This window comes from Balaenoptera musculus, chromosome 20, assembly GCF_009873245.2.
Source record: "Balaenoptera musculus isolate JJ_BM4_2016_0621 chromosome 20, mBalMus1.pri.v3, whole genome shotgun sequence".
Taxonomy (NCBI): Eukaryota; Metazoa; Chordata; class Mammalia; order Artiodactyla; family Balaenopteridae; genus Balaenoptera; species Balaenoptera musculus.
In genome coordinates, this window is record NC_045804.1 from 47,843,001 (window position 1) to 47,959,209 (window position 116,209).

The 116,209-nt window shown below is 46.6% G+C and overlaps 3 protein-coding genes across 3 annotated transcripts; 1 reads left to right on the forward strand and 2 right to left on the reverse strand.

Moving 5' to 3' along the window:
• Positions 1-15,543: 15,543 nt before the first annotated feature.
• On the reverse strand, positions 15,544-84,386 carry ITGAE (integrin subunit alpha E). The gene is made up of 31 exons (XM_036836310.1): positions 84,285-84,386; positions 59,907-60,027; positions 52,474-52,565; positions 51,156-51,223; positions 50,687-50,804; positions 50,318-50,464; positions 49,789-49,904; positions 49,040-49,191; positions 47,873-48,026; positions 47,134-47,284; positions 46,560-46,627; positions 45,125-45,260; positions 44,436-44,578; positions 43,933-44,073; positions 43,030-43,266; positions 41,822-41,952; positions 40,072-40,202; positions 38,696-38,859; positions 37,161-37,289; positions 34,078-34,151; positions 30,743-30,875; positions 28,803-28,901; positions 28,208-28,287; positions 27,429-27,506; positions 26,845-26,908; positions 26,655-26,762; positions 23,205-23,261; positions 22,793-22,888; positions 21,527-21,622; positions 16,837-16,947; positions 15,544-15,879 (listed from the first exon to the last, which is right to left on the reverse strand). Exons 1-31 carry the CDS (start codon positions 84,319-84,321, stop codon positions 15,784-15,786), a joined length of 3,528 nt encoding a protein of 1,175 aa, XP_036692205.1. The 5' UTR covers positions 84,322-84,386; the 3' UTR covers positions 15,544-15,783.
• On the forward strand, positions 23,222-26,414 carry HASPIN (histone H3 associated protein kinase). Its single transcript, XM_036836296.1, has one exon. It carries the CDS (start codon positions 23,456-23,458, stop codon positions 25,799-25,801), a length of 2,346 nt encoding a protein of 781 aa, XP_036692191.1. The 5' UTR covers positions 23,222-23,455; the 3' UTR covers positions 25,802-26,414.
• Positions 84,387-84,403: 17 nt separating the features above from the next.
• NCBP3 (nuclear cap binding subunit 3) lies at positions 84,404-110,453 on the reverse strand. The gene is given in 16 exon segments (XM_036836297.1): positions 84,404-84,919; positions 84,922-85,076; positions 85,972-86,133; positions 87,632-87,786; positions 89,232-89,526; positions 91,700-91,803; positions 92,103-92,202; positions 94,556-94,664; positions 95,407-95,483; positions 95,695-95,767; positions 95,769-95,801; positions 95,803-95,825; positions 97,674-97,799; positions 106,166-106,271; positions 108,178-108,243; positions 110,220-110,453. Coding segments are annotated over 16 exon segments (1,848 nt in total). The 5' UTR covers positions 110,403-110,453; the 3' UTR covers positions 84,404-84,838.
• Positions 110,454-116,209: the final 5,756 nt, after the last annotated feature.

The window sequence follows — 116,209 nt, forward strand, 5'->3', positions numbered from 1 at the left end:
AAGCGCTGCTCTCAGGGCTAGGGCCAGACCCCTCCTTGTGGGCTCCCTCACAGCTTCTTAGGCTAGATCCAGACCCATTAGTGGGTCAGGACATCAGTTTACTGGGTTCCAACCAGCATATTCACAAAAAGAAAATATCAGAGTGTGTTTAAGGAAGTTAAGTGTAGACAGTTTGGTGAAATGTTTGTTTGAAGTATGTGTGTGCGTATAATGACGTGTAATATATTTCTTCTTGTGGGTCATGGTCAAAACAATGTGAAAAATACTTCCCTGGAGCTGCAAACCTAAGTATCTGCAATCTACCTCCATATCACTGGGGCCGGCTCACCTCCCAAGTTCAGGTCTAACTCCCATTATACCCAAAGTGGGAGAAGGGGTCTTTGCTTTTTTACTGGCCGCACATGCAGAAGTTCCCGTTACCAGGGATCGAACCTGCACCCCCTGCAGTGGAAGCGCCGAGTCTTAACCACTGGACCGCCAGGCAAGTACCAGAGTCTTTGCTTTTTACGTTTGCATTATGAGAAGTTCAAGTCAGGGATGTTTCCAAATCCAAGATGAATTCTCCACTTGAAAGAAAACTGCCTGCTGTCTTTGAGTGGTTTTTCCAGTCTCTACCTAAACCCATCTCAACAGGCACCCTGTTCAAATGATCTTCGCCACCACTACTGTGCGAATGCTTATCAGCTTAGCAAGTAGTAAGTCAGGGGTCAGGGGTGAATGGCTAGCCCTCAAAGTAGTCAAAGCCCCCTTCCCTCTCCTCCCCCAAAGGCATCCACATCATGCTTCATTATAATGAGTGTCGTCCACCTTAAAGAAAGGGGCTGGCAGTGAAGGGGTTGACCAATCTCATCTGGTTCGTAAGACTGTCTCGTTGGATGACTTAAGGTAGCTGCAGTGAAGTGATGGGGAATTATAAAATGAACTCAAAAAATATTCTCCAAAAATGTAAAAGGAAGCAAAAGAGAAATAAAATACAAATCTCATAAAATAACATGGTCCTTGGAGGAGAGGTTCGGAGGTTACTTATACCTAACGAACGAGGTTCAATTTCCCACCCCAGAGGAGAGGAGGGCTCAAGCGAGGCCTGAGATAGGAAATCTGAATCTGTCCTAGGGCACAAAAGCAAGTCATCACAAGGCAAGGAGAGCCCTCCTTCAGAGCCCAAAATATCCTGGATGACCTAGAAGGGACAAGAGTGGGAGAGGCGTGGCATGGAAAGGGTTTCATGAAGCAATTTTTCTTTTGCTCTGAGGAGTCCTGCTTTGATAAACACATTCCATTAATAGACATTACTGGTCCATTTAAGAAACAGCATTTCTCAGGGTATATGCCCAGTAGTGGGATTGCTGGGTCATATGGTAGTTCTATTTTTAGTTTTTTAAGGAAACTCCATACTGTTTTCCATAGTGGTTGTTATCAATTTACATTCCCACCAACAGTGCAGGAGGGTTCCCTTTTCACCACACCCTCTCCAGCATTTATTGTTTCTAGATTTTTTGATGATGGCCATTCTGACTGGCATGAGGTGATACCTCATTGTAGTTCTGATCTGCATTTCTCTAATGATTAGCGATGGTGAGCAGAGTGAAGTAAGTCAGAAAGAGAAAAACAAATACTGTATTCTAACGCATATATATGGAATCTAAAAAAAAAAATGGTACTGACAAACCTAGTTGCAGCGCAGGAATCAAGAGGTAGACATAGAAAATGGACTGAGGACTTGGGGTGGGAGGGCGAAGCTGGGATAAAGTGAGAGTAGCATTGACATATACACACTACCAAATGTAAAATAGTTGGCTGGTGGGAAGCAGCAGCGTAGCACAGGGAGAGCGGCTTTGCGATGACCTAGAGGGGTGGGATAGGGAGGGTGGGAGGGAGGCTCAAGAGGGAGGGGATACGGGGACATGTGTATGCATATGGCTGATTCGCTTTGTTGTGCAACAGAAACTAACACAGCATTGTGAAGTAACTGTACTCCAAAAAAGATTAAAAAATTAAAAAAAAAAGAAATAGCAGATATTAACGTTGCTTCAAAGAGTCAACAGGAAGAAGGAAGCCTGTCTCTGCAGGAAGCATTTCTGAGTCCTGTCTTAAGTGATGGGTTCTTACTCATTACTCAGTTCTCAGAATGTGACCTGGGGAAAAACTCCACTGCGGTGTCACTTTAAAAGAATAAACCGTCAAATGCTGGTTCACTGGGCACTGAAAAGGATAAAGATTCAAACTCAAACCGACCAAACCCACACAGCGGCGCCAGCACGAACGCGGTACACGGTAGAGAAAGATGGTCTTGCTCCGGCTCCTGCTGCCTGCAGGGTTTTCCCCACAACCTTCATGGAACAGCCCTCGTCCATCCCCACCTCTCTCTCCTCGAGTTCACAGGATTGTAGTGATGCACCGAGAGCAAGCAGGACATCCTCGCGTGAAACCCCAGAGTGGGCGTGGCGTCCACAGCTCCTGCACTCAGCCCTCCCACAGAGTCTTCCTCTTTGTTGCAGTCTCTATCCCCACCGGCCTTTCTGGCCTCACAAGCCCTTTACGCACACCAGCTTCAGGGGAACTGACTGACAGCTTTATCACATCCCGCACTTTCCAACCCCTGTGCCTTTGCTCAGGCGGGTCTCTCCTCAGTACTTCATGGCTTCAAGGCTCAGCCTTTACAGGGCTTTGTCTCCTTCACAAAGGCCTCCTGGATCCCTCTCCTTCTCTAAATTCCCAAAGGACAGGATGTTTCAGGAAGTTACAGCTGAGTGCGTATCTCATCTGTCCTATAGGGCTATGAAGGCAGAAAAGGCTTTACCACTCTGCTCCACTGGGTCTATAATGAGATAAGTGGTCATCCAGAAGAGAAGGGGGGACGGGGGGAGGGAGGGAAGGAGAAAGGGGGGAAGGTTGATTCCTGATCATCCTTCCTCTACCCATTAGCCTGCATATTTGAAGTGCCAAGAGTAGAGTGACTAAGCCTTTATTTTTGAGTGTATATTTCAACAGAGATAATTCTACTAGAGCATTATGTTAAATTTGTCTCCTGAAGCAACTTGTTAGTCATCAAGACTCCAAGTCTGTGCTGAGCGCTACCCATTGACAAAGTGTAATCAGATGAACAAACCCTGATCTCATTAACTAGTATCTCACAGGGTGTGGGTCTTGACATCAAAGATCACCCAGAGTGCTTGCCCCAAAAGCCAATTCCCAAGCCCAAGCCAGACTAGAGCATCAGGACCTTTAGTGGGTAGAGCCCAGGAACCTGAAGAGCTGAGCTCCACCTGTGCTCTTCCCCAGCAATGCCTGTAAACCTCCACTACACCCGAGCTGCCACTCCCCTACACCCTGCCCGCCTGTAATGAAGCTTCTGTGGAAAAACATTAGACCTGAAGATTCCTCCTTAAACTAGCTGATGGCCTCGGGCAAGTTGTTTCCTCCTCCGCTGAACAGCTAATGGTGCCTGGAGTGACTGATAAGACAGCTGCAAAAGTACAAAGCCTGGGGTAGAACAGATGCTTTTTCTTAAATGACCCAGTCTAAACAGAGTAGGTCTGTGAAGCTGGATGGAAAAATATGTTACGTATTTATTTTTACTACACTTTAACTGAAATTTAACATTTCCTTCAATTATGAATGTAGGCAACAAACCATAAGAGTATTAGTAGTACCTGTATCTTAACACCAATAGAAATTACAGATATTTCCCCATTTTTCTTTCTTAATAAAGAAGTATGTATCTCCATATCGTAAAAAAAATTTTTAATATTCTGATCACTGTTTCAATATAATTGGTTCTTTATAAACTTATATATTTAAAAACAAGCTGATGGATGGATAGATGGAAAAATACGATAAAGCAAGCATAGTAAAATGTTAATGGAAGAAGCCAGGTGTTCAGTGTAAAATTCAATTTTTCTGTATGTTTGAAGATGTTCATAATAAAATGGTGGGAAATTATCTGAGAAGGCGTCCCTAGGCTTCAGCAGATCGCCAAACGGGTCTATGGCAAACAAACAAGTTAGGAACCCCTGACCTAGAGGTACTAGTGTCCTTAACTTGCTACTCTACCCGTGAGTTCTTCACCTAGGAGGCAAAGGACCCCAAGCCCCAGTGCAGAATCCAGGAGTTAGGCTGGTAGCCTTTCCTAGACCAGGAAATCAAAAGGTTTGCAGAACCAAAGTGGGCCAGTGGTGTTTTCTCCCACCCCAGCAGTCCAACGTTAAACTCAGACCTCACAGCTCTCGAGAGGAAAAAATTCCTGACCATATTCATCTTTGCTCAAAATTACACCTGCTCCAATACACAAGTGGCAAAATACTATAAACAACTTAAATGTTCATCAATAATGGTGTAGTTAAATAAATTATGGTACCTCCCAAAACAGATACACAGGACAACAAACCATCCATTAAAAAGAATAAAATAGATTTCCAGTTCATATAAAATGATCTCCAAGATAGATTAGTAAATGAAAAAAAGCAAAATACAGAAGAGAGTATACATTATATACTATGATTTGCAATTTTAAAGGATGTTTTTATATGCATAAACTCTCTCTTGAAGAATGCACACAAAAAAGAAACTGGTAATCCTGGTTTTCTCAGAGGAAAAAAAAAATGGACAACTAGGGGCCTGGGGCATGAGGGAGACTGACTTTTGCATTGTTTGAATTCTGTTATCATGAGTATGAACCATTACCACGTGAAGAGAATAAATAAATTCACTGTTTCTGAAAAAAATAAAAAGAAAGAAAGAAAAAATTACCCCAGGGTAGGACACTAGTCAAGCCCAGGAAACAAGGCCAAGAGCTCGAGAACATCTGTCAGTGCTCTGGGCAGGGCTAGCCCAGGCCCACTTCCCAGACCCTGGAGAGAAGATGCCTCCCCAGAGAGCACACCTTCAATCCCCCGACCACTCAGGACTGCAGCTGGTTATAGGTCCTAGGAGTTGACCAACCAGACCCAGAATCCAATCCTGGGGCAGAGGGAGGGGGAGCAGAGCCGCCAGCTGCCTCTCCTGGAGGCTGGCACCCTGGTCCTGTCTTCCCTGTGATACTTAGAAAGAGTTCCTCATTTAGACAGACCACCAGCAATACTACTGCTTCCTAATGCCCAGCAGCAAATCTGCAAGACTCAGTTCCCCCGCTTCTGGAGAGCACATTGCTCTCTAATTCTAAGTCAAATCACCCTTCCTTGCAGGATACAAAATTAATGCACAGAAATCTCTTGCATTCCTATTCACTAATGATGAAAAATCTGAAAGAGAAATTAAGGAAACACTCCCATTTACCACTGCAACAAAAAGAATAAAATACCTAGGAATAAACCTACCTAGGGAGACAAAAGACCTGTATGCAGAAAACTATAAGACACTGATGAAAGAAATTAAAGAAGATACCAACAGATGGAGAGATATACCATGTTCTTGGATTGGAAGAATCAATATTGTGAAAATGACTATACTACCCAAAGCAATCTACAGATTCAATGCAATCCCTATCAAATTACCAATGGCATTTTTTACGGAACTAGAACAAAAAATCTTAAAATTTGGATGGAGACACAAAAGACCCCAAATAGGGCTTCCCTGATGGTGCAGTGGTTGAGAATCTGCCTGCCAATGCAGGGGACACGGGTTCAAGCCCTGGTCTGGGAAGATCCCAAATGCCGCGGAGCAACTGGGCCCGTGAGCCACAATTACTGAGCCTGCGCGTCTGGAGCCTGTGCTCCGCAACAAGAGAGGCCGTGATAGTGAGAGGTCCGTGCACCGCGATGAAGAGTGGCCCCCACTTGCCACAACTAGAGAAAGCCCTCGCACAGAAACGAAGACCCAACACAGCCATAAAAAAAAAAAAAGACCCCAAATAGCCAAAGCAGTCTTGAGGGAAAGAAACGGAGCTGGAGGAATCAGACTCCCTGACTTCAGACTATACTATAAAGCTACATTAATCAAGACAATATGGCACTGGCACAAAAACAGAAACATAGATCCATGGAACAAGATAGAAAGCCCAGAGATAAACCCACGTACCTATGGTCAACTAATCTATGACAAAGGAGGCAAGGATATACAATGGATAAAAGACAGTCTCTTCAATAAGTGGTGCTGGGAAAACTGGACAGCTACATGTAAAAGAATGAAATTAGAACACTCCCTAACACCATACACAAAAATAAACTCAAAATGGATTAGAGACCTAAATGTAAGACCGGACACTATAAAACTCTTAGAGGAAAACATAGGAAGAACACTCTTTGATGTAAATCACAGCAAGATCTTTTTTGATCCACCTCCTAGAGTAATGGAAATAAAAACAAAAATAAACAAATGGGACCTAATGAAACTTCAAAGCTTTTGCACAGCAAAGGAAACTACAAACAAGACGAAAAGACAACCCTCAGAATGGGAGAAAATATTTGCAAACAAATCAACGGACAAAGGATTAATCTCCAAAATATATAAACAGCTCAAGCAGCTCAATATTAAAAAAACAAACAACCCAATCCAAAAATGGGCAGAAGACCTAAATAGACATTTCTCCAAAGAAGACATACAGATGGCCAAGAAGCACATGAAAAGCTGCTCAACATCACTAATTATTAGAGAAATGCATATCAAAACTACAATGAGGTATCACCTCACACCAGTTAGAATAGGCATCATCAGAAAATCTACAAACAACAAATGCTGGAGAGGGTGTAGAGAAAAGGGAACCCTTTTGCACTGTTGGTAGGAATGTAAATTGATACAGCCACTATGGAGAACAGTATGGAGGGTCCTTAAAAAACTAAAAATAGAATTACCATATGATCCAGCAATCCCACCACTGGGCATATACCCAGAGAAAACCATAATTCAAAAAGACACACGTACCCCAGTGTTCACTGCAGCACTATTTACAATAGCCAGGTCACGGAAGCAACCTAAATGCCCATCGACAGATGAATGGATAAAGAAGATGTGGTACATATATACAATGGAATATTACTCAGCCATAAAAAGGAACGAAATTGGGTCATTTGTTGAGATGTGGATGGATCTAGAGACTGTCATACCGAGTGAAGTAAGTCAGAAAAAGAAAAATAAATATCGTATATTAACGCATATATGTGGAACCTAGAAAAGTGGTACAGATGAACTGGTTTGCAGGGCAGAAATTGAGACACAGATGTAGAGAACAAACGTATGGACACCAATGGGGGAAAGCGGTGGGGGGGTGGGAGTGGTGGTGTGATGAATTGGGAGATTGGGATTGACATGTATACACTGATGTGTATAAAATTGATGACTAATAAGAACCTGCTGTATAAAAAAATAAATAAAATTAAATTTAAAATTTAAAAAAATTTGAAGAAAATGTTGATAGATTCACATAAGTGAATATATCTATAATAGATTCAAATGAAAAAACAAGAAAACTGCAATGCATGGAAATATTATTTTAGGAAAGATTTATATAGCTATGACAGTAAGCCTTCCTATTCAGGAACTTGGTGTGGCCTGCCATATGTGCAGATCTTATTTTGTGTCCTTCAGTAAGATTTCACATTTCTTTTATTTAGGTTCTTTAACATTTTGTTAAGTTTAAAATAGTGTGTATTATAAGTGGTATATTTTCCCCTGTCCATTTCTAACTGGCTACTACTCATATTAAAAATAAAAACAATAAGAAAAACATAAACAAAACCCAACTTATCAGTTTGTGTCTTACGTAACTTTATAACTTCTTATAAATTCTTATACCACTTTATAAATTCTCTTTTTAATTTAGTAATCTTTTACTAGATTCTCATGGGTTTTTGAGACCTCTACAATTACAGACAAATTATGCTTTTCTAATATTACAAAATTATTTCTCTACAAAATTATTTATCTATTTCATCAGACCGGATCTCGACAAACAATGAATCACATTATTAAGAGTAAGTATCTCCTGTGCCTGATTTTAAGGACAGAGCCTCAGAAATTTGCCATTTAGTATGATATTTGCTAAAAATTTTTGGTAAATGTCTTTATCATTATGCAATAACTTCCTTCCCTTCCTAACCTACTTAGAAGTTCTATTAGGAAAAGTTGCTAAGTGTTATCAGATGCCTTCGTAGCATTTTTCATATAACCTAATTGTTTTTCTCCTTTAATTTGCTGTTGTAAAAAATTCAAGTTTTGTTTTAATTCAGACTTCATCTTTAATACTTGACAATGAGACTGCCCTAAGACCAGAAAGCGCCAGATGCCATCCAGAAGCGACTGGAAGGACACTACATAATGCCTCTCTTTGTCCTGATGAATGTTTTGGACACTGAATTCTGCTTTTTCAAATATGAAAATTGCCGCCCCTCCTTCATTTTTGTTTGCATTTTCCCAATATCTTTGTCTATTTATTTTTCAAATTGCTTGTTATCTTGTTTTACAAGTGTTTCTTCAAATAATACACATTTGAATCTGACTTTTCAGCCCATCTGACAGTCTCCGTCTCCTGAGTTCATTCACGCTTAGGGAAGTAATTAATGTATTTGGTTTTATTCCTTCCATCTTAAATACAATCTCACTTTCCTTCTTCTTACTTTTGCTGAATTAGCCATTTTTCGTCCCTGTCATTTTTTCCTGTTCCTTTTTCCTCCCTGTCATTCCTCTGTTTGCCTTTCTTTCCAGTCAATTTTGAAGTCCTACTGTGCTTTAAAGATCAGCTCATGCCTACATATTCCTGAGTCATCTTCAAATATATATATTCTATCAAAAGAAAATAATAATGTTATACAATATGTGGGGGCTTCCCTGGTGGCGCAGTGGTTAAGAATCTGCCTGCAAATGCAGGGGACACGGGTTCGAGCCCTGGTCCGGGAAGATCCCACATGCCGGGGAGCAACTAAGCCTGTGCGCCACAACTACTGAGCCTGCACTCTAGAGCCCGCGAGCCACAACTACTGAGCCCACGTGCCACAACTACGGAAGCTCACACTCCTAGAGCCCGTGCTCGGCAACAAGAGAAGCCACCGCAATGAGAGTCCTGCACACAACGAAGAGTAACCCCTGCTCGCCACAACTAGAGAAAGCCCATGCACAGCAACGAAGACCCAGTGCAGCCAAAATTAAATTAATTAATTTTAAAAAATGTTATACAACATGTATTTTTATACTATATGTATTTTTAACACACATGCATCAAGCATCTATAGCTGCTCACACCTCCCTCAACCCCAAACAGGATAGAAGCTTTAGTTCTAGGTTACTGTTAAGTTTTTCTTTAAAGGATGACTCTTCTATTTCAAAAGTCCCTACTTAGCATTTATATGACAAAGTCCTAGTCACATTATTATTATCTATTTAACTTTAATAATACATATATTGCAAGGTTCGTTGCTCCCATTATTCCTCTCCTTTTTGTCTTTCCCTATCTTGGGATTTCTGTTCTGAACCAACTGTCATTTGATAGAGTATTTCCCCAAGTGTTGTCCTCAGATAGGTACATGGACAGAATACTTTTTAAACGCCTGCACTTCTGAAAATGTTTATTTTGCCCTGACAAATGAATGATATCTTTTCCTGGTTATTAATTTTGGGGCCTTAGTCTTCTTCCCTCAGGATTCTACAAATGTTGCTCCAGGAATTTAACTGTTAGTGTTGCTGATAAAAAAAAGTCTGAAGCTAATTGATTCTCTTTCCATTGCAAATAAATAATCTGTTCTTTGGGTCTCAAAACTTTAAGATTCGTCCTTATCCTTGGACTTCAGGAATTTCACCAACATGTGTCTACACATATATTCTTAGGTTAATCCTGCCTGGGACTCAGAAAGACAATTACTTCTCTACTTATTTCTTTTCTACCTCCAGACTCCTTTATTTCATGTTATGACTTCTGGATCTGTCTTTTGAATTTATCTCTAGATAATTCTATTCTACATTGTCAGGTATATCTTGAGCTTCCAGATGTGACTCAAGAAGTATCATAATCTTTACCTATTTAATTTTTTAATCAAAAATTAAATTTGTTGTATACGAAAGCTGTTAAGAGTAAATCCTAAGTGTTCTCATCACAAGAAAAAAATTTTTTTTTCTATTTCTTTAATTTTGTATCTACAGATGATGGATGTTCACTAAATTTACTGTGGTCATCACTTCATGATGCATGTAAGTCAAGTCATTATGTTGTACACCTTAAACTTACACAGTGCTGGATGCCAGTTATATCTCAGTAAAACTGGAAGAAAAAAATTAAATTTGTTCTGATTGCAAAAAAAAAAAAATCACCTCATTTCATGGGAAAATACACGGTCTTGCCGATATTAAAAAAAAAAAAAAAAAAGGAAAGTAAAGCTACAATTATACACCCATTAAGCAAACAAAGTAAAAACAGAGATGCCAGGCTCGTTCACACTGCTGATAACCACGTAATGTGGTTCAATCTTTCTGGAAAGCTATTTGGCATTGAAGGGCAATTACCAAAATGTGTTTAAGTCCACTTCTGGAAAAAGCTTTACAAAGTGTAATGACCTACACAAATTTAAGTTACTGATTTCCCCAAACACACATTAACCCAAGGTGTTGCCTTTCCCTATCCCCCCAAACCTGCATTCAGCAGCAGCATTTTGTCTCTGACACTGGCTCCTTGAAAATGGTCATAAATTATCACAAATGGTAGAAGTTATGATCCTGTTTATGTAAAACACACACAAAACAAAACCCAAAAACCCAGGTACTTGTATATGTACATATGTGACTATTTACAAAAGCACCGAATATGGTCTGGAAGGATACATGCTAAGCCAGCTGACCTCAGCTTCTAAGGAGGGGCACAGGATGGGGCAAGGTTGTGACTAAAGCACATTTTCACTTTTCACTCTGATCTCACTCTGAGAGTGTATCTATGTATTACTTACATACTTTTCAAAACGTCCTTCCACTAATCAAAATAAAGTCAACTGGAGTTGGGAATTGTCTATTTAGGTGCATCCAGCTACCTCCTGAACTCTTGATATCTGAACAACTGCCCTTCCTGAAGTGATTAAGATTCCCTTGATTCCATTTACTAGAGCTGTTCTTAAAGTAATGGTAAAATTCTGGCACTACTGCAAGGTTATAATTAGGGCTAGGAGACCCCAAAATACCTACAGCCTGATCTTAACCAAATATCCCTCCTTGTATGGATATTAGAGAAAATGTGCACAGACTAATATACTAGTACAGATAATTTTAGACTGCTGGGCTTGGCTGAATGGAATGCTCCTTTCTCAATGTCTAATTAGGCCTGAATAGTTTGACCAATTTAGATATTCACATCTGCTTATTTCATCCCTCCAACAATCAAATTCAAAGTTCAGATGTTATCATGAGAGAGAAAGGTTATTTGAATCAGCACTCACTAGCCTGTAGCAGGGGAGATGAAAACAAGAGAAACCACAGGGGCACTTTCCCCCATGCTAGTGTGCAGCTGGCCCCATCTTAGTCCTTTTCTGGCCGGGACACTGGCCCTGTGACATGACCCACTGTCCTTGGATCTATGCAAGCTTTGGCATGTCCTGTTCCCAGGCAGAGGAGGGTGAACAGGAAATGGGAAAGGTCTGGCACTAGACGGGCATCTTTTAGAAGAAAGACAAGGCTTTGGCCCAAGCCACAGCACATGAATTTATACAGTGTAACCATGTCTCCATTGAAGTCTCTTCCTCCTCACAGACCGGTCCCTTGCGAAGTCTCCTGACTACAGTGACACTGGTCTAACCCAATCAGATCAGCCCAGCTCGGTCAGTCAATAGCTTACAGATGGTCAATATAAGTCTTGGCTGTTACAATCGAAGTGGGATCTTATTTGCTATAAAAAAAAAGTATAAAAGCAGGGACTACAAGTCACCTATAATAATGAAAACTTGGACACAACTCCGGAGCCCATCAACAGGGAAACACCTAAGCAAACTTACTTCTTTCTTCTCCTTCAAAGGCACACCTCAGAGATATTGCAAGTTTGTTTCCAGACCACCACAATGAAGCAAATATCATGATAAAGCGAGTCATACAAATCTTTGGTTTCCCAGTACATATAAAAGTTATGTTTACACTATACTGTAGTCTATTAAGTGTGTCATAGCATTATGTCTAACAGAACAATGTACATACCTTAATTTAAAAATAAAAAACAAAAAAATTACAATAGTAACATCAAAGATCACAGATCACCATAACAAATGTAATAAAAGTTTGAAATATTTCAGAAATTACCAAAAACGTGACAGAGGCATGAAGTGAGACGTGAAATGTTGTTGGAAAAATGGTGCTGACAGACTTGTTCAACACAGGGCTGCCACCAACCATCAGTTTGTAAAAAATGCAGTACCTGCAAAACCCAATAAAGGAAAGTGCAATGAAACAACATGTGTCTGTAAATAAGATACATTAGTAAATGTAGCAGCATTGAAAAACAGAGAATGGTATAATAAAGGGACCAACATATAAAGGAATTCCTGAAACAAATATAGCAGACGGATTCTGATCCACAGAAAAGCTGATCGTGCCACACAGGCAAGATAAAGGGCTCCATGAGAAGTGGACGGGACCCCAACCAAGCCCCAGGGACCGCCCAGAGGCAGAGTGGCAGGGAGTGGGACCGAGGGCAGGCTGTGAGGCAGGCAGAGGGCATGCAAAGCTCCCATGAAAGTCAGGCCCAGAGATAACTGCTCAGAGCCCCACAAGTTCCAGCCAAAGACGTAAGGATGAGAAAAAGTATATCAGAAAGACTCCAAATTACCATTATGTGCAGATAGGATTTTGAAATCAACAGAAAAGCTATTAAAAAACAGAGTCCAGTAAGATGGCAGATAAGATAAATATTCAAAACAACCAATTAAATACAAACTCTATATAATCAGTCAGGGGGAAAAAAGGTATTTTTCAGAGTAGCAGTAAAAAATATAAAAATGTAAATACAAAATATAATACAGCTGGAAAATAAAATCTTTGTAAATTAAGACCTCTCTGAAGAAAATTACAAATCTTGTTGCAGGGTGTTTTAAAAAATCTCAGCAAGTGGAGAAATGCCATACTTCTTTCTTTTTTTTCTTCTTCTTTTTTTGATGGGTAAGAAGTGGGTTTATTTAGAGAGAAACACACTCCCCAGACAGAGTGGGGGCCGTCTCAGAAGGCGGGAGGCCAGAAATGCCATATTTCTAAGTCAGAAGATAATACTATAAAGATAATGATTCTCCCCAACTTAATCTGTACATTTAAATTAAAAGCCCAAAAGGTTTCTTTTGGGATTCTGAAAAACTGATACTACGAATTATCTGAAAAAACACAATCAATAATTTAAAAAAAAAATAAGAATGAAAATGACCTATCAGATAATCAAAATTTACTGCAAGGTTAAAAAGAAGGCTGATATCAAAAACAGAATACCATTTCCACACTGATCAGATTAGCAAAACAGTTAAAATTTGATGATGCCCAGTGGTGGCAAGGGCACAGAGTGGCACTTACTCTAAGTGGGACTGAAAACTGGTAAACTTTTTTGGAGGTCAAGTCACATCATATGTTGAAATTTTTTATGTTTTTTAAAATTTTTAATTTAATTTAATTTAATTTTGTTTCTAGAAGCTGCACCACGCGGCATGTGGGATCTTAGTTCCCTGACCAGGGATCGAACCTAAGCTCCCTGCACTGGAAGCGCAGAGTCTTAATGACTGGACCACCAGGGACGTCCCATATATCGAAATTTTAAATGCACATAACCTTTGAGTCAGTAATTGTGCTGAGAACTTACCCATCACTATACTTGAAAAGTGTGCCAGGATACCTGTTTAAAGATGTTCATCGCACCTTTTCTTTGTAATAAAAAAAGAAATGGAAATAACCTAAATATCCACCTGTGGGGACTTCACAAGTAAACTCTGACACACCCACATATAACATAGTATATTATGGAGCTGTTAAAAAGAACGGGGGTAGATCTGCAGGTGCTGCTAGTGAAAGACTTTTCTAAGGTCTATGAGATGAAACAGCAAGGGGTGGAACACTGCAAACAATTCAATCTCACTGAAAACGTTTATACTGGTATATGCGTAGGAATATTTTGAAGGAATATCTGAAAAACCATTAACAGTGGTTGCTTTTGGAAAGAGACATTAGAGGTGGGAGAGGAGAGGGAGACTGCCTTTTCATTTTTTAGATCCCTTTCTGCTGTTTTGAACTTTTTATTTGCATAATGCTAAAAACTGTGGTTCCTTCCGTTGTGGTACTGGCACAGGAACAAACAGAGATCAATGAAACAAAACTAGATTTCCACTAGTGTGTGTGTGTGTGTGTGTGTGTGCGCGCGCGCGCGCGCGCGTGTATACACACTAGTATATATATTCTAATACATATTTGAATAAATGATAAACTGTTATTCATCTGGAAATAATAATATAGTTAGACTTTAGGTCATCAAGAAAACAGAAACTGGGATTTCCCAGGTGGTGCAGTGGTTAAGAATCCGCCTGCCAATGCAGGGGACACGGGTTCAAGCCCTGGTCCAGGAAGATCCCAGATGCTGCGGAGCAACAAAGTCCGTGCACCACAACTACTGAGCCTGCCCTCTAGAGCCCGTGAGCCATAACTACTGAGCCGACATGCCACAACTGCTGAGGCCCGTGCGCCTAGAGCCCGGGCTCTGCAATAAGAGAGGCCACTGCAATGAAAGGCCCGCGCACCACAACTAGGATCAGCCCCCGCTCGCCACAACTAGACAAAGCCTGCGCACAGCAACGAAGACCCAACGCAGCCAAAAAAAATAAAGAAAGAAAATAAAATAAAAAAGAAAATCAGTTATGCATCCGGGGGGAAAAAAAAAACTCAGGTTAAATTCCCTAATTCACACCTTATACCCACATAAATTTTAGAAATAAATCAAAATTTAGAAGAAATAACAATGAAACACCTGAATTAGATAAAGAAGACCAAGGGATCAGAGGGATTACTTTCTACATTATATACGTCTGCACTGCAATGTCTTTCATTACCCATGAAAACAAAGACTGTCCCACTGCAGGTTTGGGAGTGGGGAGATATGGCCAAGTTTTAACAGCATGGAGCATACAAATAAAATAAAATCAGACACTAAGAGCAAAGCCAGCCTGTAACTAGGCCCTAATCTTGGTTCCACCTCCTCCTGCGGATGAGCGAACGCTCTCTCACTGAGGCACGATGGTCCCCTGAGCAACTCACTCAGCAGGAAGCCAGGGGACGATCGGCACAGGATGTTAAGTAGACACTACAAAACAAAGTCCTGGCCTTCTCCTCTCCCCCCTTGTTCCTGTTTTGGTGACCTCCGTTTTCCACTTTTTACATTTGTTCTGGGGGTGCTTTTTTGTGGCCTTAGGCCACATCTTAGGATCTGAAAATTCCAAACTAGGAGCTGCTTTCGACCACTGTCCCCCAAGATATACTTCGTGGAACACTATTTTGGAAGATGTTAACAGAAACAGCAGGAAAAAAGCTCTCTTAGGCAAATAAGGCTGGGAAATGCTGTATAACTGCATAACCTCCTCTTGGCGGGGGGGGGGGGGGGATCACAAAGTATATTATATTTGCATATTAAAGGCACATCTGTAAAGAAAACAGTTTTATTTAATACCAAATGTCTCCCAAGTTTCATTTTTGCACAATGCACAGACACTTTGGGGACAATGTATGGTTAAAAAACAACATTCCACAAAACAATGTGCTAGATTCTGCTCTCGATCATCCTAAAGGAAAAGTAATCCACAGGACACTAAGTCTCTAGAAGTCTCCAGGACTGGCTGGTACTCTCTCCCAATGGATGAGGAAGCTGCTCTAATTTTCTTCTTCCAGTAGGTTCTCTGATTTCAGCTGGGTCTTCCTTATTCTCTCCAAGTTCAGTTGTTGGTATTTTCTTTTAAAAAAGCCACACTAAAACAAAGGGAGGGAACCCAATTACAGGCCTAACCTAACCATCTGTTTTAGAAAACCATCTACCTGGTTGTTGCCAAAATAGCCCCCATGCTCCTCTGCTTCCTCTGAATCTCTCCTGATAATCCAATCCTTCAAGACCCGTCTTAAATACTGCCTTTCCACAAGCCTTTCCTGTGCTCAGTCCCCAGTCAGAAGTGATTTTCCACCTTCCTCTGAATCCCCAGAGCACTTTAACATTTTTAACTTAACTAATTCTGAAAAGTACTACAGTTTCAGCTGTACTGGGTCATATATCCATGTAAAAGTACTCAGCCTACTGGGCTGAGGGTAGAAAGAGATCAAGTACAGCCTCCTACGCATCAAGAAACTCACAACCTAGTGAGAAGAGAAATAACTGGAATATAGTGTGACGACTACCCCTTGGAAGGGTTTCTAGAGGGGAGCTCAAAGGAAAAGCATAAAGCTCAGCTCAGAGGACTCAGGAATCTCTGGGCTGAGTTTTAAGGGAAGAGTGAGAGCAAGTCAAAAAGAAGGAAAGGGCTTACGGGTGTAGAGAGCCTAACTGCAAACATAGAGACACGAACCTATCTAGTTCAGTGTGTTGAGAAAAAAGCAAGACTTAAGGGTGGAGAAAGTAGAGGCCAGAGTGGAAGGTCTTGAATAGCAGTGAAAGAGTATGAACATCAAAACAGGGGAAGGAAAGGAAAGGACTTAAATAGGGGAACGACAATCAGGTTCGTTTTAGGAAAATATCTCTGTACTCCAATTCTTCAATTAGATCTTTATCTTCTTCAGACAGAAACTGTCTTACTCATTTGCCTCAACAGTCGCGTGGTTGAAGGAAGAGGGAAAGGTGGTCACAAGGCCAGGGAAGCTGCTCTAGGTCAGGGGCTGGCTGTCCTAAGGAGGACTGTGCCCAACACCAGAACCTTTATGAACATGAGTGGAACCGACCTTGACTAGGATGACTATAATCACGATCAAAACCAGAAGGCCACCAACACTGCTTTTAATAATGAGAGACAGAGAATACGCCTCCTCATCTTTCAGGAAGATGACAGTGATCTGGAACAAAACAAAGAGATCATCCAATAAGTCAGGTAAGGCAAAATGAGAAAAAAATTTCACGTTATTTTAAGGAGCAAAATGTGAGAACTTGGCAACATACAGTGTATTGATCAAAACTGATGACAGGGGACTTCCCTGGTGGCGCAGTGGTTAAGAATCCGCCTGCCAATGCAGGGGACACAGGTTCAAGCCCTGGTCCAGGAAGATCCCACATGCTGTGGAGCAACTAAGCCCATGCGCCACAACTACTGAGCCCACATGCCACAACTACTGAAGCCTGTGCGCCTAGAGCCCGTGCTCTGCAACAAGAGAAGCCACTGCAATGAGAAGCCCATGCAATGCAACGAAGAGTAGCCCCCACTCGCCGCAACTAGAGAAAGCCCACACGCAGCAACGAAGACCCAACACAGCCAAGAGTAAATTAAATAAATAAATAAATAAATAAATTAAAATACTGATGGAATTTAAAAAAAAGTGTACACACCAATGGTTTTTAGTATGTATATAAAAAAAAAAACTGATGACAGTAAGGCAAAAAGCTAAACATTTCCTGATGCAGCATCTAAAAATATCTGATGAGATTTCTGGTTTCTGCTTCCACATGTAAGGAGCTTGGAAGTCACCACTCCATGCTAACAAGTAAAAAGCTGAACAAACTGAAAAATCAACAACAATTTTTGGATCCCGAAGAGAGCGGAGGCCACAAGGCAAATTGCTGCCCCCAAGAGCGGAGGGAGAGACAGAGAGACTGACCCAGAGAGCAGAGGCTCCCCAGCACCAGGGAAGGAAAACCCGAACCGCAACTGGCAGGCGGCTGCAAGCGCAGTGCTGACAATCCCGGGGCTTAACAAGCTCCAGGAAGCCCAGCCGCGGGGCTGAGCTTTCCTCCGGGAGCTTGACCAGCTTCCCACAGTAAATACTGGAGAAAACACCCTTCACGCTTCCAGCAGGGGGAGGGGAAGAGGAACCATTTTGAAATAAGCCAGAGAACTCTCATCTTAACAAGGCCTGTCCTCAGGGGAAACTAGTTAACTAGCCTAACCTGCTGGGTAATATCAGAGGCTAACTGTCCTGGGGGAAGGGAAGTACCCAACTCAAGCCCACTCTAGCCATCCTGTCCCACCTAATGGGGTTGAAAAAGACTGAGAAACAGGGGTGAAGTTCGCAGTCCAGAGGCACAGGCTCATTAAAAGACTGAGGCCTAATCACAGAACGACAGCACACTGCCTCTCCCCAACACCTCACCACATTCATGAAGGTCCGTCTACAGCAGTTCCTTTTACCTGGTACAGCGTGTCCAGCTACCAAGAGAAAATTACCAGGCGTACCAAAAAGCAAAAAAACACAACTTGAAGAGACAGAGCAAGCATCAGAACCAGACACGGTGAGAATGTTGGAATTATCAGACCAGGAATTTAAAACAACCATGACGAATATGCTAAGGGCGCTAATGGTTAGAGCAGTCGGCACGCATGAACGAAGAAAAAGAGCAGACGGGCAATGTAAGTGGACAGATGGAAATCCTAAGAAAGAACCAAAAAGAAACGTTAGCGATGAAAACCCGCCGTGACAGGAAATGAAGAGTGCTTATGATGCGCTCATTAGTAGACTGGACATGGCTGAGGAAAGAATCTCGGAGCTAGAGATAGCAACCGAATCCTCGAAAAGCAAAGAAAACAAAACTAAAAACAAAACGAAAGAAAAAAGAAAACAGAGCACAGGAAAATTATCTGATGACCAAAATACCTTATACAAACTATTTTGCTCTCTTATCTAGGAGAGTTAAGTCTGCCAGGAGACTGTGACCTTCTGTTTGCGAGAGAGAGAGAGAGACAGAGAGAGAGAGAGAGAGAGAGAGAGAGAGAGGGAGAGAGAGAGAGGGAGAGAGAGAGAGAGAGAGATTCTATATTAAGGAGTCTCTGACAGTTTAATAGAGGGTCCCAGCAAATTAAGATCTCTAGGTTTTAAAGAACACTGAAAGACGGAAAATCAAGATTTTACATCCAGGTATGCCCCAAGCTCACCATCTTCAAAATGATTTCTAAGTCCCTTCCAACTCTGTTCTGACAACTCTTTTTGATTTTCCCTAATGACTGATAGGACATTTTCTGACACGAAATACGTGACAAAGATAAGGGTCTGCTCTTCACCAGACTAACGTCAGTGACACAGTAATAAATGCAAAATGGCATCCACGTGTACTATTGAAAAGCCCTTCCATTAGAAGTCATCCCAGCATTGCTGTCCAGAGGCCCTCTCCATCTCAGGGCTCAAGTGGAAAACCCAGGGGATGTGCTTCCCAAGTGAGACCCAGACATGGCCCTTCCAAGTTGTGCCCAGCACACAGACCATGGCCAGAAGGCCATCAAGACATCTCTGCCTGCCCAAAACACTGAATTCCCTTCATCCAAGTGTTCAAGCACCAAGGTCAGGGATGCTTTGGAGAGAATTTCTGTATGGGATGCAAGGCTGGACAAATTTACCTTTGAGGCCTCTTCCAATTAAGTCATAAACACTTCCAAGGGTTGACCCTCCAGGCACTGTTTAACTCATACAAGCTGAACTTAAGTTCTGGGTCTTGGGAATAGCGAGGGAGCAACGCAACAGAGAAGAAGAACAGGAAGAGAGCTGGTTTTTTCCTTCATGGAAGAGTAAAGTGGGGGGCAGTGGGGAGTATGGGGAGAAGACTTGAGAACCTGAGGTTTAAGAAAGTAACGAAAGGAAGTCCCAAGATGACAGTAATGTAACATGTCAGGTTTGAGTAGAAGTACTCCTATTTCTCAAAGCCTCTTCCCTTTTTCCTCTTCCAAAACCACAGGTTCTTAAAGTGCCCTAAAGGTGTCCTGGTAGAGGTGAAGGGAGAAGCAGGACACAGAATACCCCTGCTTGTAGCAAACACTCTTGGTGGCCCACCCAACAGCCATTCTCTCCTTTCCTAGTTTGTTCGGAAGTCATGACTGGTCTAAGCTGATCATGACAAAGTCATCCCGCTTTGCCAGTGAGCTTTGCCAGTGACTGACACGAGATCTAGTTCTCACTAATAAGTTATAAGGAGATTATCTGCTGGGAGTTTTTAGGAAAATTGTCCTCCTTGAAAAGGGAAGGCTGGAATTCCCTGGCAGTCCAATGGCTAGGACGCTGCGCTTCCACTGCAGTGGGCATGGGTTCAATCCCTGGTTGGGGAACTAAGATCCCACATGCCACACATAGTACAGCCAAAAAAGAAAGAAAGAAAAGGGAAGACAAATGAGGAAAAACTCCTTTTGCTACTGACCTCTTGGCTTCCTATTTTGTATACTGCCATGTGAAAATATATCGCTGGGAGAAGTGGAAAGTGGCAACTTTGTGGCAGCCACAAGGGAAGGCGTCCCCAGCACACGGACGGTAGAGCACAAGATTCAAAGGAGCCAGGCCGTTGACACCGGTCTGCCTCCCTCACTGGATAAACAACAGAGGCCTTTATGGCACATTAGCGCTAGTGTCTTACAGCTGAAATGTAAATACTTTGCTTGGGGTCCTGAATTTTAAAAAAGGAAAATCATCATGGGGACTCTATGCTATAGAAATAAAAGCATCAGTAAGTAAAAGGGGGAAAATTACACATAAATTATTTAAGAATGTGCATGTAAGAAACTGTTAACAGTAATTCCCTTTGGGAAGAGGGAATCAGGGGTGTGGAAAGGGGGAAGTAAAGGAACCATTATTTTTTATTTGGGATCTTTGTGTAAGGCTTGGATTTTCTTGCTTTTCTATTTAATAAAAAAAATCTGAACAATGGGATAACGGGGCACTTCTCTTTCTTCCATATCATTTTCTGTATTAGAGATACTTAAAAATAAAAGGAAATGTGTTTCCTGACATGTTTGGAGAACTGCGCCTTTCCCCTCCTCCAGGGAGGAAATCAGAGGACCTAATGTTTAGCGATCCAGCCTCACCCTCTTGACATTCCTTCCAATACTGAATCATGCCTAACTACAGAGCTCACAGATGGACCATCTCTGACTCCGGCAGCACATCTAGGTGAGTGTCAACAAGAATGACAATTCAGGGTGGCACACACAGTATTCGGCCCACAGATCACAAAGGTCAGTCTGACTTGCAGTCGTACTTCTGCAAAACGAATCCAAGGGTTCTAGTACTTAGTCTAAGACTTATAAAAAAATTATGCATTCCTGAGTATTGTAACCGTGCAACATTGTAACTAAACACTGATACCACACACTAAGAAGAGAGTTGTTATATACCCCCTCCCCAAAAATTTCTCACCTAAGAAATTAAAAAAAAAAAAATTTTCAAATCAAAGTATATACAGCTGTTGATTCCAGCCTAGTTATTTCAACTGAGACTTCCTCTGCTTAGGTCTCTTATTCAGTTGCCTCATTTCAGAGACAGAAAAATTGAGGCAGAAGCTGAGTAACTCAAGGTCACGGAGGCAGTTGCTGGCAGAGTCAAGATCAGAGGTGATAAGACTAAAACGGGAAGAGGGCAACAGCCAAGTGTCTGTACGGGGGCGCTAAGGCCAGGCACAGTTTTCCCAGGACATCACCCAGAAAACAAGAAGACAGCCAGGGATTACCTTAGTTCTATGGTTCTCTGCATTGAGCCCCTCATATAGAGATTTGTTGAAAGATATTTCACCAAGGATCTGCAGCTCAGTCACATCTCTTCGTAACTATAAGATGGGGAAGGAAAAAAAACGAAACACATTTTAGACATGGACTTACTGTTCTTTTTTTTTTTTTTTCAGTTAACTGTTTAAAAAGTTTTTATTGGAGTATAGTTGATTTAAAACAGACTTACTGTTCTTGGACAGCACTCATCATCTGTCCCTTTAAACATGTTCCTTCTCCAGTATTCCTCAGCAACCACAAAGTTACCCAAGCAAGAAACCTGCAGTTATACCTCAACTTCTTTTCCCTTATCCTTTACTTCATGCCACACCCTCATCAACCTACCCACATGCCCCAAGTCAGTTGTTGATGATTCTTTTTGTTTTTTAGCCTCTCTTGCACCTGTCCCTTTTTCTCCATCCTCATTGCTACCTCTTCAGCTCAGATCTCATCATTCTCACCTGGATCATCACAAGATGTTAAACTAGACTTTAGTCCCTACCTTTGAATGAGTCATCAGGGAAGGCCTAAGAGGTAACATGTGAGTTAAATACAAGAAGAAACCACATACATGGAGATCTATGAGAAAAGCAGTGTCATGCAGAAGGAACAGCAAGTACAAAGAACCTGTGGCCAGAACAATATTGGCAAACTGGAGTATAAGAAGCAGGGAAGAGGCGAGAACTAGGAGATTAAGTTGAAGAAGCAAGCAGAGACCAGATCACAGGGTGCCTTGCACACCACTGAAAAAGACAAATTTTAATCTAAGTGTATTCAAACTTTTTTAAAAAGCAGATAAGTGGCACAGTGTCTTCTTTTAGAACATAGCTGTTATATGAAGAACGTTTGTAGAGGGCATGGCAAAAGCAGAGGCAAGAGCAGAGAGAAGGATACTGCAATAAACCCAGTAAGAGGGGTGGCCTGAACTACAACAGCACCAGTGGAGATGGAGAGAAGTGAATGGATTTAGAATATACTGGGGGGGGCAGGGGGTAGAATCACAGAGCTTGCTGCTGGAACAGATATGGGGATGAAAGAAAAGGAATCGCAAGTAATTCCTAGAATTCCTAGTAAGTAACCCGAATAAGTTACCCTAGTTAGTAACCCTGAGTAAGTGGGTAAGCAACAGGTTGGGATAGGAGGTGGATCAAGAGACCTGTTTTGGACATGTTATATTTGGAGACGCTATTATCCTTCTTAGGGTAACAGCAGGATAATCAAATCTCAAGTACCTGTTCTGATTGACTCAAGGAGACCTCTGCAGCCACGGTTACATTTTCTTTATCCGAGGTGACGTTACAGCTCACTGAATGCCATTCTTCCACGTGCTGGAAGAAGGTGTGTGTTAGTTGGCACAATTCCTCTTCGGGTGGAAAAGCCGGGAACTTTAACACTTGGCACACAGAGCACCTCAAGGCCCCGGAATAGAGAGTGTGAGCAGTTTCTGCGCTCACTTGGCTCGAGCAAAGCCGCAACCCTGGCAAACGTGACCCAGTGTAGAGGCTAAGGGGCGCCTTGGGACAGCCCTGCCTGTGCTTTCAGGGGAAACCTCGGAAAAGTAGAATCCGTGCGTCTCACGTCACCCGCTTCAGGACCTCTCCCTCCCTGCCGCCCCGCCCCGGCCTCTCGGACGACCGCGCTCACCTGAACCAGATCGCTCCCACAAACGCGCTCCGGACTCTGGGTGCACACAGTGTGAGCCTGAAACAAAAGCCATTCCCGCGACGCAATGAGAAAGCCAAACCGCCATACTTATCCGCCCTCTCCCACTTCCCGCGAGACCCATCGTGATTTGCGGGCGCTAGGACCCGGCGGGCAGGCGAGCCGGCGCTCGGGTCTGCGTCTCTAAGAAGTCTCGCGGTGTTTGCATTTGAACTGCCTGGCGGGTGCCGGCGATGGCGGCGTCACTCCCGCGACCCGGCAGTCGGCTCTTTCGAACGTATGGGGTAGCCGGCGGCGGGGGGCCGCGGCGGCGTCCGGGCCAGGCAGCGGTGCAGTGGTTCCCGCCGCAAGACCGGAAGCGTTTCTTCAGCAGCAGTAGCAGCGACGCCAGCGGCGGCGGCCCCTCGAAGTCTGTCGTCTCCGACGATCCTGACGACCCCGACTTCCGCGGCAGCCCGGTGGGTCAGCGGCGGAGGCGCGCTGGCGGCCGACTCTCCAAGGACCGGCCGAGTCTGATCGCGACCCCGAGACGCCTGAGGCTGCGAGCGCGGTGCCCGCAGAAGTGCAGCACCCCCTGCGGCCCGCTCGGACCGCCGCCCTTCCCCAACGGCCACCCAGGCCTCCTGAGCCCGGACCTCAGTGTGTGCGGCCAGCCCAGGGACGGCGGCGAGCTGGGCACCAGTGCCTCCCTGTTGAGTTCTCCGGCCTCTCCCGGCCCCGGGTCCCCTGCCCCACGAGACAGCATCTGCGCCGACCCCCCCGCCTTTCTGGATGCAGCCTCTGAAGCTCCGAGCGGCTTCCAACTCCCAGAAGCCTCCCTGGACCAGGCACCTCTCCCCTCTTCCCAGGAGGCAGAGACAGCAGGAGGCAGGCTCACCAGGTTGGCCCACCAAGCCCGTGCCAGCCTCAGGTCAGCTCTCTGTAGCTTTTTGGACTCAGGAAATCCTGAGGATTCTGAGCCTGGGCCAGATGGGAAGAATATGCGGGAGTCCTGCTGTGACAGGGAACTGGTAGGGAGGAGGCTGGAGAGCCCAGGTTTATCCAGCACGGGTAAGAAGAGGGCCACAGACCAGGACTCCGGTCGAGAGGCTGGGTCTCAGGAGGCTGTCCAGATAGAATACGGGGAGGCCCGTGGGTGCAAGGGTGGTATGGCACCTGGGAAAAGCAACAGGCCTGAGAGAACCGGGCCAAGCCGGAAAAGGAAGCATCAAGAGACAGCAGAAACCTCCCTCTGCCATCACCACCAGTTTAAAAAAGGCCAAAAGATGGAAAAAGATTCATTCGTCACCCAGGACCTGACTCGTTTACAGAATGCCTGCTCTTGGACCAAAGCCAGGGCCTCCTTCGGCTTCCACAAGAAGAAGATGGTGACCGCCGTGTCAAAAGTGTGCAGCGTCTACACCATTGCCAGTTCTCTCTCTGAGTCCCTCATATCAGAATATTCAAACCTTCCTGTCACAAACAGAACAAACAGTGCCCTGGACCCTTGGCACTTTTCCTCCATGTATTTGCTCACCCCCTTAAAGACACTACATGCCACAGAAAAAAAGGCATCTGATGCAGAAAAGGTTTATGGGGAATGCAGTCAGGAGGGTCCTATCCCCTTCAGCGACTGCCTTTCCTCAGAAAAACTGGAATGCTGTGAGAAGATTGGGGAAGGGGTGTTTGGTGAAGTGTTTCAAACAGTTGCTAACCACACACCTGTAGCCCTAAAAATCATTGCTATTGAAGGACAGAAGTTAGTCAATGGAGCTCATCAGAAAACTTTTGAGGAAATCCTGCCAGAGATCATCATCTCCAAAGAGTTGAGCCTCTTGTCTGATGAGGTATGCAACCGTACAGAAGGCTTCATTGGGCTGAACTCGGTACACTGTGTTCAAGGATCTTACCCTCCCTTGCTCCTCCAGGCCTGGGATCGCTATAACTCAACCAAAGGGTCTGCAAATGACCGGCCTGACTTTTTTGAGGAAGACCAGCTCTTCATCGTGCTGGAATTTGAGTTTGGAGGGATCGACTTAGAGCAAATGAGAACGAAGCTGTCCTCCATCGCCACTGCAAAGAGCATTCTGCACCAGATCACCGCGTCCCTTGCCGTGGCAGAGGCATCGCTGAACTTTGAGCACCGAGACTTGCACTGGGGGAACGTGCTCTTAAAGAAAACCAGCCTCAAAGAGCTCCACTATACCCTCAATGGGAAGACGAGGTCCATCCCCACCCGAGGGCTACAGGTCAACATCATCGACTACACCCTGTCACGCTTGGAGCGGGACGGGATCGTGGTTTTCTGTGACATTTCCATGGACCAAGACCTGTTTACAGGAGAAGGTGACTACCAGTTTGAGATCTACAGGCTGATGAGGAAGGAAAACAACAACTGCTGGGACGAATATCACCCTTATAACAACGTGCTCTGGCTACACTACCTCACAGATAAGATCCTGAAACAAATGACCTTCAAGACCAAAGGTAACACCCCTTCCTTGAAGCAAATGAGGAGAAAGATCAAGCATTTCCATCAGACTATGTTGAACTTCAGCTCTGCCACAGACCTGCTCTGCCAGCACAGTCTGTTTAAGTAAGCTGGGGTTGCTGACCGCCCCCAAAGGAGAGGGCACAGGTCTGGAAGCCCCTGATGCTGTTTTTAACCTCTATCCCCACAGCAGGGTGGGATTCCTGTTCTTACAGGTTTCCAATCAGCTTTTCAAACAAGAATTTTGTTTCCAAGTGGAAGCTGAAATGTTTGTTGAAATGTTTAAACTTAACAAATATTCTTTAAAAATAAACTATACATGAGAACAAGTGTTTACAACTGAAAAGCCCTCTTTCTGTCAGCAGACTCCGTTTTGTAAATTCCTTTCCACATTTTCCTTTTTGAGCCTTGACACTTTATGTAGCCTGAGCAGGAAAAAAAAAGGAACGCCCAAGGCCTCAGCTGTCACACTGATCAGAGCCTGTCGCTGTAGGTGTTGTAAGGCTGGCTTTGACAGACGAGCCAACTGAGAGCAAAGAGGCTGTAGCGGAGCAGAGTCCTGGCAGACAGACTGCAAGGCAAGCGGGAAGGAAGATGGTAGGCAGTTTATAGGGGGACATGCGAGAAATGCCACATGTTTATCAAGCTCATTTGCCAGGCACAAAGAGAAGCAGAATTTATCGATGATTTTCAAATGGAAAATAAATTTCTCCATGGCTACTCAAAAGGTTTGAATTTTGCTTATTTTTTCATCAAGGGAAGAAAAACTGGAATGTCACTTTAAGGGCTGAGTGGTTAATATTCCTTGTGAACATGACTTTGGTAATTTACGCCTAAAATGTGTTCCCAGGTTAACTAATCTTTTTCTACTCCTTTTCTAGAGTTCTAGTTTTTATACCTTTGAGAATCCACAGTCACTCTGGAAAGAGATGTGATGGTGATATAGAACCGCCTCTATGTACCTGAGTCTTGGTCAGGTTCTTCACTCTTATGACCTGGAAACCTTGTAATTTAACTGGAACACAAATTTGCAGCTGGAACTCGGCTCCAAAGAGGTTCTCCCCATGTATCTGCAAAATAAATCAGAGTGGGAAGTCACGGCTGGTGTTGCTTTGCCACCTGTGGCTTTGCAATGACAAGCACGGCACTTACATTGAAGAGGAACTCTTTGTGGTGGGAAAGCCCCTGGCTTGTGTTCATGTACGTCACTGATGGTCTGCATTTGAGAGGACATGGGTTAGGCCTCAAGGCCCCTTTCTCATTTTAAAAAACCTCAGTGCTACCAATTGGATACACTAGGACAGAGGGCACCTGATCCTTAATAGGGATCAAAGATGAATATCAAAATGTAAGGTGGTGGTAGGGCAGGTGGGATCAGGTTAGAATATTCGAATTCTGTATATTTGGGCTGGTTCTGTATCTAATTATAATGCCTTAGCGTGGCCTTACTTTTTTCCTTCCTTTCTTCCCAATCCCATAGCCCCTCTCTTCCCTCCTTAGCATCACATCAGTTCCCTTTTGTATCAAGACCAGTTGGCACTGCTCCTCCTTTGATTATGACCATGGGGTTTCTAGGACCCAACTGTTAGTGCCCTAGACATCATTGGGCGCCGGGGTTCTAAGCAGCCTCCTCTCAGGGAAGGGCAATGCCCACATCTACCCTGACCACAAGTTCCACCCACAAGAGAAAATGCCTGAAGCTGTCCCGCAGGTGTGGGCCCCTTGGAAGTACTTACTTGGGAAGAACTGCAATGAAGGCATGTTTGAAATGAAGGCTGTGGGTCTTACTGACCAAAGACCTTCTTTCATTGGAACTAGGAAATAAGAATGTCAGTTTATAGCACACCTGCTTTGTACACATGGCTTCTTACCTTGGCTTCCTGGGATCACTGGGGGTCAGATAGAAAAGACTCTGGGAGATAAGCAATTAGAGTGCAGAAGACGCTCCAGAAGACCATACTTAGAGAAACTGATTTTAAAAGGGTTTCTCAACCTTGATAATATTGACATTTGGGGCCAGATAAGTCTTTGTGAGAGGCTGTTCTGTATATTGTAGGATGTTTAGCAACGTTCCAGGCCTCTACCCACTAGATGCCAGTAGCACCCGCCCCAAGTGGTGCCAGTCAAAAGTGTCTTCAGGCGTTGCCCCTGGGGGCAGAATCACCCCTGTTTGGGAATTTTCCCAACACCGTACCCGACTCTACCCCAAACACAGAGGTTTTGCAGAAGACAGAGCTTCTCCGAAGTTAAATGAACCAGAATTAGAGCTCCAGTCCAAAGCTCATTCTTCCAGACCATACCATAGTTTTACTTTGTCAGTAAAAGAACATTTTAAATATCTTCGGTAACAAGAAGGGAAAGCCAAGTCACAGCAGGGACACACATGCCTTCTCAGGGCTCACTGAGGTTCCCCTTCCTGGGCAGTGAGGGAGGCAGAGCTATTACGCACGCACATGGGAGGGAGGCTTCCTGCAGGGCCACAGGCTGGGCCTGCTGTGACCCAGGCGTTACTTACTTGGTGACTGTCACAGTGATGTCGGCTGTCCTGTCTGGAAAGGCACTCTCCTCCAGCTGCCAAACTAATGAAAAGTTTGCCTGTTTAAACAAACAAAAAAGGTCACTTGATTCCCCTTTATACCACTCACAACTCAAACTGCTTCCTACTAACTAAACAGACCTGGGAAACATAATTCATACTCCTCATGTTCTTGTAGCACAGCAAGCTTCAAGGTCCGTTATTCCACGTTAAGCCTCACAATGTCAAGATGGAGTAAGTGGGGCAGACAGGATTATTCCCCTTTACAGTTGAGGAAGCTGCTTCAGAGATTTCCCACAGCACAGAGATTATCAGTGGCAGATCAGGGACTCATAACTTCGGGTCTGATGCTCCTTCCATACTGCCCCCAGCTTCACTCTGCTGTACTGGGGTGCGTCAACCATTTATCTGTGGCTGTATCCCTCACCCCCACCACTCCCTACTTTCAGAGCACACTTGGCCGCTCTGAGCACTCTAAGGGTGGAGACCGCAACTGAGATTCTAATGAGACTGGGAAGTAGAAGACACCAATCCCAGGGTAGTGAGAAGAGTCAGCCAATCAAAACAGACTCACAGATGACCTCTTGAGTATGGGGTGACCGATCTTGCAGTTCATGACCAGGACAGAAGCAGCTGGTTTAGGGTCATCGCACTGAATGTTTGGAGAAGGAGGCTGTTAACATAAAAGACGTTTTTGTTTTGTTTTGTTTTTGACATTGATTTTAAAAGGCAAAAAAAGGAGCAGTTTCCTTACACCAATTCAACATGCCAGACGCCCTGCCAGGAGCCAGGGACACAAATAAATTAGACTTTGTCCTTGTCTCCCTCACAAGCTGGGCAGAAGGGCTCAATACTAGATGGTTGAGGAATTTAAATACAAGGCCTAAGGAGTGGTTCTGTGAGAGCAGTACAGAGAAAAGCAGTAGAGAAAGATGAGGTCCAACCAGGAGGATTCAAAGTCTTCATGGGAAAGGAGACATTTGAACTGGGCCTTGGACCAATGCAGATTTCATGTACTGAGCCAGGCAGGAGGGCCAGCATGAGCCCAAGCACTGCCATGCAGCCTTTTTCAGCCACGGTTCCTCATCCAGACCACTGAATACAGAAAATGACTTGAGTCATTTTCTTAATTTCTTAACTATTTTCTTAATTCTCCCAAGGATGTTGCATCTAGTTCCATTCTAGATGCTTAGGAGATCATGGCATTCTTCTCATGTATTGGACGCTGTCTTAGCCCAAATAGCCTCAGACCACTAGGGACACACTCGTAGGATGACGAAGCCAGGTTTGTTGGCTCATTACAATGAGGAAAACTGCACTGTGGTGTATCTCACCAAACAAAGGAAAAGATAGTTATTAAAGGATTCTGGGGAAAGGTGGAATTCGGGGAAAATGTAAACAAAGCAGTGTTTTGATAGGCCCAAAACAAAGCAGGGCTGTGTGTAAAAGGGCCACTCAGCATCAGGTCTGGACTGCAAAGTGGACTCAGGTACCCATTTCCTTGGAAACTATTAAGGTGAATGTGAAAAGTTATGTCCAGAAACATTTTATCTGAAGCTCCAAGCCTCAGATGGAAAATGACAGTGCTTCTCTTTGTCAAAGTGGCTTAGACTCTCCAGGCAAGAGTAAGATGGTTTCATAATTACAGATAAAACTTCAAACAGCAAAGTTGCTGACTGCCTATGATTTTAGGGAACAAAATTTCTCAGTGTTACAATACTTTACAGCTGCAGGGTGTCCTTGGGAGAAATACTGTTTCCTAGTATCTTGCAGCTGGTTTTGAGTCTGTGCTCCCAAGCTGATGAAAGGCTGAGCAGACTCTTACTTTCCAGTCCAAGCTACTTTATTAGAGATTATTTCTCTCTCAGAACTCTAGTTAAGAAAGGCTGCAAGGGGACTTCCCTCATGGCGCAGTGGTTAAGAATCCACCTGCCAATCAATGCAGGGGACACGGGTTCGAGCCCTGGTCCGGGAAGATCCCACATGCCACGGAGCAACAAATCCCGTGTGCCACAACTGCTGAGCCTGCGCTCTAGAGCACGCGAGCCACAACTACTGAGCCCGCGTGCCACAATGACTGAAGCCCGCGCACCTAGAGCCCAGCTCCGCAACAAGAGAAGCCACCGCAATGAGAAGACCACACACCGCACGAAGAGTAGCCCCCGCTCGCCACAACTAGAGAAAGCCCGCGCGCAGCAACGAAGACCCAATGCAGCCAAAAATGAATAAATAAAATAAATAAATTTATTTAAAAAAAAAAAAAAGAAAGGCTGCAAGCAAAAGGAGTGATTGGGCAGCAAAATAGCACCATTGAAGATTTTTAAAGCAGAGAATGACATGATTGGATCCACGGCATATAGTTGGATTAGAGGGGGTATCCATCTAGTTAATAATCATTTACTGGATGGACCAGGGTGAGGCCGGAGGCATAGTTAGGAGGTTGCTGTAACAAAGCAAGTATGCCGGAAGGGAAAGCCACGAGCAGTGTGGTTCCCAAACTACTGTCATAGTTACCTTTTGTATCCTCTTAAACTGCAAGTTTCTGGGGTAATTCAAAGCCATGCTTGTCATGTAGGAATCTTCCCCAGAGTTAATTAGGCTAATGTTCATGCTCAGCTCCTTTGTGAGACCCACCACCAATTCCTGCCTGCACAGGGTAGGCAAATAGATAAATGTTACCAGTTTAATCTGTACAAACCTCAGTGCAATACAACAGCACCTTTTTAACTAACTTCTTAGATAAATTGCTTAAAGGATACATTTAGCCTAGATTTTCTTCCCCTCAACATAAGCAAACATCTGGACTGCCATACCTCAGCTGCTGTGTGACATGACCACTTATGTAATGTTTACCATGTGTCAAGGACTGTGTTAAATGCTTCACACGCTCAGTCAATCCTCGTAATAACCCTATGAAATAGTACGGTTGCTCTCTGTTCTATAGAGAAGGGAACAGAAGCCAAGGGAGGCTAACTAGCTTGCCTGAGGTCCAGCAGCCTCAAAAGGGAGTTGGGAGAAGTGGATCTAAATCCTCTTTCTACCACCAATGCACTGTGACCCTAGGCAACGTACTTCGTGACACAAATTCATCCATCTCACATACATTTACAGAAGACTTTCTCTGTGCCAGACACCCTGCTCGACATGGGAGAAACAGCACGCTGGGGGACAGACGCTGCCCCTGCCCCGGTCTTGGCCTCGGCCTTCCCACCCACAAAATCATCCCGGCCCTTCCAATTTAAAGGCTGTGGGTTAAAACATGAATCTGTTCAGCCTGGAGAAGACTTGGGGACATGTAAGTGCTTCTTTCCATCCGCTGAGGCACCATGGGGCCCCTCAGTAATTGAGACCTACAGGGAAACATATTAACAACAAAGAAAACTTTCTAACCCTCTGAAAGGTTCAAAGATGGAACGTGCAGCTCTCGAGAGTAATGTGACCTGTGTCTTGCTGTGTTGTTTTTGTTTTTATCACAGCTGAGAAAAGGATAGATTTGAGGGCTTGAGGGGGCAGAGGCAGAGCCTGTTTGGGAGATGATACAGGCCTGAAATCAGACAGTAGTAGTGGGGATGGGGAGGGGGTAGAAACCAGAGGTGATAAGGCCGTGCTTGCAAGCAACACAAAAAAGAGAGAGGAGTCGAGGATGCCTCCTGAGTTTCCAGCTTGGATGACCGAGTGGGGCTAGTCATGAGGGGGAGAACACAGGGGGAAGACCAGAGGGCGGAAGTTGATCAGATGGGTTCAGTCCAGGGCATGATGAGAGGTTCCCAGAGGATAGGAAGGCAGAGATGTTGAAATGTCAGTAAGGTATCCTGTTCTAGAGCCCAGGAGAGAGATCTGAGAGTCACTGGAATATTTACCAGGGGTTCTCAACCTGAGGGCCGGGGCAGTTTCAGAGGGCCCCAAATGCAAACACCAATGTATGCAAGTGTGATCTTTTAGGGAGAAAGCTCTGTAGTCTCCCTTAGATTCTTTAGGAGATCCACGTCCACAAAAAAGGTCAAAACCATTGAGACATTTGGATGCTAAGGATTAGGTTCAATACTTTTGAAAAAAGAAGAGACTGCTGGCTGTGAACACTAGGGGGTGATGTAGGGCCAGCTGTTTCACTGTCTACTTCACAAGGACGTGGCTGGGCCGGCTTTCTTGGCTGTAATTAATTCCGTTAGAAACAACTGCGTCTCCTTGTTAGGCTGGCTTCCAAAGCACCCAAAAGCCTTGAATTGGATCCTTAGTGACTGAGAGGGGCAGCGCTAAGCCATCCACATCTGAAACGCCAGTCCTGCAAATGTCTATGAGAAGGCTTACCAGGACTCAGAGAACAGTGCTCTTCCCCAGAGATGCCAACTCCGGCCAACTGGCCATCAGTGCCATGTTACACACACAGCACTAGGAGTCAGGGAAGGCATTTTAAGACCATCACATGTCCAAAGCCAAACTCATGATCTCTTCCTCCCCACCCTGCCTTCCAAAACAATTCTTCCAAAAGCTGCCCTAATTCAGTTCTTGACATCACCATCATTCTAGAATGCAGTGTGGTCCAACAGAACTTCGGCAGTAATGAAAATGACCTATTCTGTGCTGTTCAATACCACTAGCCATATGCGGATACTGAGCACATGAAATGGGCCTAGTGCAACTAAGGAACTAAAATTTAATTTTAATTAATTTCAATTTGAATAACCAAGTGTGACCAGAGCCTATTGTATTGGACAGCACAGTTCTAGATGCTCAGGCTGAAGTGTTGAAAGACTTCTTAGACCCCTCTCTTTCTCTCACTCCCCACATCCAATCTGTCATCCAATCCTGTGGGCTCTAACTTCAAAATATAACCACCTTCATTGCTACCACCCTGGCCTAAGTCACATCACTTCTCACCCGAGTTACTACAATAGCTCCCTACTATTGCCGCGCCTCCTCCAGTGTAGGAGCCTACAGTCTACTCTCAACACAGCAGCAAGAATGATCCTGTTAAAGTGCACGGTCACGTCATTCCTCTGACTTCTCAGCTTGCGGTAAAAGTCCTCATGGAGATGCAGCCACGTATGACCTTTCCTCCCCTCACGTGACCTCTCCCTCCCTCATCTACTGCAACTATGCTGGTGTCCTGGCTCTTCCTCCCATCTCCAGGGCATTTGCAGGTGCTCTTCCTTCAGACACCTGCAGAGTTCATTCCTCCACCTCCTCTTGCATGCACCCAAATGTCACCTTCTCCATGAGCATTCTCCTGACCACTCTATTTAAAACTGCCACCCCACCTCGCCCCGGCATTCCCTCCCACCTTCCCTGCCTTCTTTCTCTTCATAGTATTGATACATCTCATCAACACAAAGTTGACTTATTTATTATCTTCTCCCCCTAAAAGCACCAGGAGGGCCGGGATTTTTGTGTGTTGCTTACTGATATATCTCTAGCACCTAGAGTGCTGGGCACAGAGGAGATGTTCCATAAATATGCAATGAATTAAGTAATTTGGTTAAGAAGTGAGCCAGGGAAGAGGTTACCTCTAACTGAGGTGGTCCTAGGAGTGAGAGACACTGAGTTACGAAAATAGCGTTGTCCGGGATGTCCAGAGACCTGGGTGTAAGTTCACCCAATGATCATGTGACCCCACACAGGCCCTCAACTACTGAGTCTGTTGCCTAATCTATAAAATAGGAATACAAATTTCTGTCTTTCCTCCCTCCTTGGGTGCGTGGGGAAGCAAGAGATAATAAGTGCAGAAGCCCTTTGTGGGCCATGAGGGGAAAGGGGAGGAAGTGAGCGATCCGTCCTGGTGAGGGGTTTGCCCAGGTAAGCCTTCAGGAGGAAGTTAACTGCAGAAACCGTGACGACTGGATTCAACTCACTGAGAGAGGGTGGTGGCCAACTGTAGCTCAGCGACACAAAACAGCTTATTCTTGCAGGCCTTCTCGTAGGGCAGCTGTAACCAGACAGAGAGGGGCAGGATCAGCCCAGGGACCCCGCCATCCCCGCCTTGCTTCATGATCTTCTCCTTAGGACATTCCTGTCCCTCCTGCTGACTCTGAGAAGTGCAGGTAAAGGTTGACAGGCTGGGGCTGTGTCCACATGGCCATGAGAGCTGTGATTGTGACATTCCTTGGCTTGTCAGGAATGGGGATGTGCTTGGTCCTACAACATAGGTACCATGCGTCAGGCCACTGGCCAAGGTCAAAAATGGGGTGACCTTTGTGAAACGGTGGGAGTGCCTGTCACTTTCATATTATGCTAATTAAGCAGCAACACTCACAACTCACTATTTTGAACATTTGGGGGAGGAAAACCCAGGTGAAGAAAAGCTTCCTTAGTCCCCTTAAGTAGAGCAGCAACAGCAGGGGACAAAAGGGGGTACATAACCAAATATTGTCAAGGTCCAGTCCCGTGAGGTCCTGTACCCCCATGGCTAGTCTTCTCTGTAGGTTAAATATTCCCCCTTGCAATCTTGCCTACACCAAACAAATTCAGAAAGTCGCACTGGGTCCAAAAGGCCCAGTCAAGGTTGAAAAGCTCCAGCTCAGGCTGAAAAATCAAGTTTTCTAAAGGAGCTGGTCTATTTTTTATTCTGAAGGAACCACAGCCAGCTCTCTAACTGGGGAATCTCTGCATTTATCTTCCCAGCAGCCAGTGACCATCGCAGCAGCTTTATTAAACAGCAGCAAGGACTGTTTCCAGCAAGGACCTGGAGCTAGAGTGGGAGTCCAGAGCTAGAAAGAAAACCTTCTGCTTCCCAGAGAAGGGAGATGCAGTTCGCAGAAGTCAGAGCTTGGAGCTCTATCTGACTGGGTCAACAATTGGGGGCAGGCTTTTTTAGTTTTGTTTTTAATACAGCCAAGCAGCCTGCTCTCTTTCAGCAGGATTACAACACCCTAAGCTCCCAGCTAGAACTCATTCTCTGGAAACATCTATGTGCCTAACCTAACACCAAATCATTTCTCCTCATCCATTTTATCAGTGGGATAATTTTTTTAAAATCTCTTTGCCAAACCATCAAACTAATAATTGATTAAGGTAAGAATCCTGAATGGATGTTAAACAGGATATATGCATAATCTCAAAGCATCTCCCCATAAGATACTTATTAATTACAAAGGGAAATAGCACCAGGAATGGAACAAATTAACATGATGTGCCTTGGATACAATGCACTTAGAGGGATGAGACTTCATTTCTGGGATATTCCTGCCCAAAATGCATAACCTGAATCTAACCATGAGGAAACATCAGACAAAGTCAGGCTGAGGAACATTCTACAGTATAAATGGCCTGTACCCTTCAAGGATGTTAAGGTCATTAAAGACAAAGAAAGACTGAGAAATTATTCGAGATTAAAGGAGACTAAACAAAAGTAATGAATTATCCTGATCCAGAAAAAAAGTTTTTTCTTTTGCTAAAAAGGACATTAATAGGACAACTGGTGATATTTGAATAAAGTTTGTAGATTATAGTATTTCATCATTGTAAATTTCCTGATTTTGATCACTGTACTGTGGTTATGTAAGAGAGTGTCCTTGTTTTTTAGGAAATACATACTGAAGTATTGGGAGTAAAGAGGCATCATATCTGTAACTAACTCTCAAATGGTTCAGAAATATAAATTTCTGAGACTACATATGTATATATGTAAGATATATATGAGATTTTATATATATAGAGAGAGAGAGACAGAGAATAAAGCAAATGTGATAAAAGGTTGAAATGTTAACCTTTGGGGAATCTGGATAAAGGATGGGAATTCTTTGGACAATTCTAACTTTTTAGTAAGCAAAATATTTCAAACTAAAGTTTTCTTAAAACAGAATATATATAATTAGTGATAATCTACTTATTGACAAAACTTTATTATATTAGTTCTCCCAGTCTTTTCTGAACCATCTAAGTGTCAATGCCAAATTTTAAAAATTTAGAAAATTAATATACTATATAAATTTAAAATAAATTTGCCTAAAAAATTAAAATGAGAATCTGCTCATCGGGAACCTGATTCTCCCTCTTCCTGGGCAGACGAGCAATAGGAACAGTCACCCTGGTTATGTTGTTCTCTTATTTCTATTTACCATTTGTGATTGATGCATTGGGTGTTAACCAAAACTGGAGCTAAAGGCTTATATAACTGAATTAATATAGAGCATTCTTGTACAAATATTGGACAGTTGTGAGTGTCCTATGATTACCTAGAAATATACTTCTGCTACCTGAAGATTTTCTGTGCCAGCATGAACTACTCTTGGCTTATTTTTATTTTTGGAGATTCAATGCATTCCAGCTAACTGTAATTATTACTTTTCAATGCTCATGTTATCACTTCTTTGATCCTGCTGATTTTTCTGTACCCCATAAGACTGTCTAAATGAATACTGACAGAATACCCCAGGGGGCCAGGGCCTGAGTGGGAACAAAATCTCCTTAGATATAGAATCAAGAAATTTTACTGTTTTGTTTCCCTCTCTGATTTCCTGTAGTTATGAGAAAAGTTTTTTGTGACACTATCCATCTGCTAGGGTATAGGTCTGGTGGGCCATTCAGCCTGAAGGCCTGGGCAGGACCTGGGCAGGCAGGTATGCCAAAGGGCATCCTCTCTGCAGCGCGGGGCAGGTGGGCTCCAGTCCAGTCCCCACACAGGACCCTCACCACACCATTATCAGAGACTCTTGCCAAGGTGGGCAATGTATTCATATGCTTCATTAAATATGTAGCAGGCACTTTTTGTGAACATAAAAGAACTAGCCTTGGGGGTGGTTTGGAGACGTGTATTACCCACCAGTGAGGTCCTGGGCAAATTAACACCATCTCAGGAACTCTATATCCCCATTTGTACAGTGAGGGGCCTAAATGCTGTCTGAAGACCCTCCCAACTTTAACATTCTTTGAAGATAGGGGAGCAGGTACTTTTAGGGGGATGGATCCCAGGAGAGTCTGGTCCTAGCTGAGTCACCTGGAAGATGGCAGAGGGCTCAGCATAGAAGTCCAGGATAGGCTGGGGATGGTCCCTCCGGCCCTCGGGGGTCTGGAGTTGGTAGCTGACCTTGACACTGATGTTGGAGAAGCAGTCCTCCTGACAGAGCTGCAGAGTCACCAAGGAATGCAGGGTTGGAGTTGGATGTGGGGGAGAAGATGACAAGGAGAATACTTTTAACTTTGATGTAGTCACAATAAGAAATAAACAATGAAAGTGGTAAGCCAGGATTCCTAAGCCTCTTCCAAATAAGTCAGGCTGCCAAGAGCACTGGGAAAATCTCCCTTGATCTGCCATGGTCTCGGGCATCATAACTCCTTATGGTTCCTGCCCCAGTCACAAAGGGATTCTGGCCATTGGGAGTTAAAAACTGGCCTCGGCTTTATTCAGAGTACAAAGGGGACCCACGAAAGGGAAGAGTCATGGTCACATCTGTGTTTACAAAGATCTTTCTCCAAGCAACACGGAGGATATACTAGAGAAATAAAAACTGAAGACCAGGAGATGGCCTGGGATGCTGTTTGACATTCTCTTTGTTTATTGAGCCTTTTTGCCAGGTGGGAGCTTTGAACACCTGAGAGTAGGTGAGCACGATTCCCAGGTGGAAAAGGTAGTTATGCTTGTATTTAAGGAAGCCATAGGTTTGCTAGAAACTCGTTCTTAATCCATTTAACAATCAACAGACGTGGGAACAGATGTGTAGTAAGAAGCATAATTTACGAGTTTATTGGAATAAATGATCCTTTTAGGTCCACAACTCTGGGTCCTGTCAGGCTCTGGGTTCTGACAAATACATTTTTCATGACTCTAGGCACATTTGTCAGGAGTAAACTTTTGTAAATCACAACTTTTGTCTTTCTATTTCTACTTTCTCTCGTTCAGGTTTTCTGATGTTGACTCACGCAAGGGCCCTCTGCCCCACTTTTATTATCAGGTGAGGGAGGGAGCCCTGTTATTCCCAATTTATTACCAAGAAAAAATGTCAGCAATTAGAGAATTTCCCTTTTTGTCCAGTTTCTAGGAAGCCAGAGATCTACTTAGTGTTCAATTTTGGTAGGTTTCTTTTTTTTCTGGCCACTCTGCACAGCATGCGGGATCTTAGTTCCTGACCAGGGATCAAACCCATGCCCCCTGCAGTGGAAGTGAGGAGTCTTAACCACTGGACCGCCAGGGAATTCCCTCGGTAGGTTTCTTTAATTTGGATTTCTGGTACCATAACTCCCACCTCCCATGCCATCATGTGGTTCTTTTTTTTTTTTTTTGGCCGCACCGTGCCGCTTGTGGGATCTTAGTTCCCTGACCAGGGATCGAATCCGGGCCCTCAGCAGTGAAAGCACAGAGTACTAACCATTGGACCGCCAGGGAATTCCCCCATCATCTGGTTCTCAATCTATTATGATTATTTCAGTTGCCTCATTTGTGTGTATGGGTATGTGTGTTTCAGTGCATGCACCTCAGTTCTTTTCTCAACAACACAGACCCCTCTAGACTTTTCTGGAAACTCCTCCACTTACCTGTCCCTCTGTGGGAACCAGCAGGAAGGGCTCACAGAGACGGGGGCCCGTGCCCCACTCCCTAAGGGAGCTCTGACACAGCCTCTCATCTGAACACTGCAGCCTTTTCCTCTGCTTCACCACATCCACGTCCAAAGTGAAGTTCAGAGAGGTCTCTTTGAGGCCTGGGAATGAAGACCAGGTCTTCCTGATGAGACTGGGACAGGCAAGCCCCAGACAGAGGGCCCTCCCATGAGTCCCTCCTGAGTGGTGCCCCCACGTAGGCACTTCCCCAAGTTTCTTCTTCATTTCAAAGGTGCTTTTCTCATGTCTTCTGGCACCCAGCTAGGGTCCCTCAGTGCACCAGCCCCAAACCTGGAGCAGCACATCCCAGGGGCTGAGTCACTCTTCCCTAGGGGAAGAAGCGCTTGGGGGGAGGCAGGGATTGAGGGGGAAAATGAGGAGGAGCAAAAAGTCAAGGAATGGAGAGAGAAACCATAGAGTAAAACCTGAGGATAACAGAGCTGGAGGCACCTTGTAGACTACCTGGGCCAGCTCCCTTACTGTGGAGAAAAGAAACCAGGGCCCAGAGAGTGAAAGACGCCCTCCCAGTGTCACACAGCCACCCAGCAGCTGCCATTCGGGCTCTGTGGCCTGAATCTTTCAGCCTATACAGCTGGAACTGATAGGCCTGCCCTTTCCTAATTTACAGATTTGATCATGGACTCTTGCAGTAAAGCCAGCCCACCTGGGAGAGCACATTCTGACCTGCAGGAAGCAGGGAGACACCTCCAGGATTGTTACTGAGAGATTAAGCCCTGGGGACGGTTGCTGGGGGATTGTTCTGGCGGGGATCTCTTGGGTTGGCAGTAAGTACCTGGGTTGTGAAAGCCATGCCTTCTGGAAGTTCTCCCAACCAGTGCCAACTAAGGGGATGGGAAGGGGGGCCAGGCCTCCGGCAGGTTATCCAATCCCCCTGGGCCAGGGAGACACGGTGAGCAGGGAAGGGGAGAAGATGTAAATCAGGGAGAAAGAGGACAGGCACTTCTCAGGAGCCCTACACACATGCACAGGCGTGGGCACAGTAGGTGGAGATGGAGAAGTGCCGGCCTTTTTCTGAGTCTTCTTTCAGAAACTCAACCCTTCAACCCAAGGAAGGGATCCAGTGCCCCTTTTCCCAACAGGGTCAGAGAGACCCCTTCAGAGTGTAGACTTGACAGCAGATCACCCTTTTCTGGGGCGGTTCCCATTAAATTGAACCTAAGGTCAAAGGAGCTAAAGTCTAATAGAGGGATTTCATAACACCCTGCCCCCACCCAGCCCTCTTTTCCTGCCCCCCACTGAAGCCAACAGGGACTGACCACAGCACTGGACGGGTCAACTAGGTTGCCTGTTACCTGACTCAGCAGCTGGTGACACATAGCTGACTTCAAAACACAAATTCACATTCACGGTGCTGTGGAAGCCAATGGGCAGTGCCTTGGGGGTGAAGGTCATGGACAGCTTCAGACGAACCACAGGTCTTGAGCTAAACAAGATAGCAAAGAGGACCATGAGAAGGGACCACAGGACTTCTGGATCAGTGCCTGGGCTCTTTCCTTCATTCAGTGTATATATATTGAACACCTCTCTTATGCCAAGTGCTATTCTGAGTCTTCAGGGTACTACAGGGAAGAGATAAGGCCTGCTCTAGTGGGAAAACAGACAACAAGCAAATAAACAAGAAGAAACAGGAAAATCCTTTGTACAGGAAATGCTATGATAAAAATAAAATAGGATTGGGACTTCCCTGTCGGTCCAGTGGTTAAGACTCTGCGCTTCCACTGCAGGGGGCCCGGGTTCGATCCCTGGTCAGGGAACTGAGATCCTGCATGCCACGCAGTGTGGCCGAAAAATAACTAACTAACTAACTAAATAAATAAATAAAATAGGATAAGGTAATAGAGACTGGGGGCTACTTAGCTGGTGGTCAGGGATGGCCTCACAAATGAGGAGACGTTTAAGTTGAGCTCTGTTACCGAGAAAGAGCCCGCTCTGTGAAGATCTAGGGGAACTGCATTATAGGCAGAAAGCACAGCTGATACAAAGGGCCTGTGGTAGGAATGAGTTTGCTTTGTTTGAGGAACACAAAAGTCAGCATAACTGGGGCACAATTAGTGAGACAGAGAGTAGACAAGTGGCGGGGATGGAGGGGTCTGCAGGGCCAGGCCATGGTAAGGAATTTCGATTTTACTCTAAGTGGGAACCACTGAGGGGTTTTGAGCAGCAGAACGAAGGGGTCTCTCTGGCTGCTGTGTGGAGAACGGAGCACAGGGAGTGGAAGCAGGGAAGGACGCCATGGCAGTGGTCCAGGCGAGAGGTGACAATGTCATGTACTAGGAAGTACTTTGGAGGCAGAGCCAACAAAAGCTTGTTGATGGGATGGCAGGGAAAGGAAAAAGAGGAATCAAGGATGACTCTTGCGTTTTTATCCTGAACAAATGGCACCCTTTGCTGAGATGGGAAGCTCGGGGAGGGGCGGGTGGGTAGAATGAAGGGTGGGTGGGAATGAGTCCTTTTTTTTGGCCGCCCCATGGGGCTTGGGGGATCTTAGTTCCCTGACCAGGGACTGAACCCATGCCCTCTGCAGTGAAAGCACCGAGTCCTAACCACTGGACCGCCAGGGAAGTCCCCTTTTTTGTTTTGTTTTTAGACATGGTAACTTTGCAATGCCTGTGTTGAATAAACAGCCGAGTCTGGAGCTTCGCGGAGAGCACAGGGCAGATTGGTGCCCCGCCAGATTATTTATAGCCATGGGACTTGATCACTCACTTAGGGATGGAGCACAGAAGCTCTGAAATTAATAATAGTAATAATAGCAGCCATCACTGAGCACCGTGCTAAATATTTTGCATAGATCCTCTCAGTCCTCATAACTCTGTGAGGTAGGTGCATTGTTATTCCCATTTATAGATAAGAAAATTGGGACTTAGAAATTCTGCCCAAGGGCACACCGTTAAGTGCAAGCTGAGGTTCAAACCCAGTTGGGCAGAGCCGGTGCCCTTAACCACTGCACTTACTCCCTCCCATCAGTGCCTGGTGTCTTCATGAGGTCACTTAGGGCAGGGCAACCGGGTGAAGCTGCCAGAAGGCAGAGCAGACCCCTACCGGAGCACAGCCGCCTGGCCCAGAGCGCCCACAGTGATGTCAGCAAGGCCGTCGCCACTGAAATCTAAGCCACCTGCCACCGATGTGCCGAAGTACCGGAGTCCTGGGGCCACCACTGAGGCTCTGATCCTCTGTGGATCGAGAAACACAAGGTGTCAGGGAGGGAAAGGGGTTTCCTTTTGGTTTAATTCAATCAGCAGATTAGCCTTTGTCCCCACCCCAGGGAGCCCTCAGCTGAGGAACTGGAAAGAAAACGTCAAGGTTCTCCCAGGGAGGCTTGAAGGGGGGTGGGGCTTGACAGGGAGAGTAAGGAGAGCAGGGGGTGGGGAAGAGTAGGGTCGTCCCAGGAAACAGTCAGGGGTCAGTGCAGTGGGCACAGGGAGTACTGGGCACGAGCAGTCCTCCCGTGGGGCTGAGGGGAGGGTGGCTCTGAACTGCGTTTCAGAAACACCACTGAAGCCCAGAGCGGACGATGGGGAAGAGGAAGGAGCCAGGGCAGGGGTGGTGGGGATGGAGAGGAGGGGCTGGGTTTGGGAGACAGTAGGCTCTTTAGGAGGCAGAGGCCGACAGGCTGAGCTGAGGTTTGGGAGACAGTAGGCTCTTTAGGAGGCAGAGGCCGACAGGCTGAGCTGAGGTCTGGGATTAGCCCGGTTTCTGCTGTGAGCAGGGGAGGGGGAGGGCCCAGAGGAGCAGCAGGTCTAGGGAAGAGGATGCTTTCAGCTGGGCATCCTGAGAGTGAGACGCTGGAGGCCGTCCAGGGGAGGGGCTCAGGAGCAGCTGGACACACAGGGCTGAAGCCTGGAGAGAAACTGCAGCTGGATGTGAGTGAAAGTGCCCATAAAAGATGTAGCGTGGAAGTTGGCAATGGATTCCTGGGGGGTGAGAGCTCGGCTTGGGGTGGGGGGAGGGGCTGGGTGGGAAACAGGAGCCAGAGAAGGGACAGAGAGAGGAGAGAGGATCTGAGGCAGGTCCATGGTCAGGAAAGCCGAAGAAGGAGGGAGTCACAGGTCAGGAAAGTACATGGATGTTGGCCCAACCTCTAGCCCCACGGGCAGGGTCTGAGCTGAGAACCTCCAAGTGACTTCTGTCCTTCAGCGCCCTGGGACCTGCCTGGTACTTAGGACTGGAGCTGGCTTGGGTCTCAGGCCATCATATCTGGGGAAGGTCAGAGTCCCAGAGTAGAGGCAAGAGAGAGCCCTGCGGATCACCTGTGGCTGGTAGGTAGCGAGGTCAGCCAGCTGGTTGGTAGAGTGTCCATTGTAGATGTACACGCTGCCGAAGCCTACACCATCATCTGCCCCAAAGTCTTCCAGGGGGGCCCCGATGGCCACATCTATGAGCTCATCCTGACTGATATCCCCCACCGTCGCCATGGCAAAGCCAAATCGCGCATAAGTTAACCTGGGGTGCCCACTCAGCGTGCGTACCAAGGAGAAGGAACCATCCTGTAAGGCAGAGAGGCAGCTCAGCCCTCAAGACAGGGATGCGGGGTGCCCACCCCATTGCCACCCCAGGAAGCATGCTCAGGGACTTGTTGATTCTGGTTCTCCAGCAGGGAGGGAGTCTGTGGCTCAGAAGAGGCAAGAGACCTTCCCAAGTTTGCACAGTGAGTGAGTGGTGAAGCTGGAGTCCTCCTGCCTTGCAGTCCAGGACCAAGAGCTGCACCCCTCTGCTCCCATGATTGGGGTACTGGACTGGCAATCAGGAGGCCTGGCTTCTCGCCTTGGTTCCACCACACACTTGCTCTGTAAACTGGAGCAAGTCTCAACATCACTGAGCCTCAGCTTTCTCATCTGTAAAATGGGAGTAACAGCTACCTCCCATAGTTACTGTGAGAAACAAGTGAGATCACAGACAGGATGTGCTTTGTCAACCGTGCAGCTATTTGCGATGTCATCATCATCAACATGAGATGATGGGGTGGGGAAAGTAAGAAAGTGGGGGAGGGGACGGAGGGGAGCAGTCAGCCCACCAGGCTGCCATCCACCCTGAGCTCCCATCACCGCCCTCTGGTGCAAGGCAGGGCCGGGGCGCTCCCAGCCTCTGTCACCTCAGCCCCAGGCTGAGCAGCCACAGCCTCAGCCAACTTGCGAAGATGGTGACTCTCTCACCTGCTTGTTCACACGGTACACATAGACTCTGCCCTCCTCGCCTTGAACGTGGTAAAACGGGGCGGCCACCAGCAACAAGTCTGTGGTCCCATCCATGTCGACGTCCACAGGGCACAGCTCAGAGCCAAAATAGGACCCCATCTGCAGGCCAGAGAGAACGCAGCTCACGGGGAGTGCCGGGGAGGCACGTCCCCACCGCCAGACCCCTCAGCAAAGCTAGACCTCTGCTCTTGCTCTTCCTGGACCACCAAATTTGGGTCAGACCAGATCAATTTGTTCACCAGAATAACACAGGAGACTGGGTGAACAGCCTGATCCCCCACGACGGGGGAAACCAGCTGGCGCTCAGACACACAGAGCCGGGGCGGAGGCTGAGTTCTGCCTGAGTTCTGCCCAGGCTGGGTCCCCAACCCACTGTGTGCCCTGGAGCCCACCCCTTTCCCTCCGGGACCTCCAGATCCCCATCTGTGATAACGGGGGTGGGGGTCCTTCTCCAGCAGTACCTGCTCGCCCTCCAGCACCGGTACAAAGTTGGTCTCTTTGCCCTCCTTCCGGAGCTCAAACACAGCCCCTCGCTGCTTGTGCCGTGGAGCCCCTGCCACATAGGAGAGGCCACAGGCCTTGTGTAGCACAGCCACCGAGTAACCTGTGGGGGGTGGGGAACTGTGATCAGGACCTCCCACCGGGCCACTCCTTTGCCCCTCCCCCCACCTTCTCGGCCAGGACTTCGAAGCAGCTTGGGCAGGGAGGCAGAAATGGAGAGACTATCCTTCTCATCCTTTTAAAATCATCAGCGGTGGCTCCACTTACCCATGCGGCTGCTCACACACATGTGCCCCACTACGTAGATGGGATAGACACACCCGATCATACATACAGCTTCACTCAAAATACACTCCACACACATTCATCACCCACGTTCATCACAAACGCAGTGCATGAAGACTGAGGAGGGGTGAAGGGTCACCCACCGCCATTACTAATGGAGAGGCCCTACCTCCCTAGGCAGCTGCCTGGCCCTGGCGCTTTGGTACCAAACAGGCCTAATTCTCAGCCTCAGGCTCCCTAAGTGGGGCCCGTCCCTCAGTCCATGTGACCGACCTGGGCCCTCCCCAGCTAGGAAGCCCACTGCAGCCTGTGTCCCTGTACAGGCCCCGCCCACACCCAGGTAGCCTCCAGGCCCCGCCCTCACCCAGGTAGCTGTACTGCACAGCCTTGGCATCCACTGCCGTCTGGTTCAGGAAGCGGCCCTTGCGGCTGCTCGTGTTGTAGAACAGCGTGCCCCCCGACCAGTCGAAGGCCCCTACAGCACCGAGCAGCACCTGCCCCTGCAGGGGAAAAGGGTTGGCGGCCATCTGGGCGGGAGGGACCCAGGGCCAGCCAGGGTGGCCTTGGGTCTACCTGCCAGCACAGCAAACCTTGCAGGGGGGATGAGGGGCATTCAATGCACCCGGACAGAGACGCAGGAGGAAGGCGAGAGGCAAACACTGGGTTCCTGCCTTGTACCCATGACCCTGTCAGGGCAGCTGTCCTTGCAGTACCAGCAACCCCTGGGGCAGAAATCCAACCCGGGGCCCAGATGTTGAGCATTTAAAAAAGTATGACTGAGGGACTTCCCTGGTGGCACAGTGGTTAAGAATCCGCTTGCCAATGTAGGGGACACAGGTTCGAGCCCTGGTCCGGGAAGATCCCACATGCCGCGGAGCAACTAAGCCCGTGCACCACAACTACTGAGCCTGCGCTCTAGAGCCTGTGAGCCACAACTAGTGAGCCCTCGTGCCACAACTACTGAAGCCTGTGTGCCTAGAGCCCGTGCTCTGCAAGAGAAGCCCCCACTCGCCGCAGCTAGAGAAAGCCCGCGTGCAGCAACGAAGACCCAACACAGCCAAAAATAAATAAATTAAAATAAATTAAAAAAAAAAAAAAGTATGACTGAGCAAAATGGGGCTCATGTCCTCCGAGGCTGCACAGCCTGAGTCTGGCACCCAAGGCCCACCTGTGTCGAGTGACGTGCTAACCGCGCTTCCACCACATGCAAGGACGGTGTCCTCACTGCCCGTATCCCTCCCCGTCTGTGGGGAACAGGGCCTCTGGTGGGGAGAAGTACCCGGCTTGGTAGGCAAGCCCACCCAGGCCTGGGTGTTACCAGTCTGTGTTAAGGAAGCTGCTTAATCCTTGAGCGCAGGACGAAATGACCTCCTGTTATAAACAGGGCCATTCTCTCCTTGACCTCAAAGGTCCAGGTTAGGGTGAGCACACAGAAGTGTTTTCCTTTGTCCTAAAATGGCTCTTTCATGGGACTTCCCTGGCCGGCGGTCCAGTGGTTAAGACTTTGCCTTCCAATGCAGGGCGCACAGGTTTGATCCCGGGTTGGGGAGCTAAGATCCCACATGCCTCGGGGCCAAAAAAACAAAATATAAAACAGAAGCAATATTGTAACAAATTCAATAAAGGCTTTAAAAATGGTTCACATCAAAAAATCTTTACGAAAAAAAAAAGTCTTAAATTGGCTCCTTCAGAGCCCTCACCACAGGAGGGCACTGAGAGCCAGGGGACCCTGAGTCCCTGGGAATCGCCAGGGCCCCTCCTCTGTGGAGAGCCTGCCTGGTGCTGAGTCGGCCACGTACCTCGTCCAGGATCTGGGCACTGAACCCGACCTGTGCCAGCTGATAGTGGAGGGCATCTCCGACCGTGCCTGGAAGCCAAGACGCCCAGTGAGACTGCTGTGGGCCGAGGTGAAGGGAGAAACCAAGTCGGGGAAGGGTCCGGCTTGGCTTCCTCCCAGAGGGAAGGATGTTCTGGTAGGATGGGACAAGCATCAGGTTGGAGTAGAGATCTGGGTCCTGCTTTAGCAGCTACTGGCAGCATAGCTGGGAAGAGGGCCGTCCCCTCCCTGTTCCTGGGCCTCAGTTTCCTCACCTGGGAGCTCCTGGGAGCAGGAATCATGCCCCAGTCATCCTTCTTCCTCCAGCACCAGAAAGAGCTTCTCATCAGAGTTTCATGGAATTTGGGGGAAGTGAGGGAGGCTGGGGATATTGTTGCCTTTTTAGAGATGGAACAGCTGAGGCTCAGAGAAGTGACAGGAGTTGCCAGCGTGCCACATGGAGAGAGGACAGGAGCGGGGCTGGAGCGCGGGCCTCGGGCCTCCTGCTGAATTGCCGAGGGCGCTGCCACAGGGCGGCCAGGGACCTGGAGCCTCACCTTCCACGCTAATGATGCTCTGCTGCAGTTTGCTCAGCAGCCCATCCAGCGCTGAGTAGTTGGTCACCTTGAAGGCATGGTCCTCATCGGGGTCCGAGGCGATCAGCTTCAGCTCGTTGTACGCCCTGGTTTTATTAAATGCATCTCCCACCTGCACAGAGGCCCTGGGTCAGTGGGCCAGCACCACGAGGGCTCTTCAGTACCGGAGAGAGAGCTGAGCCCCTCCGTCTGGCCTTCAGGGCCCCCCATCACCTACCTCCTCCTTTCCCTGCTTCCTGCTCTCCCACACACTCTACGTGTGTTTTCCTGAACACACCAGGCTCCTCACCTCTGCCCATGCTATTCCCTCTGCCTGCAGAGCCCTTCCTGCCTCCCCTGTGCCCTAGGTCAGCTACTCCTCTTTGTCCTCCAAGACTCAGCTCAGCACCAGCTCCTCCTGGAACCTTCCCTGACATCCCTCCTGTGGGCTCCCAGGGTGTCCACTGCTCTCCCCATCACTGCTGGGCGAGTGAGCTGTGACCACCACTGGGAAATGAGCCGTCTGGGGGAAGACCCTGAGTGGGGTGGGGGGGTGCGGGGTGCATGGGACACGGGGGCTGAAAGAAGAGACGTTGGTGAGTGTTTGTGACTGCAGCAGGGTTTGGGTAAGCTGCTTACTGAAGCCCTTCTAGGAGCCCTGGCTCCTCCGCACCCCAGGCTGTACAGGGTCACGAGGTACCCCCCAGCTCCTGGTTCTTACCCCAATGGCAAAGCGCTCAACACCCTGCATCTTTGTGGAGTTGATGACAGTCGTGAGGCTGAGGGGGTCCCCGAATATGTCCCCATCAGTGAGCACCACCATGACCTTGGATGCCTTTTCTCTGGAGCCATGGCTTGGTGTGAAGATGTTGTCTCTAAATCGGGGAGAGTAAAGGGAGAGAACTTTGCCAAAGGGATGACTGAGTCCTGGGGAGATTTTATTCACTGACCTGTTTTAGAATTGAAGAGGATTAAGGAGCCCTCCTGGGAGAACAAAGGCCCAAAGAGGGGTGGTGATGTCCCTGGGTGCACAGCTGCGTGGGTGGAGGTGAGGCTGCAACACAGGTGTTCTTACCCCTCACCTGCTCCCAACAGAAAGGTGCTGGGCAACTAGAGAAAGCCAGTGCACAGCAACGAAGACCCAATGCAGCCAAAAATAAGTAAATAAATAAATTTATTTTTAAAAAAAGAAAAAGAAAGGTGCTGGACAGCACTGGAGTCTATTCCTCGTGTGTATGTGTGGGAATAATAATGATATTAAAAACAGTGGCTAAGATTTACATAGAACTTAGGTGCCAGGCACTCTGGTATGCACCGTACATATTTTAAGGCAAGTACTATTATTATTATTATTATTATTATTATTATTATTATTATTATTATTACTGGCCACACCCTGAGGCTTGCAGGATCTTAGTTCCCTGACCAGGGATTGAACCCTGGCCTCAGCAGTGAAAGCGCCAAGTCCTAACCACTGGACTACCAGGGAATTCCCTATTATTCTCATTTTAAAAGTGAGAAAATTGAAGCATAGAGAGGTTAGGCAACTCGCCCAAGGTCTCACGAGTACAAACCGTAGCTGGGATTGAACCCAGGGAGCCTGCCCACTAAGCCCCTCTGATAAGCACTGTGCCCTACTGCTGCTCGCAGGAGGAGTCTTTGGAAGAATTTTTGGAGGACTGTCTTGGGGTGTCATCTATCAGCCAAGGCTGGGCTGGAAGACCTCACAGTGTCCCCTTTCAGCCAAGGAAGAGCCTGAACCCTGACCCTCTCCTCTACACAGTCTGTCCAGCCACCTTCTCCAGGTAGGATGCCTCAGAGCCTCTGGGCAGGGCCGTAGACTGGCACTCAGTAGGTGTACAGGTAATTCTGTCGCCCTCACACTCACAGGACGTGCTGCATGGCAGAGGCAGTCTTGGTGACACTCCCCACTTGAGTGATGTTCTGGACTCTGGCGAGGGAGGCTGTAACGTCTTGGCTGTCCTGAAGGTCAAGCTCTGTCTGGATGACTTCCCCATATTGCACCAGGGCAAAGCTGCACTGCAGGGGAGGGGCCGAGAGGGAAGGAGTTTGGCAGAGTTGCCCAAGGCCACCCCTGCCCCTTAGATGGCTCCGCCTGGAAGCAGTGGAAGAATCCACTCATTCCTCCTAGTCTCTGGGCAGGAGGAGATGCTCAGGCAGAGGGAAATCTCTAAGCCAGTGGGGTGGAGGAAGGTGTGATAGTAATGGCTCCCAGTGAATCACAGACTTCTTCTTGAATCCATGTCCCTGTGTAGTCCCCCTCTTCCACACTGACTCCGGGATAGGCCAGGTGACTTGCTTTGGCCAATGGGACATCAGCAAATGTGATATAATCAGAGGTTTGGAAAGTGCTTGCCATGAGAGAGTTGGACTGGGCTGCTGGAGACACATGGTCCAGACAAGCGAGGGCATCTTAGGGTCCAGTCGAGCAACCAGATGTCTGCAGCTGCAGGAATAACTCTAGGCAAGACCAGCAAAAGAACCACCCAGCCGAGCCCAGACCGAACAGCTGACCCATAGAAGGAGAGCAGATCACTGGTGGATGTTTTGAGGCGGTTTGTTCACAGCGGTAGATAACACACAAGCTGTGTGAGTCCAGCTCTTAGGGAAGCCCACCTCAAAGCACTTCTCATAGATGTTCTTCATCATGTTGGAGATGAAGTCTTTGGCTCTCTGGAAGTCTGGGGGATCAATGCTTCCTGAGCCATCCAGGATGATGGCGATCTCGGTGCCTGGGCCAAAACAGGGAACAGGTCAGGAGTGGGCTTGGCATCTGGGGCAGGAGTGAGGGCAACTCGTCCTGCCCTGAAGGGCACCCACCCAGTTCAAGCCCTGAGGGCTCAGTTCAGGGAGGGCATCGGTGCCATTCCCAAGAGTGAAGCCTCTGTCTCAGAGGCAGAGAGAGAGCCAGAACCTGCTCAGGCTCTGACTTGCTGCGTGAGTCACTCCCAGCACCCCCACTCTCTGGGCCTCAGTTTTCCCATCTGTAAGATGGAGAGAGACAGGGCTGGGACTGGCCAGGCCTGTAGAATCCAGCCACTGCTCTCCATCTCTTGGACCTAGGCACGCCTCACCCCTAGAGGTCGCCAGCCTAGGGAGTCAGCTCTGACAGCTCTAGGAGCAACCCAGATTTGCCTCTTCTCACCAGCTGCCTCCTCGTCCTCGTCCTCTGTCTCCTCCTCCTCCTCCACCTTCAAATCCCGGCGCTGCCTGGCTGTGTTCTCCGTGCTGCCTTTTTTGTTCCTGGAGCAGTCTCCAGCATCCACAGGGGCATCAGGGTCCAGTAATTTTTCTTTAAAAAGTACACATGGAAGAGCTCAGAGTCAGACGGCCTCCTCGTTCACCTCCAGGTAAGCCTTCCCTTAGCTCTGCCCTGGTTCCTTCACATGGGGCCTAAGACTGCCTTGCCCTCTCTGGGCCTCTGTGTCCCTCTGCATCTACCGCGGGCTGGCGCCTCTTCTTGCAGACCCCAGGATATCCCTTCAGAGCTGTCCAACGAGGGTCCAGTCCTTACCAAGGTCGGAGAAGTAGACCTGGGCACGGGGACGGAGGTCAGGGGCCAGCAGGATGCAGTTGCCTGTGAGCTCTGAGCTGAGGCTCTGGGGCCACCGGGTCGGCACTTGAATGCAGACCTAGAGGAGGGGGAGAAAAGGAGGGGAAAGCCCGGGTCACCCCCAGCCCAGGCCCCCTCGTTGCAGCCACACCCACACCCCCACGTCAGAACCCAGTGGCTCAACCAGGCAGGGGACGCAGGAACAGCTTGCTCACCCCTCACCAGGGGTAGGAGTCGCTGCCAGGGTCAGTGTGCTGGGTTACACGGAGTACCCAGCTCAGAGCCGCTGTCAGCCCTGGGGCTGCCGGGGATACCGTTGGGCTCAGCCCTGAGAATAACACGCCAGTCAAGACTGGTATCCACACGGTCAACCACAGGGGTAGCACCAGCTCCCCAAGGCCCTCCATCCTCTCTCGCCACACATACTCACCAAAACACCATGGTGGTTCCGGACAACTGTCACTCCACGGTACCTCCTCTTTGGGATGGGGACATTCTCTGAAACAGTGAGGCCCAGGTAAGGAGGGAGGAATGCTGGGAGGCAACCCAGGAGCCAAGGTCAGAGGGCACAGGGCCACCTTGGTCAAAGCCCCATGAGGAAGAGCTGGCCACTCAGAGCATCCTCTGGAAGCTGGATGGGGGGGCCTTCAAGGACAGGCCTCTCTCCCAGGTTCATTCGGTGTCTCAGTCAACATAAGCCCCGTGATGTCTGCTCTGTGCCCGGCCTGTGACAGATGGTGATAGGGATCCAGAAACACTGAGACCTGGTGCTGGTCCTCCAGGGGCCCCTGGGCTGGTGGGCAGGCAGGCAGAGAAGCACCAGCTGGCAGGTGTGTGCAGCACCAGGGAGGAATGGCAAGAGGCTGAGGGACTGGCCCTAGAATCCAATGAACTCTCCCCTCTCAAAGTCCCGTCTCCGGGGAATCTTACCACCCCACATCCCCAGGGGCAGAAGTGTAGCTCCTTCCCCTCCCTCCCCACTGTGGGCCTCAGGCGACTTGCATTTTTGAGTCCCAGGACCACTCAGTCGCCCTGCTGGACCGTGTGCCCTTCTGAGGCAGAGATGGAGGCTGTTCAACACAGCGTCTCCCACAGAGACCAGGACCCCACCTGACATGGCCCAGCGGTCGTCAGCAAAGTGGGCCTTCAGCTGGGCTGGGCGGGATAGGGAGAGTTTGGTCACCGAGCGAATTAGGTCCATTCCTTTGTTCATTCAAACAGCATTACTGAGCGCCTAATATATGGCAGACCCCATGCTAGGCGCTAGGATGGCCACAGTTAGATTGCGGGGTGGCGGGGGGGAAGGGTTGGGTTCCATTGAGGCGTGGTGAGTTGCGGTAGGTTGGGTTTTGGAATCGGGTGGAGTTGGGTTTGCATCTGCGGTGCTGCTCAGATGCGTGACCTTAGTCATAGTGGAAACCAAAGGACTTCTCTGAACTGTAGCTTTCTCTTCTGTAAAATGGTGTGGTTTTGAGGATTAAAAGTCCATGAAGCACTTAGCAGTGTCAGGTGACACTGTCCGTAAGCACTCCATCCATTTTAGGTTTCATTTTTGTTGTTAGGATTGGGTCCGGAAAGGTGGGTTGGGGGTTAGGGTTGGGTAGGGATGGGATTGGGCACCAGGATGGAAGGCTTGCTGTGGCTGGTGGTGGAGTCTAGGGTGGAGACACCGGAATGGTTGGGCTGGATGAGTGGGATTCCTAGAAAGGAGGTCCTGGGAGCATTCCCGGGAGCAGAGACTGACTTACCTACTGGCTGGCAATGGAGCTCATCCTGAATGAGGGAACACTGATACAGGGGCCCTGCCGTCCTGCTGGTTCTGGGGCTGGTGACCAGGAGCCTGAGCCAAAGAGTAGGCAGCAAAGTTGAGCTGGTCAACGATTCCCTTTTCCTCCCTACCTGCCCAGACACAGTCCTTCCATTCCAGGCCCACAGACCCACAGGTTCCCTGTGGGGAAAACTATGGAGAAGACCAGACCTGGAAAGGCGGGCAGGCTCCCAGCCCAGGATGGTGGATCTGCATTACGAGGGAGGCATGGGCTCAACCTTTGCACAGCTCCAGGCAGGAAATGGCTAAATGCATCCCCTCTCTGCCTGCTGGCCCACCCTGACAGAAATGGGGTGACACTGGTGGTAAATAAAGACTCGCTGCTCTTTGATGGCGGTGGGGGGAACCAGGAAGCCACCAGCAGCACAGTTGCTTCTGTTGGTCGCAGTGCTGCCTTCCTAGTGGCTGCAAGGGCGCCTGCCCCACCTGGCCCCAGTGACAGCACTTCCTGAGAAGAGCACACTTGTGCCCCTCTCCTAGGGGCAGGTCAGAACTGGAGGTTCTGGGCCCCTCAGCCTGGCTAAGGCAGCCTCAGGAGACGTGATTCCCAATGGCAAACTCTGCCCCCTGCCCAGGGAGACAGCAGAGAGCCAGCGTCAGCCTGAACATTCTCAGTGTGCATGCTGCCCAGGGAGGATCAGGGCTGCCCCGAGACAGGGAGAGAGCGCCCCAGCCTAGGAGCTGTGAGTAGGGGGTGTTGGGGACGGGGCCCGAGGCTGAGCTTGGTAGCAGTGAACCAAGTCCAGGGTTTTATGCTGAGGGCAGTAGGAAGCCACAGAGGACTTTATAAAGGGGAAGCTTTATGAAGGGGAAGCTTTATAAAGGGGAAGCTTTATAAAGGGGATTAGACAGGTCACGATAAGTTACAGTGGTTTGGGGGCCAGGAACGAGGTCGTTTCCACTTCCTCACCTCCCGTTACTTGACATTTTAAAAAATTATGAAATATATCATTCACTTATCTCCATGGGTGACAGGATAATAATAAAATCTACACCTGTGTGTGTGCCCTACCCAGCTTACCCCACCCCAAGCTGACTTCCACCCCTGACAGGGTTCCTGTCAAGGTCAGCGGGGGTCCACACATTGCCAAATCCGAGGGACACCTTTCTGCCCTCATCTTTCTCAACCTCTCAACAGCCTGGGGCATAAGTAACCATCTCTCCCTTGAATCACTTTCTTTTTGATTCCCCTGACCTCTCTCACTACTCCTTCTCAAACTCCTTTGCTTGCTCATTCACTGTCTGACTTCTAAATGTCACTGGTGTCCCGGTGCCGGGTCCCTGTTTTCCTCGCCCACACACTCTCCCTGGTGACTGATCCCCTCCAATCCCTGGCTTCAATACACCTATCAGTGCTGACATTCCCACCTTTATATCTGCAATGCTAGCATCCCTCCACCAGAAGCCAGACCAGCACAGCTCTAGAAAGCAGAATAATGACCTGCCCCGCCCAGAGAAGTCCATGTCCTAATCCCCAGAGCCCATGAATACGCTACTTTTTATGGCAAAAGGGACTTCGCAGATTAAGTTAAAGATCTTGTGTTGGGGAATTTATCCTGGATTATCTGGGTAGGCCCAATGTAATCACAAGGGTCCTTATCAGACCCTTTAAAAATGGAGGAAGGGGCCACAAGACAAGGAATGCAGGCAGCACCTAGAACCGAAAGGAAGTGAGGAAACAGATCCTCCCCTTGAGGCTCTAGAAGGAACACAGCCCAGCTAATGCCTTGATTTCAGCTCAGTAAGACCCACTTTGGACATCTGACCTCCAAAACCGTAAGATAATAGTTTGTGCTGTTTTAAGCCACTAAGTTTGTGGTGAATTGTTACAGCAGCCCTAGGAAACTAATAAATAAACAATGCCCATTGTCTAATAGGCATCTCAAACTTAGAATGTTCGAAACAGAACTATGGTCTTGTTCTCCCTTGCCTGAACTGAACCGTTCCATCTTCCCTGACACAATACATGGCACCACCAACCACTATGTTCTGAAGTCCAAAGCCTGGGGGCACCCTTGCTTCGTCTTTTCACTCATCCCCTTCATCAAATCCATCAGTAAACCCTGTTGGGTTTTCCTCCAAACTATATCTAGAGAGCATCTCTTCTCTCTGTTTCCCCTGCCACCATCATCTTGCCTGGTGTGTAGTAATAGCCCCCTGTTATTTTTTTCTGTTGTTTGTTTTTTAAATTTGCTCTTGGGACTTCCTTGGTGGTCCAGTGGGTAAGACTCCGAGCTCCCAATGCAGGGGGCCCGGGTTCGATCCCTGGTAAGGGAACTAGGTCCCGCATGCATGCCGCAATGAAGATCCCACGTGCCTCAGCTAAGACCCAGCGTAGGCAAATAAGTAAATAATAAATAAATATTTTTTAAAATAAAATAAAAAATAAATTTACCCTTGTAAATTACACCATGTCACTCCCCTGTTTCAGCTGCCTCCCATGCACTTAGGCAAAGAGTCCATACCCCTTGCCGCAGCCCACGGGGCCTTGCACGATCTAGCACCTCCCCACCGCTGAGATTCCCCTCCTGCTCCTTTGCTCTCCAAGCTCTAGCCCCACACTGGCTGGCTTCCGTTCCTAGGCTGCCCCCAGCTCTTTCCTGGCTCGGGCCCTCTGCCTTGCTGTGCCCCCTCTCTCCCCAACCTGGCTCATTCTCATTCCTTGGCCTCGTTTAACTGTCACCTCCTCACAAATGCTTTCTCCAACCAGCCTCACCTCACAAGCCAGTTACTCTGCTTTGCATCGTCCCATTTATTTCCTTCCCAGAACTTGTCCCCGTTTGATAGCATCCTGTTTACTTGTTTACTGTTTATTATCTGTCTCTCCCCCTAGACTGTAAGTTCCCCAAGGATCTTGTCTCTCTTGTTTGCCATGTTATCTCCAGCACCTGGAACAGTGGCTGGCACAGAGCAGGGGTTTGGTAAACATCTGTTAAATGACGACTGAACAACAGCCAAGGCAGCACATGAGGGGGCTAATCTGGGGCAAGGCTGAGGGGCAGAGGACCACGTGCAGCTGAGCTCCGTGGGCTTGCAGCTGAGCCCCTAAATTAGGTCGCCTGCTCAACAACCTTGCCTCTTTCCCCAGACCCCTCCCAGCCTCAGCCTCAGCCCTGGGCCCAGCACCTTATTCTCTGCTCCCCCGCAAAGGTGGGCTCAGAACTGGGATCCAACCCGACCACGTCTTGGTGGGGTAGGTGCAGGCCTGGAATAGCCTCAGCTCTCCTTCCTCCTTTAGGCCTTGGCCCAAGCTGCTTCTTCCGCTTGCAATGCCTTTCAGCTCCTTTTCCTGCAGAACAATCTTCCCAAGCGCCAGCTCCTCAGGAAGCCTTCCCAAAAGAAGGAGCACCTTGACCCCCTCCAAGCCCTCCAGGAAGCCCTCACTACTGGACACCTACACTTATCCCTGGCTTTTGTTCCCACCTAGACTGTGAGTTCTGGAGAGACTACCATGTACAGCTGCACAGGCTGTTCACTGCAGAACCCAAGGTTGCCACCCATATCACAGTCATGCAATGCCGGGGGCCCGGGGCCCGGTCTGAGCTGCCTCTGCCGCCCACCCCTTTAACCACCTCCACCGTGGTGGGTGGTCTCTTGATCTCCAGGTTTATCAACTGAGTGGCTGGCAAACTAAACTATAACTGAGCTCACCATCAGCTGACAGCCCCAGGGACCCTATTACACCTGGGCTGAGTGCAGCCCAGCCCCGGGCTTCAGCCAGCTGTAACTAATCTCTGTCCTCAGAGTCTATTCCCATACCGCCCAGGGGGAAGGCCTTCGTTATATTCCACTCCACTCCACCCCACTGCAGCGGCCAAGTCCATGATGCTGCCAGCCCTGGCTGTTACATCTTACGGAGAAACAACATGAGGGAGAGAGAGGCACGTGTCATCCTTGCACGAGGAGCCCAGCCTGTTCCTCTGTGGCCGGGGCGGTCAGAAGCGCGTTTCCTGCCCTGTGCAGCAGCCCGTGGTCTCAGGCTCCAAGGTTTGAGGCAGGAACCCAGAGGTGCCTCCCACCACATCCTTCTCCCCTGCACGTTCAAACCCGTGAGACCCTCTCTGCTTCAGCAGGTGTTCGGGGAGGTTTTCTTGGGCCCAAGTGGGCTCTTCACCCCCCCCCCCCGGGGGACTCGGAGCCTTCTGCAATGGGTACTTCAAAGTCCCCTCCTCCACTGTGGCCTTTCAGCTTGGCCTTTTTTTTTTAATATATACATTTATTTATTTTATTTATTAATTTTTGGCTGTGTTGGGCCTTTGTTGCTGCGCGTGGGTTTTCTCTAGTTGCGGCGAGTGGGGGCCACTCCTCGCTGAGGTGCATGGGCTTCTCACTGCAGTGGCTTCTCTTGTTGCGGAGCACGGGCTCTAGGCGTGTGGGCTTCAGTAGTTGTGGCACGTGGGCTCCATAGTTGTGGCTCACAGGCTCCAGAGCTTAGGCTCAGTAGTTGTGCCGCACGGGCTTAGCTACTCCACAGCATGTGGGATCTTCCCAGACCAGGGCTCGAAAAGGTGTGCCCCGCGTTGGCAGGCAGATTCCCAACCACTGCGCCACTAGGGAAGCCCTCGGCTTGGCTTCTGAGGGAGGGGGGTTAAAGTCTGTTGGGTCTGAAGCTGGAGTGGTGAGGGCCCTGCTGGGGTACTGGAGGGAGGGGGCTGGGCAGGAGGTGGTCACAACATGGCTGAAACCCGGCCTTGACCTTGACGAGTGGGGGGAGTGCAGAACGCTCACACATTGCAAACTTTGGTAAAACTGAATGCTGACCCAGCGTAGAAGCCACGATCCAGCAATTCCACTGCTGGGCACCCTGTGCCTGATAAAAAGAAGTGCATTCACCCAGTGAAAGAAAGTGCAGAGCTGGGCCGGGGGTGGGAGCGGGGGTTAACTCTCGCCTGGGATGTGCATGGAAGGGAGCACGTGGCTGCAGGGGGCTTGTGCGAGGCTCGTCCTGTTCTGCCTCTTGATCTGGACGCCGCTTACGTGCGTGGCTCACTTTGTGAACATTCGCTGAGCGGCACTCTGATGACGTGCAGTTTTCTGTGCAATAATGCAGCAATAAAACTTTACCAAGACAAAACACAGCAATGCTTACCTTTAATTCTTCTTCCTGTAGCCAGAACATTCCTAACAACCTTCTCACCACCCTTCAAGCCATTCAGGCTCCCTAAACCTTTGTGCCGGGTGACAAAGCATGGCCCACCTCCCCCATCCAATGTCTCATCACGCTCAGTTTCAGCCACCGACACCTTCCCAGCCCCCCAACCTGGCTCAGGCTGGCTTCCAGACTTCTGACCAAGCTGCTCGCAGCCCCGACTCCCCCTCCCATGCCTTCTCACACTCATTCCTATTCAGCCCCTAAGTCCCAGTGTCGAGGTACATCCTTTGGCTGAAGGACACACGTGCCTCTATGTCCCCAACGCACCCTGGACGTCCCCACAGAGCAGTCTTCACTCCTCCTGTCATCGACCAACTTGTCTGTTTCCCGCAAGAGCCTGGGAGCTCCATGAGGGCAGGAACTGTGTCTCCTTTAGTATCTTATCCCCCTAGCTTTGCCTGGCACTGAGTAGATGCTCCATAAATACTGACGAATGAATGAATGAGTGAATGGGCCCTGCCCTCACCACTTAAACTTAAATCTAACGGTCACCAGCCCCTTCACTGGACAGTGAGGAAATCAAGCACGGGGTCCGAGCCCACTTGGCTGGCGTGGTCACGGCCCAAGTCCAGGGCTATGAGGCTGCCTCGGGAGCCACCACTGCCCACCCATCTGCCACCAAACAGAGCTCCACTCAGCCAGGAGCCCTGAGTGCCTCACCTGGCTCTGCCCCAAAGCTATCTGGACCCTGGGCTCATGGCTCAGGGGTGCCGGGTCTGAAGGAAACCCCTCACCGTGGACCAGAAGCAAAGCAGCGGCAGGTGTGGGGTGGGGTAGGGAACCAGCCAGGGGCAGCTGGGCAGTGGAGCAAGCACAGAAAGAGCCCTGCCACGAACAAGACAGGGAGAGGAAGGGCTGCTCTAGAGTAAGGGAGACTAAAGAGATACAGCCACGATACGCAACACAGGAACCTTGACTGAACCCTGGCTTCAAAATGAGCAGCTCTAAACGTCATCTTGGTGACAACAGGGAACGTTGGAGTGTGTGTCGTGACCCTTCGCTGCAGAACTTCTCCTAAAACCAAAGACACGTCTCTAATCAGCACACCACCACTACCTCCATCTGATAGAATCTACATTTGATTTACTTGCTTCTTGTCTATTTCCCCTGAGCATAAGGATTTGTGTCTGCTTTGCTCACCACTGTTCCCTCAGGGCCTGGCACACAGTAGGTGCTCTTGTATAAATGCCTGCGGAGTGAATGGCCATGGTATAAATAATTCTACAACTTGCCTTTTTCATTTTACAATGTGTTTCGAGACTGATCCGGTTCATAACCACTGCACTCAATTTGTTCATTTTACCTGCTTTCAGTGTCTCATTGGATGATTCACACCTTATGTCTTCCATTTTTCCGACGATGCTTATTTCAAAACAATGTCACAGTCAATATCTCTAGGTGTGCCCCAAAAGTTCCCTAGGGTTGGTATCTGGGGGTGGAATCTCTGAATCAAGGGCCGCGTGCATCCTCAGCTCTACCTGATACGGCAAAATGATTCTCCCAGGTGGTTAAACCAACTCACATTCCTACAAGTTCCTGTTTCACCACATCCTTACCAGCAGAATGCTATCAGACTTAAAATGTTTTACTTATCTAATGGGTGGGTACAGATGAGAAGTTTAAAATACAAAGTAATGCGTATTGATCTTAAATTTGGCCAGAAATTGTGCCAAACACTTTATGTGCATGAACTCAAATACCCTTTGCCACAACCCTGTGAGGTAGGAAAATATCACCCCCACTGCAGAGATGAGAAACTGAGGCTGGGGGTTGTGTGCCTTGCTATAAATACAGAGCGAAGCTGTCACCGAACCACGGCGACCAGATGCACAGCCTCCTGGTAACCACCACGCCCGCCTGCCTCATATTTTCCATTTAAAAGAAATATTTTCCGTCACTGTCCAAAATTTCTATGTTGAGCACGTTACTTTTGTAACAGACAAAAGAGCCTTGATAAATTTTATTTTAGAAGTTTTTTAGCCTCCCCTCCCCCACCCCCGGAGAGGCCAGGGTGAGGAGAGGGGCCGGGGCTGGGAGAACGGGCCCTGAGCTAACGGCCTCTCCCCTGCACGCCCTTCTGAAAGGGGGTTCTCCCCAGGCTGGGGGGTGGGGTGCCGAGGCCTTGTCTGGGGGCCTTCTCAGGCTCCCGGAGGGCTCCTCAGTCCTCACGCACACCGCCCCGTGCGCCAGGCCCCACTCACCAGGTCTGGTTGGTGCTGGAGTCCTGATGCAGAAGTGAGCTGAGCACGTAGGGGACGTCTCCCTTGGGAGTCACCCAGGTCCGGACCATGTCCACGTTGAAGGCGGCCAGGGGAGTCAGGCCTGAAGAGAAAAGAAGAACATTTAAAAAAAGAGGCACCGTTATTCCATCACATCCTGCAGTGCCACTATCCCCATTTTACAGATGAGGAAAGCAAGACTCCTAAGGATTTTTTTTTTTGGATGCACCGCATGGCATGTGGGATCTTAGTTCCCTGACCAGGGATCAAACCCATGCCCCATGCAGTGGAAGTGCGGAATCTTAACCACTGGACCACCAGGGAAGTACCCCCCTACTAAGAATCTTTTTTCCATGGGAATAGGACTGGAATGCAGGCGTGTCTGACCCAGAGCCCCTGGTCCTCCTACTAAACCAAGCTGTGTTGGCACCAAGGCCCCCTCCTCCAGGAGGCCTTCCTTGGTTCTGTCCCAGAGCACTTGCTACCTTCTCACACCTCCCACTGTGCACTTTCTATACCTGCCACGGAGCACATGCTCATCACCGTGTCATGTACCAAAGTTAAAATAGACTACGGGCCCCAGGGTGAGGGTCTGCATACATTCTGTCTACGTACCTGCCCATCAAGTGACCCAAGAGAAAACACGTGTCCTCAAAAATACCTCAGAAAAAGAATGTTTATAGCAGCTTTATTTGTAACAGTCCCAAACTGGAAACAACCCAAATGTCCATCAACTGGGGAATCGATAAACTGACATATTCAGACCATGGAATACTACTCAGGAGTAAAAAGGAACGAACAATTGACACACACAGCAAGATGGGTGAATCATGAATATCATTATGCTCAGTGAAAGAAGTCTTACATAAAAGAGTATCTACTGTATGATTCCATTTACATGATGTTCAGCAAAACTAATCTATAGCAAAAAAAAATATTGCCTGGGCTGATGCGGGATGGGGATTAACTGGGAAGGAGCAGAAAGGAGCTTCCTGGAGTGATAGAAATATCCTATATCTCTATAGGAGTTTGGATTACAAAGGTGTGCATTGTCAAAAATACATCAAATGGTCCACTTAAAATTTGTGTTTCACTGTAGGTAAATTTTACCTCAAAAAAAAAAAAGAACCATAAGGAAATACTGATCTCTAGTTGATATGTATGATGAAATGTTTAGGGATGAAGTGTGCTGATGTCTGCAATTTACTTTGAAATGCATCAAAATATAAGACGGCTTGATGGATGGATAGATGAATATATATGGATGGATATAAATAAACATATTTTTATATATGTCAATTACAATTGTCAACATTTTGTTATATTTGCACTATCACACATATTTTACATATATGTAATATACAAAAATATATATATTGTAAAATCTATACACTGTAAAATCTAAATGTTGTATGTGGTTGTCCACTGCACAAGTTTTTCAAATTTTCTGTACGTTTGAAATTCTTCACTAAAAATTTTGGGGGGAAAATTGATATAGACAGATTGTCCCCCAAAGAGGCTGTGCCAATTCATATTCCAAAAACAGAATGGAAGGCCTATTTCCTCACAGCATCGCTTGAGCAGACTGTGCGGACCTCCTCATCCTTGTTTTAAAAGAGTATCTCATCATTTTGTTCCCAAACTATTTTTCAGGGCTTCCCTGGTGGTGCAGTGGTTAAGAATCCACCTGCCAATGCAGGGGACACGGGTTCGAGCCCTGGTTGGGGAAGATCCCACGTGCCATGGAGCAACTAAGCCCGTGCGCCACAGCTACTGAGCCTGCGCCCTAGAGCCCGTGAGCCACAACTACTGAAGCCCACGTGCCACAACTACTGAACCTGTGTGCCACAACTACTGAAGCCCACGTGCCACAACTACTGAACCCGCGTGCCACAACTACTGAAGCCCACGTGCCACAACTACTGAACCCACGTGCCACAACTACTGAGCCCACGTGCCACAACTACTGAACCCACGTGCCACAACTACTGAAGCCCGTGCACACCTAGAGCCCGTGCTCCGCAACAAGAGAAGCCACCGCAACGAGAAGCCCGCGCACCTCAAGGAAGAGCAGCCCCCCGCTCACCGCAACTAGAGAAAGCCCGTGTGCGGCAACGAAGACCCAACACACAGCCAAAAAAAAAAAAAAAAAAAAAATTTTTTTTTTAAAAGCCCAGCCAGTTAAAAAAAAAAAATTTGAAAAAAAACCTATATTTTTACATTATGAGTAAAGTCAAGCCTCTTATTATAAGTTTGTTTCCTGCTTATTCATATACATTATCCATTTTTATGAGGTCTTTATTGTTTTCTTACTAATTTATATGAGCTTTTTGTCCAAGAGAAATTGTCAATGTGTTAGAGACTGTTTCTCACTTAGCTGTTTGTTTGACTGGCTTATATTTTTCCCCACATCTACATTTATTATGTAGTCAAATTATTTTTCCTGTATGACTCGAGTTTTGTGTCATGCTTCCCCACTCAGAGATTATTTAATTCACTCATGTTTTCTTTGATATTTTCTTTGTTTCATTTCTTATGCTTGAGTCTTTGATTCATCTAGACTTTATTTTTGCATATATCCAGCTTTACTTTTTCTCCCCCCAAAATGAAATTGTCTCAACGTTACTTCTCAAATAGCTCATATATATCCCCGCAGATCTGAAATACCACCTTTATCATTCTCAGAATTCTCATGTGCATTTTGGCGTCTCCAGGGACTCAGTTCTGCCCCATTGACCTTACTGTCTCCTGCTTGGACACATTCGTTAGTCTCCTGACCTTTCTCTTCCAAGACTTCTCCCTCTGGGTACATCCTTTCCGTACCAGTTGCCAGAAAGAATTTTTAAAAGCATGCTGCTCCACTGCTTAAAATTCTAACTTCTTGGAAATTAAGCAATGTACTTCTAAATAACCTAGAGCCAAAGATAAAATCATAATGGAAACTTTAAAATATTTTGAACTGAATGAGAATTAACATAGGACAAATCAAAACTTGTGTGATACAGTTAAAGCAGTGTTTAGAGGAAACGCAGAGCCTTAAATGCATATGCTAAAAAAAAAAAAGAAGGCTGGTAAACCAGTTATCTAATATTCCATCTCAACAAAAAGCTAAACGAATAGCAAATCAAGCCCAGAGAGAGTACAGGAAGAAATAAAGACATGAGCATACACCAGTGAAATAGAAAACTAACCTACAGTAGGGGAAAATCAACAAAGCTAAAGTTTAGTTTTCAGAAAGAGCAATATAACTGATAAAACCCCCTAGCAACACTGATCAAGAAAAAAAAAAGGCAAACACATAATTATCAATATGAATGAAAAGAGGACATCAGAACAGAAGCCTAAGACATTTATGAAATAATAAGAGGATAGTATATATTTTATGCCAGTAAGCTTGACAAGTTAGGTGAAAAGGACAAATTCTTTGAAAAATAAATTTACCAAAACTGACAAAAGAAGTGAAATCTGAATATCCCAAATTTTAAAAACGAATCCATTAACTCCCAGGCCCAGATGGCTTCACTAGTGAGCTCTCCCAAACACGTAAAGAAGAAATATCAATCTTACATGACTGTTCCAGAGAGAGAAAATGAGAGAACACTTTCCAATCATTTTGTGGGGCCAGCATGACATTGATATTAGCACCTGACAAGAGCGACACATGAAAGGAAAATTAGCAATCTCTCTCTTGAACGTAGATGCAAAAATCCTAAACAAAACATTAGCAAATCAAACCCAGGGGTATATAAAAAGCATAATACCTTACAACCAAGTGGAGTTTATTTCAGGAATGCAAGAGTGGTGTGACGTTCGAAAAGAATCAATTTATTCATCATGTTAACAGAAAAAAGAGGAGAAAAAAAAATCATATGATCATTATGATAGAGGCTGAAAAAGGTATTTGATAAAATACAATACTGATTTGTAATTTAAAAAATACATAGCAAACTAGGAATAGAAGGGAATGTCTTTAATCAAGAATATCCACAAAAATCCTTCAGCAAACATCATTCTTTTTTTTTAATTTTTATTTTTTTAAATTTTTGGCCACACCACGTGGCATGCGGGATCTTAGTCCCCCAACCAGGGATAGAACCCCCGCCCCCTGCGGTGGAAGTGCAGAGTCTTAACCACTGCACTGCCAGGGTTATTTTATTTTATTTTTATTTTATTTTATTTTTTTTATTTTATGCCACGCAGCTTGTGGGATTTCATTACCCCGAACGGGGATTGAACCCACGCCCTCGGCAGTGAAAGCGTGGAGTCCTAACCAACCACTGGACCACCAGGGAATTCCCAACATCATTCTTATTGGTGAGTTATTGAAAGCTTTCCCCCTAAAATCAGAAAAGAAACAGGGATGCTCACTATTACCACCTCTATTCAACATTTTACTGGAGGTTTCACAGCAGTAAGAAAAAAGAAAAAATACAGAGCACAAAAATTAAAAAGGAAAAAAATAAAACTCTCATTATTTGCAGATGACATGATTAAATAAGTAGATTGAAAAATCCAACAGATCCACAAACACTGAGAATTAATAAGTGCCTTAAGCAAGGTCATGGGATACAGAGGCAAAATACAAAGAACCGTTGTACTTCTATGCACCATCAATGATCAAATGAAGAATGAAAAATTTTAAAAGACACCGTTAACAAAAGCCATAAAAAAACCAAGTGTCTACACCGGGCTTCTGCCTCGAAAAATTATGTGTCCCAACCCCAGAGAATTTGATGAGGGGTTTTATAATAATATATAAGTCCTCTATTCTTTATACACTTAATAATTCTGAATATACTCGGTAATTATTTACTGAGACTCTCCTCTCGAGTTTATACATCAGAGATTTAACCTTGTTGGGGTCCAGGGCAGGCAAACCCAAAGTATTTCTCAGTGGGATATTGATTATTTTGAATTAAAATTACTTAAGAAACAGTTGGTGCAAGAGGAACACTTTCGATCCTCCTCTCTGTTTCCCTGAAAGCAGGAAATAAATCCCTTATATGAAAGGTGCCCTCCCTGCACGTGGTAGAAGGATGCCCTTATGGCCAAAGAGTGGGAATTCCGGCTGTGAAGTCTGTATAAACAAACCTTGTTACTTCTTTAATTTACTACCCAAAGCCCAAACTCTGTTTAGATTTTTCACTAATTATTAATTAATTAATGAATTTCACCTAAAACCTAAGTTTTTTTTGTCATGTCAGTTGCTCATAAATTTATTGTTTCTTTGTCTAAAAAGTATAAAAGCTGCCTGCTCTGGCCACATCTTATATTCTATTTCTATGAGATCTTTGTGTGTATGAATTAAAATTTGTTTATCTCCTATTAAAAAAAAAAAATCAAGTGTCTAAAAGTAACTCTAACTAGAGATACGCAAAACCTCTACACTAAGAACTATTAAAAAACTGGGAAGACCTACTAGAGAATGGACTTGAGGATATGGGGAGGGGGTGGGGTGAGATGTGACAGGGTAAGAGAGTGTCATGGACATATATACACTACCAAATGTAAAATAGATAACTAGTGGGAAGCAGCCGCATAGCACAGGGAGATCAGCTCAGTGCTTTGTGACCACCTAGAGGGGTGGGATGGGGAGGGGGGGGAGGGAGGGGAGATGCAACGAGGGAAGAGAAATGGGAACATATTGTATATGTATAACTGATTCACTTTGTTATAAAGCAGAAGCTAACCACACCATTGTAAGGCAATTATACTTCAATAAAGATGTTTAAAAAAAAAAAAAAAAGACTGGGAGAGATTAAAGATCTAAAATGAAGGAACAGATGATGTTCATGAATTAGAAGAATTCCGTGTTATTGTCAGTTTATCACTATATTTGATCTATAGCTTCAATACAACCACAATCAACGTCCTAGCAAATTATTGGGGGAAGGGTGATGTTAACAAGCCAATTTTTAAAATTTATATGAAAATGCAAAGGGCAAGAATAGTCAGGCACTCTTGAAGAAGAATAACAAAATTTGGGGACTTATCATTTATCAAGATTATTATAAATTTATAGTTATTAAAACAGAATTATATTGGCACAAAGATAGAAAATAGATCAGTGGGACAGAGAGTCCAGAAACACAGGCACCTGATTTATGACAAAGGTGACAGTGAGGAACAGTGGTGAAAGAATGCTCTTTTAAATAAATGGTGCTGGGTCACTTGGATATCAATACTGAAAAAAAAATTAATCTTGACTCTTCCCTCGCATCATACACAAAAAGTCAGTTCCTGATGAACTGAAGATTTAAATGTGGACTTTAGATAGACCATATATCTAATATGAAAAATGAAACAATGAAGCTTTTAAGAGAAAACAAAGGACCTTGGGTAGACAGATATTTTTAAACAGGACACCAAAAAACACTAGCTATAAAGGAAAGAATTGATAAGCTGAACTTCATTAAACTTAAGAACTTCTGTTTATCAAAATACATCATTAAGAAAGAAGAGGCAAGCCACGGAGAGAGAGAAGATGTTTGCAATACAAATATCTGACAAAAGATTCATATCAGAATCTGTAAAGAGTTCCTACAGACTCAATAAGAAAAAGGCATGTAAGCCAACAGAAAAGGACATTTCACAAAAGAGATTATCCACATAGCAAGCAATCATATGAGAAGGCACCATTAGACTTCACAGAAAGGCAAATTGAGATCACCATGCGGATACCACTACACAACCACCAGAATGGCTAAATGAAAAAGAAAACACAAGTGCGAACAATGATGTGGAGCTACTAGAGCCCTCAAATACTGCTGGTGGGAATGTAATCGGTACAATCACTTCAGAAAACCGTTTAGCAGTTATCAACTAAAGCTGAAACATATGTATAACTCATGACCCAGCAATCCTACCCTAAGGCAAAAAACCCCATAGAAATGTGTTCATATATTCACAAAAAGACATGTACAAGAATTTTCATAGCCTCACTATTCATAACAACCCCAAACTGGAACAACCCGAATATCCATCAACAGTAGAAAAATATGCTGTGGTATATTCACAATGGAACACTCTACAGCAATGAAAATAATCAACAACAAGGTGGTGGTTGGATCTCATAAATACAGGAGCAAAACAGAACCATACTGTATAATTCCATTATTTCAAAGTTCAAAAACAGGCAAACTAATCCATGTTATCAGAGGTCAGGAGAGTGGTTACTCTTGGGGGTAAGGTAATAACTGGAGGGCGCCATGGGAGGTACTTCTGGGATGTTGGTAATGTCCTCTGTTTCTTGAAATTGGTATCAGCATGTGGATTTGATGTAATCTGAAAATTCACTGATCTGAATTTGTCCATTTTTTGCATGTGTTGTCTTCAAAAAAGTTTACATTAAAAAACTAATAATTGCGGGGAGGAGGGAGGGATATAAATTAGGAGTTTGGGATAACAGATACACACCACTATATATAAAATAGGTAAACTAACAAGGATTTACTGTATAGCACAGGGAAACTATGTTCAATATCTTGTAATAACCTATAATTAAAAGAATATGAAAAGAATATATATGTATATGTATGTATGTATAATGGGATCACTTTGCTGTACGCCTGAAACTAGCACAGTACTGTAAATCAACTACAGTTCAATACAAAAATAATAATTGCAAGTGTCTGAAGCACATTGAGTACACAAAAATTCCAGGGGTTCATAATGATACTTAAAAGACAGAAAGAAAACAAAACACTGCATTTTTCACCATTGGAAGTAATGAGGGCATTATGCCCTTACTCTGAAAATTGACTATTAAAGGGAAAGCATTAAGCAATTTTTTTGCCTTTCCTGTATGCGCTGCATTTCAGGGTCACCAAATGGTCCTAGCTGACCACAAAAAGTTCTTTACAGAAGAATCGTTACTAATGAATGTGGAAGGAATAATACAACCATAAAAAACACCAATTTTGCAAGTCATAATGAAATACAACATTAAATCAGGCCATGATCATCAATAGATGGAAACTAGTTAGATGAAATTTTGATAGCGCACTTCACAATTAGGCTGACCCCCCCAGCCCACTAGTTCATCTCAGCGCAGCTAAGAGTGGGCCCCCCAGGCATGTGTGCCTCCTAGTATGACCCCCTAGGAAGAATACTGGGGCCCAAGATACTGCATTTCTAACAGCTCCCATGTGATGCCCAGGCTTGCCAGTCATCAGACCACACTGAGAAGCAACTCTCTAAATACGTCGGCAAAGGGAAACAGAAAAAAGGGAGCGAGATAACTGCAGGACGTATGGCAAAATCCTCCTGATTGTTTAGAGGGATGCTCGCCAAAAAATTTTAAACCTGAATTTAATGAAGGCATTAGCCCCTAACTTCCAAGTTTCAGGTAATGTAGGGGATTGAAGGACCAATCACATCGAGAGGAAGCAAACGCACAAACCCTGAAGATGTTCTGCAAGACCAAGCAACTGAGCTCTGCAGTTAAAGTGAAGATTTGAAAAAGACACACAAACCTCAAAAATGAGCAAGGGGGACACTCTAGACTAAGAAAGGCATAGCAACCACACGTGATGTGTGGGTCTTGTTTGGCTCTTGATCTGAACTGTTAGAAATAGACATTTTGAGACAGTCAGGAAGATTTAAGAACTGGGTATTAGATGATACCAAAGAATTACTGTTAATTTTGTTGGGTGATGACAACATTATGGCTGTGTAAGAAAACATCCCCAAGTACTTCAGAAATGCATATTGAAGTACTGAAGGGTGAAAAGACTGATGTGGGGGATTTTCTTTCAAACAATGCTTCCGAAACATTAATGTGCAAATGAATCACCCAAGTATCTTCTTGAAAATGCAGATTCTGATTCAGTAGGTCAGGGAGTGGGGCTAAGATCCTAGTCTAACCGCCGCTAAGTGATGCCAGGCTGCTGTTGGTCCCGAGACCAAACTGTGAGCAGCAAGGCTTTAAAATACTTTGGTAAAGGAAACAAAAAGGGACAGTGAAATACATAAATGCAGCAAGTGCGGCAAGATCTTGATAGCTGTGTCATCTGGGTGATGGGTATATTGGGTTTATTAATGTTATTTGCTTTATTTTTGTACATGCTTAAAACTTTGTTAAAAACCAACCTTCCAGGGACTTCCCTGGTGGTCCAGTGGGTAAGACTCTGTGCTCCCAATGCAGGGGGCCTGGGTTTGATCCCTGGTTGGGAACTACAATCCACATACATGCCACAACTAAGAGCCCGCATGCCACAACTAAAAGATCCCGCGTGCCGCAACTAAGACCCTGTGCAGCCGAAATAGATAAAACATTAAAAAAAAAACCCAAAAACCAACCTTCCAAAGGCTGAAGGAGCAGGCACCCTGTGAGAGGGTAGTGTCCACTCTCTCCTCTCAATTCCCAGCCCCCCTCCCCAAGCCTGGCACAAAATAGGCATCTGTACTTTATTCCTTTCCCTTTATACCTCTGCCTTGCCTGGAGTGATTGGTGGTGACTCATAAAAATATACCATGTGCTAAAATAAAACCTGTTTTAAAATAATGGGGCAGGTCAAAAAAACTAAAGGGGAGAACTACCCACTTCTTACAAGGGGCGACCGGAAGGCATTCTTTCCCCTTTTTACCATCTGTGTGACTTAACAGACATGAATTGAAACCCCTGTGATAAGTCCAGTCTCCTCCCCCGGCATCCATGGTACCTCCCTGCCCAGCCCAGTGCCCCCCCTGCCAGCTCTGCTCTCTGGCTCCTCGATACCCCACTTCCTGAACACCATCTGCATACCTCCCACCGCAGGGCCTTTGCACAAGTGGTTCCCTCTGCCCAGTGTGCCTTCCTCATCACTCTCCCACCTCTGCCCCATCCTTTGGGGCCCTGCCCCAGGAGCCAATCCAGATTCTCAGCCAGAGTACCCCAGTGGTCCCTGAGCTCTCTCAGCATCCTGTGGGGTCTCTGTCTGGCTCTGACTAAATCGCGTCTGGGTCAGAGTGATCTGTGATAAAGTCTGTCTCCCCAAAACTGTAATCTGATTTGACTCATCCATGACACGCCCCTAACCACAGAGTCCGGCTCAGCACAGTGCCAGGCCCAGATGAGGTGTCCTGGAAACATCAAAGAGGGCCAGAGATTCCTGATCCCCTACCCCACGCCCCCATCCCCATTTTTGCTTTGTTCAACGTAGGGATCTTGGTGCAAGATTCTTGAGGGGTGGGAAAGGGGAGGAGATAAGCAGAGAGACCATTACAGCCACCTTCCTGGACCACCTGCTGTCTTCCAGGTACCATACTCAGGTGCTGAGGCTCAGAGGGGTCGGGTGATTGCTCGTGGCCCATCAGCAAATTGAAATTTGTGTCTGGGGCCCAGGTCTGCCTATTTCTAAAGCCTTTAATAAAAGCTGGAGGCACTGCGGGGGCGGCGGGGGGGCTGGAGGGGTATGGTGTAAACAGAGACCCGGCTCCCTGTCGTGCCAGCAGCTCAGAGCTGGGGCAGAGCTCTGGGTTATCGAGCTGGTAATTAGGTCAGTGAGGACACATTTATGTGTGCGTGTGTTCAGGAGTGTCACCGGGTCCGCTGAGCTTTCCCATAAGGCCAGCCAGTGCCTGGGGTCCACCAGGCGTGGGCCGCCTTGCTGGGGCAGACTTCCCCCAGGCCCCTGTCGTGGCCCCTCTGCTCGGGCTGTGCCTCCATCAGGGGACCCCCTCTCTTCCCACTTCCCACTTCGACTCAGAGAAGAGAGCATGAGCCCAGGAGGGAGACAGTCCTGAGTTCAAATCCTCGCTCTGCCACGGAGTCCCTGAAGGACCTTGGGCTTGTCACTTCACCCCAGTCTCCCCATCTGTGATGTGGGACCGTGCAGACTAGTGGGGCAAGGCCGGGCGCAGCATCTGACATCTTGCAGGCTCAGTATGTGGGTGCTAACGTCAGTGTTATAACCACAAGGGAGGCCTGTCACGTTCTCTGACAGCCTTGCCCTCCAGCTCAAGCCCCCCTCTCGGGCTGCCAGTGGTGAGAGCCCTGCTGAACCAGAGTCTGTCGCCACGCCGCCCACAGGGCCGCCTCTCCAAGCTGTCCCGGCCACACAGGCCTGCTGAGTCAGAGCCCCCTCCATCCTGTCAGCCGCCACTGCCCCCACCCACCCCCTCTCCCCCATCACGCCGGGCACTTTACATACACGTTCTCACAGTGCTGTTCTCGGTTTAGCAAACTGACCCCGGAGGGGTGGATGCAGGGCAGGGAACGGTTTGCCCGAACTTATACAAGGAGCCGGGCCACAGAACTAGGACCAGATTCAGCCGTCCTGACGCCCAGTCCAGAGCACCCAGAAAGGCCTGCAGGCCGCCTGTCCCGTGGGGCAGCTCACCCTCCACCCACCCACCTGGGTCTTCCATGTTGAGCCTCATCGTCTCAGCCCCAAACCTCATACCTCGGTCCCCCACCCTGGCCCCCTTCACAGGCTACCTAATAACCACGGCCGACAGGTCTGGGGCAGCCAGGGCTGTGCTGTGCTAAAGTGCTTGTGGATTTTCCTCCTCAACATTTCTCGTAAGTGTCTCCCCCTCCCCATGCCCCCCGGCCCCAGCCCCCCCCCCCCCCCCGCCGAGGGGACCTCCGCAGCGGCTCCTCAGGGGCCTGTCTGCCTCCCCTTTCTCCAGGACTCCGCCTTCTACACCACAGGCACGTCCCATTGTCACCTCCGGGCTAGGGGCCTGCTGGCCTTCCCACTGCCCTCAGGGTGTGGCCCGAGCTCCCGCAGCCTGGCACTCTGGGCCCCCACACTCTCCACCAGCACCCTGACCACCCGCATGGCCCCCAGCTTCTCCCCAGGCCAGCCTCCCAGAGAAGGTCGGAGGCGTCTGGCTCCTGCGTGGACCGCTCTCCACACCTGGCTGGCCCACGAACGCTGTGCTCGTCTCACCTCTGCCTGGGACACCCTTTCCCCATCCCCTGTGTGTCACCTGAAGGCATTCTCAGCGGGCCCTCCGGCTGGGGACAGAGGGTCAGGGTCATGGCGTGCGTGCGGCCTGCTCCCCCCTCGGGCCCAGCGTGTCCCGGTTGTGGGGCGCAGGCAGCGTCAGAGCAGACAGCCTTCTGTCCCCACTCAAGCCTCACCCTGCGTCTCCTTAAACACACTCCTTACACCCGGGTCTCTGTCCATACTCTTTCTCCTGCACAGAAAGCCTCCCTCTCGCCCCGCACCACCTGTCTGCACTTGCTACGCACCTCCCCCATCCTCAGGGCCACCGCGGACACTACAGTCCCCCATCCTCAATGGCCAAGGTTTCCCATCACACACTTGCACTCAGGTCTGGGGTTGTGCCCCGGGCAGAGGCAGGTCTGACACCTCCCCACTCCCCCAGCAGGACCCAGCAGGGCCCCCGGCCCCAGCCTGAAGTTGGTGCAACAGCAGAGCCGGCCCTGGACTGCTGGCTTGTGTACCACTGCAAGGTTTTACAGGCCACTAGCACAGTTCCCTTCCTCACACGAGCGATGTAGACGCAACCTCTGAGACCCTGGGGGGAGAAGTGAGTGGTTGTGGTCACAGAATGAGTCAGGGTGAAGACTGGCCTGGGAACAGCAGGCTGCACGGTCGCAGGATGAGATGGGCAGCTCCAGGGTTTCAGTGTGTTTGTATCTGCATCTGACTGTCTCAGACAACTGACGTTGTCTCATCTGCTGCCACTGATGAGAAGTGGGCATCACCACAGTGGGTGCTTGGGAAGGGTGGGAGGTCAGGCCAGGAACAGTTTGGATTCTCTCCAGCCTAGGGAGGTGCAGCCAGACACAGGATGCAGGGCCCTGGGCCTGGGGTCACTGTCTGAGGGGTTCCTCCACCCTCCCTGGCATCTCCTCGTCACTTTCTCAGACTCTCTCCAGCCCTTAAGACTCAGCGCCAATCTCACTTCCTCCAGGAAGCTCTTCATGATTGGTCCATCCCTAAATCTCAGGACCTCACAGCTTGGAGCAGAACTGTCACAGTTCCACTTCTCCCACTCAGACTGGAGCTGCTGGGGCCCTGCTCTTACCCCCAGCCCATAGCATAGCCAAGGTGCGGGGTAACTGATCTCATTGCAAGTCTGCTCCATCTTGCTCTCTGCTGCCCGTCAGCCTGGGGAGTGCCTTAGCCTCAGAAGGGGTTTGATAAATGTCATCTGGATTGACATTGCTGAAAAAGGTGCTGGGGTGATAACTGGTCCTTCCAGAGGCCACAGAAGACAGAGACAAGCAGGAGACCAGAGTGACACCAGGGTTAGTGTCCCAGGCCACGGGGTATTCTAGAGCTGGGAGGCAGGCAGAGGCTTGGGCTTGAGCCCCGTTTCTACTAGTACTTGCTTGTAACTATGGCCAGTCATTACCCCTCTCTGGGCCTCAGTCACCTCCTCTCTACTGGGATGGGGTGGACCAGGGTACGGACACAACTTGGTGATGGGGGATCAAAGCCGTAAGCCATAAGAAGCGTGAGACCTTCTCCACACACCACATGTAACTGAAAGCAAAGGGAAGTCCAAACTGTAAAGTAAGGAAAAGGAAGTTCAACAAAGTTTTGATCTTTCCACGATGACTATTTTGATGTTTTTTAAATATCAAATATTAAAAGGTCTCCAAAAATGTACGCTTTGCTCGTGCCCCATGCACGTTTGGCCTGCCTCTTGGGTGATCTGGCCCCCTGGTGGGTGCTAATTCTGAGCCCCCTCCCAGCCTGGCCTCAGCTCTCAGCCACCGTCTGGCGTTCACTAGCTGGCCCCCACCCATCCCTTAGGGAGAACTCAGGCTCCCAGCAGCCCTGACACTACACCTGCCTGATGTCCAGTCTCATTCTTCTGACCAGCTCCTGGCCAGCGCAGGAGGCCCCCGGGAAGCCTGCCAGATCACTACACAGGACCACCCTCGCCTCAGGCGTGATCTGAGCAGCGCCCAGGGGCTCGCTGGCCAGGCTTATTCTCACCCCTGGGGCCTGGTGGCTGGGTGCAGGCTCCTGGCTTGGCTTGCCCCAAGGGGCTTCCACAGGAGTTTTCAAGGCCATATGGGACCCCAGGCAGTGGAGAGGGAATGTCCCGTCCCCCGTACGGGTTCTCGTAGGGGCCCTAACGTCAGGAACAGGAAGCAGGCCCCCCCCCACGCGTTCGCCGCACACAGGGTCCTCACCCTCCTCAGCTAAACCAGGGGGCTCCGCTGGGCGGGTACGCCGCACCAGCCTCCACACTCTGGGCACAAGCTTGGCACAGACCTGAGGGGCTGCCTGGAGTGGGTTCCAGGGGAGAGGGCCTGCGTGGGGAGGGGAGCTGGCGGGAGGAACAGGAGGCAGAGCCCTGGAGTCCAAAGCCCCATGCTGTCAGCAGCCAACAGAGCCTCAGAGGTCCTTCCTAGCCTGGGGGTCTGACCCACGGAGCAAGACGGGCTTCCAGGGGGGGAGTCCCCAGACTTTCTCTGACCTCGGGCTCTGAGCCCCACCAGACACACAGATGGACAGGCTGTGCAGCCCCTCGGGGCAGGGGGTGAGGTTGACTTACTGGTCATGCAGAGCAGAGCGTGGAAGAGCCACATCCTGGCTGGAGCAGAGGCAGCGGCGTGGGCCTCGACTTGCTCAGCTTCCCTCCTCAGCTCCAGGGCTCGGGCAGCCAGGAGGCGGGGACAGAGGTGCACACACAGGCAAGGACCACAGGCAGACAGGCACTTTCAAGTAGACACAGACGCTCCACTTGTACACGGCTGGCTGCGTGGCTTCCTCAGCAGTTGTGGGCTGGGTCCTGGGAGCTTAGAGACACCTGCCAGCCCTGCCCCATCACCCACGCTTTGGTGGAACAGTGAGCCGAGGTTTGGCCTGGGAACAGGGCTGGATGATCTCAGCAGATGTGCGAGGTGCAGGAGCAGTATTAATCCAGCCGTTTTTTATCATCCATGTGGGTGGCTCCCAGCCCCATGCCCTGCCCCGGAACCCGCCACTACACACCTCACCCCAGCGCCCGGCCCAGGGTCCTTCCTACAGAAAGCACCCTCACAGCTCGGGGCTCCGGCACTCCGCCTGCACACGCGAGGCCCTGAGACTGCGGAGGGTCAGGTGAGTGGGAAGACCCACGTGCTGCCTGAATCGCTGCCTCAGTGCAGCTTTGGCTGTATTCTCTTTAACACCTGACTACAGCCCATGATGTGGAACTAACCTAACAGAGCTCTGGACTACCAGAACAACGGAAGAAGTGAAACTCCATGCATCTTTCAGCACACCTTTGATCCAACCCAGCAGCCCAGAGGACGCACTGCCAACGGCCTGCAGTCATATTTAAATGGCAACTTCACGATCTGTCCAATTTTCCCTGTGTGACCACGTCTGTCGCAGAAGGAAGTCTCTCCCGCACCTCTGCTTCCCAGACTGTTGGCCGTGCAGAGCTGCGCTGTCCAACAGAACTCGGCGATGAGGGTCTAGAGCCGCACGGTCCAACATGGGAGCCCCTAGCCACATGTGGCTACTGAGCCCTTGAAATGTCACCAGTCACTGAGGAACTGAATTTTCAATTTTATTTAATTTTAATTAACTTACAATCAAAAAGGCAGGGGACTCTATGTCTCTCTCACATGAATGTCTGCATCTCCAGGGAGAACACTTTGAAGTGTTAATGTAAGTGTTAAAACACAGCAGACAATGGTGTTGACTTAATGACTAGGTGAAAATCAATTTTATCTTGTTTCTCACAGTGAAAGCCTGCTTGGCCAAAGTTCCATAAAGACTGATGTCACTTATAACATTCTTGCATTGTTTGCTTTGGTCTGACAAAATACCTCCAACTAGCAAGACAGTTCCCTGATGTTACACGGTTGTTTGAATAGAGATTACGATTCACTGTTTTTCACAGTATATACCATCCAACAGAGAAGTTAAACAGATGAAAAAGCAAAGCTCCGGGTCTGAAGAGTCGTCTGCCAGATCACAACGAAGGTCATCCCAAGTTGGCTTAACCTCGTCATAGGCCAGGGTGCTGGTTGTCTTCCCACACTCAGGGCTCAGTGACTCTTTCCCTCCCTGTTCCCAGTGCCAGGGGCACTTGGCAGAGCAAGGAGGGGCTCCCCTCCCACCACTGGCCCAGAGCGGGAGAGAACAGACCCAGGCCGCAGAGCAGAGCAGCAGTAGGAACAGGCTGGAACCCACGACTGCAGCCTGCTGGAGGTTTCTGAGAGAAAACAGGACTTTGGTTTGGAGTGTGAACTTTAGGACATCTCTGGAGGCCGGGCGAAGTTGATGGGTGGATGCTGGAACAGGTGCAGGGCCATTTTCTGCATCTTTGGAGACTTCCAGAATGCTGACTCATCCTGCATCCATCCGAGATGTATTTTCCAAGCTTGTTGGTGCCAGCACAGCAGACCCCTAATCACAAGCACGCAGGGGCCCTTCAAGCCCTTCTGACAGTAACTGCTGTCCCCACAAACCCAGACTTAAGGTCCCAAGTCAGAACCAGACTATATAATCCTCCCGGTTCACAGAGCCTAATGCAAGGCTGGGCATTTCAGTAGCTACATCCAAAGGCAATGTGAAAATGGCTTCTTAGCTCATTTTACTTTAAACAAATGTTAAGGGACCAACTTGAGGGAATTCTACAACATAACCGGACTGAACACTTCAAAAACATCAATATCATAAAAGGCAAAGAAAGGCAAAGGAATTGCTCCACATTATAAGAGACTAAAGACAGGATTTTAACTGTAGTGTGTGATCCTGGATTGTATCCTGGACCAGAAAAAAACATTATTGCGACAGTTGGCAAAATTGAAGCATGAACCACGGATTAGGTACTACTGTACTGATTAAAATTATACATTTCCTGAATTTGATAACAATACTCTGGTCATATGAGAGAATGCCCTTGTTCTTAGAAAATGTACACTAAAGTATTACATTTAGGGAGTAAAGGGACGCGATGTATGCAAATAACTCTCAAACAGTTCGTGGTTGGTGGGGGACAAGGGGGTGAGGGGGGAGGGAGGGGAGGAAGAAAAGAATGAATAATGAAATGTGGCAAAATGTTCTTTGTTCTACCCTCGAAACTATTCTGTAATTGTTAAATTATTTCACAATAAAAAGTTTTAAAAGTTAGGGGATGGAGGACACATGTTCAGCCTGAGCTAAAAGGACTAACTGCTTTGTCTGGAGAGTGAGTGGAGAGCACAACTCACCAGGGGATGGGGGCTGTCCCCACAGGCCTGCCTCATCGCCCCCAGACACAGGAAATATTTCTAATTACCCACTTGCCTTCTGAGTCCTAGGAGGCTGGGAGGAGGGCATCTGGAAGAGTGAGGATGTTACTGAGACTAGACACGGGACTGCAGTGGAGGACAGAGCTGGCAAGGGGGCACCGGGAAGACTGAAAAGCAGTCGTAATCACTCCCATTGACTGAGCGTCAGCAGGGGACGCAGACTCAGTGCCAAGGGCCTTCCACGCAAGCCCTCATCTGATCCTCACAGCCACCATACTCGGTTATCCCGATTTTGCAGATGAGGATGCTGGCTCAGAGGTAGAGGTTAAGTAATTTGCCCAAGGCCATATGGCTAGTAAGTGGCCGAGGTGGACTCAAATGGGTCTGTTTCCTCCAGAACCAGGACTCTGAACTACAAACCCTACTGCCTTCAGACCCATGGATCAAAATCCCTCCCAGTCTGTGAGCTTTTAAAAAGCAGTGACCTCATTCCACAAACACATACTGGGACCCTTGCATTATTGGGTGCCATGGACTGAACTGTATCCCCCTCCCCAAATTCATATGTTGACGCCATAACCCCCAATGTGACTACATTTGGAGACAGAGCCTTTAGGAGATAATTAAGATCAAAAAGGTAGGGTCCAGGACTTCCCTGGTGGCGCACTGATTAAGAATCTGTCTGCCAGTGCAGGGGACACAGGTTTGAGCCCTGGTCGGGGAAGAACCCACATGCCGTGGAGCAACTAAGCCCGTGCACCACAACTACTGAGCCTGCGCTCTAGAGCCCACGAGCCACAACTACTGAAGCCCACACGCCTAGAGCACGTGCTCCACAACGAGAGAAGCCACCGCAATGAGAAGCCTGTGCACCGCAACGAAGAGTAGCCCCCGCTCACCGCAACTAGAGAAAGCCCGTGCACAGCAACGAAGACCCAAGGCAGCCACAAAAAAAATAAAAAAAAAAAAAAAGGTAGGGCCCTAATCCAATAGGCTTGGTGGCTTAAGAAGAGGAAGAGACATCTCTCTCTCCAAGCGCACGCACCAAGGAAAGGCCATGTGAGCACACAGTGAGATGCTGTCTGCAAGCCAGGAAGAGAGGCCTCGTGCGAACCCAGCTACTAGCACCCTGATCCTGGACTTCGACCTTTAGACCGTGAGAAAATAAACTTCTGTTATTTAAGCCACCCAGCCCATGGCATTTTGTTAGAGCAGCCTGAGCTGATTAAGACACTGGGCTACCTCCTAAAAAATCTCCCAAGTAAAACACAGAATGGTGCGTGTGCGCACTGGGGAAGGGGGGCCGAGCAGGGAAGGGAGCAAGGGAGAGGATCTCCTTCTCCCTTCATAACGCAGGGCTGGGGAGGGGGTGTTGCACTGGCTCATGGAACCAAGGGTGCAAGGGCTTAGGCCTCTTGCTTGCCCCCAACTCCTTCCCGTCCAACTTAGACTCCTGATGCTCCTTGGGAAAGCTCAGCAAAGATCCTAGAACTCACATTAGCACTAGAAGGAAACCTGGAGGTCATCCCACTTGAGCCCTTCATCTGACAGGCAGGGACACTGAGGTCCCAAGAAGCGAAGGGACTCGCTTGGGTTTTTTTTTCAAGTCTGCAGATGAGATAGAACGAATCCCCAAGGCTCCGGGCCCAGCCCCAGGCGTCACCCCATTTGACCTCCCCACAAAAGACATTCTACCTGAGCAAAAAAGTGCTGTCTCCTGCTCACGGGCCCTCTGAGGAACTCCTGCCACTAAGAAGAGGTGACGCATTAAACACATGATAGCCCCAGGAAGGGACGGGAAGGCCTTGTCACCTCTCCTGTCGATGGTGTGGTCTCTTGCTCTAACCAACACTGGTCCCGAGGCAGGGGTGACACAGTCTGAGGTAACACAAAATCTCAACTACTGAAGACTCTTGTCATCCAGAGGGGGCCTCTGGAATTGCTCCAACAAAACCAGGTAAGAACCCCAGGTGCCGGGTGCTGACTTTGGTGGGTTAAAGACCACCCATACCCTAGAGCTGTATTTATAGCAGAGCAAAAGCCCACTGCAATGCCTCACAACTATTAGAAATACGCTTTTGAGCCAGCATTTCCCTAACCGCTCCCAGGAACATCCAAGTTCTGTGAAACGTTCATAGAATTTCATTTTTTTAAAAAAGGCTACAGTATTATTTTTCTTCTAAGATTTATTTTATAAACATGTAAGAAAAGTTCTACATTATTATTGGTCAGACTACACAACAACAGTCTGCCTTGAAGCCAGTATGCTGTTCTCAAGATCATCAAAGACATTCTGTCCTTTTAGTTCTTCAAAGAAAAAATGGTTTGACTTCTAATTTACTTCTTATTGTGTAAGATTTAAAAGCAAATACTTGTACATCAACTTATTTGTGCAGCAATTAATTAATCTGTGAAGCCGTCATTTGCTGTTAACTTTAATCCAAATTGCCTGTTAGCATTTCACCACAACTTTAAAACCGCTCCGCGTGACAGTGGGAAGCCTACTTTAGGCAAAAGAGCTGTTGCCAGGAACGAGTTCTGTTTCTTTGTGTCTTCTTTGGGCTGCTGTCACTTCCTCACCAATTGGATCAGATGCTAAGAATCGGCCCAGCAGTCTCTCTTTGGGGCCTCTGATCCATCCGCCGGCTTCCTTTCTTGGTCTCCTGGGTGCAGATGAATGCTTTCTAAAAAATATTTTGGATTATCTACATGACTCTCCAGCAAATGCTTTATAAAGCCAGGTAAGCTTCAGCTCAGATATAGCCAGATCACCAAAATTTGAATTTCATGGAGGTCTACTTGATGAGATTCTTTCTTATGCAAGTGCAATTTATGCACTTGTGAACAACCTTCCTCTTTTTTGGAATCGGGTAGTCTCCGCTAGAAGCAGACTAGCCTGCAGACAAAGGTGCCAGAGCTGGGTTGGGTTCCCACAATTCATTCATTTGCCAAACACTTTTTAGGCACCATTTACTCTGGACTGGCCTGGTAGGAGGAACAGAGATAACAACACGAAAAAGCCTGCTCACAGGGGCTGCTAGCAGGGAAAACAAAACATGAAAATAAAGTGTTGTGTGTACAAGGCAGAACCACGAGGACTAGCCTGTAAGAGGATGCCGGGGCTTCAGAGAATGGAGCTGTTCCGGCAGCTGGGGAATTTACACATCCAGCTATGTGTATAGGGGATCTGCCAGGTGCCAGGCACGGCACTCGGACTGGGGAACCCCATGACCAAGCCAGATGTGGCCCTGCTCTCACGGAGCTCACAGTCTAACAAAAAGACAAGGTAGGAAGAGGGAACTGCGATCCAGTGTAGCGGTGTGCTGGCTTGAGGGGGTACAGAGATTTGGCATTACATACATATTTCACTTAGGCAAACATAACGGCATTTGTCTGAAAAAGTTAGGAAAAAGAAAAAAGACAAGGAAAACAATTTTAAGCCATCTGGGCCATTCCATCTGCCCCTCCGCTCCCGGAGCAGACAGGCGTGGGGGCCTGAGGTGAGCCTGTGCCCCTGCTGCTCCTGTGGCCTGTCGCGGTTCCCAAGAGCCTCTTCAAAAGCGAACTGCTCGCCTCAGTGTGAGTCTAACACCTACAAATAAGTGTTGCTTGCATAACACGGCCCTACTTGCAGGCTAACCACTTCTCCTGGTGCTCAGCTAAAGAGACTGTGACCTATTCCCGCACAGGCAGGAACCAGCCGCACTGCACCTCGCGATAATGGTCCTTCAACATGGCGCCTTCCTCAGGGTGTCCGAAAGGAGTTTTGATTACACTCAAGTTTTACCCTAGGCATGACTTTATAACCTAACCCTGGAATGTAACAAGACTCCTTCGTGGCAGTACCACGGGACACATAACAGGGCCAATAACCTGGCTCCGGAAGTTGCAGGTAGCTTCCTGGAGAGGTTTGTAAGTCCTTGAGGATGAGGGAGAGGAGAAGGCAAAGCTGAGGTGGGATGAGGAGAGGACCAGCGGGGTGTGTCACTGGGAGGAGGAACAGCACTGAGCAAAGTCTGGGAGGCTGGTGAGATCAAGATGCCTCCAGGAAACCAGTAAGCAGAAAGTAGGGGAGGATGGGGAGAAGAGGCTAGAGATACTGCCAGAGGCTAGATCTTGACCAGCCTTGTGAGCTATCAAAGGAGTTCAGAATTTATCCCATTGGCAATGGTGATGCTTTTAGGCAGGAGCAATAGGAATAACCTTCTTAAGAATGTTCATCCTGAAGCACATGAAAAGATGCCCAACATCATTAGTCATCAAGGAAATGCAAATCAAAACCATAATGAGATACCAATTCACATCAAAAAATAACAAGTCTTGACAAAGATGTGGAAAAATTGGAACCCTCATAACGTTGCTGGGGGGAATGGAAAATGATGCAGCCGCTTGGAAAAACAGTCTGGCAGCTCTTCAAAAGGTTAAAGATAGACATACCAGAGGACCCAGCAATTCCACTCCTAGGTATATAACCCAAGAGTAATGAAAACATATGTCCATGTAAAAACTTGTACATGAATTTTCACAGCAGCATTATTTATAACAGCCAAAAAGTAGAAACAACCCACCGGTCCATCAACTGATGAATGGATAAACAAAATATAGTATATCCATACGATGGAACATTACTCAGCAATAAAAAGAAACGAAGTACTGATATATATTACAACATGGATGAACCTCGAAAATATGTTTAGTTAAAGAAACCAGTCACAAACAGCCACAAAGTGTATCATTCCCATTTATATGAAATGTTCAGAATAGATAAATCCATAGAGACAAAAAGTAGTTAGTGGTTGCCAGTGGGGAAGAGGGAATGGGGTACTGCGAATGGGTACAGGGTTTCTTTTTGATGATGAAAATATTCTAACATTGACTATGGCAATGGATGCACAACTCCGTGAATATACTAAAAGCCACTGAAGTGTACACTTTAAATGGGTGAACTGTATGCTATGTAAATTATATCTCAATAAAGCTGCTAACAACACCGAAAGTTCATCCAGCTGCAGTGTGCAGAATGGAGAGGGAGAGACAGGGAGAGGAACCACTAAAGAGGCTGCTGCGGGGATGGAGTGGGAGAAGACAGTTTCTGACCTAAGGCGAGGGACTCATGGGGTCAGGCTAGAGGAGGCCAGGGGAGGAGAGGTTCCATTGTTGCTGGGCTCCACAAGCTCTCCTGGTAGTTGGCACCTCTCCAAGGCGGAGAGTGGAAAACAGAAATGAGGTATCTGTAAGTATTATCAAGCAGCAAAACGTATCTAAATCTCATATGTGTAAAGACTAAACCGACTGTCCATCTTTGCTCCCCAACTCCCAAGAAAGGGCCTGGGCTTCCAGAGCACTCGTAAGCTGCTGCAAGATCTGAGTGCTTGAGTGGGCTGGCGAGTGAGAGGCTAAGGCCAATAACTTTGGGAAATAAAACTTAACGTCTTTAAAGGTAATTTTCTGGGCTCTGCGTGTTTGTGAGCACTGCAAGGCTGCTGAAGTAGGCATTTTTCTTGGTCACATCAGTTTTAACTACACACCACTGCCCTTCCTGAAAGTCTTCCTTGATCCCTAGCAAAAGACTGGTGAGGGCTGAAAGGCCATGGGACAAGTGGGCCTGAACTACTGGTGGGAAAGGGTCATGACTGGGAAACACAAGGGAAAGTCTGAGAAGGGGAGTTTTCTGAACACTGCAGAGAGCATGTCAGTGGGGACCCTGACCATGGGGACCTCTCTGTCTCACTAGTGGCCCAGAGACTGGAATGGGGTGGGGGTAGTCCCGTCCACAACCTCATGCACACCTTCAGTTGTCTCCTTGACCCTCCCTGCACCTGCCGCAGACACTGGTGCTGGCCAGCCCGCTGCAGCCACCGCTCTGACACAGCAAAACACCATTAAGACGCACCAACGAAGCCAGCAGCTCTGGTACCAGCCCATTCATTTGCTAGAAGGGGAAACTGAGGCCCAGGCCTACGGAGCAGAGCCAGGGGTCGGCGTCTCTGACTCTACAGCCCCTGCACTTCTCACTTGACCAACCGCCCAGACCCTGGCCCCTCCTCAAGAACCTGGTTCTCAGCTGTGTGCTTCATGGGCAAAGAGTTGAGAAACCTCAGAAACCTTAGGTCTCAACTGGCAGAGAAACCCGAACCAGCTCTTTCCTAGAATCCCACTAGGAAGCTGAAACATATCATGGTTACATGCTCTCATCTTTCTACAGGGAGGGAAAAAGCAGGTTAACCAACAAAATATGGACAACATAGTTCTTGTTGCAACTCTCAAGTCTCCCCGCCTTTCTTTATTAAACAAAGCGTTCGTTCCGCCCTCCATCGCACCACACTGCAATCAACTAATCACGTGACCATTAGCTCAGGCACGAGCAAAGATCTCTAGAACCCTGAGCTGCACTGGGTGCTGGACATTCCAGACAGGTGAGGGGTTGTAACACCACACAAGCAACACAGGCTTTATTCTCTTTAACTCCTAAGCTCTACTGAATTGAAGTAAAACACTATTTTTAAGCCTGCAGAGGAATACAACACTAAATACTTCAAAATAAAAATCAGACAGGAAGACAAAATAATCTACCACCTTCTCATGGTAAAATAATCTGAAAGGAGTTTAGAAATAAATGAACTAAAATTTCTATAACTATTACCTTATTTACCAGTTTTGAAGAAGTCTTCAAGTGCCAGAACTTGGAGACAGAAAAGAATAAATAACAGTGTATCACCTTCTGAAGTGATAATAAATGACAGGTTCCCATCTCAGGTGGATGGGTATTTTTCCCTACAAGCGGCCAAAAAGCAAGTTAAACTCTATGTACAACAGACAGACTATACACTTAGGATCATTTAAAAATAATGAGGCTCCCCTCTTTTGCCTTCTTCCAAAGTATATAATATATATATTAACAGCACATAAGAAGACACCACTTGAGCTTCCCTCGTAGCCAATAGGAAGTATTTTCACATATAAAAATTAAAAAATTTAACTTTTAAATCATTAATATTTTTTAAACATAATACAGACTTAAAAATTGTTCAACATTAACCCATGACCCCACCCCTAGCACAAAAATCCACCCCAAATCCCAAAGTCACAGTTTTTTGTTCCTAAAAATCCCACAGCACTGAACTTGATCTTCACTTCAAGCTGATCGCTAACAAGGCCCCCTAACAGAAATCCCCAGGGAGGAACGAAGGGCGATCGACGCTGCGGCTCTTATCTACCTGGGCGGCACGGATGCACCTCTGAGGTCAGGTCCATGAGATTCGGCCCCCAGACTAGGATCCTGGAAGGGTGAGCTGGCAGCTTCCCTCATCTTCCCCCTCGAAGGCTGTCCAATAAGCACCTGGGAATTGACTTTTCTTGGGAAAAGGGTGCTGGTAACAGCTGTCAGGGCCAAGGCAATAGTGAGAAGTTCAGTCCTCTGCTCTTTGGATGAACTGTGTAAAACATTTCTTTCAAAAGACACAATGTTAAAAATATTAAGAAAAATGTCTACATATCTGGAGGGCTGGCCTTTTCCTCAAAGGGTAAAGCTTGTGGGGTGGTGGGAAAAGAAACTGAGGGCCCGAACTATAACTCTGCAGCAAAAGATTAGATAGATGCCTCAAAACATGTCATATTCTTTAGGATGTCTTGCTGAAGTAGCAAGAGCGAGGGTGACTGCGTGAGCAAGAACGGAGGGGGCGCCAAACTCCGCATGGGGGGTTCCTACTGTGCACCCCACCCTGCACAAGAATGTCAGGCTTTAGGGCAGCCGCCTTGGGCCCCAAGGGCATCAGGACTCTGCCTCTGAACCAGAGCTGCTTTCCCGACTAACTTCAATCTGGAGAGATGGTAAGTTATCTAAACCGGCTCTTGCTTTTGGCGAGACTGTTCTTTCTCCTTAATCAGAGCCCCCCATGCCCTTTGCAGCTCGGAGTCATCTTCCTCTGTGCCGGGCGCCCTGTGATCCACTTTCTTCGTGTTCTTTTCTTTGGTCTTGGGTGCAGATCCTAAGCGAGTCCATAAACTACCTGTTTGGGTGAGAAGGCATTTCAGCTCTGGCAGTCGATGCTGAGAAACAGGGGCACTGGCAACACCTGACGTGCAGGAAGCACGGGGCGGGGGGCGGGGAGGGGGGCGGCGGGGGGTTGTCCGTGGCACCTGCAACCATGGTGCAGCCTTGGGCAGATCCTCTCCTTTCCCTGGCTGCAGTCCCCTGCCTGCAGACTGAGAGAACTGGACCCAACGGGAGATTCTCTCAGCTCGGGGATATGTGCCCCCCGACCCCACCCTACCCTGTGTTAGGCACATCAGAATCACCTGGGAGGCTGCTTATACTACACCTGCCCCTGCCTGGTGAGACTCACCATCCCGTCCGTGTACAACTTCATTCTGCCAGGACTGGGCCATTCCCAGATCTTCCCAGCCACAACATTCTGCAAACTGATGGGCCTGCTACACTGTCAACTTCCAGATTCTGCCCACTCTCCATTAATTTTTCACATATTAATATTTAACAAGAGAGAAATACATGGAATTTCATGAGATAGCCACTCTGTAAGGCAATTAAAAGTTTTATTTATAAAAGCTATAACAATGTGGAAAAATGACTATGATAAGATGCTATACGAAAATAGTAGTATATGTATATGGGCAAAGACTGGAATAGCATGAAACTAAAAAGTATTTGTGTTAAACAGAAAGAATCAGGGGTGAGTTTTTTTTCCCATTTTCTAAATTTTCCACACTGTTACCATTATGATGATGATGATGATGATGATGACGACGACTATAATGAAAGAGGAAAAATAATTTATTTTTGTCATAGGCTATTTCCTGCCTTCTGCTAACAAAGTATTTCTGTGCTACACCCATTGTCTCTGCTCTTACCAATTCCCTTCCCCATCAGTTTTCAGCATTACCAACCTGATTTCTTCTCCCGAGTATCAGAGTAGAGGCCTTTAACATCTTGCCTGGGAACACCTAGCCTACTATGTACATCAGAAAAGGGCTCTCTCCGAACGACTGGGTTACTACTAAAAGCCTTTTCCGGAGAATGTGGTCTTTTTCCTAATCGCTGGCGTATATCTAGAAAAAGAAAAAAAGTACTACCGTGACCACGTGCATATGCTTTGCTATCTGTACTGTCAACCTGAGATCTCTGCAGGACCTGGTACCAAATCTCCCCGAGATTTGGACATGTGCTGGACATGGGGCCCAGCACAACCAGGCTTCCAAGAGCCTTCCCTCTACAGAGTCTGGATTCTCTGGGAAAATTCAAATGAGAATCCCCAGGGGCTCGCAGGGGTAAAAAACCTTAGCTGACTGCTCCAAAAAGGAACTTCTGAGGCAGAATTGTCTGCTTTGTGTTTTCTGTAGTAGAATCAAGCAGAGCAAATAATTTACGAACATTTCGGCTGACAAGAAATACTGCAAGCTCCCTGAGGACAGAAGCCGCAATCTCTGAACATATAAGAAGCTCTCAATAAACTATTACGTTGAACAATACATGTAATGAGACTGACAAAAAGCAAAGGATCAAGGGAAAATGTCCCAAATCAAATGTTTTTCCTCCAACCCCCGCCCCCCCAGAAATCTGCCTGTCCTCCTGAGCTCCCTCTCACAATAACAGCAACCACAAAAACACATTTATTAGCAAGTCCCTGGGCTGGGTTTTCACCCACCTTGCCTATGCTCTCTGAGGACAGCACCCCCATCTTTCAGCCCCTCAGGCCTGAGGCCCTTGGCTTCTCTCCCTTTCCTCCCGCACTTCCCAGTGCTGAGTCTTCTTCCTCTCCAAGGTTGACACTGTCATCAATTCTGCCTCCACTGTCCCTGATCTAGTTCAGGCCCGTGTTACTTACTTCACTCTCTATCACACTCTACGCCGCCACGAAGTTACCTTTCTAAAATAGATATAAGATCAGGTTACTTCCCACCTCAAAAAAATTAGGTTTACCAACTGAGATCCTGCTTCCGGTCCGAGGCCTCACTCCACAGCCACGCGCTCTGAGAAGCATCCCACAACAGATCCTGCCCCAACAGACCCACCTCCCCTCTCTGCTCCCACAACCCACTGCTTGCAGTGCCCTATCACAGCACTCACTCCATTCTGCTTCAGGTGGAATTACCTGAATGTGTGCCCTTATGTTTTCCATCTGAGTTCTATGATGACTTTGCATCCCCTGCAAAGACTTCTAACACTCCCAGCACCTAGCCCTGGCACACAGCAGGCTTGGCCAAGTGCCCACTATACGCGTGTTTGCACATATAAACTAACCAGTTCAAACTCTTAACCATTTATACAACAACCCGACTTAATTTCTATTATCCTTATGTACAAAGTATACCAATGACATACAGAGTAAAACAATTGTTTGGGACAAAAATACTGAAAATGAGTATTGCAAAAGTCTGATTAAATTTCATGTCTTAAAGTTCCAATGCCTAACACAAAATTTAGAAGTGATGAATCAGGACAACTAAATTGGCCCGTAAATGACAGTGTTTTATCCAAGAACCTATCCCTGTCTGCATTTGCTTTCTGGAACTCAGAATGAAGCCCAGATACACAACTCAACAATACCTGTTTTAGTACTGCTGCCAGGTGGCCGTGGACGTGTGTGTTGACGTTTTTCATCTAACAAATGTCGGACATCTGCAAATTTCTCAGGTGTTAATTTGTTACCAATTCGGTTTTTTATATTGCTTGTAGATAGAGTATCTGCCCTCATGGAGTTCCTTTAAAAAGGGGGGTGGAGGAACAGTAAACCAACTTGAACTGTGGGATAACACTCATACAACAATCTCATACACTCTGGAAAAACAATTTAAGAAACCCGATCTAACATGGCCAACGTTCACTTACAACACCATAAACCAGCAATTATTTGCTTACAAAAGCCACGACCAGCCTGCTGTAAAGAGGCTGCTTGGGGCGAGCAGGCCCCTGAGTCTTCCGGGGTGGTTTCCACACACGGCATCTGCGAGCTATCGCAGAGCACGTACCTGCGAGCCCCCTCCTCCTGGGACAAACGCTAAGTAGAGGCCTGCAGAGGGCTGGAGGGCTGGTTGTTGTCTAGACACAACAGAGTCTAAAACCCCTTTCGTTAAAGGACAGACGTCTCTGTCAAAGACCTCTCCCACCACGTCAGGGGACGAGTTCCATTATTCTGGCAGCATTTGCCACTGGAAAGTTCTCTGAAAACTAAAAATAAGGATGTGAACAAGGCCATACAAACCAACCAGCTTAAAAGTTTTTTCTTCCCTTTTCCCAAACACACCATCAAGAACTCTTAGAGAGCACCCCAGCCTCCAGCCCTCTCTGATCCATGCATACGCGATCTGCCCTCAGGAATCTGCTCAGCTCCACTGGTCATCAAAGAACGCATATTAAAATAACTGTATTTTTTCGTCCATGAATAGCAAAAATCAGAGTGATAATACCTAAGGTTGGTGAATTATGTAGGCAACAGGTGGTAATTTGAGTAAAACCTTTTTGGAAGGAAATTTAGCAACATCACATTTTAAAACACGTGCCTTGTCTTATGCAGTAACTAGAATTTATCTAGTTGGTGCAACAGTAAGAAAACAGAAATCCAGGGAATCCCCTGGAGGTCCAGTGGTTAGGACACCGCACTTTCACTGCCGAGGGCCCAGGTTTGATCCCTGGTTGGGGAACTAAGATCCTGCGAGCCGCATGGCGCAGACAAGGAAAAAAAAACAAAACAGAAATCTCCATCAATAAGGGATTGGTTAAACAAACAATGACACTTTCAAACAATGGACTACATACAGTTGAAAAAACAGCAGATGTCTACACTATATTAAATGGAAAAAGCATATGTCAAAACAATATAACTTAATTTTTGTACAAATATATCTATAATTTCTCTATGTGTTATGTATACACATAAAACTAGCAGGAAAGTAATTCACCCAATTGCTAACAGTCGTTCTCTTAGAAGAGGATGAGATTACAGGTGACTTCACTTTCTATATCGTCTATAGTTTTTATAACAAGGATCACCTCTTGTACATTAAGAGGAAAAATCAGACGCTACAAAGGACTGAAATTAGAAAAGATAAAAGTGGATATAAAATTAAGAGGTATTAAGAAGAAGTTAGTAATTGGTATTCAAATCAAATTAAAAGCTAGCACTGATAAAAAGAGAAACTATTTTTACCTGATATTTTTCAACTGCGATTCCACTTCGTCAGCATACATCGTCATTTTCATGCTCTTCTTTGGTGAAGGAGTGGAAATCATTTTCAGTTCTAGATCATAGTCCATTTCATCTGAGTCTGAGCTGCTGGCACTAGACCGCCGAGATGTGCTCCGCTCCCGGGTCTGCTTGAGGGCTGGGAGCTCCTCGTGGTACTCCACCACCACCCTGTCATCAGCATCCATGTCCTGGTCCTCCTCTTCCTCCTCCTCCTCTTCCTCCTCTTCAATGGGTTCCTCAGGAACATTCACTAGTCCTAAGGAATTTAACCAAAAAACATTAGGAAAAGCCCTAAAACTAACAAATCCAATTTTCTATTCTACGTCAGTGACCTTTTTAAAAGATGGGATTCCCATCCTTAGAGTTTATTGGGGCATTATCTATAATAGTGCTAATCTGGTTACCATTCTGATCCCTGCAACAAAGAATGTCTAGGTAAAGTATGAACTAGCAGCCTGATGCAATATTACAAAGTTGTCTAAAATACAGACCCTCATCATTATTCACAGATTCTGTATTTGTGAATTTGCCAATTTTATTTGTAACTCCAGAATCAAAACCCATGGCACTTTCGTGGTCATTGGTGGACATGCACAGGAGCAGCAAACAATTTGAGGCACCAGCCATGCATGTTCCCAGCTGCGGGCAAACAAAGCCACATCCTTTTTGTTTCATCTCTCACACTGTAAACAAGTGTCTTTTTTGCAGTCCAGTGAGTGCTCATTTTTAACACTTTTGTGGCTTTTATTGGTGATTTCCCTGTTTAAAATAGCCTCTGAGCATAGTTCCAAAGCTGTCTAGTGTTCCTAAACACAAGAAGGCTGTGATGTGCCGTATGGAGAAAATACGTGTGTTAGATAAGCTTTGTTCGGGCATGAGTTACACTGCTGCTGGCCTTGAGTCCAATGTTAATGAATCAACAGTATGTAGTAAATAAGGTGTCTTTAAGCAGAAACACAGATCAAACAAGGTTATATATTGATCAGTTGACAAAAATGGTGTGATTAGAGTCTCTGAATGGTTTTCAATGATCACGATGACTTTATAGAACATAACCGCCATGAATAATGAAATGTACCTTTAAAGGTCATGGAAAAATGCTTGTAAGTGGAATGCTTGAAGCAGAATATAAAATATATGTCCACAACAGTTATTACAGTATTTATTGTGAAAAGAGACAAAGGAAAAATGTAAAATGAAATCAGTTGTTAATCTTGGAGTGCTAGAATTAGAGGCAATTTGTTTTTTTAATTTCTTTAGTATGAATATAAAGATTATATAATGAAAATATCTTAAAGTAACTGAAATTGGAAAAGCCTAACTGTGTATGAGAAAAGTATGTGCGTTAACATGCAGATTTCAAATATACAGGTTTGGATATTCACATTAAATTAAAATGTAGAGATTTCACCTCTCACTGTCCCTATTACAATGATAAATGTGTATGCGTGTTATTCTGTGTTTGTATGCTGACTTGGCTGGTTCTACAAAGCATATAGAAGATTTTCACAGATCAGATTCAATATAAAAACAAATCTTTATAAAACATAATGAAAATGGTTCTTTCACAATAAGCACCAAAAGGAAGGAAGAAAGGAAGGGAGGAAGGGAGGAGGGGAGGAGGGGAGGTAGGGAGGGGGAGAGAGAGGAAGAGAAAAAGAGAAAAAAGAAGGAAGAAACAAAATGAAACCCAAGTCATGATATCTCACTTTACGGAGGCATTCACGTGCACAAGCCAATAAGCACACAACGCTAAACACAGCAGCTTATTTTCATCAGACAAAGGAACGATAAAATGAACTCATCCAACAAAATAATTAAATTTTTTTTTTTCACGCAGCTTTTGATATTAATAGGAAAATTAGATTCCTAAGAAAAGTTTTAATTTTTCCTACATCTTGCCTTTATTGTTAGAACAGCTTTTATAAAATCATTTGAGGGCTTCCCTGGTGGTGCAGTGGTTGAGAATCCGCCTGCCAATGCAGGGGACACGGGTTCAAGCCCTGGTCTGGGAAGATCCCACATGCCGCAGAGCAACTGGGCCCGTGAGCCACAATTACTGAGCCTGCGCGTCTGGAGCCTGTGCTCCGCAACAGGAGAGGCCGCAATGGTGAGAGGCCAGCGCACCGCGATGAAGAGTGGCCCCCGCTCGCCGCAACTAGGGAAAGCCCTCGCACAGAAACGAAGACCCAACACAACCAAAAATAAATAAATAAATTAAAAAAAAAAAAAAAAAAAATCATTTGACCTCTTTGTATGGGCAATTTCAAATTAATTGTGACTTGACTTACTTTCCTATATGTTGGCAGAGGGTGAGGGCAAGGAAGAGAGGATGATAAAGTTTGGAACCTTAAGAGACTGTATTAAGAATAAAAATATGATTTCAGGAGCCAAACATGTGTCTACCCAAGAGCTGAGCAGGCAACTACCGGAATGTCGGTGTTTATAGGATGTCAAGCCAACGTCGTCCCCAATCAGGGCTCTCTTCTTGATCACATCCCGCTGAATGCGACGGGAATGGTATCTTCGCTTCCTGCAACATTGCCAAAATAAGCACATAATCAAAAACCAACAGGAAGGGCCTTGAAATCCACTAGTTAATTTCAACTACACCCTGACACAATGTTAGGTGCTGAAACAGAGATATTTCACAGGAAACTGAAAGTCAGCATTCTCACACCATTTACCACAGTTAAAAATCTTGAATTCTTTCTTCTTGTCTTCCTTCATGTCCACACATGGTGTTGACATTCCACTGCAGAATACCAACTGAAGGATTATGAAAAGCTTACGTACTATTTAAACTATTGTATTTTAAGGTTTTGGACTCACCAAGAATTACTAAGAATTCCTTTCATGCCTCCGTAATTTGGATTCCCATATTTCATGTAATACTGACTTCTTCTCGCTGCTCCAAGTTCCTTTTTGTCATCTAAAAATTAATTACAACAGTTACCAAGGATTTCCTGTGAGTGTGAGGACAATGTTGAATGGGTTTAAAAAAAAAAAAAGAATGTTTTTCATGGCTGGGATCAGATCAGCACAATCTGCCAACAAAAGGGAAAGATGCACTATAAACACTCACTCTTTGAATGCCTCCTAACGCAGTGCCTTGTGGAGGGGGTGGAGTAAAATTCAGAGATGAGGGAGGTTAAGCTGCTGTTAGGGAGCTGACTTCATAGAGAAAATACCACTAACAACAATACAATATACTAGGTTCCAAGAAGCATAGGAGAGCATCAGTTATCACCAGTGTTCAGGAATCAAAAAGGCTTTTAGAAGAGGTGGCATTTTCACTGCCCCCTGAAAGATGATATTCATTTCTGAATGACAACACTCCAATAACACAGAATCAGGGGCAAAGAAACAGATTATACATAGGTCCATATATTTGGCAAACCATTTTTTTTCCAGTTTACCGTGATGTTCCTCAAAATGGCTTAAGGAAAACAGCACAGCACCATATAACCAGAATGCACACAAATGGTCCCTCGAATAAGTAAATGAAGAAAAGACCCCATTTATCAAGTTAAAATGACAGTTAACAGGAAGAAAAGGTGGTCAGTGAGCACACATATTTTCATAATATAAAGGTCTCTTGACAGCTCCCTGAGCACTCACTGAACGCAACGGATGAACACCAATGAGAATGTACCCAGTGCTAGAGATAAATTTGGTGGCACAAACCAGAATGTGCACCCTACAAAAAACATGCCCACAAGCTCCTTGGAGAAATGGCTGATTCCAGATCTGGGGCAGGGAAAGTACACGTTGAGTCTGGCAAAACAAGATGTTTTATTGTGCCATAAAGTAAGAAAGAACTCAAAGAATCATGAAGGCGTGTCAAAAGAACACAGTTTGAAGAGGCTCTACTGGCCAAATCCAAAATAATTTGTGAATCAAAATAACGATAGAATGGATGATAACCCATTGAATAAAACTCCATGAATCTAAACTGATATAAGTAAGTAAAAAAGATAAGTAAATACATAAACAAATGGGTAAAAAGGGAAAGCTCTTCCTTACAGCAGACTGCCAACTAATAAATGAGAGAGCTAAAAAGTCATCAATGGATCTAAAGCTATTGCATGAAGTTGGATGAGGAACAGGCTATTTACATAACCTCAAAGCATCTCCCCACAAACCTTTAAATTATAAATGGAAAAGGAGTAACTTTATAGGGGAGAAACCTGGCGATCATTACCTTAACCAAGTGATAAAAGCTAACATCCTCAGGAAGGGGATAAATAAATACAATGTGCCTCCTGATATGATGCACTGAAAATGACACAATGTCACTTCTGTGGTATAAACGCACAACCTGAATTTAATTAGGAGACATCAGACAAACTAAGGGGCAGCCTATAAAATAATGAGCCTGTCCTCTTTAAAAATGTCCCAGTCAAGGAAAACAAAGGAGTAGTTCCATACTCAGGGAGACTAAGGCGACATGGCAGACTTAAACACCCAGTCCTGGAGTGGATCCTAGTTCAGTGGGGGAGTAGGATAAAGAATAATCCAAATGTATTTGATAATCATCACCATTGTCATCAGCAGCAGCAGCATGAACTGTTAACACTTACACAGCACTCACTGTGTGCCAGACAGCTTTTTTTTCCCCCAGGTAGTTTTAATATACAGAGTGGGGAGCTGGTACAATCTGAATGTGGACTCCGAATTAGGTAACAGTATTGTATTAATGCTAAGTTCCCTGATTTTGATAACTGTGTGTAAAACAAAGTCCTTGTTCTTCAGAAATACTTACTGAAGTATTCAGGGGTGAAGAGTTGTCATTTCCAATTAACTCTCAACTGACTCAAACCACCCCCCCCCACACACACACATTATTAATGCGTACCAAAATCATTATGTGTAAAAAGCCTTAGGAATTGTTAAGAGGCTTTTAATTTAATTCTTTAGAGAATTAGAGTTGAATGGTACTACTAGCGATGTCCAGGAAGATATTGCTGTGATACATAAAATACAATTTTAAAGTTTTCATAGTTCAGATGATAAACTGGCTGAAAAGCACATGGGACAAAGCAGCTTTGACAGAAAATACTTACTTTAGCTAGAAACCACAAAAGTATACAAATAACTAATATTCACTTTCAATGTCTGAAATTCCAACTCAGGCAGCAAGTCATTGATTTTATAAGCACAGAATATTATAGTTTGAAGGATCTTTGAGATTACTTGACCTAAGTTCTGATTCAAAAGAGAAGGTGTCACTCAATAAAAATCACTTCGATTAAAAATAAAAATCAATACCAATTATCATTTACCTTTTGTAGCAAATCTCATGAATAATCTATTTCCTTTAGCAAGTTTGTTCGCTGGACGAAGATCATTTCTTAGCAGAGACTCTTCTTCTACCTGAGACAACGTGTCCAACTTAAGAAAAAAGAGCATTTTCGACATAAAAATTAAAGCCTTTTTCATATTCATTCAGCAGCAAAGTTACCATTGATTAAGAAAGCAATCTACCTTTAATAATACCCATCAGCATTACAGCACCAGTTCCTCTGCAGGATGTCTAAGTCAGAGGTCTTCCCTGACCACCTTGTCTAAAAGAATCGTCTCCATCATTCTCTATCTGCTTACCCTTCTTTACTTTTCTTCACAGCACTCATCACTTCCTGACATTATATTACATATCTGTGTATCAGTGTATTATCTGTCTTCCCCACTAGAATGGAGGCTCCAACAGGGCAAGGACTTTGTTTTGCTTGACGCTATATCCCCAGCACCTAGAATTTGGTATATGGTAGGCACTTAATAAATAATTTTAAAATGAATACACTTTAATATTTCCAACAATAGTACATACGCCATTAGGAAATATGCCATTACTTGCTATTCCTTAATTTTACTGATTTGATAGCATTTCAAAGGATTTCTCAATAAAATCATTTCCTTTCATACAGAAGTGTGAGTACTAAGATCTCAAGATGAATCATTCATTATAGCCACACAAACTTAAAGGCCAAGAGCCTGGTGCCCCCTCAGGAGGTGTAATGGTGAAAGCCAGGGGAAGAACACAAAGTACTGTATTAAGTCTTTAAGGCTTAAATACCAAGACAGTAAGCAGTTGTTTACAGTGAAACCTTACAGACACTTTTGCCCTCTCACTGACCTCTACATCACTTGCGTTCTCATCTTCAACTTCTCCTTCTTCAGCCTCATCGTCATCGGAACTGTCTTCTTGCTTGTCTAAAATGGAACGTGAGGGACAAGATGAATCTTAACTCCATCTCATACATGCTAAGTCTAATATTTTCTCCTCCTCTTTACTAATGATCCAAAGCATCATAGCTTATTTCAGAAATAACTGGCGATGAGATACTATGTAACACTGCACAGAAACTCAAGTTGTAAAGGACAGGACTTTTAGCCCCAAAGTCCCTCCTTTGTGGTCAGTTACCTTTTTTACTTTTCTCAGATGACTTGTCCTCATTGGCATCCTTGCTTCTTATCTTATCCAGGGCTGGCAGGGAAACTCATATTGATAAGGGCTCGTGTGGCTGTCATTTTCATCCAACCAAACCAAGTTACCTAAAATAAGATAACACGTTACATCACATCCAGATGGTTAAGTTTCTTGAGAACAGAGACTACATCATATTCATTGCTAAAGTCTCATTCAGCTATGGACTGGCATCAGTAAATGTACACCAACTAATGAACGGAACTACAGAACCTGGTAGTAAAACTTCTTTGATAAAATCAACCTAGAGCTGCATTCCCAAACTGGGTCCCACAAACTAATGGTCAAGTACTCCATGAAAAAGGGTTCTGTATATTAAAACTGCCTGGCATACAGTGGGTGTTATACATAAGTGTTAGCAGTTTTTGATGATGATGATGGTGAAAATTCTCAAATAAATTTGGATTATCCTTTATTCTACTGCCCCCTACATGGAAGCCCTCTGCTGTTCCTTGTTATCCAGACATGCTAAATGATGTTTCCCTACTGTGAAGTGTGGGTGATGATGGCATCCATGGGATATATAGAATGGAGGCGTGACAGCCACCTGGCTTTGCAGCAATCAATTTAATTTGCTTCTTTAAGAGAATTTAGCAAGAAAAGGTTTTTGAGAAGTTTAACTTTAAAGCAGCATTTCTCAAACTTATGTTACTCCTGTATCTCAGTTTGGGAAATGAAGGTGTAAAGATTCTCATCTTTGTTAATAATATGCCACATGGTCTTGAGCAAATAATCTCCTGCTTCTGTTTCTCAGTTTCTGATGTACAATACGAGATAGTTGAACTGGATGATTCTAAGGGTTCCTCTGACTCTAACATCCCTTAGCTACAGTTTTAATTAGATAAATCAGGCGTTAGCAAATCCAGCCCACCACCTGCTCTCATTGATTCATTCATCCATCCATCCATCACCCATCCATTTATCTATTTATACTTGTACCGGCTTTATTTAGTTATAACTAACGTACGATAAACTACACACCTGCCACCTGTTTTTGTAAACAAAGTTCTACAGAGAACAGCCAGGCTCATTCAGTTATATTGTCTGTGGCTGCTTTCACGCTACAACGGCAAAGCTGGGTAGGTTCCACAGAGACTGTATGGCCTGCAAAGCCTACAATATTTATCAGCCAGCCCTTTATAAAAAAAGGCTTGCCATCCCCTGATTTGGATGGTCTAAGTTAAGAAAAAAGAAAAAAGGAGAAAAACTTTTACTCAGTCATGCTTCTTCTTCTTCTTTCAATGAATTAACATCTAAGAAAGCAGCCGGGAAAGCCAGGTCAGCACACTGGCAGAAAGTAAAGCCAGACTAGAAGTGAGTCAAGACAAGAAGCCAGCAGAGTGGGTACCAAAGGTCAGGCCAGACTTGGAGAGGGGACGCAAGTTAAAAATTACAGTTAGCTCACAAGTGGAACAGCCCCCAGATTAGGGCCAGCAGATGAAGCTCCAGAAAACACAGTCCAAAGCAAGCAGAGATGAGAGGTCTGGCACTGTGTCAGAGGGCTCTGGTCTAGTTCTAGGTCAGAGATAGCCCTCTGAAAAGCTGTATGGCAAGTTGCAATGACAAAGTCTAAAGCCCTGAAAATGCAGCCCCAAGTCTATGCAGTTGGACCCACCCCTTTGTTGGGAAACTGTGGGTGTTAAGAGAGGCCTCAGTCACGTACCCCGGACTCGGCTGCCAACAACCAACCTCCTAGAGGCCTGATCGCCACCTCTGAGCTGACCTAGAACACGCATGGAGTATGATCTGGCAGACTGGTTAATGCACTCTGGTTCTCAGCAGTGGGCAATTTTTTCTCTCCTAGGCTAAAGGCAGAGGTTAGCCATAGTCTGGCCAAAATCATTCACCGTTTGAGATGGCAAAAATTCTTTTAAAATCATAAACAAAAGCATATTCAAGTAACTTGGGTTACTTACAGGAGGTATCATCCAACCACTCAATGTGGGCCGGAGGATATTCTTTAAAATAGGAAAAGACATCCTGGGTACTCATCTCATCTACGCCGCAAATGTAGATTGTCTCCAGTCTCACTTTGGGGATTGCTAGAAAAACAAGACACCTGCTGTTGCACAATCCACCAGGAGCCCATTGTAACAGTTCAGATAATAGGTATTTTCAAAAGAAATATGCTGAAAGAGATGATAATTATTTCAAAAGAAAATGAGACTTGACAGTAAGGTAAACTATTTTAATTTTTATCACACAGCAACAGCATTAAACAAGTGACTATTCAGAATGGGCTTATTAGGCTGAGAAAGATTAAACAAATGGTGTTGATAATATACATGATACCTCGTATCAAAATGACCTGTAATAATAAAAGCAATACCGAATTCAACAGGATTATTCATTGAACTTGATACACTGATTCTAAAATTTTTTAAAGATATGTCAATGAGAAATGTGCGATAGTCAAGACAGTTCTGAAAAGAAGAAGAGACACTGCCCCTAGATGTAAAGCAAAGTATGAAAGTAGAGCAAAGAAATCCTACAAATCAATAGAAAATGACAGCCCCAAATAAAAATGGGCAAAGGACATGAGCAGGCAATTCACACACAAAGAAAGAGAAAAGGCCAATAAACATGAAGAAATGGTTGACCTCACTATCAGGATAATCCACCTTAAAACAAGATATCAGTTTTCATTGACCAGGTTTTTTTGTTTGTTTGTTTTTTTAATTTATTTTTGGCTGCGTTGGGTCTTCGTTGCTGCGCACGGGCTTTCTCTAGTTGCAGAGAGCGGGGGCTACTCTTCATTGCAGTGCGCGGGCTTCTCATTGTGGTGGCTTCTCTTGTTGCGGAGCACAGGCTCTAGGTGCGCGGGCTTCAGTAGTTGTGGCTCATGGGCTCTAGAGCGCAGGCTCAGTAGTTGTGGAGCACGGGCTTAGTTGCTCCGCAGCATGTGGAATCTTCCCGGACCAGGGCTCAAACCCGTGTCCCCTACATTGGCAGGCAGATTCTTAACCACTGTGCCACCAGGGAAGCCCACTGACTATGTTTTTAATTCATGTCTTTTAGTATCAATTGGATGCAGTGTGGAGGAAAGAGCCGCTCCCTCTGCTGGTGGGAGTGTGAACTGGCACAGCCACTCTGAAGGGCAACTACGAGTGTCTATTACAAATGTAATTTAGCACATGCCCTATAGGCATAGGAATTCTCTTCAGTATCTACCCTAAACACACATGGGTTCACAGAGTGGTTCACACAAAGATGTTTGTTGCAGCACTATTTTAATAACCCAGTAGCTATCAGAGTAATAAATTATGGTTTATCCATATTAAATGAATCATGGTTTATCCATATTATAGAATATTAAGCAGTTAAAAACAATGAGATAATTTATTATATACCATGGAAAGATTCTAAGACACATTACTGAGTGAAAAAAAGCTGCAGAAAAATACATACATTAAAAAAATTAAAACATAAATATCACCATATATTTTCTAAGGGTATATATTTGTGTACACAAATACATAGAAGAAAGTCTGGAATAATTCACTCCACACTGATAAGAGCTGTTACCTCTGGGAAGGAAGAAATGTTGAAGGCTGTGGTCTAAAGGAACCTCAGCCTTACCAGAATTGTGTTAATTTTTTACTAAATACTTTAAGCACATTATCTCATTTAATCTTTCTAATTGTGAAATATGCAAATATATCAACAAAGAAAAATATTTTTTAAATACCTGTATATCCACCACCTAGCTTTACGCCTAAATTCTTAAAAAGATTTGAGGCAAATAAAACACTACATATAAAACTAGGGCCTGGGCTTCCCTGGTGGAGCAGTGGTTAAGAATCCGCCTGCCAGCGCAGGGGACATGGGTTTGAGCCCTGGTCTGGGAAGATCCCACATGCCGCGGAGCAACTAAGCCTGTGTGCCACAACTACTGAGCCTGCGCTCTAGAGCCCGGGAGCCACAACTACTGAGCCTGCGAGCCACAACTCCTGAAGCCCAGGTTCCTAGAGCCCATGCTCTGCAACAAGAGAAGCCACCACAATGAGAAACCCGTGCACCACAGAGTAGCCCCCGCTCACCTCAACTAGAGAAAGCCTGCGCACAGCAATGAAGACCCAATGCAGCCAAAAATAAATAAATAAAATAAATTTAAAAAAAAAAACAACTCTAGGGCCTGTGTAAGCTCTCCACGTCCCTTCTCTCCCCGACTTCTCCAAAGTAGTTCTGTCAAGAAGTCAGCATCTGGGACTTCCCTGGTGGCGCAGTGGTTAAGAATCCGCCTGCCAATGCAGGGGACACAGGTTCGAGCCCTGGTCCGGGAAGATCCCACATGCCACGGAGCAACTAAGCCCGTGCACCACAACTACTGAGCTCGCATGCCACAATTACTGAAGGCTGCGCGCCTAGAGCCCGTGCTCCGCAACAAGACAAGCCACTGCAATGAGAAGCCCGTGCAACAAAGAGTAGCCCCTGCTCGCCGCAACCAGAGAAAGCCCACATGCAGCAATGAAGACATAACACAGCCAGAGAAATAAATTAATTGAAAAAAAAAAAAGAATTCAGCATCCATTACTCCTAAATATGTTTTTATATGTCATATATTTTATTTAAAACAAATGAACTTGGAAATACATGTGAATACTTTCAGATAAAAGTTTTTTAATTTTTTTTTTTTTTGTCATTTTGAAGAGTAAAAGATAGGTTTAATGGGAGCCCATTAGGTGTGGCCAGAATAAATCAGGTAAGTATCTTCCTGCCAACTCAGATTCATGAAGACAGAGATACCATCAAGACTTATGAATCCTGGGACCTCCCTGGTGGTCCAGTGGTTAAGAATCTGTGCTTCCACTGCTGAGGGGATGAGTTCAATCCCTGCTCAGGGAACTAAGATCCCGCATGCTGCGTGGTGCGGCCAAAAAAAAAATAAGATTTATGAATCCTTAGCAAGTCCTTATTAGTGACCAGCAGTGCAACAATGAACAGAACCCCAAACGAGATGGACGTCCGCACTGGACACGCAGAGTAACTCTACCACGCAGGATGGGAAACTGAAGAGGTAGCCCAGGGGACCTTCTCAGTTCTTCAAGCTAAAAGCCATGATTTTGGAGGAAAAAGTCCTATGGGAAGTAAAGAGATGGTTTTGAAGAGGGTAAACAACAAGGAGAGCTCCTGGTGAGGGTAGAGGAATCAGACTGAGGAGCAGGCAGAAGAAAATCTTGTAGGAGATGCTGATATGAAGGATTTAATCATATATGAGACAAGCTCAAGATTTGATGGAAGCCTGCCAATGTCACTGCTTAAAATAAAACAAAGCAACAAAGAAGGCGCCTAGATTTATGCCCAGATGATGAGAAAGGACTAATTGCTGAGGTGGCAGTGAACAAATGAACTGGGGAATGAGAACTGGGCATTTACTGAGTGTTGACTACAAGCAAGGTGGTGAGGGAATCATCTTGGATTTTCCAGCAGGAAAGAAGACAATGAATGACAGGTCGTAGGACACAAAACTCAAGTCTTTAGGAAAGCAGATTTCTGAAAATCCAGAGAAAAAGTAGCCAGTTTCAAAGCCTCAGATTAGAATGATCAAAAAATTTGGAAGACACGAAATACAGTAACTCAGAGTATGAGAGGTGATCCCAAGAAAAGAGAAAGCAGCAAAGCTTAGGTGAGCACAACTCACCAAAGAACACATATGGGAGACAGATAAAGGGTAAATTACCAATATAGAGAATAAATGTAAGAAATGTATGAATCTGAAAGACTACATCAGGCTCTATAATAACATGGAAAATGCTGATGACAGACTGTCAAGTGAAAAGGAAGAAAGCAGTAGGACTACAAAGGGAAAAGCAAAAATAAAGTCCATACCCAGAAAAGATTAGAAGGAAATGCACAAAATGCTGACAATGACTGCATTTGGGTGGTGCACTGTGGGCAACTTTTCTTCTTACTTTACTTTCCAAATTTTCTTTGGTGGACATGAATTGTTTGTCTAACATCTAATGAAGAAAAGGTTACAGTCCAGAGCAAATAGGCTCATCAAAAATGCCGATGGGGGACTTCCCTGGTGGTCCAGTGGTTAGGACTCGGCGCGTTCTCTGCCATGGCCCCGGGTTCAATCCCTGGTCGGGGAACTAAGATCCCACAAGCCGAGCGGCACGGCCAAAAAAAGAAAAAAAAGCCAATGGTTGTGGTTTTTTTTCACAAGTGTTTGGAGCAACAGTGCTTTGGGAAAATGATGCAGGAAAAAGGGCAGAACTGTTGATCTATTTTGCTGTACTACTAAAGGACAGTAGAATAGCTATCATTAAGTAAGAACTAAAACCCAAGATAGGTGACAAGGGTTTTAGAAATAGTTTTAATAGATTTAAATCTTCTAATCTAGAATTACATCCCACTGTACTAACCAAAACACAAAGCAGTGATTTCAGAATTAGGTAGTAATCTCTAAAAAGTTGCAGGGAAGGAACGAGGTACCTTAAAGCCTTGAGAAGGACTAATTCTGTACTGATTACCAGAAAAGAGGAAAAGAGAAATTCCCAAACGATGCAAAAGATTGTCATTCTCTTAAATTTTTAAAAAATAGCTTATCAGACAGAATCTCTGATCCCTTAAGAAACCAAGTCTTTCCCACAGGAAATGACATGAGTTCACTAAGAAGCAAGCCAGCTAACCTCTTTTCTTTTTTGATTGGATTAGCAGGCAAAGAAATTCAAAGAATACCACAGACACAGACTCAAGTTTATTAAGGCATGTAATCTAGTTCCCCGCGACAATAAAATGACAGGTGGGCCTGATAACAGAATACGACTGTAATTCATGGATCTGTGTGTCATGGCATGACACGGGATCATCCTGTTTGACATTCACCAACAACTGGATAAAGATGCAGAAGCCATGCATACCAAAGTGAGGAGTGCAGCTAAAATGCTGAAAGGCAGAGTCAAGACGAAAATTAACTCCGTAGCCTGAAATGGAGTCTTGAAATCAAGATGCAATTTAATAGGGATAAATAAAGAGGCAACTTTCTAAAATGTCTCAAGTACAAGATGAGAAAGACTGTTTTGATAGGCGCAATTCCTGAGGGAAAGAACTGGTGCTTAGGTTGACTAGAAGATGACTACTATGAAATGGCTGGGACAGAAACCGTGGTCAGAGTCCTGCCATGCATTGCACGAATCCAACCAAATCTGGAATCTGTACCTCATCTGATGAAGGACATTTAGAAACTCGGAAGGGTCTAAAGGAGGGAGACCAGAAAGTCATGTCATATAAGAAAGTTTAGGGAATGAGCTGTCCATTCCTTCACCTGAAGAGTTACTGTGTGAATGAGGAAAGGACTTAATGTTGTTCTAAGAGTTACACAATAACTAATAGACAGAAATTACTAGAAAGCAATTTTTGTTCAACATGAAGAAGTATCCAAAAACAAGACCGTGGGGACTTCCCTGGTGGTCCAGTGGTTAAGACTACGTGTTTCCATTGCAAGGGGCACAGATTCGATCCCTGGTTGGGGAACTAAAATCTCACATGCCACAGGGTGCGGCCAAAAAAAAAAAAAAAAAAAAGAAAGAAAGAAAGATAAATAAATAAACAGTGTGTGCATGCCTTAATTAAAACAAAAACAAAAACAAGACTGACCGCTTCATAAATAGTTCTCATGCCACCACTGGGAAATGTTCAGGCAGAGGCCATGGGGAACTTTGCCAAAAGGCCTGCAGCACTGGGCAGCAGGTGGGATCCAGATGACCGCTAAGGTCCATTCCAACCACGAGAGCTTTGATCTTGGAGATAAAGAGAAGCTGCCTGACACTGTCACTCAGAAGTAGCGAGCTACTCCTGATGAGGACTGGTCTAGCGCAGCGCATCCCAAACCGCATCCCCGAAGCTGGCAGAGAGGTTAGGAACACAGGCTTCAGTCAGACCAGCCTTCGAATCCCAGCCTTGCTACTTACTACCTGTGGGACCTTGGGCAAGTTTCTCAACCTCTCAGCACCTTACTTTCCTCACCAGTAAAACAGAAATGACAAATACTTTCCCTGCAACAGGGTTGTTGGAAGGATAAGCTAACCACATAGCAGAGTGATTGGCACATAGTAAGCATTTATCAAATGGTGTATTTTATTACTGTTGATATTAATAAGAAGAAATAACTTGACACCTACTGTGGCTGCAGGAATCAAGATGCTTACTCCAATGTCCCCATTCTCCCAAGAGGCTGGACCACTTAGATGACTGTTTGGAAGATGGAGAATGCCAGATAATAATAATAACTAACATTTACTATATGCCAGACACCACTCTAAGAATCATAACATTTTGTTAGAGCCTCCCAACCACCCTATAAGAACTAACGTTAACCTGCCTTTCCAGATGAGGAAACTGAGGTTCTTAGAGGCTAAACAACTTACCTAAGGTCAAAGAGCTAGAAAGTGACAAGTCAGGATCTGAATACAGGCAGTCAGACTTCAGAACCCATGCTCTTAACCACAACACCAGTGGTTCTCAATCCTGACTGCACCTTAGAATTACCTGAGGAGATATAAAAATAATAACTATCTCTGAGATCTGTCCAAACCCATTCCCCCACTCTAATTTATTTAAATTGATCTGGGAAAGGCAGCAGGGTTCTCTGGAGTTCAAGAACACACTCCAAAGCCATGCTGCCTCCTGGATCAAAAACAGGTTGTAACGAGCAACTGACATTCCAGGCAGATCTATTGTTTTTAGGAGAATCTTTAAAACCATGAGATCGGGATTACTTTCAAAAAAACATTTTTTTAAAAACTAAAATTTAACCCTGAAAGTGATCATTTTCAGGAAGGTATCCTATTCCCATTTTACGACAAGGAAAGTGAGACCTAAAAAGGTTCACTAACTCGCCCGCATTCACTAAGGAACTGAGACTAGATCCCAGGAGGGCTCAGCACTCTAAAGAGCCCCAACACAGGTGGGAAGAGAGGCTGAAGTGGGTAATTAGGGATGCTTTACAGAGGCAGTGACAGCTGAACCAGACAAAGCATGGGACAAGGAAGGGCAAATCCACAGAGTGACAGGCATGAGCAAGACCAGAAGCAAGATGTCACAAGGAATGCTTACAGGACTAGAAGTAAACAGGTGGGGTGCTTTCAAGGTGGAGTTGTAAGAGAGGCCTCAGACATCTGCTTGGGTCTAGACTGTGCAGGCACATGAATGCCAAGCTGCACAGCTGGCCTTGGCCTTCATAGGACTTTTCCTGAAACAGAAATCCACTCAAACAGATGCCTGGACGCCTGGCCTGCAAGGGAAGCAAGGTCATATTTCCAAATTGAACTCATTATGCAGAAAAAAGGAGTAAAGCAGCATCCAGAGTTGAGCTCTGCATGTGAGCCACTCTGTCCACTGGCATGGAATGAGGTTTGGGTCTCTGGTATCATATCACATATTGTAAGGCAATAGAGCAAAGTAGTTAAGAGCAAGGCTTTAGAGTCAGATAAACCTGGGTTCTAACCCTGACTCTACTTTTACTAGCTGTGTAAACCTGGGCATTTATTTAACTTCTTTGGGCCTGTTTCCTTTGTAAAATAGGGATAAAAATACATTCCTCATGGGGTTGTTGTGAGAAATGAGTACGAAACAAATATGTAACCTGCTAATTAACACAGTGCCTGGTAAGAGAGCAAGTTCCCAACAAATAGTCGCTATTCTTTCATTCATTCAACATGTTTTTATCAAACAAGCAAGCCTAGAGAAACTCACACAGCAGAGCACAGACCTTTAACATGCATTCAGAAGGCTGCCTATTAAGCCCTTCACAAATCCCAAATTTGCAAATACAACAGAGGGCGATCATTTGCATTTATGGAATAATAAACATGACTGTGAACTCACTAAAAGGGTAATAATAATTTTCCCCTCTATTTATAAATTGCTTTCGAAAACTGGGGTAGATTACTAGATATGATAATTCAGGGTGAGTTTCAGGAAGCATAATACTTACCCTAACAAAACACAAAAATAAAATAAAATCACAAGCCTGTATCAACCGAAGTATTAATGGTATACCCCCTCCACCAATCTGACTCCCCTAAAAGAGAGTCTCACTGTGATACACTCCCACTACATTTAAAGGCAAAGAAAAGTTAACACTTCTATGTTAAAAGCAGAAAATGAGTAAGAGTCCATAGAAGCACAGTTCTAATCTCAGCTCTGCCACCAACTAGGTGACGTTCTCTGGGGCTTCTCAGAGAAGACAATCTCCTTTTTTCCAGCTCTAACATCTGAGAGACAGCTAATGCAGCTCAACTTTAACAGGTCACCTCAGAAATGGGGAATTCACAAGTTCCTTCCTTTGGCAGTATTTGGATGAGGACTGGACATGCAAGGCAAGGCCAGAAGCATGAGGCCATGGCAGGGAAAAGTGATTCTCTGGGAAAATGTGGAAAAATTCCCCCCAAACACCCTGTACCTTTCTTCATCATGTCTCGGTCCAAGGCTACATTTCTTTGGGCAAGATTTACTTCTGATCGAAAATGGAAGCGCTTGGCTCGCTGTTCTTTCTTTTCAATTGCTTCCTAGAAGGTACAGAAAAAGCCAAAGAAGTGAAACATGGAGGAGGAAAGTTAAATCACAAACACAAAATGATGCATCAGTGACAAGTAACTTAGAAGAAATAAGCAACATTGTGCCTTTAATAATTTTTGCAAAGAACTAGATATTCACAGTCAATGACTGGGAGGGTGTACACTAACAGTGCTATAATTTGTAATAATCTCTACAATGATTCAATGCCTATCACTGTATCTGGGACATAGTAGGAATTCAATGAATATTTGTTGATTCAGTGAGTAATGAATAATAGTTTGACATTTATTATTAGGAATCATGCAAACAAATTGTAACTAAACAATCTTAACACTCCAATTTTCCAGGTGCAGAAACTGAGGCACAAAGAAACTTAAAAGGTTTGCTAGAGGCACTTCAGCTAATAAGGGGCAGATCTTCTGATCTCAGTGCTATTTCTAGAAGCCCCACCACCACCCCCATTTCACAAAGTCTGTGTGCATGGTAATCACACCTATCACTTTATGTCTGCCTGAACAGTCCACTCCCTAAAGCTTCTTCTGCATTTGAAAATAACATTGAAGCAAAGAAACTCTCTCCTCTATTCTAAACTTGTGTCCACGGAATTGCCAGTTTTCATCTATAAGTGACAAGAAGCATTGATGCTCTCTAAAAAACAAAACAATCAGTTTCCTAAATTTTTTTCCAAGAGGTAAAATAAATCCAGGTCCAACTATGGGTTTCTGATAGCTTTTAGGAACCTTCACTAATTGTATATTGACTTTGCCACACTAATTGAAGGTCTGACTATAGAAAGCTTGTGGGGATTGGTAAAGCAGCAACACTTCTGTTATTTCCCAATAGTTATGCTAATTTCCTTCACTTAAGTTTTCCCAGTGGAAACAACTCATCTACCTTCCTTTAGTAAGACTGAAGTACCAATTCTTGGCTACCACCCTTTCCCCCATATATTTGTTTCATATAATGGTAAACGGTGTAGGCTTAAGAATACTGTACACTTCTTTTTCAATTACAATAAGAAAACATCTTCACTTTATTCTATTTTCTTGTCAAAAAAGATGATCAGTTCTTTCTTTTGGGCTTTAGGCAATCAGAGACAGATTGAGACCCAGATAAAACACAGAAAAGTAAGCATGACATACTTATTTTTATTTTTGCTTTCATACATCCAACATAGTAACACAGTATTATTTATTCAGAATTGTAACTTAAACTCTGTTCGAAACTTAATTGCACACATTAAAATCAGAAACAATGTTTAAGCTGAATATCATCAGCAATTAAAGCAACAAATAAGTATCAACTGTTTATTGTAAAGAAAATAATATGTTTGGTTCTGTGAAGAGTTACAGTGAAGCTGGTAATCTAGTAACAGCAATCACTAGATAAAAGGCAATACTCCCAGGTACTGAGAATAATTCAGTCCACTTGGCCTTCAAAGTTTAGCCACACACACACATTCAGGAAATCCTATTTTTCTAGGCCTCAACCAGTGAGGAATAAAGACATTTACTAAGGGCCTACTATGTGCAAGGCACTTTCATGTTTTGCTTCATTTAAAGTGGAAACAGTTTACACATTTTTAAAGAATGGACAGCATAAAAAAAGCACTCCAGTGCAGAACTTTTTCTTGGACATGGTTAAGCACAGGCATCTAGGTACAGTGATTATATCTTCTCATGGATTCAACAACACACAAATGCTGTCTGAATGTTTTCAGGATGCATGAAGGCATCACTGTATAACACAAAACTTAAACCTAAAAAAAAAAGTTTCAGTCCAACAACAAAAGAAAAAAGGAGGTAAAGAATAATTGCTGTTCTACAACTCCTAGAGATTTGTTCATTAAGTTCACCTGCTTCTCAAAATGAATAAATTAATCATGGTCTGTCTTACCTTGGAGGTGACATCGATTCCAGTGATGAAGCTGCCAGCCTTGTTTTCATATCTTCTGCTTGTGTCCTAACACGAACGGGATGGGTGAGAATTGCTAACGAGCAACTGCTGACAAGCACATGATAAACAACAGCCTGACAACCGATTCCTTCTGGATAGTCGTTCTTTTCAGCAATCCTTCCCCCGCCCTGACAACCCCATATTATGGGGAAGCCTGTCCCAGTGACTCCATGTAGCAATCAACCACTCTACCAGGAAGGCTTTTCTAGGCCTATCCACAACCTAAAGTAATTCCATCTACTGAAGGTATCCGTGTAAATGAAAATCTAAAGGCGTTCATGAAAAATATCCAAGATGAGGCACAGTCACTTATCTCCTCAACCCAGACTGGACAGATTCATTGTGCCAGGCCACCAGATGAAGCACAAGTCTTCACCAAAATGCAGAAAGTCAGGACTCACCTCGACCTTCTGGGGAAAACACAGCACAGTGCAATGAAAATAGGATGGGATTTGGAAGCCCGGGGACTCAAATCGCAGCTCCGACGTTCACTGATTACATGACACTGTACAATTCCTTTGGCCTCTCTGGGCCTAGGTTTCCTCTGTGGTATCTGCCTACCTTTCTGACCTCTTTTAACTGCTCTCCCACTTGTGCTACAGAACTTTACCTTTCTCCAACAAAACAATCTTGTTCCCATCTCAGAGCCTCTACACTTACTGTTGCCCCTGCTGGGAACGCTCTCTTCCAAATCTGCACATGGCTGGCTCCTTTTTGTCACTTAGGGTTCAGCTTAAATTTCACTATCTCAGAGGACTTTCCCGACCATCCTATGCCATTCTGCTTCCTGCTCTGCACACCCTCCCTGCCCTCTGCACGCTTCCATCCCATTAACATGCTTTATTCTCTCCACAGCACTCACCACTACCATAAATTATTAGTTTACTTGTGTCCCCCCAACTGGAACATACACTCCAGGACACAGTCTGGTCTTGATCTTGGTCAAGTGCCTAGGACTGTGGCTGGCACTAAGTGGGGGACGCAGTAAGTACATGTTGAACTGAATGAATGAAGGGATGATAACACCTACTTCACAACCTCAGTGATATTTTAAATGATATAATGTACTAAATGGTAAAATGCTACTATGTTAATTGTTGTTGCCAGAGTCATTATAATTTACTGTCTTTAGTGCTCTTAATTTTTTTTTTTTTTTTTTTTTTTTTTTACCTTTTTCCATAATCTTAATTTAAAAGCAAGACTAACAGACATGTGCTAAAAAGTAGTCCCTGTTAGGTGAGAAATTAAGTACATGAGAGGAGCCATGCAGGCCTGAGACCAGCCCTAAGAACCGGACACAAGACCACCAAACCACAAGCAAAAACACCCCTCAGCATCCCCATTGTGATAAAAGAGGGACCAAGGACCACTGCTGGTTCACTGATGTTTTGTTTTCATTAAGGGTGAGATGCTGGAGCCACGGTGTAACAGCGGAGCCGCGCGGGGACAAGATGACCCCCAAGTCACAACAGAAACACTGAGTTTCTGCAGCTGACAAGCCCAGCTCTCCCAAGGGAAACCGCGAGTGCTATGTTTAACAGACAGCAGCTCCACTGGAGCAGGACCCACAAGGAGACCGGGATGCCCGCGCCACTCGACAGTTCTTTCTGGGCCGCTCCTGGTTCTGTTCCCGCCCGGGGCTCGCCCTTTATCTCAAGCCCCCAGATAAGCCCAACCCTTCCTCATTCACCCTCTTGCACAGACTGACTCGGAGGGGCAGCGAAGGGGGTGTCCTCAACTACCCCCAGCTCTTCCCCACCTCCTCCAGCCCCCTCAACACCCATTTCCGGGCGCCCCAGCGTCCTTTCTCTCGCTCCCCGTCTCTGCTCAAGCCTGGCGCCCCCGCCCCCCGGGCGCTCGCCCCCCTCATCCCTTCCCCAGACTTCCCCCGGCCCCGGCCACCTCCCCTTCCGGCCCCCTCCGGCGCGGGACACTAGCTCAGCGACCTCCTCCTCGCCCTCGCCCCCGCCCCCCGCCCGTACCGGGATCAGTTCCTTCAGCGAGCGCCGAACCGGCACGACCTCCAGCTCGCCCTCCTCCACCTCCATGGGCTCCGGCTCGCCGCGGTCCAAACCTGACTCCGCTTCAGGCGACGGGGGCCCCAAGGCCGGCCCCGCTGGGACCTCCGCCTTCAACGACACTCGCAGGCCCCGTACGGCCGCCATCGCCGCCCGCCGGCCGCACCACTGAGAGCTCGCCCCGCACACCGCGGGCTAGAGCGCCACTGCCACGGGCCACAGAGCAGCCGCTACCTAGAGCGTCGCCTGCTGCGGCTAGAAGGCTCTCTTCAGCGCCGACGCCCCCTGGTGGTGGGAGGAACCCTGGACGGCTGGAGCGGGATCTGGTGAAGAGGAGGCGGGACCGAGTGGGAACGGAGGCAGGGCCTGCTGGAGGGGGCGGGGCCTGGAGCAGTTCGCTACAGTCTGGGCTTAGAAAATAGCTACACCTTGAGCAGTAAACTTGTAATCGAAGCTAATTTTACTGAATTATCATTACCTGCCAGTGACTGTTCCAAGCGCTTGAATCCTCACAACAACCCTATGAAGTTACTACTATTACTATCCCCATTTCACATTTGAGGAAACTGAGGCATTGAAATTTACCCAAGGTGACAGGCTATTTAAAGGACAAAATCCGGATGCGAGCCTTGGCAACCAGAATGAGCCTTGGTCTATCACTTCTGGGCAAGTCTGTGGGTTTACAATACACTTGCCTTGACAACCTTTGTCTCTTTCAAGTCTCCCAATAGTTGGCCCATTTTACATACCGCAAAATTGAGACTCCAAGAGGGTAGTGAGCTTGAACGCCAATTTCGTGTCTCCCAAGGGCTCGGTCTACTGGAGACTTCTGAGTATGGTTTCTTGCGGACATTTCTAACAAGAACCTGGTTGGGAGAGAGGGAGTGTCCTCTAGGCTTCCAGAGGGCGCCACTGGTCAGTTTTTGCTTTGAGTCCTGATTTCGCACCTTCCTCCCTGTGTTACCTTGGGCTAGTTCTGACCCCTTTCTGGTCCCGTCTTCCCATCTGAGGAGGGTGGAGGTGGGATCCTAGGGTCTCCAAGGCCTTACCAGCTCTGACAATGGAGAAGCAAATAATTATAAACCAAGGGAGAACATGATCAATATCAGACACACCTGGGTCTCAAGCTGGCTGGCTCTGCTCCTCACACCACATGTGACCTTGAGCAAGCTACTTAACCCTTTGGGATTCAATTTCTTCATCAGTAAAATGGGTCATTACCCACCATGGGAGGTTGTGAGGCTTAAATGAGATAATTATATGTAGATACAGGATCAAACAGAAGGGGTACAGTACATCATAGTTTTTTGTTGGTTTGTTTTTGCTTTTTTAAAAATATGGTCTAAAACAGAGCAAACACGAGATGGAGCTCTTTAGAGGGCTAGTTTTCCTTGATGAAAGGGACACATAGTAGTTACAAGATTGGGTTAAACGCATGGAATGCACTTGCATGAATTTTAAAGAACATTTCAAAGAAAGTTTGTGCTTAGCTGGCCAGCTTTGGGCCACAGTCACAGACCGTGCCATTACATGTATTCCATAGGCCTGAGGGGGTGGGGCCTGGGGAGAGGAGGAAGCAATCCCTCCTCAGCTATGGACATCAGGAGGCCAGCAGAGAAGGTTGGGCAGGCCCCTCTCCCTGCAGGGTAAGAGCCTTGAGGACTCAGGCATTGCAATTCAGCACAGTTCAGAGGAGAACCACCTCCCTGGGGGACCTCTGGCTGGCACGAGAATCAGGAATCCAGAGCAAGCCAGGGCATCCAGCAAACACCAGGGGTCCTAGACTCCTGTCAGAAAAGCCCTTGATGACTGTACCTTTCTGTTCACCTAACTCACCCCCACCACCCCTTCCTTTCCTCAGTGCAGCCTGCTGAGGTGAGGTCACAGCACTAGTAGTGGCAAAGAACAATTTTCAAAAAAGTTAAAAAACATGACTCCCAAATATTAAATGAACACGTCAAAGCTTTTAATCCTCATTAATGAATGAGGACATCAGTAAGATTTTATAAATTTATTTATTTATGTATTTATTTTTGACTGCATTGGGTCTTCATTGCTGTGCGCGGGCTTTCTCTAGTTGCGGCGAGCAGGGGCTACTCTTCGTTGCGGCGCACGGGCTTCTCGTTGCGGTGGCTTCTCTTGTTGTGGAGCACGGGCTCTAGGCGCGCGGGCTTCAGTAGTTGTGGCTCACAGGCTCTAGAGCGCAGGCTCAGCAGTTGTGGCGCACGGGCTTAGCCGCTCCGCGGCATGTGGGATCTTCCCGGACCAGGGCTCGAACCCATGTCCGCTGTATTGGCAGGCGGATTCCCAACCACTGCACCACCAGGGAAGTCCCCAGGAAGATATTAAGACTAGTTCAAAAGAGAATTTGAGCATGAATACCAAGTTGGTCAATCAAAGAAATATTGAAATGAATTTAACCACAGAGGTTAATGCTCTACAAGGCAAGAAACTGTAACCTTTGGGGTTCCCTTTTCTACCAGACAGAAAATATTTGCATTACTATTGGACAAGAATTATTTACTCAAAAGAAATAAATTTTAAAAAAGAATTATTTGCTTATTGTGAATTTTCTATAAATTAACCTCTGCCCTTACAGAGTTGTAAAATACCCTAATCAATAGTAAATCGGAAGTCAAACCAAGGTACGCATCCCTAGAGAATGAGATGATCCCAGGTGGAATAGGCATGTTAGATAGCAGCTGGCACTATACTGAGACAACATCAGTGTGGCTCTTTTTCCTTTTCCTTTTTCTTATTTCCAATGTCTGGATACTTTTCTATTAATAGAAGAAACCAGGAGAGTGGAATACTGAGACAGACTGGAGAGTTTCATAAAAGAAGTGATCAAGTGTCACATACAGGACTTCCCTGGTGACGCAGTGGTTAAGAATCCGCCTGCCAATGCAGGGGACACGGGTTCGAGCCCTGGTCCGGGAAGATCCCACATGCCGCGGAGCAACTAATCCCATGCACCACAACTACTGAGCCTGCACTCTGGAGCCCGCGAGCCACAACTACCGAGCCTGCGTGCCACAACTACCGAGCCCGCGTGCCACAACTACTGAAGCCCACACGCCTAGAGCCCGTGCTCCACAACAAGAGAAGCCCCCACTTACCGCAACTAGAGAAAGCCCACGCACGGCAACAAAGACCCAATGCAGCTAAAAATAAATAAATAAATAAATAAATAAATAACATTTAAAAAAATACATAATGTCATATATCCACCTTTAAAAAGAAAAATGTACCACACTAAGGCAAATGTTACTAACAGGGGAAACTGGGGGGCGGGAGAGGCGGGTGAGAGGGTATATGGGACTCTGTACTTTCTACTCATTTTTTCTGTCAACCTAAAACTGTTCCAAAAAATAAAGTCTGTTTGTTAAAACAACAACAACAACAAAACCTTGACACCCAGACTACATCCCAGACCAAAATAAATCAGAATCTCTAAGGGTGGATGATTTTTTAAAAGCTCCCTAGGAGATTTTAGCATGTAGCCAGGTTGATAACTGATGTCTACGCTGAACTGGGAATGGGAGAGGGCAGACTACAGCTGGGAGCCCTCGCTCAGCTTTCGGGTGCATTTCCCAGGGAGGTGGGTGGATGTTGGCGAGATTACCTGAAAGAAGACGAGAGCACCTGAGGGCATGTGGATCCTCTCCCGTGAAAGCTCCGTGCCTCAGGGCTGATCCCCTGCACCTGGGGGAGACCGAGGGCGAAGAAGTTTAACTAGCCCCTTCCCATGTTGCGGTTCCCCACTGTTGTGGCTCCATTCCTTCAGTGTGGACCTGCGCCTAGGCCATGGGGAAGGGAGGGTCTTGGGGAGACCGAAGGACGGGGGGGAGGGGTTGTCAAAGGGCTCTCTGTGCGGAGAGCATCAGCCAATAGCGCAGACCGTGACTCGAACAAGCAGGGGCCAGCGCTGCTGCGGACGGGACGGAGCGAGCCAGGAAGTAACAGGGAAGAAGGAGTCCGCGCAGAGGGCAACTGAGAGAGGAGCCAGGAGGGGTTCTTCCTGTGTGCCTGGGAGTGTGGGACAGCAGCCTTCAGAACGCCAAGGGGGTGGAAATTGGGAAATAGTTAAGGGAAGACCTGAGCTAGTTTGCAGGCTGAGGAGCAGGGAGGGAAGACCAGAAAAGGCCAGGGATATACAGGCCAGGGAAGAGGCTTACGAGGGATCAGGTGGAGAGAATGGGGTTCCCAGAGGGAAGGTCCCACTCTTGCGATTCAGTTGAGAGATGCTTTCCCAATGGTCTTCATCATGGCGGATCAGTGAGTGGACAGATAACAAGTTGTGAAAGTGACTCAGCCGGTAGGGAAGGCTGCAATCTCTGGGCCCTGTTTCCAGTCTTATAGGAGATGAACCAGACACCAGATCACATGCCAAGGGTGCCTCTGGGGCTGTGGACCAGGGAAGGCTTCCTGGAGGAGGTGACTTGGAGATGGTGGGGGCCTAGGCAGCGGGGAGAGCATGGAAGTTGACCACAAAGCTGGCATGGGCTAATGATAAACTGTCAGCCCGACCTGGGTGGGAACTGGCAACTGCCCTGGAGAGTGAGGGGTCCCAGACTTTGTTCCCTGGGTCATGGTAGCTGGAGAAGTGGATGTATCTGAGACCTCAGAGGGCAGATCCAGGTCAGTCTGTGTGTGTGTGTGTGTGTGTGTGTGTGTGTGTGTGTGTGTCCGCGCGCACACACAGGAAGGGACCAGGGACAGGAGATGGCCATTTAAGCCATGGACACCCAGTCCATCAGGAGGCTGAAGCAGTGCAGGGGGCGGCCAGGGCTTTGTTCTGCAGGTGAGACAGAGGACAGTCTCCTCCCAGCCCCTCCTGGTCTCCTTCTGGGCCTCAGTTGACCCCCAGGGCCCAGTACCACCCACCGCATGGGCCCCAGCCTCCCTCAGTGGAACCCCAGTGGCCCAGGAGGCAGCCCCATAGATAGGCCTGCTTGTTTGCCCAAGGGGAGGTTGCGTGGGTGTGCCAGCCAGTGGGGGGAGAGGGAATCCATAACCTGTGAGGTGTTTATATGAGTCCCAGTGCATCTAGGTGTTCCCCTGGGAAAACTGGAACCCTCAGTGGCCCTGCCCACCCATCCCTCCTCTCCTTCAGGCTGAGACCATATAGGATGATAGAGGTTGGGGAGAGCAGAGACCAGGCAAAGTTCCTGTGGGATCCGGAGCCCAGAGTCATTCTCCACGAGGAACCAGGACCTCCCAGGGCAAACCTCGGACTGCCCCGAGCCTTCAGCTGGACACCCTGGCCTGGGCTCAGCTCCCCCATGTAGTTAGGCCTGGGAGTGCAGCCTCCATCTCCGATCTTCCCAGGTGTCCTTCCCCATGTGCAGGGCTCTCGGGTTTTCCCAGCCGCTGACGTGGGAACCTGGGCGGGGCTGTGGGCAGGAGGCCTGGGCTCTGGCCTGGCTCTTCCCTAACTCGCTGTGTGACCCTGAGCCTCAGTTTCCCTACCTTAGCGTGCCACGTAGAGTGGTCGTCCTCGTGGCGAAATGACATCGTGGTCCTATTCGAAGCTCCTGTGCATGACAATCTGTACTGTCAAACCCAGGCACAAGGTTTGGTGACCAACGCCTGGGATGAACCAACCTGAGGATTGTTCCGACTGCAGAATAGGCCTCGGAGGGTGGGGCCGACACTGATGAACAGAGGCAGGGATGGGGGCCAGCCGTGTCTGGGAGGAGTGGGTGAGTCTGAAGAGCCGTGGGGAGCGAGGAGTGGCTGGAGGGAGGGTGGGCGGGGCATGGGTCAGGAGAGTGTCCAGGGAGGCCTGCGAGACTAATGGCAATGGCCTCAAACCCCAGGCCGAGCACTGAGCGGGGTGGGCGTGGTCAGGTGGGTGCCCAAAGACCTCTCTGGCAGCTTGTAAGAGGATGGATTGGAGCACTGAGGACCAAGCCAGAGACCAGTAAGGAAGTGAGAGGTGGTGGGTCCAA

Coding starts and splice junctions, on each gene's coding strand:
- ITGAE (XM_036836310.1), bottom strand. CDS start 84,321: ATGGACCTGACCTCAGAGGTGCATCCGTGCCGCCCAG. Junction 41,953..43,029: donor TCGCTACCTACCAGCCACAG/GTGATCCGCAGG, acceptor CTCGATCCACAG/AGGATCAGAGCCTCAGTGGT. Junction 27,507..28,207: donor ATCACTGTGACAGTCACCAA/GTAAGTAACGCC, acceptor CTTATTTCCTAG/TTCCAATGAAAGAAGGTCTT.
- HASPIN (XM_036836296.1), top strand. CDS start 23,456: ATGGCGGCGTCACTCCCGCGACCCGGCAGTCGGCTCTTTCGAACGTAT.